The sequence below is a fragment of the Schistocerca cancellata genome, chromosome 7, assembly GCF_023864275.1.
Source record: "Schistocerca cancellata isolate TAMUIC-IGC-003103 chromosome 7, iqSchCanc2.1, whole genome shotgun sequence".
Taxonomy (NCBI): domain Eukaryota; kingdom Metazoa; phylum Arthropoda; class Insecta; order Orthoptera; family Acrididae; genus Schistocerca; species Schistocerca cancellata.
Window position 1 is genome coordinate 605,622,121 of NC_064632.1, and position 144,179 is coordinate 605,766,299.

A 144,179-nucleotide genomic window follows, 5' to 3' on the forward strand; every position below is an offset into this window, starting at 1 on the left:
TGGAGAAATTTTCTATGCTTTTTTTGTCTGTGTGTTGCATTTCTGTCTTCCAACATGTCTCCCCCCCCCCCCCTTCCACCCTGGCCAGCCCCCTACTCAGGCACTGCAGCCACAAGCACATTAGATGCCACGCAGCTAAATAGATGTTGCGGTTCCAGACACAGCTGATTGCTGCACTACTCCACACGATGCAGCAGCTACTGGCCAACACTGTGCACCCAACAGAACAAGCACCATTTACTACAGCTGCTATACCACCTTTTTGACAGTTTCGGGAACAAGCAGAGGAATGGCTCGAGGGGTTACACCAATTCGAGGCACATTTACTAGCTCACAACGTACCAGGTACTGTGAAACTTCCTTATCTATTAACCACAGCAAAAAGTGCAGTGTTCAGAATAATTCAAAAACTCTTTCCTAATATCACTCCTAGTGAAGTTGCGCACGACAGTGTTATCAGCTTGCTAACGTACTATTATGACGAACAAGTGAATGTAGTAGCAGCTAGGTATCTATTCTTTAATCGCAAAAACTGGTCAGAACAAACTTATCATGAGTGGATAACAGATTTGCAAGGTATGAAAAGGAAATGCAAATTCAAATGTGCTTGTGGTGCTTTATATTCAGATGTTATGTTGCATGATGTGATCGTGTACAATGTACCTGATGCCAAACTCAAAGAACAGATTCTGAAACAAACCAATCCATCATTTCAGCAGGTAGCGCAAATACTAGGTCAGTACGATTCCGGTGCCTTGTCAGCTCATACATTTGGGCAGCCAGCTATTTGTCAGGTTGAGTCCCTCGCTTGTGATTGCCCCATTCCGCACCGGCAGTGTGTGCTAGCAACGCCAAGTAAACAACCTTCCACTCCACGGAAGCAGCTCACTATACAGGCAAACAGAATTAAGTCTTACACTAGGTGTTATTTATGGCACAAACACCAAGACTGCCCCTCCCAACAAGCTCAGTGTTACGCTTGCAGTAGGAAAGGACATGTACAATCCGTATGTTTCCAACAGAACAAACATACGAATTCGGCCCACTCACAAAAATCTCGTCACAAGGCCCATGTTATTAATGCAGTATATTCCAAACCTCAACAGACATTAGCAAAACTAGCAAGCATGTAGTTTCTTCACTGATATGCCAATCAAACTAACTTTTTGTTCATTTACTTATTTGTGGGAAAAGTATGAAATTTCGGTTGGACACAGGTGCCTCTGTCACATTGCTCAGTCAACACACATATAAACTATTAGGCTCCCCATGCCTGTCTAAAATCAGCATGCAACTGATGGCTTATAATAGACAAGACATTCCTGTTCTCAGAACATGTACTTTGGCTGCAATGTATCGCTCGCATACGTGAGCAGTGACTTTTACAGTGCTACAATCATGTGAGTGTGAGAACGTATTTGCTCTTGACCCTTTTGAGTTGTTTGGCTCATTCAGGCAATGTGTTGTCAGTGCCTGCATTCAATGCAAAAGACAGTGTAGCTAGCCTGCTAAAAGAATTCCCGGAACTCTTTTCTGAAGATTTAGTCAAAGCCAACAATTTCGTTGCAAACATTCCTCTGAAGGACAATGATCACAAGAAATTTTGCCGGGCCATAACTTTTCCCATTGCATTACAGGACAAAGTCGTTGCCAAACTTAAAGAACTGCAGGATAACGGAGTTATTATGTCCATATCAGCTAGTCAGTGGGCGAGTCCACTGGTTTTGCTCCCCAAACCTTCAGGTCGCATTTGCCTCTGTGTTGACTAAGTCTACAGTCAACTCACAAACTGCCATTGATACTTATCCATCGCCATGCCCAGAGGATCTCATGTGCAGATTAGGTGCTGGATGTTACTTTTCAAAAATTGATTTGCGCAACGTGTATCTTCAAATACTGCTTGATGAAGAATCGCAAGAAGTGTGTGTAGTAAATACTCATTTGGGTTCGTTTAAATATTTGTGTTTGCCTTTTGGCAGTCCTTCCGCACCCACCATTTTCCGACAGTATTCGGAACAGATGACTGTGCAAGTCCCTAACTGTTCAAACTATATGGACGAGATAGTCATAGCAGGCCGTACGCCTGAAGAACATACTGCAAATTTACGTGCTCTGTTTTGTGTGTTATTGGATGCAAGACTAAAGTGTACACTGGACAAGTGTGATTTTTTAAAAACCAGAGTTGCAGTATCTTGGTCATGTAATAAACAGTCGAGGTGTACATCCTCTTCAGTTGCATTTGTTAGACATACGAGACTTGCGAGTTCCTCGCAGTATCACAGAATTGCAGTCAGTTTTAGGGAAAATTAACTATTATATTCGCTTCATACCAAATGCTGCACGCATCACAGCTCCATTGCTTCGCTTGCGTCGCAAGAATGTCCCCTTTGTTTGGGCAGATGAGTGCCAAGTAGCATTTCAAACACTTAAAGATGCTTTGCTCAGTGATCAATGCTTAGTTTACTTTGATCCTGACAAACAAGTTGTTTTGCAAGTGGATGCTTCCTCTTAGAGAATTGGTGCAGTGCTTTCACAGACTTGATGATAAAGACAGACCTATTACTTTTGCTTCAAGAGTGTTGTCCAAAGCTGAGTGTAACTATTCACAAATCGACAATGAGGCTATGGCTATTGTGTACGGTTTCACCAAATTCCACCACTATTTGTATGGCAGAAAATTCAGCTTAGTAATGGATCACAAGCCTTTGCAGCCCACATTTCATCCGATGAAGCCAGTTCCTGTATGAACTGCCCAAAAATTGCAAAGATGGGCTTTGTTCTTGTCTCAATACCAGTACGAGATTGTGTATCGTTAGACAGATAAACACAGTAATGGGGACACACTTTCAAATCTTGGCCCTGATACGCACTTTCATGCTTCTGCTGCATCATGTTGTCACATCGATGCTCGGGATTCTAAATTGCTTCAGTCTCTTCCGCTGAACTGCAAGCAAATTGCACAGGCCACAGAAGCGGATCCCGACTTGAACAAAAGAAGGCCGCAAGTATCGCTTCACGTCACACGATATTGTCTTTTACAGGATTTTTAGCAGCAACAGACAGTGAAGTGCAAGGCGAGATTGTCCGTCAACTTGACGCATGCATGTATCTTATTTCAGGTCTGGATGTCTTGCACTGCCGCCATCAAATAACTTCGCCTCTGTCATGTACACAATGATCTTGCAGTCTGTCTTCCTCCAGATTCACGGATCCAGAGGACAGGGCGGCTGCAGCAGCTGCCAGAGTGTGTCATCACAACACCACGGGACGACCCCACGGAGACAGAGCCTTTGCCTTCTCAGCCTACTCTTATCCTACCGACGGAGCTGGACCCGGCCACACTGCAGTAGTCACTGCCTTCTTCATCTGGTTCGTGGCAGCAGGAGCTGGACGCGTACCCTTCTGGTCGTTTTCCAGGGGACATTTCCGCCAGAGCGCAGGCGGATGGTGGGGTCCAGGCAGAAGTTTGACATCCCCTGCAGCCACAGCTTCTGGCCCAATGTTGCACCCACACTCCTGCATCCCCCACCACGGTCGCACTCAAACGATGACGGTCCATCACTTTGGGGGATAGGAATGAAGAGGAAGAACACTGACAAGGACCCACAGCAGGAGTGACCGCTGCAAGTGAATATAAGCACTGCTCCCGCCAGCCTCAGCCGGACATTAGTGAACAGCATTAGCACATCCTAGGAGAGAGTGCTACAATATCAACTATTAATGATCCATATCTATTGCTGATGATGGTCGAAGTACAGAGGATATAAAATGTAGACTGGCAATGCCAAGGAAAGCGTTTCTGAAGAAGAGAAATTTGTTAACACCGAGTATAGATTTAAGTGTCAGGAAGTCCTTTCTGAAAGTATTTGTATGGAGTGTAGCCATGTATGGAAGTGAAACAGGGACGATACATAGTTTAGACAAGAAGACAGTAGAAGCTTTTGAAATGTGGTGCTACAGAAGAATGCTGAAGATGAGATCACACAACTAATGAGGAGGTATTGAATAGAATTGGAGAAAAAAGAAATTTGTGGCACAACTTGACTAGAAGAAGGAGTCGATTGGTAGGACATGTTCTGAGGCATCAAGGGATCACCAATTTAGTATTGGAGGGAAGCATGGAGGGTAAAAATCGTAAAGAAAGACCAAGAGATAAATGCACTTAGCAGACTCAGAAGGGTGTAGGTTGCAGTAGGTACTTGGAGATGAAGAAGCTTGCACAGGATAGAGTAGCATGGAGAGCTGCATCAAACTAGTCTCTGGACTAAGACCACAACAACAACAACAACAACAACAACATCCATTGCTTGTTTGGACATAGTCTATAGAGATAAACATTACTGTTTGCGTGTCGCCCATCGCTTGCGACATCATTATTATTTCAAAGTTAAATACTGTCAATCTGCTTTACTGGAATAAAACTACTGATGTTATTTATTTGAATTGTTGTATAGCATTCCGAAAATTGCAGCATCCTTGAGGCACCCTAAACGATATGAGTGGGTAAGACCACACAAAAATCACCAGAAGATTAGAAACAATTGCATAATGATTTAGACAAGATATCTGTATGGTGCAAAAAGTGGCAATTGACTCTTAAATAATTAGAACTGTGAAACCACACACACAAGTGCAAAAAGAAACCTGTTAAATTTCATTTAGACAGTGAATCACATAAATTTAAAGGTTATTGATTCAACTAAATACCTAGGGGTTACAATTATGACTAACTTAAATAGGAATGGTTGCACAGAAAATGTTGTGAGGAAGGTGAACCAAAGACTGCATTTTATCGGCAGAACATTTACCATATGCAACAAATAAACTCTAGAGTCTGACTACACTAGGTTTTTCTGCCCTCTTCTGGATTATTGTTGTGTGGAATAGGATTGAAAAAGTTAAAAAAAGGACAGTTTGTTTTGTATTATCGGAAACACGGGACAGAGTGTCATGAACATGATATGTGAATTGCGGTGGCAATCATTGAAACAAATGCATTTTTCACTGCAGCGAGATCTTTTTGCCAAAGTTCGATCACTGACTTTCCCCTCCAAAAGCAAATATATTTTGTCAACTTCCTCCTACACAGGAAGAAACCAGAGCTCCACAGAGTTAGGTGTTCATTTTCCCCACATACTATTCGAGAGTAACAAGTCAGAAAGATAGTGTCAAAGTGATTCAATGAATTTTCTGCTGAGACCTTAACTATGAACTGCAGAGTCATGAAGTAGATTTACATATAGATGATTTAATAATGTTGAAAGGGCCTTGAAATAATATTTATGTCTGCTCTGTGGTTCTCTCATTCATTTCATTCTCTTTGTTGCCACTGGACAAACAATGGGTATCACTGGCACCAGCATTTCTGAACTACCTATATGAGAGTTATTCTGGCAGCACATCTTTTGTTCCCATAATTGTCCTGGGTTCAATCTCTGGTAGCCTCCTGCCCCACACTCGTCACCGATCTGCAACTTGCCCAAGGACCTAACTTCACTCATCCTACACCCCTAAACCTCATCCCCTTCCTCCATTTTGTCACCCCCTCCCAAGAAAGGCACATACAATGCATGAACTCACCAGTACTGGTGCCCATGCATCGCATTCCTGACCTGTGCACCTATTGCCTCCCTCCGAGCTGTCAGCCCCCTTCTCTGATTCCCACCTTTTATCTTCCCTCTCCCAATCTGTCCAATACAACCCTTTAACCCAGTCACCTCCAGAACTACAGTCCCTGCATTGTGTATTCAGCTATCACAATGTAACTTTACAGGACAGAGAGAGAGAGAGAGAGAGAGAGAGAGAGAGAGAGAGAGAGGGAGAGAGAGAGATATGGGGAGGAGGAATGAGCACACCCCATGTAATCAAGTTATCTGGGTAGCATCATCTGACATGCAGGGCACTCTTCACCCACTCAGGGGACTCTTACAGTAGTTGGATACTGTTAAACTTATCACTCGTTTTAACTCAGCTGCTAGCAATACTGTTTATCTTGATTCTGCTTTTTAGCAGCACTTTTGTGAAGTGAGCAATTGACTAAAAATGCTGGTAAGAAACATTACATATCTAAAGAATACGTTAATATTCTAGAAAAACATCATTCAGTAAATTACCTGAGATAAATTAGGTCTCCTAATTCAGCTGGCAGGCTGCGTAATTTGTTGCTCGAAAGATCAAGTGTACGAAGATTCACTAGTTTTGAAATGTCTGGAGGAATTCGAGAAAGGCAATTATCATTCAGGTACAATGCTGTAAGGTGTGTGAATGTCCATAAATTTGGACTCAGGTTGCGAATAGTCCCTGCAAAAACAACAACTCCACATTAGTGTCACTAGCAATGAGAATAAAGTTTAATGTTTATTGGGAATATCTGAACTTAAGTTTTACCACAACAGATGCAATCAATAAAATAAGATTAACATGAATCAAGTCAAATGGCAATATCCTGCTCATTTCAACTTTTACAATACAATAGAACTGAACACAGTACCACAATTATCCCATTAAGTTAAAAACATTGACAATATTATTTTTTATGTTATAAGGAGAATGCCTTAACATATTTCTATCTTGAGCTGGGCACACACTTTCAAATTTCCAGCACAACTACAAATCTTATATAACAATGAATACCACATTAGAGCAACTTATTAGCTAAATGAAAGTCAGAACATGCAAACTGATGACCTACCATCAAACAGTGATTTTGGACACCGGGTGGGATTTCAGACATTGTGATTTATTTGCTCTTTCCCACTGTGTAGCAACAATTTGCTGCTTATTTTCACTTCCACACGCCAGTTACTTTAAGCGAAACGTAATAGTTATCACATTCCGTGACTTTTATTTTGGGTTGATTGTTTACCTAGCTAAATATGTGATGAACAGTCTCATTGTTGAAAGTTCGTGCAGTATCGTCAAGTAGAAACTTTCTATTATTGCGACTGGCAGAAAAGTATTGTAACTGCAATTTTCAATGAGTTCAGCAGCCTACGGCTTTGAGACAATTCTTGTACAAGTTGTCAAGCTTTTCATGTAAAGTTATGAAATAACGATGGTTTTTGCAAAATTGTGTACTGTGTGGGGTGACTTCTACAATGTCAAACACATTTAAAAGCAGAAAAGGTGCTGAAGTATGGTGGAATTATGATTCGAATCTTTTAGTTAAAGCTGTTCATGATATTCAGTATAGCAAATTATTGTACAGAAAACCATACATATTGTATTGTATACCTAGATCAACCCTAAAAAAGAAAGTGTGGGAAATATGTCTAAAAAAATTGGAAGGACAACAAGTACTAAATGAGAAGGAAAATTGTTGAAGCAAGGTATCTTGAGGGCTGCGCACCAAGGATTTTCTTTCACTAAACTGTATCTTAGATACTTAGTGAAAGGCTACCTTGACAATTCTGACCAAAAAGAGAAGAAATTTTCCATCTATCTACTGGGAGAAGAACGGGATGAATGGGATGACAATACTAAATGAGGAAGAAAAAAAAATGTTGATGTAAGGTATCATATTAAAAATTGACCTTCAATACATAAAATTCACTATCTCAATCCTTATCACTTATTCGTAATAGACAACCTAAAAATGTGTAAATAGTCATGAAAATTGAACAGGAAGAATGTAGAATTTAAAAATAAGTCAATTCTTGTCCAAATTCCCCCAAATACTTTGAAACGTTGGACAGAAAATTAAAAACCTCATGTCCAAAATCACACTGATCCACGAGGTGATTTCAGACACTTTATTTGTTTGTCTCAGACAAATATAGGTACACACAGAATTTCCGTTTTTAGGCTATTACACCACCACTTCTGTAATAAACAATGCAATGTAACAAAAGCTATGCAAGTTACGGTGAAAATAACACAAAACCTTCCGAATTCACCACATTTGACGGTACCCTGAGTTCTAAAATGATTTCCAAGATTTACAGTTCTGATATTATATTTGTAAGGACTAGATCAAACTTTGCAAAATAAGATAAAATGAGAGTAATGGCATTTCAGAGCCAATATGTTCCAAAACAGTATTATCTGATAATACTCTCAAACTACTGTCACACCACAAATACTACAATGCAATACACAACAGATATACCTATATGATGACCAAAACCGATGACTTCAGAAAGATACGTGAAACAGTAAAACATTTTTCAAGGGCAAAACAATGAAAAAATGATGATAATGTTCTACAAAACAATGCCCTTCGCAACTTTGCTATAAGGAAGCTTGACGTAGAAAAAGAATCTCTAATAATGCAATCCACTAAAATGTGATTTCTTCATGTTGTTGGAGGCATGATTTTCTGAATGTAACTTATGGAAATAAGACATACAGAAAGACTTTAATATATACAGTGTTGTGGATAAACTGAGTACAGAAAACAGAGTGATTGTCTAACCCGAATGTCTGCAAGCCACGTTCCTTAGAGAACTTCGAGATACAGACCTATTAGTTGGAGAGACTCAGGATGACCAAGAAAACTATGGACACCCAGAATAGGTTATTTAGCTGAATTCTTCAATGAAGGTGAATGCATTAATGTTTTACAATAATATTAAATAGTTTCCTCAGAAAACTTAACTGTGCTTTAAACTTTCATGTGTGTGTGCAACATACCAAATATTTTACTATAGAGCAAATGACAGATTCAGTATAGGAACCACCCAAAGGCTATGACTAGGCTATTTTCAATCATATTCTTTCGCCCCAGGTCACTCATGCAGCAGATACAAAGTACAATTTAGAAAGAAGTAAGGTGCTAATAGCAAAAACCAAGATTTCACATTTGAGTCAGATATGACATACAGTTTTAATCTTTCAAACCACTGTAAGGTGAAGGTGATGTCAAGCCATCTAGAATCAGCTGTTCCTCACAAACTAAGAAAATGTGTTACAACACAGCTTATTAACATGTTTATTGTAGTGGTAGATCCTGTATTAGTTTTATGGAATCCTTAACTATGAGAAATTTAATGATGAGAAAACAGACAGTATGTATTCTTTTTCTTAAATATGAAAATATTCTGCCAAAAAGTGAAGGTTGGTCAGTCGGTTGCTTGGTTGTTTTGGAGTGAAAGAGACGGAACTGTGAGGTCATCAGCCCCTTCATCCGTTAAGTGGCAAACCAGGAGTAGTCATCAAAGGAAGGATGTGAACGGTAAATCCTGGAAAGCCTAAGAGTAACTAACACAATAAAAAGCAGATAAAAGTCCAGAAAAAAGACAGCACAGACAAGTCACTAAAAAAAATCAGTCAAGAGAAGGCTTTAAAACCAAGAAATGATAAAGAATGGAGAGAATAAAAAGGTGGAAAGGGTAAGCCTCACCAACCCCTCAAGTTGTCTATGAGGCCAAAAAGCTCTACCTTAAAGGGACGAAAAGAAACCACCTTCTCAAGCAAAATGTAACACCAGATCAGCTGAGTTGACATCATCTGCTAGCACAAGAGGTAGCGTGCTAAGAAGATTAAGATGCCACCTCAAAGTAGCCAAATTAGGACAGTCTATGAGCAAGTGGGCCACTGTCAGGAGAGCTCCACATCAGCAGTGAAAGGAATCCTCATGTGTGAGAGTGTGCCCACGGCTCAGGCAAGTGTGGCCCGTTCAGAGTCTACAGAGGACGGTGGATCCCCGGCAAGAAGCAAGCAGAGAAGGCCGCCATGCAATCACGGTCTCCTTCATTGTCCTCCATTTGTCTGGAGGTATCAGGGCCGACCATTCTGAGTTCCAGACTTCCTGCAATCTATGGCGTCTAAAAGACCAAAGGTCCAGTTCTGGGATCCCCTTTCCAAAATCAGCATCCTTGGCCAACCTATTAGCTCATTCATTTCTTGAAATCCCAACATGACTGATGAGACGATGAGGTCCCATACTCTGAGGAGCGTAGGAAACGATGCGGGAAACCCGCACCGCCGACTAGGCAAGGTCCTAGCGGAGGTGGTTTGCCATTGCCTTCCTCCGACCATAATGGGGATGAACGATGATGATGATGATGATGATGATTGTGACACAACAACACCCAGTCATCTTGAGGCAGGGAAAATCCCTGACCCCACCGGGAATCGAACCCAGGACCCCGTGTATGCGAAGCGAGAAAGCTACCACAAGAGCACATGAAAATGATTAGTCATCCAGATTGATGGAGGTCAGAGGCAAGATCCAGTGGGTGAGGACAGCATCAGTTGTTTACAGCCTGAAGGCTACCAAAAGAATCACTACAGATTAGGATACTCTTGCCAATGCAAGAACAAATATGGCTAAGAGCTAATTTAATGGTCATCACTTCAGCAGTGAAGACAATGCAGCCACTGGGCAGAGTGTGGAGTGCCTGCACCGTGCACGTGTGTATGCAAAGCCTGTTCGTCCCTAGACTGTTGAGCCATCAGTAAATACGACTTCTGAACTTGGATACTTCTCAAGGACAGCCAAGAACAGGCAGTAAAAAATCATGGGGTCAACAAATCTTTTGGCCCACAGGAGACTTTGAGACAAACACACAGTTGGGGCACAAGCCATGGGGGACAGGTGCAACGTCTCCCGGACCCGATATGACAGTGGTGGAAGTTGCAGTTCTGAACAGAGACACTGTAGGCATGCAGCAATTGTAATCCCAGTTCTGTGTTGCAATGTGGGAGGTGGAGCTCCCTTCCAGGGAAAAGGACACAGTAGTTGAGATGTTCAGGGAAGCTACAAATGTGTGTAGCATAGTTCAGCAGCTGTTGTTGGCATCTGATAGGTAACGGAGGGACTTCATCAGCCTGGACTAGTAGGCTGTTCACAGGGCTAGTTCGGGAGTCTCCTGTCGCGAGTTGGACCCCACGGTAATGAATGAGGTCCAGTGTCCGCAATGCTGAGGGTGATGCAGAACCATATGCGAGACACCCGTGTATCGAGTTGCTGCTAGCAGTTTTGCTTCAGTTGGCAAAGGTGGGAAGCTATGTCAGCTGGGAAACGAAGTCTAGTCCCGAAAGCGGTGCATCTCAACTACAAGTAATTGACTGTCTGGGTAAAGCTCTGGGTGAGGGCAGGCAGAACGGCGGTGACAAAAGTGTGTGACATGAGTCTTGGCAGCTGAAAACCGAAAGCCATGAGTGAGTGCCCATGACTGTGCCTTTTGTATGGTGCCCTTCAGGCGACACTCAGAAACAACCGTACTACAGAAGCAATAATAAGAACAATAAGGAGAGCAATACCGCAGACCCCACAGCCATCGCTAGACCATTGATGACCACCAGAAAAAGGGGTATGCTCAGTCCAGAGCCCTTGGGATCCTGTTTATGAGTTTTGGGGGGGGGAGGGGGAGGGGGGGAGTGCTGAATGAAGCACCCACTTGAACCCGGAACATACAGTGCGACAGGAAGTTCTTGACAAAACTCAGGAGTGGACCACGGAGACCCCACTCATACATCATAAGAAGAATGTGATCATGTCATGTCATACGACTTCTGTAAATTGAAAGAAGACAGCAATGAGGTGCTGATGACATGCAAAGGCGGTCCAGATGGTGGACTCCATATGAACCAAATTATCTGCAGTGGAGTGGCCTTCGCAAAAAGCGCCTTGAGATGCAGCCAAAAGGCCCCGAGACTCGAGGCGTGTCAGTAAGGCTGATTGGGTAATAACTGTCAATCTCTATAGGGTTCTTACCCGGTTTTAGTAACTGAACTATTGCACTTTCTATGGCAACACACCCTCATTCCAGATCCGATTAAATAGGGCAAGGATGTGACACTGACAATCCACTGAAAGATGTTTCAGCATTTGGTTGTGGATGCAGCCCGGCCCTGGGGCTAGGGCACTGGGCTAGGGCACTGGAGAGTTCCCATTCACTGAATCAGGCATTATATGGCTCCAGGTGGTGGGTAGTACAAGATAAATACATGCACTCCACCCACTGTTTTACAAGCCAAAAGGCGAAATGGTAGTCCTTAGATACAGATGCATGAGCGTAATGCTCAGCAAAATGTTTAGCAACAGCATATGTATCAGTATAAAAGGCACCACCTAAGGAAATACTTGGCACACCTGCAGGGGACTGGAAGCTGTAGAATCATTTGATCTTTGCCCATACCTGTGATAGAGAGGTACACGATCCAATGGTAGAAACCTACCATTTCCACGATTCTTGTTTTCATCTTTTATGAGGTAGTGAACACAGGCACAGAGTCATTTAAAGGCAATGAGGTGCTCCAGAGAAGGGTGCTGCTTATGTGTTTGAGAGCCTGGCTACAATCTTTAATGGCTGCAGCAATCTTTGGGGTCCACCAGGATACTGTATACTGTCTTCTGATGGGAGGTCCCCGAGGAAGAAGGGATGGCTTGGTTGGCTGCTAAAAGAATGGCTGCTGTTGTATGCTGTACAGCCGCATTGATACTGGCTTGCGATGGGAAACTAAGGATGACAGTAGAGGTGAACCCAACCCAGCCAGCATTATGGGGAATCCATATGGGTGGGCATCCAGGGGAGCAATGCTGAGGGAGGGACAGGAAGATCAGGAAGTGGTCACAACCACACAGGTCATCAGGGACCCTCCAGTGGATAGATGGTAGAAGACCAGGACTACAAAAAGAGAGATCAATGGTCAAATAAGCTCCATATGCCACACTGAAGTGAGTGGGGGCAGCAGAGTTCAAGAGGCAAAGATTGAGCTCTGCCGGTAAAGCTTCAGTGTCTTTACTATACCCAGTGATCATTGTTCCGCCTCACAAAAGGTTAAGGTCATAGAAGTCGCACAAGACTAGGAAAGGTGGGGGGAGTTGACAGAGTAATGCAGACATTATATACTGGGACACGACAGCATCGGGAGTGAGATAAACATTACAGATGGTAAAATTCTGATATGCCTGTACGTGAACAGCGGCAGCCTCCAATGATGTATCAGGAGGCACAAGGTCACAATATAAAGAGTCCAGCACATATGTGCAAACTCTACCTGATACCCTCTCAAAGTTGGTACAATTCTTAAAATAAGCTCAGTAGCCACTAAGGGCAGGGGTCAGAGTTGGTGGGAACAATGTCTCTGGATGACAATACAGAATGTATGGTATGTGCTCAAAAGCTGCTGTAGCTCAGCCAGGCGGTGGAAAAATCTGTTACAATTCCACTGGAGAGTCAGACTGTCTGAATATTGTGGGGGCATGAAATGACCAGTACGGGCAGGTCATGTACTGCCTTCTGCAGCACATTGTCTGGGGAGATCTGGTGCCCAGGGGCCATCGTAATCTCCACCTTGGGCACAGAAGAAGTACATGCAGAGCCCAGTGGTTGTGGGGCCACCGGAGTTTTCCTCATCTCAGAAGACTACTTCTTGTCCTCCTTCCCCTTAGAAGACAAGGACTGAGAAGGTTTCTCTGAATTGGTTTTAGGGACAGAGGAAGAACAAGAAGTCAGATGACCAGCAGCCAGTGGTTTGTTCAGCCACTGGCTGGCATCTGGCCGTGGACTAGCAGGAACTGTGGAAGGAAAAGTCCCGAGGGACCTAGCTAGAGAAGCTGGAGGAGGATGAGGTGCCTCCAGCTGGCAGATGGGGACGGGTGTCCCCAGCAGGTGGGGAGCCAATGTTCCTGAAATTGGTAAGGTGGAAGCACCAGAAGTGCCTCCAACCACCTGATGGCAACAGGTGCAACAGAGGAAGGCACCATCAACAGAGAAGTCGATGTACGATTGTGTCACTTGTATGGCATTAGGATGCTCCTACTTGCTTCTTGCCTCTTGATATGTGAGCTTCTCCAGGATCTTATACTCCTGGATTTTCTTCTCATGCTTAAGGACAGGACAATTTGGTGAGCTGAAAGAGCGAAGTATGCCGCAGTTTACACAGATGGGGGAGGAGCACAAGGAACACTTGCGTGAAGCGGATGGCCACAACCCCTGCAGAGTGGAGCAGCAGTGCAATGGGAAGACATGTCTGAATTTCATACACCTGAAACATCTCACAGGAAGAGGAACGCAAAGTTTCACGTCACGCAGGTAGGCCATCACCTTGACCTTCTCAAGCAGTTTATCACTCTCTAAAGCAACTCTGTTTCCCCTTCATCCCCTATGGATGTAACAGATGGAGTGCACACCCCAACACTCTAAGTTGTCCCACAGCTCCATCGTCAGATTGCATAATGAGATCACAGTGAAAGATGACACCGTGGACCATATTGAGACACTTGTGATGAGTGACAGTCATGGGGGTGTCACCCAACTTTTCACAAGACAGCAGTAGCTGTGACTGAGTAGGAGATGACATTTTGATGAGAGGGGAACCGCTCTTCATCTTAGAGATGGCTGGAGCTTCCCCATATTTGTCTTCAATGTTTTCAACAAAAAATAAAGGCTTTGTGGCCAAAAAAGTATCTCCATCGGTCCTGGTACAGATCAGGTATTGGTGGGAGGATTTTGCTACTTGTCGTCTAGTCTTGCTTTCCTCCCATGGTGTGGCAAGCGAAGGAAAGAGAATGTGTTGAAACCATACTTTATTGCATTGTGCAAGGCCTTTCCAGTTGAAGAGACTGCAGGGGCCATGTTACCACCAGCAGGAGAAAGTTTAAGTCGCTTTATGTGCCATCTATTCGCCGTGGTGCCACCCACTCTGAATGGGGGCTCTCTCATGAGCACCACCCAGCCACAGCAAGAGCTACCTAGCCAGTAATCCTTTGCCAGAGTCCCCTTGCCCCAGTCATGATGGGCACATACTCCATGGTATACAATGTGCAATGCAGGCGATCCCTGCATGGTCAAAGGGCTACCATTGTGCAGGTACATGATGACACCCCCCCCCCACCACCACCACCACCACCACCACCACCATCACAACAGGATGGCTATCATACTGGATTTTGTGCATACTACAACAACAGGAAAGATGGGTGCCAGGGTAGAAGAGCACAGAGGCTGTACATACTCTGTAATGAGTGAACTTCCCTGTATGACATTCACTTTTGCAGAATTTAGAAAAAATGGCAGGTCAAACCCAATAATGGGGGCCATATAATTGTTAATGGAAGGTGAAGTTAGTGCTGGGAGTGAAACTAGAAATGAAGACCAAACTCGTGAACCAAGTCCAAGCATGATCTGCACCAAAAGAACCAACTGACAAAGTCATAGGAGGTAAGAGGTAGACGAAGTGTAGGTTGGCAGCACAGAAAGAGGAAGCAATGCTGCAAAGGCTGGGGCCCTGTGGCAGTCAAGCACAACTTACCAAAGAATGGTGAGCCCCCTGGCGGGCCAGAAAGTGAGCAAATAATTACTGATCATTGGTTGTCTGGATAGTCTGCAGTGTTTTCACACAGGAAGATTTTGAGTTTGTCAGACAACATTTGGAGTTACGATTACAGCAGTGGGCACTGGTAGTCCTTGTACAGCCCAGAATTGGGCAAACATAGTATTAATTCCATCAGAGTTCCCATTTGGGCGACTGTCCTTTGTTACCTGGCCAGAGATGGGGTTCTCATGTAGTATCCAAAGGTTAACTGTTAGGTGGCAATAGCAAAACGTATCAGATCAGCTTAATGGCTCATTCAATGTTTGGACATCTGTGTTCAGGGGCTACTGTGTAAGAAACAATGTAGCCGTAAAGCTATGTTGTGCTTGTAGGTAAATTTTGATAGTTGGGTGGGCAACCTCCGAGTTGTATTAAATCTCGGTAAATGTCAGTCTTATGGTAAGACACTGGTGTTGAACAAAAGAGGGTTTCAGGGCCTTCTGGCATCTCATTGCAGAACAAATAGCAAGCTGAAGATTGTAAGTAAGGGTTCTCACAAGTCAGGAACAGAGATTCAGTGTGGAATTTTAAAGACAAAGTATTTGTTGGTCATGGCAAGTGTATTATAAGAAATCTATGCATAGAAGTTATTGTTGATTTGAGTACACAATAAAAGGTATAGTGCCTAACTCAGATTTCAATTTGAGCATTGAATGGCTGTGGCATAGTTTATTACATGGCTGTGAACAGATTGAAATGGATGGATAGTTAATATTGTATCACCATCAACTTATATTTAGGTTTCAAGTTCTGATTTCACTGAGACAGTTTCTAGTATGAAATATGAGTGGACCAGGCAACAAATTGTTGAGAGGTAATAACTTTGCACTTGTTAGAGGAGTTCCTGTGGAACACCATGTGAAATAAACACAACAACAATAATAAAGAACAGGATTTGGTTGGGAAATTGTTGTTGTGTTCAACTGTGTCAAGAAAAAAATGTGGTACGTACAAGAGAAATGGAAGGCAGAAGTGAATGAGAGACTGGGCAGAGGTGCAGGCACAGTTTGTGAACCAATATATGTGATAAATTTCAAACAAAAATTCAAAAGAGCATGCATTTCAACAAAACTTATTTCATTCAGTTAACTTTAACTTCACATAACACTTCAGGCCTTCAACAAGAGTTCTACAGACATCAGCTTCTATTTGAAATATTGTTTGCTTCAAATTGAGAAATTAAAATGCAAGCAACAAATGAATTTCTATTGCTAAAAATAAAAGCGTAACAGTAAGCAATGAAAACTTGTTTCTAGTGCCAATTTACATGCAGCTTTACATTTTAAGAGTGATCAATGAGAGCTGCCAAACAGGCTGCAACAACAAAAAGAAGAACCAATCACATCGACACAAAAAGGTAGAATGTTGGCATGTAAGCTAGTTAGTAAATAATATCTTCAGGCGATGAGTTTGTCATACTGCAGCACTTCAATTTGTACATTGTGTACCACTATGGCAGAGGTGTAGTTGTGGAAGTAGTGAACAGAAGAGGGTTGCGATGTAGTGAAGAAATGCCAAGTATGTTGGTCTGTGTCCCTCTGGACACGACACAGAGACATCAACTCCTATGTACTGCAGCAATACAAACAGCAAATATTAGAGTGGGGAGGTCTTCATGCCTGAGACAGTGCTCATCCTTCAGGCAACTCCACATGGCATACTGCAGGAGGACAACGTGAGACCACACCACTTTGAGGAACGCACTATTTTTTTTTTCTTTCAAATCACAAAGGGTACTTTGTGCATTATAGGGGCGGCAGCCAGTCTTCATTTACTTCTGAGCATATTTCAACTGGCCATTTGCCAGTCACTTCCAGGGAAGTCAGCAAAGGCTGTCCTCGGCTTCCAGAGCCTTTCTTATTAGCATCCTGTACGAGTTTTACATATCTCAAAAATGTGATATTGCGACTATCCACACTACTAGTGATGCAGGCATTGTCATCAATGGTGGCAGTGTGAAACCTGGCTGCCCAATGAATTGCTGCTTGCCACAGCCTTATTTCTAACACAATGAGAGAAGGTAGTGGAAATAACACAATTCCATGCACTATCAAAATGACAGCCACAGCAGCTGTCAAGAAGGTTTCCCACATCTATCTCCACAAAAACCACATTGTTAGCGATAGAGTTAAGGTGCTATAAGAATTCCATTAATTTTTCTTTTCTATGGGCAAGATTATGAGAGTATGGTCAATTACCATTAGTTTATGGGCAGCTGATTTAGAGAAACCCCCACAAAATACAGTTCACCATAGAAACAGGAACATATGAATTTTTTTTTAAATTCCTGAATGTTTCCATTAGACATCTGATTATCATTAAGCCTATTCACACCAATTTGTATTTCTCCAAGTTATCATCATCTGTCACTAACCAAGGGCATGGTCAAAACATTCGTGTACAGAGTACACACCGTTTCCAAAGCAGACAGTTAAAAAAAAAAAAAAAAACACCTATATTAAGAGAAAGATTAGTATTCCCTCTAGCACATGAACAGGGCACTATCAGTCAAAACTAAATGGCAGCCAACTGATACAGGGAACAGTAAGCCAGCAAAATCCACAGCTTCTGTCCGCATTTGTGCAGTAGTTTGTAGAAGATAGCTAGAATCCTCCAGAAATTTCAGGTTAAAAGTAATTGTTCACCCAATATCTAAGAACACAAACATTTTGAGATCTTAAATCACAATTTACTGCTGCAAAAGGCTGGTGTTTATTACATACCTTTCCAGAGTGGTACAGCCTATACCAGTGAACAACACAAAATTATAAAGGGTTACTGCAGGAATGGATCTAATAATGAATAATAAAATAGGGATACGGGTAAGTTGGTGAACATACACACAGTGAAAACGTTATCAAAACCAAGACAGACATGAAGCCGACATGCACTTCAGTAGTGCAAGTTTATAGCCCTGCTAACTCTGCAGATGATGAAGATAATGAAAGGAAGGATGGTGAGATAAAAAGAAGAGAGGAAGGAAGAGAAGGAGAAATAGTAGGAGAATATTGACTTTCCAATCCCTTTCTTCACTCCTCTTCCTTCTCCTTCAACTATTCTGGCAGAAGCAAAGCCACTGGCTCCAAAAGCTTGCAAAAATTTAAATCCTTTTGTGTGTGGGTTCCCCTGCTGCTGCTTGGTGAGTAGATTTTTAATCTATCCATTTATATTAAAATATATCCAGGGGCAGCTATGGACTGAGCATAATTTATTGGTTATTAATTGCAGAAAGGTAAGATATTGAGAAGATGGAATAATGACTTTTTCTTTAAAAAAAAAAAAAACAGTAAGTGGATGCAACAGAAGATCCATGGACAGCTTTGAGAAATGACAGTGGTAGCAAAACTGAATAATTTGCAGAAAGGTGTAAATTAAGGAGGTGGAGCTTGGATAAATAGAAAGAACCAAATGATGTTGAAAGTCTCAATACAAGCATTAAGTAATGACTGACAAACATGGGAATACAATACCATAGACAGCAAATGGGTAGCTACACGAGATGAAATAGTGAAAGCAGAAAGGCGATCAAATATTCTAAAAGACAAAGTGCGATAGATATCCCTGATAGCAAACAAGATGTTGAATTCAATTGATTAAAGGAGAAAATCTAAAAATGCAGTTACTGAAGCAGGTGAAAGGGAATACAGAGATCTAAAACACAAGACTGACTAAGTATGAAATGGCAATTCGGGGTGGTTAGAGGAGAAATGAAGTGCTGTTGAAGCACTTATTACTATGGTAAATACAGATGTCATCTAATGGAAGACTGAAGAGGCCTTCGGAGAAAAGAGAAGCTCCTTTATCAGTAGGTAGAGTTCAGATACAAGTCAGTTCTCAGGGAAAAAGGGGAGACTGAAAGGTAGGAGTAATACTGAGAAGGGCTATACAAGAAATTTTTCTTTTTATAACACATGATCTTAAACATCTCAACTGTTCCTTTAAATGACTGTTAGTGTATTTTATTCTCATTGCCCTTACAAGAAATTGACTTTAGGACAGTATTTTAATTAAATGTGCTATTTTTGTTTACAGTCGTGGGCATGCTCTATGGCCTTATGCCAGCATTGTAGAAGCACTTGCCAAGTGCTTGAAGCCATGTTTTCACGGCATGAATTATGCTGTCATCTTCGAAGTGCATCCCGCAAGAGTAACCTGAAGTGACAGATTGAAGTCTGAGGGCACCGGGTCTGGGTTAAAGGCTACACAAGGCAACCCAATTTGGTAATGTGTTTCTTGGTCCTGAGGCTTGCGTGTGTCTGTGCACTGTCGTGTTGGAGGAAGATTTCTTTTGGTTGTCAGACCGAACACATCGGCAATCACTGTCGGGTTTGTTAAGAGTCTCCACATATACCTCTGAATTATTGGTCAATCCTTTTGACAACACATCCACGAGAATGACATCATCACTATCAGACTGTCATAAAAGCTCTGCCAGCAGAGGTAGCTGCCTTGACTTTCTTATTTTTTGGTGATTGTGGGCTATTCCATTTCAGACACTGTCTCTTTGTCTGTGGCTCAAAGTAATGCAACCAGGTTTCATCACCTGTAAGGATCCATGACAGATAAGCCTCTCCATTTGCTTCAAATTGCCCCAGCTGTTCAGATGAAATGGCTTTGCTTTCAATCTTGTGGTCCACTGTGAGCATTTGTGCAACCCTTCTTGAACATACCTCTGCTATTCACAATATACATAAATGACCTGGTGGATGACATCGGAAGTTCACTGAGGCTTTTTGTAGATGATGCTGTGGTGTATCGAGAGGTTGTAACAATGGAAAATTGTACTGAAATGCAGGAGGATCTGCAGCGAATTTATGCATGGTGCAGAGAATGGCAATTGAATCTCAATGTAGACAAGTGTAATGTGCTGCGAATACACAGAAAGATAGATCCTTTATCATTTAGCTACAAAATAGCAGGTCAGCAACTGGAAGCAGTTAATACCATAAATTATCTGGGAGTACGCATTAGGAGTGATTTAAAATGGAATGATCATATAATGTTGATTGTCGGTAAAGCAGATGCCAGACTGAGATTCATTGGAAGAATCCTAAGGAAATGCAATCCGAAAACAAAGGAAGTAGGTTACAGTACGCTTGTTCGCCCACTGCTTGAATACTGCTCAGCAGTGTGGGATCCGTACCAGATAGGGTTGATAGAAGATATAGAGAAGATCCAACGGAGAGCAGCGCGCTTCGTTACAGGATCATTTAGTAATCGCGAAAGCATTACGGAGATGATAAACTCCAGTGGAAGACTCTGCAGGAGAGACGATCAGTAGCTCGGTACGGGCTTTTGTCAAAGTTTGGAGAACATACCTTCACCGAAGAGTCAAGCAGTATATTGCTCCCTCCTACGTATATCTCGCGAAGAGACCATGAGGATAAAATCAGAGAGATTAGAGCCCACACAGAGGCATACCGACAATCCTTCTTTCCACGAACAATACGAGACTGGAATAGAAGGGAGAACCGATAGAGGTACTCAAGGTACCCTCCACCACACACAGTCAGGTGGCTTGCGGAGTATGGATGTAGATGTAGATGTAGATGTAGAATATCCAAGAGTCTCGATCATTGCACATGTGCCCCTGATGCTCACTCACTGCTGTACTTCACTTCACCAGCAGTGGCAGGGACAGGATGTCCCTAATATGGTTGATCACAGAACTCAGTTTTTGCAATTCCTGATGCATTAAAATTCTTTAACGTCTAACAGGACTTTTACTAATGGTTTCATTACCAAACACTGCGCACAAACAGTTGTGTACGTTCCCCACAGTTAGTTTTTCTTTCTTTCTTTCCTTTCTTCTTTTTTGCAATCTAGAATTCAGTTACAGGATGTCCCTTGTAACAAGTGTCTTGTGTAGAGCCCATTTTAACAGTTCACCACAGCTCTGCCATCTGTCGGAATTGTTCAAAAGTTTGCAAAGATGCACAAGGAATATCAGATCTGATACCTATTGGGCATAAAAAAACTGAGGCACTGCTTATTGAATGGCGTTTGCACAAACCTAAATAAATAACAGTAACAATTTCATTTGACAGTCTAGTATGTGACACAATGTAATTACAGGCTTTGGTCTATCCACACGTTTAGGCATATGACATCACTGTCCCTCCATATTTTGCACTATTATTATTTTTAACTGTGTGCACTCTTTGCAGAAATCCCACTGAAAAAGTACACTCAGTTTAGGGTTTTCATCTCTACACCTGATGCTAAGCTAGACTCAGTTCTTAAGAACAATATGAAGTTGATTTTGTGTGGTGATTTCAATCTAAACTTCGTCTGATTCTCCAGAGAAAAGAATGTTAATTTTACTTGAATTGTACTTCCTGGCACAGAGAGTATACTTTGCAACAACAGTTATTGGAAACAAAATCAACATACACTGTTCTCTAGTTGATGAGCACAGAAAAAGAAAAATTTGTAATGTCTCATGAGATCAAGATACATAGTAATACTGAAAGGAAGCAAGGCAGAATGATACCCCAAACTAGTGAACAGATTCTAATATACAAGTCCACTTGCAACATAGATATTTAAAGCAAGTCCTTTACACCAGAGCGAACACAAGCAAACAAATATTCAGTACCATCTGCCTGTACCCATGAAAAAGTGTAAACATTGGAGGAAATGGAAAAGAGAGAATGAGCATAGCGCGGCAATATAGGAGCATTGTGTGTGCTGTTTTTTGGTGCTAATAATCTTCACACAGGTTTCAGTCAATAAAACACTAGTTCTGGCCACTATCAAAAACCGCGATATTCAGACAGAATTAATTTGTATGGTGAAAGCATTCATTTTTACATAGCTAACTAAATTGTGTCAGAAAAAGAAGAATGTACACTGATCAGTCAGAACATTATGATCACCTACCTACGCCAGTATGCCTACTTTGGCACAGATAACAGCAGCAATGCATCACTGCTTGAAGCAATGAGGCCTTGGTAGGTCGTTGGAGGGAGTTGGCACCACTTCTTCACAAACAAGTCACCTAACTCCCATAAATTCAGGGGAGGGGAGGCATGAGCTCTGATGCCATGTTCAATCACATCTCAGATGTGTTCGAGTGGGTTCAGGTCTGCCAAATTAAGATGGGCTGGGAGGGTGGTTGGGGGGGGGGGGGGGGGGGCAGCACAGCAATTGGAAGATGCCACTGTGTTCCTCAAATCACTAGATCACTCTCCTGGGCTTGTGAAATGGTGCGTTATCTTGCTGAAAAATGCAACTGCCATCAAGAAACATGATCATCATGAAGATGTGAACGTGGTTTGCAACCAGTGTACAATACTCCTTGGTCATCTTGGTGCTTTGCACGAGCTTCACTGGATCCGTGGATGCCATGTGAATGTTCCACAGAGCACAAATGGAGCCACCACCAGAGTGTTTCCTTCCTGTAGTACAGGTGTCAAGGAGCTGTTCTCCTGGTAGATGACAGAGTGACACCCTCCCATCAGCACAAAGAAGAAGGTAACAGAATTCATCAGACAATGCAACACACTGCCACTGCGCCAATGTCCAGTGCCAATGGTTATGTGCCCGTTTCAGTTGTAGTTGCTGATATTGTGGTGTTAACACTGGCACATGCAAGGGTTATCGGCTGTGGAGGCCCCTCGTTAGGAGTGCTCAGTACACTGATGGTTCAGAGATGTTTCTTTGCCTCTGTATACGTCTGCTTGTGTCTGTATATGTGTGGATGGATATGTGTGTGTGTGTGTGCGCGCGCGCGCGAATGTATACCCGTCCTTTTTCCCCCGTAAGGTAAGTCTTTCCACTCCCGGGATTGGAATGACTCCTTACTCTCTCTCTTAAAACCCACATCCTTTCGTCTTTCCCTCTCCTTCCCTCTTTCCTGACGAAGCAACCATTGGTTGTGAAAGCTAGAATTTTGTGTGTATGTTTGTGTGTCTATCGACGTGCCAGCACTTTCGTTTGGTAAGTCACATCATTTTTGTTTTTATATGGGAAACATTCCACGTGGGAAAAAATATATCTAAAAACAAAGATGTGACTTACCGAACGAAAGCTCTGGCACGTCGATAGACACACAAACAAACACAAACATACCCATAAAATTCTAGCTTTCACAACCAACGGTTGCCTCGTCAGGAAAGAGGGAAGGAGAGGGAAAGACGAAAGGATTTGGGTTTTAAGGGAGAGGGTAAGGAGTCATTCCAATCCCGGGAGCGGAAAGACTTACCTTAGGGAGAAAAAAGGACGGGTATACACTCGCACACACACATATATCCATCCACACATATACAGACACAAGCAGACAAATTTAAAGGCAAAGAGTTTGGGCAGAGATGTCAGTCGAGGTGGAAGTGAAGAGGCAAAGATGTTGTTGAATGACAGGTGAGGTATGAGTGGCGGCAACTTGAAATTAGCGGAGATTGAGGCCTGGTGGATAACGGGAAGAGAGGATATATTGAAGGGCAAGTTCCCATCTCCGGAGTTCGGATAGATTGGTGTTAGTGGGAAGTATCCAGATAACCCGGACGGTGTAACACTGTGCCAAGATGTGCTGGCCGTGCACCAAGGCATGTTTAGCCACAGGGTGATCCTCATTACCAACAAACACTGTCTGCCTGTGTCCATTCATGCAAATGGACAGTTTGTTGCTGGTCATTCCCACATAGAAAGCGTCACAGTGTAGGCAGGTCAGTTGGTAAATCACGTGGGTGCTTTCACACGTGGCCCTGCCTTTGATCGTGTACACCTTCCAGGTTACAGGACTGGAGTAGGTGGTGGTGGGAGGGTGCATGGGACAGGTTTTACACCGGGGACGGTTACAAGGGTAGGAGCCAGAGGGTAGGGAAGGTGGTTTGGGGATTTCATAGGGATGAACTAAGAGGTTACGAAGGTTAGGTGGACGGCGGAAAGACACTCTAGGTGGAGTGGGGAGGATTTCATGAAGGATGGATCTCATTTCAGGGCAGGATTTGAGGAAGTCTTATCCCTGCTGGAGAGTCACATTCAGAGTCTGATCCAGTCCCGGGAAGTATCCTGTCACAAGTGGGGCACTTTTGGGGTTCTTCTGTGAGAGGTTCTGGGTTTGAGGGGATGAGGAAGTGGCTCTGGTTATTTGCTTCTGTACCAGGTCGGGAGGGTAGTTACGGGATGCGAAAGCTGTTTTCAGGTTGTTGGTGTAATGGTTCAGGGATTCAGGACTGGAGCAGATTCGTTTGCCACGAGGGCCTAGGCTGTAGGGAAGGGACCGTTCGATATGGAATGGGTGGCAGCTGTCATAATGGAGGTACTGTTGCTTGTTGGTGGGTTTGATGTGGACACATGTGTGAAGCTGGCCATTGGACAGATGGAGGTCAATGTCAATGAAAGTGGCATGGGATTTAGAGTAGGACCAGGTGAATCTGATGGAACCAAAGGAGTTGAGGTTGGAGAGGAAATTCTGGAGTTGTTCTTCACTGTGAGTCCAGATCATGAAGATGTCATCAATAAATCTGTACCAAACTTTGGGTTGGCAGGCTTGGGTAACCAACAAGGCTTCCTCTAAGCGACCCATAAATAGGTTGGCATACGAGGGGGCCATCCTGGTACCCATGGCTGTTCCCTTTAATTGTTTGTATGTCTGGCCTTCAAAAGTGAAGAAGCTGTGAGTCAGGATGAAGCTGGCTAAGGTGATGAGGAAAGAGGTTTTAGGTAGGATGGCAGGTGATTGGCGTGAAAGTAAGTGCTCCATTGCAGCGAGGCCCTGGACGCGCGGGATATTTGTGTATAGGGAAGTGGCATCAATGGTTACAAGGATGGTTTCCGGGAGTAACAGACTGGGTAAGGATTCCAGGCGTTTGAGAAAGTGGTTGGTGTCTTTGATGAAGGATGGGAGACTGCATGCAATGGGTTGAAGGTGTTGATCTACGTAGGCAGAGATACGTTCTGTGAGGGGTTGGTAACCAGCTACAATGGGGCGGCCGGGATGTTTGGGTTTGTGAATTTTAGGAAGTAGGTAGAAGGTAGGAGTGCGAGGTGTCGGTGAGGTCAGGAGGTTGATGGAGTCAGGTGAAAGGTTCTGTAGGGGGCCTAAGGTTCTGAGGATTCCTTGAAGCTCCGCCTGGACATCAGGAATGGGATTACCATGGCAAACTTTGTAAGTAGTGTTGTCTGAAAGCTGACGCAGTCCCTCAGCCACATACTCCCAACGATCAAGTACCACAGTCGTGGAACCCTTGTCCGCCGGAAGAATGACGATGGATTGGTCAGCCTTCAGATCACGGATAGCCTGGGCTTCGGCTGTGGTGATGTTGGGAGTAGGATTAAGGTTTTTCAAGAAAGATTGAGAGGCAAGGCTGGAAGTGAGGAATTCCTGGAAGGTTTGGAGAGGGTGATTTTGAGGAAGAGGAGGTGGGTCCCGCTGTGATGGAGGACGGAACTGTTCCAGGCAGGGTTCAATTTGGATAGTGTCTTGGGGAGTTGGATCATTAGGAGTGGGATCAGGATTATTTTTCTTCGTGGCAAAGTGATATTTCCAGCAGAGACTACGAGTGTAGGACAGTAAATCTTTGACAAGGGCAGTTTGGTTGAATCTGGGAGTGGGGCTGGAGGTGAGGCCTTTGGATAGGACAGAGGTTTCGGATTGGGAGAGGGGTTTGGAGGAAAGGTTAACTACTGAATTGGGGTGTTGTGGTTCCAGATTGTGTTGGCTAGAATTTTGAGGTGTTGGGGGGAGTGGAGCTGGAAGTGGGAGATTGAGTAGATGGGAGAGACTGGGTCTGTGTGCAATGAGAGGAAGTTGAGGTTTGTTGGAAAGGTTGTGGAGGGTGAGTGAGTTGCCTTTCCGGAGGTGGGAAACCAGGAGATTGGATAGTTTTTTGAGGTGGAGGGTGGCATGCTGTTCTAATTTGTGGTTGGCCTGTAGGAGGATGCTCTGAACAGCTGGTGTGAATGTGGGAGAGGAAAGACTGAGGACTTTGATTAGGGATAGAAGTTGACGGGTGTGTTCATTGGCTGAGTCGATGTACAGGTGAAGGATTAGGTGGGTGAGGGCAATGGATTGTTCAGTTTGGAACTGGTATAGGGACTGATGGAAAGAAGGGTTGCAGCCAGAGATGGGAACTTTAAGTGTGAGGCCTTTGGGGGTAATGCCAAATGTCAGACAAGCCTGAGAAAATAAAATATGGGAGTGTAATCTGGCTAGGGCGAAGGCATGTTTGCGGAGGGAATGTAAATAAAACTTAATGGGGTCATTGTGGACGTGTTGTGAGGGTGACATGGTACTAGGAGCTGGAAAGTGTAACATGAGGCTGAAATGAAAATGAAAATAAATATAAAAATATATGGGGAGAGATAAAGGTGAACTAGAAAGCAAATGGAGATCTGGTGTGAAAAAAGGCGAAAAAGTGTTGGTTAGAGCTGGGCTATGTTGATCCTGTGGTGAACTTGTGTAGGTAGACAACGATGTGCATAAAGGTTAGGTGGTTGTGTTGCCGCCAAAACACGTTAAAGGGTGAAGAAATTCGGGAAAATTTCGAAAAAACTACGTGAGGATGTATTAAAAGGAGTGGTTTGGTGGTGGCAGATTATGGAAATGAGGCTAACAATTGTCTGATGAATAAATAATGACGTTAAAACCTGTGGGAAGCGGCTAAAAATGATCGGTGATGTGAGAAAAATGGAAATGGAAATAAAGCAAAAGTTATTAAAACTAGCCGAAAAGGTTGTTTAATAGCTGAAAGGAACTGTTTGTGAACTAGAAACGGTGGATTTTATAGCAGCGGTAGTGTTGAAAGTGGAAAAAAAAATTTTTTTGGTTATGGTTTGGAAGTGGGTTACGTATTATTGAGTATATATGGGCGGGGTAAAATTGTATAGTGGATTACGGTAAATATATATATATATATATATATATATATATATATATATAGAGGGAAACATTCCACGTGGGAAACCTTCCACAGAAGAACCCCAAAAGTGCCCCACTTGTGACAGGATACTTTCCGGGACTGGATCAGATTCTGAATGTGGCTCTCCAGCAGGGATACGACTTCCTCAAATCCTGCCCTGAAATGAGATCCATCCTTCATGAAATCCTCCCCACTCCACCAAGAGTGTCTTTCCGCCGTCCACCTAACCTTCGTAACCTCTTTGCCTTTACAAATGTCTGCTTGTGTCTGTGTATGTGTGGATGGATATGTGTGTGTGTGCGCGAGTGTAAACCTGTCCTTTTTTCCCCCTAAGGTAAGTCTTTCCGCTCCCGGGATTGGAATGACTCCTTACCCTCTCCCTTAAAACCCAATCCTTTCGTCTTTCCTTCTCCTTCCCTCTTTCCTGACCAGGCAACCGTTGGTTGCGAAAGCTAGAGTTTTGTGTGTATGTTTGTGTTTATTTGTGTGTCTATCGACCTGCCAGCGCTTTTGTTGGGTAAGTCTCATCATCTTAAATATATATATATATATATATAATAGAAGGAAACATTCCACGTAGGAAAAATATACCTAAAAACAAAGTAGATGTGACTTACCAAATGAAAGTGCTGGCAGGTCGACAGACACACAAACGAACACAACATACACACAAAATTCAAGCTTTCGCAACAAACTGTTGCCTCATCAGGAAAGAGGGAAGGAGAGGGAAAGACGAAAGGATGTGGGTTTTAAGGGAGAGGGTAAGGAGTCATTCCAGTCCCGGGAGCGGAAAGACTTACCTTAGGGGGAAAAAGGGACGGGTATACACTCGCGCACACACACACACACACACACACACACACACACACACACACACACACATCCATCCACACATAAACAAACACAAGCAGACATATTTAAAGACCTAAACCTATATAAACCTATATATATATGAATATAATAGAGGGAAACGTTCCACGTGGGAAAAATATATTTAAAAAGAAACATGATGAGACTTACCAAACAAAAGCGCTGGCAGGTCGATAGACACACAAACATACACACAAAATCTAGCTTTCGCAACCAATGGTTGCCTCGTCAGGAAAGAGGGAAGGAGAGGGAAAGACAAAAGGATTTGGGTTTTAAGGGAGAGGGTAAGGAGTCATTCCAATCCCGGGAGCGGATAGACTTACCTTAGGGGGAAAAAAGGACAGGTATACACTCACACACACACACATATCCATCCTCATATACACCTCTGGTGTAACTACCCTCCCGACCTGGTACAGAAGCAAATAACCAGAGCCACTTCCTCATCTCCTCAAACCCGGAACCTTCCACAGAAGAACCCCAAAAGTGCCCCACTTGTGACAGGATACTTTCCGGGACTGGATCAGATTCTGAATGTGGCTCTCCAGCAGGGATACGACTTCCTCAAATCCTGCCCTGAAATGAGATCCATCCTTCATGAAATCCTCCCCACTCCACCAAGAGTGTCTTTCCGCCGTCCACCTAACCTTCGTAACCTCTTAGTTCATCCCTATGAAATCCCCAAACCACCTTCCCTACCCTCTGGCTCCTACCCCTGTAATCGCCCCCGGTGTAAAACCTGTCCCATGCACCCTCCCACCACCACCTATTCCAGTCCTGTAACCCGGAAGGTGTACACGATCAAAGGCAGAGCCACGTGTGAAAGCACCCACGTGATTTACCAACTGACCTGCCTACACTGTGAAGCGTTCTATGTGGGAATGACCAGCAACAAACTGTCCATTCGCATGAATGGACACAGGCAGACAGTGTTTGTTGGTAATGAGGATCACCCTGTGGCTAAACATGCCTTGGTGCACGGCCAGCACATCTTGGCACAGTGTTACACCGTCCGGGTTATCTGGATACTTCCCACTAACACCAACCTGTCAGAACTCCGGAGATGGGAACTTGCCCTTCAGCATATCCTCTCTTCTCGCTATCCGCCAGGCCTCAATCTCCGCTAATTTCTAATTTCAATCTGCCGCCGCTCATACCTCACCTGTCTTTCAACATCATCTTTGCCTCTGTACTTCCGTCCCGACTGACATCTCTGCCCAAACTCTTTGCCTTTACAAATGTCTGCTTGTGTTTGTGTATGTGTGGATGGATATGTGTGTGTGTGTGTGCGAGTGTATACCTGTCCTTTTTTCCCCCTAAGGTAAGTCTTTCCGCTCCCGGGATTGGAATGACTCCTTACCCTCTCCCTTAAAACCCACATCCTTTCGTCTTTCCCTCTCCTTCCCTCTTTCCTGATGAGGCAACAGTTTGTTGCCTGCTTGTTTGTTGTCTGCTTGTGTCTGTATATGTGTGGATGGATATGTGTGTGTGTGCGAGTGTATACCCGTCCTTTTTTCCCCCTAAGGTAAGTCTTTCCGCTCCCGGGACTGGAATGACTCCTTACCCTCTCCCTTAAAACCCACATCCTTTCGTCTTTCCCTCTCCTTCCCTCTTTCCTGATGAGGCAACAGTTTGTTGCGAAAGCTTGAATTTTGTGTGTATGTTTGTGTTCGTTTGTGTGTCTGTCGACCTGCCAGCACTTTCATTTGGTAAGTCACATCATCTTTGTTTTTAGGTATATTTTTCCTTCATGGAATGTTTCCTTCTATTATATATATATATATATATATATATATATATATATATATATATATATATATATATATATAGCACTTTCATTCGGTAAGTCACATCTTCTTTGTTTTTAGGTACACACACACACACACACACACACACACACACACACACACACACACACTTGTTTGCCCAAGGGAATTTATTGTACTGTTACATTTTAATACAGATAAAGAAGAAAATCTTGCAAGTATTCACTCTGTTTGAAAGCATTTAAACAATTTTTTTCCTGTCCTCACTTGGACCTTTGAATGCTCTGCAAACTTTCTATCAATCACTTTTCTTTTGGTACGACATTTGTGATTTTAATCTCACAAGCACATACAACATCTATATTCTGCTGTATCACAAACATTACATTCTCTTCAGATCATTCCATCACCTGTATAGCTTGTTTCATTCGCAAAAGAGCAGATGAATACTCTCTTCACTGCTAGCACCAATGAATAGAAGTTGCGAACTTCCTTTGGAGGTATGCTGAAATACCGACAACCAGTGGAGCTCCAGCAAACAACTATGAATGTGAACCAGTCACAACTGAATGGTGTTTGTTCACACTCACCTACCATTTACACCAGAGAGGCTTCTCATTCCCTGATACCAGTACAGTTGTGTTCATTCCAGGCTTTATGCTAAACCTGACAAGAAGTTTACAATATGAGTAACACGAACAACTAAAAAACTGCAGGTAGATATGCAGTACTAATAAGCAACTAATATGAATAGCTAATGGCACCATAACATCACATAGGAGGAAACAGATATTGTACTGTAATATGAAGTGCAGTGAGAGCCCAGTAACAGTGAAGAATCCCTCAAGTATGATGAAATTTCAAGTAGGATTATGAACATCAGTGCACCATATATTAGTTCTGTTCACCATCACCTATGCAGTGCATCTTTCACGTGTGATCATTTTCTTGAGAGAGTGAAATACTTGTCTGCGGAAACACTTTATAGAAAAATAAAAGAGATAATGTATATAATTATCGGCTAATTTGTTTGCCACCAGTGTTTTCAAAAGTTTTGAGACTGCAATATATAGGAGAGTAGTGGAACATCACAGTACACATAATTTTTTGTCACAGTTTGTCATCCAGAAAGGAGGAGTATCCACAGAAAATGCGATTTATTCTTTTATGTGCAAAGCACAAGATTCTGAGCAGGGGATATTTTATTTGATTTAACAAAAGCATTTGTCTGTGTGGAGCACACAATACTATTACGAAGTTGGAACTTTATGGAATTAGGGGAAAAGCTCAATAATGGTTCCCTTCATATCTACAAAGCAGGAATCAGGGGGCTATCCTTCAATGTGAACCACCAGGTTAAAGTTTGAATCTGATTGGGACCATGTAGAGTGCCACAGAGTTCTGTTATCAGTCCAACGCTTTTCTTGACATATGACATGATTCCGTGATGATATAACAAACTTTTGAGGTGATGGAGAAGGATAAATGAATCTATTTGAGTTGAGGGACCCTGGTCTGGAAACAACAAAGTTAAAACTTATAAGGGAAAATCGTTCTGGCATTTCTGACAGTGAAATAAATGTAAAGGACTGTTGTTGCAAAGACTGTTAGGTAGTCAACTTTCAGAGGTGGTGATATGGAGAAAAATAAGTCTGATAAACATGGGCTCTTATGAGCCATGAGCACTTTTTCAGCTTCAGTAGTGTGAAACATCTTTTTTATTGCAAGCTCTTTGATTACACATTTTTCGAGGAGGCAGTATGGAGAAAAACAAGGAAAAAAGCCCAGTAAGTATTGGCTCTAAAATGCGTACCTTAAGAGCTAAGGACACCTACTCCGTATAAGAGATAAGTTCCACAGCAGCAAAGATGAACAAGTGCTCGTAGCTCTTAAGGTATGCATTTTACATCACGTATTTACTTTACATTGTTTTGATCCATACTACAACCTCTGAAAGCCGTCTACCCCATAATTTTAGCAACAATAGTATCGGTACATTTACTCCACTCTCAGTAGTATCAGAACCATTTTCACTTCTAATTGTTGATCAATCATTTCTAGACCATGGTTCCTTACCTCAAATAGATACATTTACCCTCTTCTATCATCCCTGAAAGTTTCATCCTTTGTCATGGAGTCACCCCATACATCAATGATTTGCCACTGAACATGACAGACGCCTCAAATATTTTTCTCTCTTTGCAGTTGACACATGCTACTGTGAAATGTCATATATATCATATAGTCAATATGGGAGCCAACAAAAATCAGCACATGGCTGACAGAGGATTTACTGTACTTGTGCAAATCTAATATGCCACAGACTGTAATGTGCACCCCAATCTTAAAAATTAAAATCACAAATAAAGAATTTGTTGACGTATCATTGATATGCTAAATTTATTTCCTCAACAATGGGTGTATACACGACCTAACAGAACAACAATTTTTAAGAGATCCACTGTTATGTGACACAGTCATTATTAAAAAAGAATGTCTCACTTTATTAACTACGAGGTCTGTTCAAAATCTTCCAGAACTTTGTCCACAAAATTTTTCTACACTTACCTTTTACTTATTGTGCATGGTCTCCTTCGAAATACTCTCCTCCACAATTGATACACTGCTGCCAATGCCGTTTCCACTTTTGGAAGCAGTTTTGGTATGTTTCAGCTGAATCGTGCAAAGTGCTATCTGTGAATTTTCTTTCAGCTCATCTATTGCTGCAAATTTTCATCTTTTCAATGGAGTTTTCAACTTTGGAAATAAAAAAATATGTCTGCAGGGGTCAGGTCTGGAGAGTATGGAGAATGAGGCAGCACAGTGATTTGGTTTTTTGAGCAATAGTCATGCTCCAACAGGATGAATGTGCAGGTGCATTAGCGTGATGCAAGAGCCGTGAACTGTCTCACCACATTTCAGGCCATTTCCTTCACATATTTTCTTGCAGGCGTTGCAACACATCCCGATACTAACATCAATTAACAGCTTGTCCCTGTGGCACAAATTCATGACGAAGGTCACAGAAAACCATCAGCATGGCTTTGAAATCTGACCTGACCTGAAGAGCCTTTTTTTATCTTGTAGAACCTTTCCCAACCCATTGTGAAGAATGAACCTTGGTCTCAACACCATCACCATAGACCCACATCTCATCACCAGCTATGATTCTCGTAACGAATATCTCGCTTTCATTTGTGTGATCTGAAAGCTCTTCGCAGATTGTGAGGCACAGTTCTTTCTGGCTTTGACTCATGAGCCCGTGAGAAAAACTTCGCAGCAACATGATGTATTCCAAGATGCTTTGTCAGGATTTCATGACATGATCCAACTGAAATGTTACTGTCTTCTGTGATCTCTTGGACAGTCAGTCTTCGATTGGCACGCACAATTTCATTGGCATTCCTGACATGAGTGTTGTGCGTAGATGTCGAAGGGCATTCTGAACGAGGGTTACCTTCCGCTCCATCTGGCCATTTTTAAACTGTGTGAACCATTCATATTACCAAGTATGGCTTAAGCACTCATCACTGTAGGCTTTCTGTATCATTTGGTGTGTCTCTGTAAAAGTTCTCTTAAGTTTCACACAAAATTTAATGCAGATGTGTTGATCCTCTAACTCTGCCATCTTGAAATTCGCGGACTGTGCAACACACTGTTCTACTCAGGACAGCACTGAACAATAAATGACAGACATATAACAATTAAACTTCTGCCAGTTACACACTAAACATAGGCATGTTCAGGGATGCCAGCCACATGGTGCAAAATTACAAATGTTCTGGAATTTTTTGAACAGACCTTGCACATGACACGCAAACAAATATACCATGAATTACAAGCACTACCCATCATTATTCACTAATTTCATCATTACTGGTATCCTCAGAGGATTCGAGATCAGAAATATATATATTTCCTCTTTACCTACCATCCTCGCACTATCTTCATTGCTGTCTGGAGTATATTAAACAAAGTATGTTTCAAATGATTTTATGATCGTTGGTGCTTTAATGCATTTCCAGGTGGCTGAAACCAAGTGTGCAATAATGTGGGGTGCAGCACGCTTAATTTTACTTTTAGTCAGTTCACGGCTCAGTTCACAAAACCATTTTTCATAATGTGAACGTAATCTTTGAAAGATTTATTTATACTAATGTCCTGGGGTTGTAACACAGAAGTCATTCTTCCTGGAATAATAACATGGTCACTGGCTAGGCTGTGGATCTTCTTTTTTACGTCGTCAGTGAGATGACCACGAAATGTATCAAGACAAAGCATTGATGGTAGTTTGGAAAGTCCACCTGGATAAACTTCTCATGTGTTTTGGAACCAATAGAGCATTGAAGTTTCAGTCATGCATCCCATCCCTTGATTTTTAACAATAGCATCATCACGAAACAGTTTTGCATGTTTAGGGGTCTCAGGGCTTGTTTTCTGCTCAGAGGTTACGAAAGAAGGAAATTTGCGCCCGTCTGCTGTGATTGCTAGCATTATAGTTAAGCAGTGTTTCTCACACCCTGATGTTTTGATAGTAACTTATTTTGTCCCCATCTCATCAATCGTGTGATAAGATGGAATATTAAACCAAATAGACACCTCATATGACCCGTCATAAAATTCTTTTTTGTAGTGTGATGACATACTGCAGCAGTTCTTTAAGTTTTTTCTCAAACTCCTATGGTAGCTTCTGGTGTAATGTTGTACAGTATCGTAGAGATAAGCCCGACCATTTCATAAAGCAGTCAACTCATCGACTGCTATCTTTAAACTCCTGCCTCAGTACATTAAGAGCTGCCGCCACCTCTTTTGGCTTTGTTTCTTATTGTGTCACTAGTCAGTGATACACTTAAAGCAGTAAAGGAGTTTTGCTATTTGGGGAGCAAAATAACTGATGATGGTCGAAGTAGAGAGGATATAAAATTTAGACTGGCAATGGCAAAGGAAAGCGTTTCTGAAGAAGAGAAATTTGTTAAAATTGAGCATAGATTTAAGTGTCAGGAAGTCGTTTCTGAAAGTATTTGTATGGAGTGTAGCCATGTATGGAAGTGAAACGTGGACAATAAATAGTTAGACAAAAAGAGAATGGAAGCTTTCGAAATGTGGTGCTACAGAAGAATGCTGAAGATTAGATGGGTAGATCACATAACTAATGAGGAGATATTGAATAGAATTGGGGAGAAGAGGAGTTTGTGGCACAACTTGACTGGAAGAAGGGATCGGTTGGTAGGACATGTTCTGAGGCATCAAGGGATCACCAATTTAGTATTGGAGGGCAGCGTGGAGGGCAAAAATCGTAGAGGGAGACCAAGAGATGAATACACTAAACAGATTCAGAAGGATGTAGGCTGCAGCAGGTGCTGGGAGATTAAGAGGCTTGCACAGGATAGAGTAGCATGGAGAGCTGCATCAAACCAGTCTCAGGACTGAAGACCACAACAACAACAACAACAACAACAACAGTCAGTGATTGCCCATTTTTCCTCCTTTCACAGATGAATTAAGAAACTTCTACTTGAACGTCAGGGCATCTCTCTTTTTGAGGGCCAGTGTACTTCTTTCTAGTAGCGGTAGTTGCAAATAATGCCAATTTCTGTTTCATCCATAAGAAACATTACCTGCTGCTATATCGAACTCTCTTCTTGCCCCACTGTTACCATATTTTTGAGCATCAAGAATTACTTTATGATCGAAAGCAGCATCATAGAATGTCATTCTCTGCTTACCTTCCATTTTGTAACTACAAACACAATGCGCAGAAATAGGCCAACAATAATGTAAAGAAGTTGAGAATATAACAATGCAATGTGATGTAAGGATCAATACCTCAATTCCACCAACATTCCTGGTGAATGATGCATTCATGTTGTTGTACTCTAATGTAATGCACTACTGAATACCATGCACATCCCAATTTTGAATACTGCATATGGTAAAACAGTGCACATTAGATTCACAAAACTATGATATTAATGCTTAACTGCAACAAAATTCTGACACAGAACTCTTGTTGTAAAAGTGAAACTGTATTCTTCAAAGATGATCAGTCAGTGAAGTCAACCATTTTATATTCTTATGAATGGGGCGGATGGCAGTGATTTTTGGAAGTGCCATGTTCAAGATCTCATGCAGAATTTCAATGTTGGTATCGTCATTATTAGAATTATGTCCACTGTCTCACACTGAAATACAAAGCCTTCCTGGCTTCCCTTTTATTATCTCCTATGGTGTTTCATTTTGGGGCAACTCTGTGAATTCACAGAGAACATTATTAGCTAAAAGAAGGGAGGTCAGACTGATTTGCCATATCAGTTTGGCTATTGTTCATGAGTCTCAGATTTCTAATTCTGCCATCCTTGTAGACATATTCCATTACGATGTGTTTGGTTGACAATACTGACTTATTCATAAGAAACAGCAACATTCATTCAGTGAACTCTAGAGAGAAAGATATGTGCTTGGCTAACATCTGTTAAGCATTGTAAAGAGAGAGATGCACTACTCAGAAAATTTCATTTTCAATCGGTTTCAAACATAGCCGGAAAAAAGTTAGCAATAAATCCCAAGTTTTCAATATGTGCACTCTGCTAAATGCCATATAGGTCACTGAGGGTAAAAATCATTACCTGGATGCAAGCTGACTATATTATTCCAATATTACATGTTTCAGACGTTGCCAAAATTGGACATTGAAACATCATGTTGCACATATACATTACTACTACAACATGTAACTATTTTATCTATGTGCAACATGATGTTCCCCAATGTCTTGTGATGGCAATATCTGAAGAAATTAATACTGGAATAATGGAATCAGTTAGCATCCATTCAATGACTTTTTCCATTCAGCATTTTGCAGCTCACATACTTTACAATGTCACATACCTCCTTCATGACTTCGTATAGTAGCCAGGCCGAGTGTTCAAATCAGAGATGAAAGGTTTCCTTGTGGTACATTCCTATTCTGTACAAGACTTCCTCCCAGTAGTTGAGAGCTTCTCTCAACATGTGTTATTTACTAATACATTGCTTCAATGTTTTTTCATGTTTTATAAATTCTTTAATTCTTTTGTTTATAAATCTTCTAATCAGCATTTTATGAACTATGCACTAATTTGTTCCATGACCAAGTAGTTTTGGTTCACATAGTCATACGGTATGTGGAAAAAAAATAGAGAGTAACTAAAAAATGATTGAAACTCATCAATGACACTATTTCAGAGCATAGTGATCACATAGGCTCAGTCACAGGTAAATCAAATTGGCAGAGTTTAGCATGACTCTAGGAAAATGCAATCAGGCTAGAAACGCAACTGCTTACAAAACTCTTGTGTGATCCATTGCAGATGTGTGATCCATTCTAGAATATTGCTGAAGTGTGTGGGACCAGCACCAAATAAGACTAACAGCATACAGAATGTATAAAGAGAACGGCAGCACATCACTGGTTCATTTGAGCCATGGAAGAGTGTCAAGAAGACGTTGAAAAAATTAAACTGGCAGGTTCTTGGAGATAAACACAAATTACTACTTATAAAAGTTTCAAAAACCAGTATTAAGTGACGAGTCCGGTTATCCACTACAACCCCTATTTATTGCTCTCTTAGGGATCACTAAAACAAAATTAGGCTTGTTACAGTGCACAGAGAGGACTTTAATCTATCATTCACCCCAGTCTCCATACATGGACGGAACAGGAGGAGGCCATAATAAAGAAAGTACCCCGTTTCATGAATTTCACAGTGGTTCGCGCAATACGGGTGCAAACTTAGATCACGGACATTGCAGGGTCACTCATCACCAAGGTTTCTCAAACACATTATGGAATTGTTTACATCTGAGCAATAACACTGTTTTTATTGTATGCCAAGAAATGTGAAAGAGCAAATGGTAAAAACTATACACAAAAATTGTGTTATTAAAGTGAAGACAGCTATGAAAGCAAAGTAAAATGGTTTATAATTGAAATGGGTCTATAAAAGTGAATAGTACTGTGCTCCATATTAGTCATGACAGTCATGGAAGAATATTAAAACAAATTAGGAAGAGATGCAACAAAAGCCATGTTGCTTGCAAACAGCAATATGATATGAGGTGACAATTAAATGGAAGAGCAAAGGCAAGTAGATGTGTGGAAAAAAGAGAAAGGAAAATTTGGGATGATAGAAACAACAGAGAGGACTAAAATAGTAGTGATGGCAAAAGGAAGGAAGAAGGGAAGAGAGATAAAGCTGAATGTAAAAATTTTCGAAGTGATCAAAAGTTTCAGTTACTCAGAAAGTGTGATCACAAACGACGACAAAATTTCTGAGGAAATTGGGAAAATACAACAAACAAATACCTTCTACCAGAGTGTAACAGATATTCTATGGAAAAGAGACGTCCTAGGATATACAGCTGGAATGTGGACTACAACAAAGAAGTGACAGTGCAGAATACTGTTCCAGAGGAATCTGAGTCACGACAAGAAGGATACAATCAAAAATGAAGAGATCGGCAAAATGATCGGAATCTCAAAAATCAGCAACGAAGCTGATGTGGTATGGACACATGATGAGAGTGGAAGAGGAGAGAGTGCCATAAAAAGTATTTTCTGAAATGCTAAGTGGAAAGAGATCACAAAGAATACCCAGGAGATGGGATGGTGTAATGAGCAGTCCATGAGAAGAGCGGTTGAAAACTAGAAGACATGCTTAAAAAAGGAGCTAGGAAAAGATAGGCAACGGTGTAGGTCCTTGATTCACAACCTGACCCAAAAAGTGGAAACAGGCAATAATGGGGGAGGAGGAGGAGAAGGAGGAGGAGGAGGAGGGGGGAGGAAGAGGAGGAGGAGGAGGGGGGAGGAAGAGGAGGAGGAGGAGGGGGAGGAAGAGGAGAAGGAGGAGGGGGAGGAAGAGGAGAAGGAGAAGGAGGAGGGGGAGGAAGAGGAGAAGGAGGAGGGGGAGGAAGAGGAGGAGGAGGAGGGGGAGGAAGAGGAGGAGGGGGGAGGAAGAGGAGGGGGGAGGAGGAAGAGGAGGGGGGAGGAAGAGGAGAAGGAGGGGGGAGGAAGAGGAGAAGGAGGGGGAGGAAGAGGAGAAGGAGGGGGAGGAAGAGGAGAAGGAGGGAGGAGGAAGAGGAGAAGGAGGGAGGAGGAAGAGGAGAAGGAGGGGAGAGGAAGAGGAGAAGGAGGGGAGAGGAAGAGGAGGAGGAGGGGGAAGAGGAGGAGGAGGGGGGGGAGGAAGAGAAGGAGGGGGGAAAAGACCTAGAAATGTATTCTCATAGTAAAACAGGATTGTGTCTACAACCAATAACATGTGATATGTTTATAAGCAGAATAGAGCTATTCCTTAATGGAAAAAAGATTCGGGTGTCACACCAACAGTGAGGTCATTGGACATGGAGAAGCAGCTCTGATTGTGAAAGGGTAGAAAAGAAAATCAGCAGAGGCCTTTTGCCTTCAGAAACTTAGGAAAATGATGGAAAAATTTAATCTGAAGGGCCAGATTTTGATTTGAAGTGTTGTCCTCCTGAATAAGTTAATTGCACCTTAGGCTGATTTAACAGTCTCATAAATGTAATTAGAACCATCAAGAAAACCTATGCAGAAAGCTAGGAAAAAAGGAATGGGGTGGATAGTGATTTGAATGGATGAATTATTAACACCAGAAATTGCTAGATGACGAAAACTGTAGTTACTGTACTGAACAAATCTCATATGCACTACCAGACAGTGAATGTGTATGCCCAACATTTGGCTCTCCTTGCAGCACTGCATCAGCTCCCTGATATGCACAATTAAGTTGTTCTTTAAAATCACAAACACACAGATTATGACTATAGAGGTGTGATCAAAACTGTGTGCCCGCAGACTGTGCTATGTGCACGTAAACAGGCCTTTTTGTCGCAGCTATTATGTGATCCGCACAATTCATCTAGTCTGCATTGCATCTTCTGGATTATGTAAACACAATGCTCACTGATTTGTACCTCATATAAAGAGATTGCCTTTTAGATACACACAGACCTGAGTGTCTCGCACACTGCAGAATTGCCTTGGTTTTTAGTTTCTATTAAAATAACGCTTCCTTACTGTATGTGCAGCATTATACTGCCAAGTTATCAAAAAGAAATGAAGTGGCAGCCCATTTGCATTAGGAGCTACTTAGACTTCCAAAACTATTTGTTACCTGGATTTTGCACAATTTGTTTTTACCAATAAAGTACATTTTAGTGACTATTTTCCATAATTTGCACCATGTAAATGGTACTAGTGTCTGAACAGGATAAAATTTGTAAGGATCACTGAAATAAAAACTAGACAGTTAGAAAAAAAGTTTGCAAAACATTTAGTATTTCAAAAGAACTCACCATAAATGTTAATTCATTTATCCTACTGTGAGACAAGATGGTCAATGCTTTCATGAAAAAATGTTGGCACTGGCCTACAGAAGCAGAACTACCCAGGTATACACCTCCTCCTCTGAAGCAAATCGATGGCCACAAATTGATTTCTTCAGGGCTCCTAAAATAGGAAATCCCATGGGGAGAGATAGGAACTGTATCGAGGATGTGTACGGGCTCCCCAGAAAAACTTCTGGAGCACGTCAGCTACAGGAAGGTTGTGATAACCTTATCCTTTAACTGTAACAGCCCACTGTTCATTGACTTCCTGGAACACAGGGTCGCAATCCATGCACAGTGGTACATGGACAGTTTGCAGAAATTGAGTGTGTCATCAAGACCAAATGCCCAGGAATGTTGACAGAGGGCACCATTCTGTTGCAGGATAATGCCCGCCAACATGTTGCCATAGTTGTTTCAAGTACACTGCAGAAATTCCTTAGTGAAGACCTTGAATATCCTCCATACAGTCCCTTCAGAACACTGATAACCTCGCTGTTGAGTGCCTGTAAGCTACAAATGCACACACATGCTGTCCCGATCTCTCCCAATACAGTGTCCATATTTTCGAGACCTTGAAAGAAGATACTTGTGGCCGTCTATTTGCTTTGGAATAAGACATGCATGGCTGTATACAATCATGTGTAGTGCAACAGGGCAGATTATCAAATACTCTGTTCCACTTTTAGCATTTGTACCAGCTAAAGATGACCGTGGTAGCGGGTAAATGTTAAGTAGTGTAGAAAAAAGAGTAGATAGTATGTGCCCTTGCCCGTGTTTGTATAGTGTGTGCATGAGCAATAATAATGAGGGGAGCAGGGAGTCATCAGAGGATGAGTGCACTCACTTGCTGCACAAGGATATAGAAATGCTTTGACACTTAAGTTGGTAGCATCATGGAAGGCTTGGAGTAAGAGGGCCACTGACAATGTCAACAGGGACCCAAAACAAATGAAACACTTTCTGATGTAAAAAGATGTAACTTTGATGTAAGGCCTATGGATCACATGTTCAATATTATGCTGAAGGTTTAGACTATTGCAAGTTGTAATTGTGAGAGAGGAAGAATTAAAATAATACAGAAGTGCAATTTAAGAGTTCAAAGTTTATTTTGTAGCTTGAATTAGTTGTTGTGATCTCATATTTCAGCACCACACTCCGAAGGATCGAAGTCAAGAAGAAGGGAAAGTTTTTACAAGGTGGTGGGACAGAGTAGCGAGACCACCAGAACAGTTCATATAGGCATGCATAATAAAAAATAACATACATTTGAGTGACAGATCTGACATGGCGAAATGTACCAAGTGCACGCAGCAACTGCAGCACATCATTACTTGGGTTTCTAACACTGGAAAACCACAACCACTGCCTTTTTTTACTGTACATGGTTCCATAGGCAACTGCAAACATTTTTCCGTGAGGCAAGGCACTGACTGCTTGTCTCACAGTTGCATAAATTTATTAACAGTCAGGGCACTTACTTTTGAAATAATAAACAGTTTACTTACTTTTTTCCCATCTACCTATTTTTCATATGACTGTCTCTTATAATTTACAAAGGATAAAAGTTTAGCCAATTAATAGCCCATTAAAGACAATGCACCATCAAGTATCAAATGAATCATTAGAGCTTTCAGAAAAAAGGAGCTGACTTTGCAAGAACAAAATCTTAATGATTTATTTCTAAGAAAGAGTGCCCAGTGGGCAACACAAAGTACTTAGAACACCACACATAGTACACTAGCACATCGAAGATAAATATCGTAGTAACTGGCAGAGATTGAGTCAAACAAATTGATATACAGTCCAGCAGGAAGAATAATTCCAAGTCAGGTGAAGTTAAAAGCATATATTTCTACAGATTTCCTCCAAAATCTTCAAAGAAAACTGAGTTACTAAAGGCTTGTGGACTTCTTTTCTTGGGTGAGAAAAAAAGAAACACCAATTCAGGCAACTTATGACTTATTTGAACAGTTCTCGGGTATCCGTCCGAGTAGCGTTGTAATTTCTCCACAATATTTTGGCAGACGTACACGCTGCCATCTTCAGGTGCCCGAAGATGGCAGCGTGTACGTCTGCCGAAATATTGCGCAGAAATTACGGTGCTACCTGGTCGGATACCCGAGAACTGTTCAAATTGTAAATACACCAGGAAAACTTCATATCGCCTAACTTATGACTTGTCAAAATCATTTTCACAGTCTCTCGTCTCCACAAATACGATGTTATGGGTGGTATGTATGCATTCATATTTAAGGCAGTTAAGTGCCACTAGATGCACAATAAAGGAAATAACCAAAAGAGTAGAAATAATTTGATGTATTTTTGGTAAATGAAACAGTTTTAAAAACTAATGTTTCAACGACTCTAAAAGGGAAAGATTATAAACAGAGTTCTGACTTATGACAAATAATAAAGGCTTCGATTTTGTGAGCATATTTTTAAGACTTTCACAATTAATACACAAGGCCAAGAAATCACACTGTTTCTAAATTAATTACTATGAATCAGCTGCCAATTGTTTTTGCCTAAGATGTTAGGAAGATTAACAACATTAAAATGGTTCTTGTATGACATTGGTCACCAACTTGCTACGTGAGTGAATTACTTAGTCTCAACCTATCTCTGACTGGTTGCTGTTTCTAGAATTACTATGCTGACACTGCTATTTAATATATGATTAGAGCGAGCATTTTTGTCAACATTAGAAACACAGAGGTATCTTGCAAAATAAATTACAATGCAGTCCAATGATGTATACCTGTTATCTCCAACTCCGTCCAATCAGATCTCTTTCCAGAAGCTGCGTCCTCTGGAGACATGATTGTGTGTGCCCTCCGTGAATTGGTGCCTTCATACTTTTCCTTGTGGTTTCGTGACATGTTAAAACCTGTACAGTAAGATGAAAGAATGACTTTCTTAAGCCTGTATGGGGTATACAATAAAATATAGTAACCTAGGAGAAATAACAACCAGTAACATAATATATGTATGTAAACTGCTATGAGCTGCTTTATACGATATGACCATTTCAGTCACAGGATGTCTGTCATAGCAACACTCCCCTTCAGTCCAACATCGTACATATTTGAAATGTCATGCAGTACCTTAAACTTAATTGGTAAATATGCTTTCACTCTCAGTTCTCTTTTCCTAGTACAAAAGTAGGCCTGTTCAATGGTTATAGCCAGGGCTCATTTATGCCCCAACCTGGGGCACCTGAGTGCAATATCTGTACACAGGTTGTATTGTAATTAGAAGCTAAACCTGACATGAGCGAATGTTAAGATGAGAGAAGCAAAAATGTTCTTGTAAATTTGGATCTGCAAACAAGCAGTTTGTGAAATATTATGTTGGTGGATAAGTTCGAAGCATTTTTGTTTTGCATGCTGGTATTTCCTTTGATATGGGTTTATTTACTGAACATATTTTTTTTATTTATAGTTCATTGTTGCTATGTGAGTTTACATAATGTCATTTTGTTATTTGGAGATAGTGAGTGGAGCTGTGGACACTGGAATAATAGAGTGCCAAGTGGAGAAACCGGAACATTTCTGACATATTCTTCTGTTTGAGTTCAAAAGAGGGGTCACAGCAGCGGAGGCACTAAGAAACATTTGTGCTGTGTATGGGGATAATGCTATTGAATAGAGCATGCCAAGAAAATGGATCTCTCACTTTAAGGAGGATCGTTTTGACATTAGTGGCTCTCCATGTTCAGATTTCAATAGAGATTGCTTAAACACATTAATCCACAATGATTCAAGTTAATGTACTCAAGAACTGGCAAATGTGATTAATTTGTGATCATTCGATCATCATGTAACAATTGTGTGCAATGGGAAGGTTCAAAAATCGGCTGTATGAGTACTGCATGCTCCAAGACCAGGAGGAATGGTTGAGCCCAAACAAAGTAGCAACTACCTGTACAATAATCTGTGTGCATTCACAAAACATAATGTTATGTATCTGGTGGAATAGTATGGTGTGGTGTACCACAAATTGCTTCCCTGAGGTGTAACCATCACTGCTGACATTTACTGTCAACAGCTGAGACGTCTTGCAGACGCAATCCAAGATCAATGACCAGGAAGGCTGTATGAAAGGATGCTATTCCACAATAACGCCAGCTAGACTAACAAAAAAATCAATACAGGAACTGGATTCGGAAGTTTTCTACACCCACCTTTTCCATCTATCTTTCAGGCTCAGATTTTCACCTTTTCCGCTATCTGTCAGACACCCTTCCAGGAACTTCCTTACTGGGTAAAAATGCGCTCCCAACATAGCTCAATGAGTTCTTCGTCTAAAAATCATGTTACAGCCACGGAATCGAAAAGTCACTCGAGCACTGACAGACTATTGTAAATAGTGAAGGAGACTATATTATTGCTTTAAAGTCTCTGTTATGTCTATTGTTGTGTTTATTAAACTTGCACAATAATGTTAAAAACTTATACACCAACCTAATAATTGCAAATTTGTGGTTACAAACTGCCACTAACATCTGTATGCAGAACTGTCCTAATGAGCACAAATGATTTTGAAATTTTAGCTAAGGCCTACTTCTGTAAGAAATACAATACTACTTCAGCTGTTCAATGTCCAATGTCAATTTACTGTACATCCTACCAGTAAAAGGAGATGTTCTCAATTTACTGTAGACCCTTACCAGTCAAAGGATACGATCCACATGTTGTTATATTTTGAGACAATACTGCACTAGACTCTGCAGTGGAATGCCAATTCCTTCAAATTCCACCTCCCTGGCCATCTGCTAAATCCTGACAAGACATAGAAGTTTCTGTTCCAATTCTTCAACCATAGCAACAGGAGTGCTGTACACTTCACTTCTGAGGCAAGTCCACACACAACCGTACAGATGATTCATCTCAGCTGACCTCGCAGACCAAGGTAGTGGCTGTGCTCGACCTATCCATCTTAGACCGTATGATTTTTCTGATACTTCACCAGCACAGGGGCCTAGCATTGTCAAAGCTTCACCCTCCATTATTGGCAGTGGACTGGAGTTGAGCTTGTGGCTGAAGATTAAATAATCAAATTGTTGGAAGCTGAAGCTTTGACAATGCCAGCCAAACGTGCTGGCAAAAGGTCAGAAAAAATCATCAAACAAGCATCAGCCGAAGAACCTGAGACAGAAGTCAACAGGCCAATGCCAGTTATGGAAACTTCTTGAGTGAATATTGAGATTAATTTATTTGTGCAATCTATGTTAAAACATCCATTCTTGCGGTCTTTGCACTGGTATCAGTAGCCATGAGGCAGTTACAGGAACAATTATTACTGCAGTACAGGGATAACTAAAATAGCTTGGAAGATTTGTGTATTCTCAAACTCGATAAAGAGCCAGTAGAGTCATATCTCAATGAGTAATTTAAAGCAAACAGTTCTGGACATGAGTACGTAGAAAAACTGAGGCTCCAGTTTAAAGAATAGTTGACCATGCACTTGATAGATATGCAGTGCCTACCTAAAAGAACAATTCATGATGGAAGGGACACTTCCATACTAGCCTATACGTTAACTGTAACAAAACAATTAAAGAAAGAGACACTCCTCTCTAATAAGTGTAAAATAAAGTATAGAGCTATGAATACAGATGATGAAGACACATTTTTGGTTTTCAAGAGAGCAATGGGCAATGCCTACTGTAGCAGAATATTATCAAAGGATCTCTCACAAAAGCCAAAGAAATTCTGGTCATATGCAAAAGCTATTAATGATGGTAAAATCAATTCCTTTCCATGAAGAAAACTCCCGTAGTACTGCCTCAATTCAATTCTCACACTATTGTAAATATCTATTAGTACCTGTGAGGTTGAGAAAGGAGGTCTTTTTTAATAATAATAACAATAATAATAAGAGAGAGAGGTCTTGTAGATATAGTACTTCGTGACTTCCAATAAGCATTTGACATGACTAATCAATTGTTCAACCCTTCTACAATATGAAGGACATTATTATTATTATACATTGAAGCAAAAATATGTGACAAGCAATGCAACTCCTAAAAAAAGTGTTATTCTTAAGTCTCAGTTATCTACATCTGCAGCACAAATCACAGTTTGCAATCACCTGAATTCTCATTGTCTTTCCATTTAATTAGACTATGTAAGAGTATTGCCTTTTTATTAGTCAATTCCATCACCCCATCCCCTCTCCAAATTCCCCATCTCTGCACACTCTTCATTATGTGGGTTTTGACTGAACTGGAAATGAGTGGCTTAATCAATATGGTTCACAACAATTTCAGAAACATATTCCATTTAAATCAATATTTCTATCTGTACATCTACATCTATACTCTGCAGACCACTGTGAGGTGCACAGCAGAGCATACGTCCCATTGTACCAGTTATTGGGTTTTCTTCCTGTTCCATTCATGTACGGAGTGCGGGTAGAATGATTGGTTGAATGACTCTGTGTATGCAGTAATTATTATGATCTTACCCTCATGATCCCTATGTGAGCAACATGTAGGTAACTGTAACATATTCCTAGTGTTATCATTTAAAGCCCTCACTGGACCTGATGCATATGTTTCTATAAGTCGTAGTAAGTAGATCTTATCTGCCTTAACCTGTATTAACTCAATGTAAGGATGTGCAAGAAGTAATGAAGAACTTATGCAGATAATTTAGGAATCTGTGACCAACAGAAGTGAAAGCAGGATACTATTTGCAATTTAATTTAATTTTGAACATTATTACTGCTTTTTGAAGTGCTAAATAACGACTATTTACGTTGTTGTAAGTGTAGCTTAAGGTTTGCTTATGTTTATAGGTAGAGGGTCATTAAGCACAACAGATAAATCCTCTTCAATTAATAGTAAACCAACGAGGCAAGAGTGGATGCGATTTTTTATGTATGAATGGTCATGATGAATTAGACCAGAACAGTGGTTTACACTGAGGGCGCACGCCCACCCTAATCAACACTTGAGAAAGACTGAAACATACCCAAGTGTTATTACTCAGAATCCAGGTATTATTAAGGCATCCAATATTAGCTACAGTACCCATGTGCGAATGGTAGTTCGCTAAAATACGCCATCACACAGGTTACAGGAAACAAATTACAACGTGCGGTAAACAAGACTGTGTATCAAAAACGAGGTAGAGAGAGGGAGAGAGAGGGGGAGAGAGAGAGAGAGAGAGAGAGAGAGAGAGAGAGAGATAGATGTTACGCTTTTCCTAAAAGGAAGAAGGGCATGGGGGTGTACCCTCACAAAAATTTATAAATTCTCTCAAGGCAACCCAGTCGGAGGAATGTGTTTGGTGCAGTTTACCAGCTTACTCTCGGGTAATCCGATTAGAGATTTTAGCGCAACTTTTTTTTTTATAACACCCGAGTAAAAACAACATTTTACCTTCTTTTTTTGGCAGTTTTGTGATGAGCCATCCACAGAAGTAAAATGATTTATTTTGATTGTAATCTTCACGATATTTAGCATCCAATTTTAAAATTATCAGCGGAATGGCAATAAGATGACAATTTATGTGCCTGGCTTTCTCGTGTCAGCTGATCGTTGTGCACAACTCAAACACATGCAGCATTCCGTCTGCTGTTAGGTTATTCAACATTCCACAAATATTTGTAAACTTCATTTCGTTATATTTTGTTTCATACGATGCACTATATGTAACTGGCCTTCGAAATGGCTGTATAAACGCTTGTAAACACTCCTAAAGCCTTATTACACCAATCCAAACACATGTGAACTGCAATAAACTAAACAGACTACCATATCCGAAAAGATGCTACTTGATGTTTCTCATCAGGTTCATGCAAACTACTTGGATTTTGTGTACTACGAGCATATTTTCACGTTAGGCACAGCATGCGGTAACGTAACCACTTCACGAAACTACAACGCACCTTCATCTACCTCCGAACAGACACCAAAATCCTCTATTGCTGGAGTGCACCGATATTACTTTCTTGTAAACAAAACTATCTTGACAAACACTGCTTCGCCATTTATCAAAAGTGTTCGCTACGAGAAATATTCCTCGTTGGATTGGTTGTTGACCTGCGAAATGCTCCGTACTTAGACGAGTGCTGCCGACGGGAGACGATGCTGAGGAATATGGCAGCGACGTTGGGAGGTTAGTAAGCACGGAGAGCCGTCGCTTATTGTATTTTGGCATTGTTCGAAGGTATTCTTCCGACAGTTGGCGCTTTATACACTAGTCATGCGAATCTGACAAGTGAAATAATAAAACGCAGTCGATACATGGTTTAAGAAATTATTATAATTTTTGTAGGTTATGTGTAAACTCTGGCCTAAGCAGGTAAACTTCGTGCACAGGTATTCGTGCCGTGACTTCAAGATTTCTGGTTCCAATTTGTTATGGGCAGGCCAGAAATTTTGCTGCGCGAAAGGGAACTCGCGAAAAAGCAAGAAAAAAGAAAGTTAAAGTGGAGATCAAAAAAGTTGAATGGGTTCCGCCAAAGCTGAGAGAAAAGAAGTAAACACATTGCGTTTACATTTTCTTTCTATTTCTAAATATTGCATGTTACTCAGGTTGATGAATTGCCACATTTGCCTTGTTACAGAGATAAATTGCCACTTATTTCTAAACGTCTGAACGACAGCCACAAGCCAGTTTCCTGTGACGATGTGTGGATTGGCCGGTATTATCAGTGGAGGGTATACGACTTTGTTGAAGCTGTACAGTGTCATCGAGAAACCCATCACCCAACAATGTATAATGTTCCAGATGCACCACTCTTCGCCTTCATTGAACTGGACATGTCCACAGACAAGAAAGTAAGACCAAATTATGTTAAAAATATTTGTTTTAATTTGAAGTAAGTGGATCATGTAATATATTGATTTTGTTGCTTGCTGACCATGCAAGCACCACAATCTATTGTGTCCCTTGCTGCAAATGCAAGCACCATAATCAAGCAAAACAAGAGGAAAAACTAAAGTAGGCCCCTAATCATAAATATTATTGATCAGGTCTGGGTAGATAGTGTATGATTTAACTTCAAAATATTGTTCATTCAGTTCTGTGTAAGGCAAGAGATAACATCATCAGTAACAATATGACACAGAGAAAAGAGGATGTGTAAAATTGATTGTTCTAATTTCCTGGACGTGTCAATTGACCGGGACATAAATTAGAAATCACGTATTGTAGATCTTCTCAAATTATGGAGTTCAGCTAAATTTGCTCTATGTGTAATTGCTGATATTGGGTGTGAAAGTAATAGAACTCTTTCTTGTCTTGGATGTCATATAGAATAATTTTCTGGGGGAAATTCCATGTATAAACAGAAGTAACTCGTTTCACAAAAATGTGCTATAAGGATATCTAGGGGCCATCCTCATGCTTCGTGTGGACAATTTCTTGAAAGAGTGAAGAATATTAACAACATAATTTTATGTTACAGCGGAACAACAGCGATCATAGTTAACAGTACAACTGGAAAAGGCCTGGATTGCTTTTTTTCAGTTTGTAGCAACATTCTCACAATATGTATACTCTCAGATTTAGGCCTTACTTAAAAATATGGCCAAATAGTAGTATTCATAAGTGTAACACCATGAACAAAAATAGCCTATGCTATCCATAACTTAACCTTGCTCATACACGGACAGGAACAAAGTATGCAGCCATGAAAATAAATTACCAAGTCCCTCATGAATTAAAGGCGATGTTAGATGGTAAGTTAAATTAAAATAATTTCTACTTGACAGCTTGTGTTCCTTAGGTCAAATTAGAAGCAGGTAGTATGTATGTGGTTAGGATACCTTTATCAAATTTTGTTACAGATTAAAACAAAAAACCCAGTGGTCAGCATGTTGCCTTGTTTTTCACAGAGATAACATCTAATTTATCCCCTCTGACATTCCACATAATAGTTAGTTATCATGAATATGATCAACATCACATGGGGAGAAAATCACATAAAATTAACTGAAATTAAACCATATTATTTATTATGTGTTCTTACTCAAAGGATATAATGAAAGATTTCTACTGTAACACTCTTTATTTTACAGATGTTAGCAATACCTCTCTCTACAATTTATCCCACAAAACTTCTTTACATACTAATTTTTCCAAGTATCTTTCAACACCTAAATACGTTTAGTGTGCCATAGCTCCATAGTTCGTCAGCTACAAAAGAATAATTCCTTTGTAGAGTTGTCATCAGAACTGACAGATGTTTACAGTTTTGAATCCTATTGAAGACGTGTATCAAATAAAAATGATGGATCAGTTTTAACATATCCCCCAGGCAGCTCATAACTCTTGTATGAGTACATTTGTGGCAAGCATGGGCCTTTTTTTCTCAGGCTCATTCAGGCCTCCTGCTGACAATCCAGCTTGCTCATAGAATGTTGATACTGACTTTTCCTACTTTGTTTCATTTACTTTAGATAACATGTTTCAGTTAACTTGTGTTTGATCCCCTAATCTGGATTTGACCACCTTTCAAAGTTTTTTACCGATCATGCGTGCCTTGTAGGAAGGTCGCCCAAAATTGAGTAGCCAGTCAACATGACGATTTGTCAGTTATGTGTATAGTGGAAGCCGCTAGCCATGCAGGGACTGTACCGTTGATGTCAAAGCTGCCGCCCTCCAGTGGGTGCTGAAGAGGAGGTGCCTGTTCATTTGGGGCTTTGAAACTCAGGCACTGGTTATCATGCCAAATGGGCTTTGCTCTGATTGGGTGGTACCCACTGGAAGAGCATTCATTTGAAGTATGAGGCATCACGAAATGGCCTAAGTTATCTGCCGTGACCTTGAGGCTCCAGCAGTCTCCTCACCCAGACTGCAATTCAGGCTGGTAGTTACAACACTAGGAACTTTACCTACTTGAGCTTGCCACAGGAACAAAACAAACCAAGGGACTTGCAGACAGTTATTCCTCTCTGTTCCTGGTTTTTTATCTGAACAAATGGTGGATCTTTCCTCTGTATGGAACTATTATTGTTTCTGGAGAATATGAAAACTGACTAGGCAAACTCTCTTCCTGTAGCAAATTACAGAGTTATTTTATCGTAATTAAGGCATCAAATCCTACCCAGTCCCAGGCATTACTCTCCTGTAAACAACTTGGTGATGTACATCATAAAAACCTCAGCATGATACAGCGATTAATTTTTCACTGCAATCTGACCTACACATGGCCAAAGAACACTTAGAGAGGATTCCTCACTCCCGGGTTCGATTCCCGGAAGGGTCAGGGATTTTCTCTGCCTCGTGATGGCTGGGTGTTGTGTGCTGTCCTTAGGTTAGTTAGGTCTAAGTAGTTCTAAGTTCTAGGGGACTGATGACCATAGATGTTAAGTCCCATAGTGCTCAGAGCCATTTGAACCATTTTTGAGGATTCCTTCACAAGGCCTGCTAGACAATGAGGTAGACACTGGTGCATTCATTCTCACTTTTGAGAGGGATTTTGGTGTGCATCACCACCTGCAGGAGATTCCACTTTGTGCGGTAGAGGCCTTCTGATTGACCAGCTTCGTTTCAATCTTAATCTGTGTCTCCTCAATGACAGCACTCATTCACATTTTAATGCCAGCCATGGCACCTTTCCGGCTATCGACCTACAATCTCTTTCGCCGATCTCGTGGCTTCAGTACAGTGGTCGATGCACAACTATCTTTGTTACAGTGCCCTCCACCCAAAATATCATTTACCACATTGAGCCCTTGAAAAGCTGACTAGCTACCATGTATCTGTGCCACTCCATTCACACCCCACTGATATTGTGGGAAACGTCGCCAACGGAATCTCCTATATTGCTGGATCAGCTATCCCCCTTTTGTACTGACCACACAGCTATTGGCCAGTGCCATGGTGGACAAAAGACATTGCAACAGCTATTGAGGATCATCCACAAGCCCTACAATGCCTAACATGACACCCTTCACAGACTATCCTCATTACTTTTAAGCAGCTAAGGATTGTTGTCTAATGAAATGCAGTGAGAAGTAATGCTGTGAGCACTACTTGTCCTCCTCGGATCTTCATACCAGGTGTGGGCCGACCTCGGTAGTTTGCTCGGCCACCAAAGCTCAACAACTGTCTCAGCTCTCCTCCTCCATGGTGGAACATCTACATCTACATACATACTCCTCAAGCCCCTGTACCCTCCCAGGGGGCTCGCTGCTCTTTGGTGGGTTCGTGCTTGGCTACCACGTGGCCCCAGCCTTTGCAGCATCTTTTCCTTTCCATGCTGCATGTCTATCCTCTTGCTATTCTTTTTGCCCTCCCTTGGGGAACATGTCTGGGGTGTTTTTGGGAATGTTCTGCATCGTCCATAGCTGACGTAAGAATGGTCTCACCACTTGTGTTTCATTCCTTTTTACCTTCTTCATTCACCTTCTCCTGTCCTCCATCTGCTTCGGCGTTTGAAGGTCCTCTTTTTTGTCTTCTTCACTGTGCACTCCTGAAGGCTGTCCCGTGTGTCTGATGCAAAAACAGGTGACTGGGTAACATGTAATTTCCAGCCCCACGTCAACAGGTAGGATTTGCACATATCCCCTGGTATAAGCCAAGCCCAGGGAGGAGTGGTAGCCTGAGCTGCTACCTTCCCAAATTTCTGATTGGTCCCTCTGTCAGGTGTCGGAGGTGTGACCTGAGGTGTGAACAATCGACGAAGGTGGGTTCGCTCCCTGATGAAGGGTCCCCCAGGTTGAAGGAGTGCGCCATCAGAGATTCTGGCAATCGTGGGGGATTTTCTCACAGTGACCAGTCTTCATGTTGCAATCCATGTCTACCAAATGTAAATGGAATGAAGCTCCCGATTCAAAGACCCTCCCAGCTGCACCACAGTTCCTAATGATTTCCTGTACTGAAGACGGTCAGTCCTTTCCAATGGTAAATCCATTTGTAATACAGAGAGGTGTTGATGCAGTTGCCGGCCCTGTGAATTCCTACTCTCATTTATACTACGGCACTTTGATTTTTGGAGATTACTTATGATTCTCAAGCTCAACAACTGCTTGCCACTTCGCTTCTCCGTGGCTATTGTATTTGTGTCGAGGCTTGTAGAGCTCTGAATTCATCCTGTGGTGTTATTTACACTAGGCTGCTCAATAGTCGACTGAGGCAGAGATTCAGATGTACCTCTCTGATTAGAGTGTCATTGCCATCCATCAGGTGATGAAAAAGGTAGATGCCTCCCCAGTGCCCACACGCACTCTTTTTCTCACTGATAGTTGTGCTTCCACCAAAGATCAAAACAGGCTATGAAGTTACCATAGTCCAACCATACATTCCAAGCACAATGCACTGCTACCAATGTCACCATTTCAACCACACTCAAGTGCCTTGTCAACACTCGGACAAATGTGTTACCTGTGGTGGGGATCCGCATGAGGGCGATTGTCCGCCTCATTCTCCGTGCTGCATCAACTGCAGTGGCGATCATACTGCTGCCTCTCGAGATTGTCCTGTGTATCTCGATGAACGTTCTGTGCACGTGATCTGGATAAAGGAAAAAGTACCTTACCCGGTCACTTGCAAGTTATTGGCTAGTTGCAAACCCTGCATTTTACCGTCTGGCACTTACAGTACTGCTCTTGCTATATCTCCCTCCATGAAGGAGATGGCCACACAGACATGCAGCCTCAAATTCAGTTCTGAGGCTGTAAAATCGCCCATGTCATGGTAGCATCACTGTCTCCTCATCCAGTTGTGCAACAAGCCATCAGACTCTTGCCTCACACGGTGAAGTCACCAGCTACACAACTGGAAGGCTGGAAAGGATGGAAGGAATACATTGAGCCGCCATTTTGGGAAGATTTCGAGCTCCTCCCACTATTACCCTGCCTTCCTCCATTGGTAATGAGCGGAGGAGGCTCGAGATATACCCTTTTCTTCTCAGAATCCTGAGTGCTACATGCCGCCTTTACTTTGAGGGAGCTAGATCGTGCTCTCAGTTCATCTCGATCCTCCCCTTTAGGGTGAGACGCTTTCACATTCAGATGTTGCAGCTCCTTTCTCTTGTGGGCAAGCACTTTCTGCTTAATACATACAACCGGACATACAACCACATCTGGGCAGAGGGCACGTTTCTTGAACAGTGACGTGAAGCCACTGTCGTACCCATACCTAAGCCCAGTAAGGGCAAACACCTTCCTTCTGGCTACTGCCCCCTTTCTCTCACCACCTGTATTTGCAATGTGATGGAACGTGTGATTCATGCATGGTTGGTATGGTGGCTCGAGTCCCGCAATTCCCTAACCACTGCACAGTGTGGATTTCGAGCACAACATTCTGCAGTTGACCATCACGTCACTTTGCCCACCCATGTCATGAATGGTATTCTGTGGAAATCCCAGCCTGTGGCCATGTTTTTCGATTTGGAAAAAGCCCATGACACTATTTGGAGGACTTGTATCCTCTGTAATCTCTACACGTGGCGCTTCCGTGGCCGCCTGCCCTGTTTCCTTCAAGGTATGTGTGGGTTCTGCCTTGTTGGACACCTTTATCCAGGAAAGTGGTGTGCCTCAGGGTTACGTGCTGAGTGTCGTCCTCTTTGCTATCGCCATTAACCCTAGAATGGCCTGTTTCGGCCCGACATCTCCAGCTCCCTTTTCTTGACGATTTTCCTGTTAAATGCAGTCCTTCGTGGACTTGTCTCCTTGACTGGCATCTTCGACGGTTTCTCAATCATCTTTACTCGTGGAGCATTGACAGTGGCTTTTGTTTTAACACTGTCAAAACAGTTTGTATGAATTTCTGGCAGCGCAGTTGGTTTCTTCCACTGCCTTTACATCTTGGGACTGTAGCTCTTCCATTCATTGAAACTATTAAATTCATGCTTGATAGGAAATTTTCATGGTCCTTCCATGTGTCTTGTCCTGACGACCTACTGTATGTGGTCACTCAGTGTCCTATATGTCCTCAAAGATACTTCTTGGGGTGCAGATTGAACAACCCTCCTCCATTTGTACCAGTCGGTCCGAAACTAGATTACAGGTGTTTCATTTATGCATCTGCACGTCCGGCCCTCTTACACCGACTTAATACTACCCACCATCATGGCATTTGTTTGGCCACTGTCACATTTTACACAACCTCGATTGAGAGTCTGTTGCAGAAGCTGCCACACTACTAGATATACATGCCATTTGTGTGCCATGCATGGCCTCCCATTCTATGCCGCCTCCTTCAAATTGTCCTTTGATCAACTGTATGGCGTGTGTCGGTCTTCTCTGTCACCTCCTGGAGTTCGCTTTCAGTTCTTGCTCTGGCAGATTAACTTCACGCTACCTGCAACTGTCCCGGTGGATGTAAACCCTTCACCACCTTGGCTTTGTGCAGCAGCCTGTGTTCGCCTTTGACAACATTTTTTGGTATCAGCTTTCAAAACACTGCTCAGTATTTACAGCAGAGCACTTCGCCCTGTATCAGGCCACATAGTACATACACTCCTGGAAATGGAAAAAAGAACACATTGACACCGGTGTGTCAGACCCACCATACTTGCTCCGGACACTGCGAGAGGGCCGTACAAGCAATGATCACATGCACGGCACAGCGGACACACCAGGAACCACGGTGTTGGCCGTCGAATGGCGCTAGCTGCACAGCATTTGTGCACCGCCGCCGTCAGTGTCAGCCAGTTTGCCGTGGCATACGGAGCTCCATCGCAGTCTTTAACACTGGTAGCATGCCGCGACAGTGTGGACGTAAACCGTATGTGCAGTCGACGGACTTTGAGCGAGGGCGTATAGTGGGCATGCTGGAGGCCGGGTGGACGTACCGCCGAATTGCTCAACACGTGGGGCGTGAGGTCTCCACAGTACATCAATGTTGTCGCCAGTGGTCGGCGGAAGGTGCACGTGCCCGTCGACCTGGGACCGGACCGCAGTGACGCACGGATGCACGCCAAGACCGTAGGATCCTACGCAGTGCCGTAGGGGACCGCACCGCCACTTCCCAGCAAATTGGGGACACTGTTGCTCCTGGGGTATCGGCTAGGACCATTCGCAACCGTCTCCATGAAGCTGGGCTATGGTCCCGCACACCGTTAGGCCGTCTTCCGCTCACGCCCCAACATCGTGCAGCCCGCCTCCAGTGGTGTCGCGACAGGCGTGAATGGAGGGACGAATGGAGACGTGTCGTCTTCAGCGATGAGAGTCGCTTCTGCCTTGGTGCCAATGATGGTCGTATGCGTGTTTGGCGCCGTGCAGGTGAGCGCCACAATCAGGACTGCATACGACCGAGGCACACAGGGCCAACACCCGACATTATGGTGTGGGGAGCGATCTCCTACACTGGCCGTACACCACTGGTGATCGTCGAGGGGACACTGAATAGTGCACGGTACATCCAAACTGTCATCGAACCCATCATTCTACCATTCCTAGACCGGCAAGGGAACTTGCTGTTCCAACAGGACAATGCACATCCGCATGTATCCTGTGCCACCCAACGTGCTCTAGAAGGTGTAAGTCAACTACCCTGGCCAGCAAGATCTCCGGATCTGTCCCCCATTGAGCATGTTTGGGACTGGATGAAGCGTCGTCTCATGCGGTCTGCACGTCCAGCACGAACGCTGGTCGAACTGAGGTGCCAGGTGGAAATGGCATGGCAAGCCGTTCCACAGGACTACATCCAGCATCTCTACGATCGTCTCCATGGGAGAATAGCAGCCTGCATTGCTGCGAAAGGTGGATATACACTGTACTAGTGCCGACATTGTGCATGCTCTGTTGCCTGTGTCTATGTGCCTGTGGTTCTGTCAGTGTGATCATGTGATGTATCTGACCCCAGGAATGTGTCAATAAAGTTTCCCCTTCCTGGGACAATGAATTCACGGTGTTCTTATTTCAATTTCCAGGATTGTACAACGGTGACACAGGCTTTTCTATTTTGTCATCTGCTCAGACTCTTGGCACCCTTCAGAGCCTCCGTGTGCTGCACAGTGTCAATCCCCTAGTGCAACAGGTCCAGAAAAGCTGCCACTTGCTCACTGTTATGGAGCCACAGTGCTGTTTGTGGGTTCCTGGTCGCATCGGTCTGACAGGAAATGAGGCTGCTTCCAAGGCTGCAGACTTCGTACCTCAGCTCGCTAGTTCTTACATTCCCTCTGATGATCCCTGAGTTGCCGTCCGTCAGCTGTGGGGTTACTTTGGCATCACCATTGGTCCTCCCTCATGAGAACAAGCTCCAGGATATTAAGGCTCTCCCAGTGGCTTGGACGACCTCCTCTCCCTCCGAGGAGTTCATTTTAACTAGGTTGCATATTGGGCACTGTCCTTTTAGCCATCACCATTTGTTAAGTGATGCTTCCCAACACTTTGTGTATGTTGCGCCCAACTTTTAACTGTCCACCATTTCCTGATGGAATGCCCTTATTTAATCGTTTATGTTCCTCTTCCCTTTCCAAGCTGCAGTTTGTATTCTGATATTCTTTTTCCCTCCCCTCGGGATCATGTCTACAATATTTTTGGGAATGTGTTCTGAGGTTTTAACAGCCTCACATCAGAACAACCCGTCGTCTGTTTTTTCTTTCTTTCTTTCTTTGTAATCCTTCTTCTAACCTTCCTCTGCTTCGGAGTTTCAGGTTCCTCTGGTTCTTCTTTCTCAGTGTGCACTCCTGAAGGCTGCCCCTACATTTGACACGTAACAGGTGATTTGGTAACACATAATTCCCAGCCTTGGATTGACAGGTAGGGTTCACCCATACCCCCTGGTACAGGCCAGGCCCTTGGAAGGGTGATTGCCGAAGCTGTTACCTTTCCAAATTGCCAGTTGATCTCTCTGTCAGGAGTTCTAGACCCCCTGCAGGTCCGGGAGTTAGAATAGGCCTGAGGTATTCCTGCCTGTCGTAAGAGGTGACTAAAAGGAGTCTCACATATTTCAGCCCTTATGTGATGGTCCTCTGTCGGGTTTGACCTCCATCTTTCTAAATTTTCACAAAGAGCGAGCCAATTGGGGAAGGGCGCCTTACATGGTGCATCGTGTCCATTGTGCATCGAGATCTTTAGCCTGCTTTCTCGTTGTCACATTGCAGTCATGCTCATTCTCCATCTCTTGGGAAAGGACACCTCTTTGGGTGCATTTTTCACCATGCACCTTGCAGTGTTGCTTTCTGCGTCAATGATGACCATGGACTTCTTCACACCTCATATCCAGCATGGTAGCCTGTCCATTGTGGTGGGATCGCCATGTACCCTGTTGGTTGTAGCCCCCTAACAACACAGGGATCCTGCCAAGTGGCCCTGCTGATGCTGGGTGGCACCCATGCGGAAGGTCTCTTGTCTGAGTGGGTGGCATCAGGACGGATGACACGCCATGAAATGTAGTACGTCATCTCTTGCTGGTGGTCCACCACCAGCAATCTCTAAGCGGGCAGTCTAACTTCAATGTTAAGCAATATGACCCCAAATTGTTCCCCTCCCTGGCCACACCATGGGAGGAATGCCAGGCTAAGGATGATAGTGAAGCTTACTCGCCCCTAGTACCTCGTATGTCCATGAAGCCTCAGTTTTTTGTGGAGCATTTGGAGGACAAGTTTGGGGAGGTGGAGGGCTTGTCCAAAATACGCTCTGGGTCAGTCTTGATAAAAACAGCATCCTCTGCCCAGTCATGAGCATTACTAGCTTGTGACAAGTTGGGGAATGTTTCTGTTTCCGGCACACCCTGTAAGAGCTTTAATATGGTCTAGGGTATTATATTCCACAGGGACCTTCTTTTGCAGTCTGACGACGAGCTGCACACCAATTGGGGTCCGAAGGATAATCAGGTTGCCACCTGTGCCTTCATATTGGCCTTCGAGGATGACACATTGCCTGAGAAGGTCAAGATGATGGTCTACCGCTATGACATCAAGCCATATATCCCTCCCCCAATGCTGTGCTTTAAGTGCTGCAAGTTCAACCATATGTCTTTCTGCTGTACTTCCAGTGTCACATGTCGAGATTGTGGACATCCATCACATCCCAATACTCCATGTGCCCTGCCTCCAATCTATGTCAACTGCGAAGAGCATCATTCAACTAGCTCGCCAGACTGCAGGATTTTACAGAAATAGAGGAAAATCATGGAATATAAGACCGTGGACCAACTAACCTGCACTGAGGCTAAGACGAAATTGAGCACGTACATCCTGTGGCTATGACCTCCTCTTACGCCGCCGCTACAAGAACAGTTGTCGCCCCATCAATTCCTCGCATTCCTGCCGCCTCTCAGAACCAGAAGATTACACCTGCCCCTTTGACAGTGGGGAGCACTTCCCTCCCTGTTGCTCCTGCACCACCTACTTCGGGAGCAACAGCCCCCCAACCATTGGGGACGGCAGTCCTCATTTCCCAGGCAGAGAAGCGTAAGTCTTCTTTAGCTCCTCTCGCTAGGAAGGGGTCTCTTGGGTCACTCCCTTCCCAGGTTTCTGCTAGTGGGAAAGATGACACCTGCCAGTGGCTGAAGAGCCCAAAAGCAGCTGGTCGTAGGTTTTAATGCTCATCCTCAGTCTCGAATACTGAATCAGTGAAGTCCTACCAGCCAGCGAAATCAAAGGAGCAGCAAGGGAAATCCAAAAAGAAGGTCCCCAAGACCAAGGGAATTGCGGTAGCACCCACACCACCACTAACTACAAGCTCTGTGTCTGCAGGTGAGGTGGAGATTCTGGCATCCGCTGAGGACCTATATCTCGCCGGACCATCAGACACAATGGATATAGATTGCTCAGGCAAAAATTCAGTGGCAGCAGGTGACCGAGGCATAAACTGCCTCACTGAATGTTCCGTGCCTTCCCAGTCTCACGATGACGTCACCCTCCAGTGGGATTGTGGTGGTTTTTTCCACCACCTGGTTGAGCTACAGCAACTGTTAAGCTTTACACTTGCTTTCTGCATTGCTCTCCAGGAAACCTGGTTCCCGGCAATGCAGACCCCTGCCCTCCACTGCTATAAGGGATACTACAGGAACTGTAGTGACTATAATAGAGTGCCATGTGGAGTTTGGGTTTATGTCCTAAACTCGGTCTGTCGTAACACTGTGCCCCTTCAAACCCCCTGTTGAAGCTGTGGCTGTCAGAATAAGGACGACACAGGAAATAACTTTCTGCAATGTATATCTTCCTCCAGATGGTGCAGTATCTCTGAATGTATTAACTGCAGTGATTGATCAACACCCTAAACCTTTCCTATTTTGGGAGATTTTAATGCACATAACCCCTTGTGGGGTGGCACTGTGCTTACTGGCTGAGGCAGAGATGTTTAAACTTTACTGTCCCAGGTTGACCTCTGCCCTTTAAATACTGTGGCCACCACACATTTCAGTTTGGGTCATGGTAGTTACTCGGCCATTGATTTGTCAATTTGCAGCCCAGGACTTCTCCCATCTATCCACTGGAGAGCACATGATGACCTGTGTGGTAGTGACCACTTCCCCATCTTCCTGTCACTGCCCCAGCATTAGGCCCACGGACACCTGGCCAGGTGGGCTTTAAACAAGGTGGGCTGGGAAACTCTGCTGTCACCATTGAATCTCCCCCACACAGGAACATTGATGTGGTGGTTCATCAGGTGACTACTACAATCGTTTCTGTGGCAGAAAACACGATCCCTCGCTCTTTAGGGTGCCCCCAGTGAAAGGCAGTCCCTCAGTGGTCAGCGGAAGTTGCTGAAGCAGCATGTCTCGACCACTGGGTGCCATCCATTACCTTCCCAAGTCTGGGCAAAGATCAAACATGTTTTCAGGTACCAGACCCCAATAGGTGTTCCTGGTATTAACATAGATGACGTGTTATAAACCGATGCAAACGCGATTGCCGAGCAGTTTGCTGAGCACTATGCTCGAGCCTCTGCATCGAATAATTACCTCCCAGCCTTTCCCACTCTCAAACGGCGGCTGTAAGAGGAAGTACTCTCGTTTACTACATGCCACAGTGAATCCAATAACACTCCATTTACAGAGTGGGAGCTCCTCAGTGCCCTTGCTCATTGCCTCGACACGGCTTCTGGGCCAGATAGGATCCACAGTCAGATGATTAAACATCTCTCATCTGACTACAAGTGACATCTCCTCGTCATCTTCAATCAGATCTCGTGTGATGGCATCTTCCCATCGCAATGGTGGGAGAGCACCATCATTCTGGTGCTCAAATCTGGTAAAACCCTGCTTGATGTTGATAGCTATTGGCCCAACAGCCTCACCAACGTCCTTTGCAAGCTGCTGGAACGTATGGTGTGTCAGCAATTGGGTTGGGTCCTGGAGTCACGTGGCCTGCTGGCTCCATGTCAGGGCAGCTTCCGCTAGGGTTGCTCTACCACTGATAATCTTGTGTCCCTCGAGTCTGCCATCCGAACAGACATCATATCCTTGCTATATTATACGAGTGGGGTCTCAAAGGCCAAAATTTCCTGTTGCTTCGTACTTTCCAAGTTGGTGCCTCCCATAGTCGCCCCCCATATCCAGGAGAATGGGGTCCTGCTGGACTCTGTTTTGAGTGTGTCTCTGTTTTAAGTGGCCATTAATGGTCCGGGAGCAGCTGTAGGGCCATCCATCCCACCTTCTCTGTATGCAGACGACTTCTGTATTTCGTACTGCTCCACTAGTACTGGTGTTGCTGAGTGGCATCTGCAGGGAGCCATCCACAAGGTGCTGTTGTGGGCTCTATCCCATGGTTTCCAGTTTTCGACTGCAAAGTCATGTGTTATGCACTTCTGTTGGAATTGTACCGTTCATTCACAACTTTACCTTATGATGGTCCACTCGTTGTAGTGGAGACATATTGATTCTTAGGACTGGTTTTCGATGCCTGATTGACGTGGCTTTCTCATCTTCGTCAGCTGAAGCGGAAGTGCTGGCAGCATCTCAGTGCCCTCCACTGCCTGAGCAACACCAACTGGGGTGCAAATCGCTCTACACTGCTGCAGCTCTACAGAGCCCTTGTTCTATCCCACCTTTACTATGGAAGTCCGGTTTATGGTTCGGCGCACCCTCAGCGTTGCGTTCACTCGACCCAGTGCACCACTGTATCGTTCGCCTAGTGACAGGAGCTTTTAGGACGAGTCTGGTGACCAGCGTCCTTGTGGAGGCCGGAGTCCATTGCAGGTTACACATGCACAACTGCTGGCCAGTTACATTGCACATGTCCGTAGTTCTCCTGCACATCCGAATCACCGTCTCCTTTTCCCACCCACGGCGGTTCATCTCCTACATTTGCTGCCCAGGTCATGGCTTCCAATTGCAGTTCGTGTCCGATCCCTTCTTTCTGAACTGGAGTCCTTGCCTTTACCACCTGTACTTGAGGTCCATTCACGTACACCTCCATGGTGTACACCTAGGCCACAGCTTTGATTGGACCTTTCACGTGGCACTAAGGACTCAGTTAACCCCGCGACTCTCTGCTGCCACTTCCTCTCGATTCTTGACATGTACTGAGGCCACGAAGTGGTTTACACCGACGGCTTGATCGCTGATGCTCATGTCGGCTTCGCATATGTCCATGAAGGACATATTGAACAGCATTCCTTGCTCAGTGGCTGCAGTGTTTCCACTGCTGAGCTGGTGGCTATATCTTGTGCTCTTGAGCACATCCATTCATGCCCTGGGGAGTCGTTTCTTCTGTGTACTGACTCCTTGCCTACAAGCTATCAACAAGTTCTACCCTTGTCATACTTTGGTAGTGACTATTCAGGCCCTGGAACAGTCCAGTTGTTCAGTGGTGTTTGTCTGGACCCCAGGTCACGTCAGAATCCCAGGCAACGAACTTACCGACGGGCTGGCCAAACATACTACGCAGAAAATGCGTATGGAGATCGGCTTCTCTGCAAGTGGCTAGTGTTCAGTACTATGCCGCAACGTTTTGCGGGTTTGGGAGACGAAATCGCATAACCTCAGCATGCACAACAAACTGCATGCCATTAAGGAGACTAAGAATGTGTGGCAGTCCTCCATGCGGGCCTCTCGCAGGGACTCTGTGGTTCTCTGTCGGCTCCGCATTGGCCACGCTTGGGTGACACACGGCTACCTCCTATAATGACCCACCACAGTGTCGGTGCGGTGCCCGGCTGACAGTGGCCCATATCTTGGATCTTGGTGAGCTGTCCTGCTTTGGCTGCTCTGGAATGGACTCTTCAGTTACTGGACTCGTTGCCATTAATTTTAGCTGGCAACACCTCATCGGCTATTTAGTTTTACTTTTTATATGTGACAGTGGGTTTTATCATTCTTTATAAGTTTTTGTACCTGTCCTTTGTCCCCTTGTGTTCTCCACTCTAATGCTTTTAGGGTGGACGTTTTAATGTGTCACAGAGTGGCTGGCTTTTGCTTTTTATTCTCGTGGTCGGCCAGCCACGGTCACTGCTCTCTTGTTTTTACCCCTTCTAACTGTTTCTTGCTTCTCTCTGTAGTTTCCTTTTCCTGTTTTGTCCATAGTAGCGTTTGTTGTCTTTCTGTCGTTCTTCTGGTTTCTCCTTTCTCCTGTTATTGTGCTGTATGTCTCCTTTCTTTTCTTTCCCTTGTGTAATTATTTTACCTGGAACAAGGGACCGATGATCGCGCAGGCTGCTGCCTGCCCCATTTACTTCAGCAATTTTTAGAAGACCAAGTTTTCAAAGTATGTATGGGTTTGGCCTTGTCAGACATCTTTATCCAGGAGAACGGAGTGACGGAGTGTCTGAAGGTTCCGTCCTGAGCGTTGTCCTGTTTGCTGTAGCCTTTAAACGTTGTTACGGTCTATCTCCAGCTCCATTTTCATCAATGACTTTGCGAACTATTGCAGTTCTCCACGGATTTGTCTCCTTAAGCGGCATCTTCAGCACTGCCTCGATCGTCTTTACTTGTGGAGCGTTGACAGTGGCTTGCACTTTTCCACTGACAAAACCATTGGTGTGGTGGCAGTGCAGTGGGTTTCTTACACTATCTTTACTTCTCGGTCCTGTTGTTCTTCCGTTCATTGAAACTACGAAATTCCTGGGGATTAAGCGTGGTAGAAAACATTCTTGGTCGACACACGTGTCTTACCTGGCCACACGCTGTACTCAGTCCCTCAGTGACCTACGTGTTCTAAGTGGTACTTCCTAGGTAGTGGATTGGACCACCCTCATCTGTTTGCACCGATCCTTTGTCTGTTCAGAACACGACTTAACGTGTTCTTTATTGATCTGCAAGTCTGTCCATCTTATGCCATCTTAATACAATTTACCATTGTAGAATACGTTTGGCCACTAGCGCCTTTTACACTAGCCCAATTGAGAGTCCCTATGCAGAAGCTGCCGAACTACTGCTGCTGTCAGACCAGCGTGCTGCTTTCCTTAGCAGATAAGCGTGCCGTTTGTCTGCCTTGCGCGGCCACCCATCCTGTGCAGCAGCAGTTTGAAGAGGTCAAAAGTGGCCTCCTGTGTGTCTTGGCCGGTGTTGATAAAGAGTGAAATAGTTGTAGAAGGAAATTGAAAACATTTTTGCTTGACAACTCCGACTCCACAGGCCCAATTACTAAATTTAAATGTAAGTATAGATTACTGTGAAACCAACTATGTAAATAGCCATAATTTCGCTGAGAAAATATTTCATATTTCAGCTCAGTGTGATACATTGCAAATGTGTGTAACATGCAACTAATATTTGTAAGGGTCAGTATTGTTGCTATTGCTGCTTCTCGGAGCAACACTTTGTATGTCATCCGTATTACTAGATAGCTATGGTCACACAGTCCCAGTTGCAAGTTGCCAATCTAATGGCTTCCAGGAGCAACAAAAATTTGATTTTCATTATTTCATAAAGTTATTGACCAAATTTCAAATTTAAAATGCTGTCATCAACTCATTAAGAGGTATAATGTTACACTACAGATTTAACAGTAGTTGAGTATTATTCTGGGTAATTTAGGTGCCTGTCTTAAGACCTATAATCAGTTTTGACTTTTTTAGTATTCTTTGATCTGAAACTAATAAAACCAACATAATTACGGTTTTATGTCTTCATCCGTAAAGGTTTACATCAGGGCCAGCCACGGCATGCCAAAGTTCACGTATGCAGGGTCTGTGAGTCGCAAGTGGGCTAAGGTACAGTCTGTCTCGGCTTTGCTCGTTTGTTCCCTTAAGTACCTGGTACAGCACAACATTTCGTTTAGTATTGCGGTGTTGCATTTTTCGGCCAGCACAAATGTCTTCAGTTCAGCAGCCTCGTGGTGTAAGTGCTGTTTACCTCTCGCTTTTTGTTAGTGATATGAAGGACATTCACAAGTCCAGTGGCTGTTTGCACAAAAATAAGTAGACTAGCATCTTTCGCCACAAAAATGACAGAAGAGAGGTATGACATTTCTCGACGTATATTCTGCACTCATGTAAGTGATGGGTAATTCAAATTTGCTATGAAATGACAGTGCAGCACCATGCAGAAAGAATTTAAAGATTTAGTTGCCAGTAAAGGAAAAAAAATTCCAAAGATCGACAAATGAGATTCGTTGTTCTCTACATCAAAAGCACTTTGTGCTTAATTTTCAGGCATGGAGCATGTGAAAAAAATTAGTGGTATGCAAAGTAAAATTTCTGAAGTCACATGCAGGGTATCAGCTGCAAAATGTGGAACAGTTGTAAATCAAAAAGTCATTGCAGGCATGCCCCTTGACTTAACCAACTTGTTTTGCTGTAATATGCAAGGTCTCCATGAGATTTTATATGTTACTGCAAAATGAGTTGATTAAGTCAAGGGGTATGCGTGGAATGATTTTGTGATTTAAAACTAGGAATTCTTCAATTTATCAAGGAAAAAGGAGTGCAGGAACAAAAATTAGAACATCTGGAATAGAATGCAGAACTTGCATTTTAAGTGAGCTTCAATGCACACTGGTCATAATGACATTGCAAGATGTTCTATACTGCTCTCCTCAGGCACTTTCAATGTCTGCATAATGAGGTTGCAAAAGTGCTACAATATTTTGACCAATACATGTGTGAAAGATGTTCTTTCAATTATGAAACTAAATAAATCACTATTATGTGGCAGCCTGAATGTGAAAATATGTGAAACTGTCTGTGTGAGTCCGTATGCTGACAGTTTGTACCAGATAAAAATTATAGGTCATCAGTGCGCCAAATATAATTCAGTAATACTGAAAATTGGTTTTGTTTTTGATCCGATTGTTGAGAAATGTGAAAAATAAAACCAAGTCATATGCAGTGCTGTGTCATTGCCATTTATATCTGGCACGTTCACAATTTCCCCCCACCTCATGCTGTGACAGCATGGCATGGCAGTTAGGAAAATGTGCCAGCCAAGCTGAACACTATGGCACTCGTGCCACAGCATGGGCCACATGCTGAACTCTTGACCAAACACAATTTACATGTTTAACTGCAACTATTTAACACATTAACTCATTTGTAAAGTAATCAGGCAAAACGGTCTTACACTTGAGAGTTTGATTCTTTAAAGAATTGAAACTTCCTGGCAGATTAAAACTGTGTGCCCGACCGAGAGTCGAACTCAGGACCTTTGCCTTTGGCGGGCAAGTGCTCTACCATCTGAGCTACCGAAGCACGACTCACGCCCGGTACTCACAGCTTTACTTCTGCCAGTATCTCATCTCCTACCTTCCAAACTTTACAGAAGCTCTCCTGCAAACCTTGCAGGACAAGCACTCCTGAAAGAAAGGATATTGCGGAGACATGGCTTAGCCACAGCCTGTGGGATGTTTCCAGAATGAGATTTTCACTCTGCAGCGGAGTGTGCGCTGATATGAAACTTCCTGGCAGATTAAAACTGTGTGCCTGACCGAGACTTGCCCGCGAAAGGCAAAGGTCCTGAGTTCGAGTCTCGGTCGGGCACACAGTTTTAATCTGCCAGGAAGTTTCATATCAGCGCACACTCCGCTGCAGAGTGAAAATCTCATTCTGGAAACATCCCCCAGGCTGTGGCTAAGCCATGTCTCCGCAGTATCCTTTCTTTCAGGAGTGCTAGTTCTGGAAGGTTCGCAGGAGAGCTTCTGTAAAGTTTGGAATGTAGGAGACGAGATGCTGGCAGAAGTAAAGCTGTGAGTACCGGGCGCGGGTCGTGCTTCGGTAGCTCAGATGGTAGAGCACTTGCCTGCGAAATGCAAAGGTCCAGAGTTCGAGTCTCGGTCGGGCACACAGTTTTAATCTGCCAGGAAGTTTCATATCAGTGCACACTCCGCTGCAGAGTGAAAATCTCATTCTTTAAAGAATTGACGGGGAGGGGCAGGTTACTGGTGGTATTCTAAAGAAATACTTACTTGTTTGGCACAATCATTATTCCTAAATGTAAAGTCATTGCAGTAATTGCCTGTTCAATTGTTTCATGGTAGCATATTTTATATGTTATGAGTGAAGAACACACAAACACTTTTCATATAGATTTGTTGCTAATTATTATGTTATTATTTGCAACTTTAAAATGTTCACTCTTAATTTCTGCTCTTGGTTTTGTGACTATTTACTTTAGATTCCAGCACTATTTTATTCATGCTGTAATTTATAAATTGTATTTTTCAGACAAAATTTGTTGATAACTTTACCAGAGTTGCTGGTATTCCACATCCATTTGAACATGGCGAAGACAGATCTGTCATAGTTTTTGCAAAGACACAAGAAGAACAAAAGATTGCTCTTGAAGCCGGAGCAACAGTGGCTGGTGGAATGGAGCTCATCACAGATATACAGGTTATTTGCCACCTATTTTCTGTTTAAATTATTTTTCCGAAAATCAAAACAACAATGAAGGTGTGTTTTTCATGTGTGTTTACACAGCTATGTGCAAATGAAGAAAATTCATAGATTTATTTAAGCTCTTGTAGGGTAGAAAGTTATCTGGAACTATTTCCAACTGGTATTTAAGGTTTTGATGCTATTAAATTACCACATTCCAACATAGGATTCATTCATATATTCCTTTAGAAGTTCATTTGTTTAGCATTTGTGTGCTAAGGTGATATACTTCTCTAGAATACATTGCCTTCTCAAAAATTTTGGTAAGTAATGTTAGCAGTGAAACAGCAAAATGAAAATTTTTGGTATCTGTAAGTACTTTCTTCCAATTAAATTTCACATAGTCATATTCTAAATCTCATGCCACTTTCCTTGATGTTGACTTCATCTTCATTGAGGGTCAGCTCCACACTTGTCCTCACATTAAACCTACAGTACTTAACATTTTGTCAGATGCCACCCTGCTTTCCTCCTCCTACAGCCTTTGCATTTGATGCATACATATTTGTTCAGTCTCTGCAGTATCCTGATAAGACTCTACATTCTTTCTTCACCCGTTGCCTACTTTCGGGCTTCTACCACTGTGACCATCCCCACTGAAAAACTTGCATGATGTACTCTCCTACCACCAGCTGTAATTAGCAGAACAGAGAGTGCCACCCGTGAAACGACACATCTTGTGTACCAGACGTTATGCAAATAATGTCAGACGTTCTATATTGGTATGACTACCCATCTGAATTCTCCCTCCAGGCACCAGTTTCTCAGAACATAACAGGTAGGAACTAGCTTTACAATATGTGCTTGGGTCTTGTCACCTGCTGGCCTCTAGCAATGTTAATTTCACTTGTCTCAGCGTTTATTTTCAATAACTGTCCCTTTTCTTTGTGCCATTTTACTGTTTTGTTTTCCAACCTGTCTTTTTTTCCAGCTATCCCTGTCTCACTTATTATCCTATTTTCCATCTTTAACTTCTCAGGTTTTCAAATCTCATCTGATGCAGGTACCAACAGTCGTCATTTCCTTCTCATCGTGTCCAGTAAGTCTTCCTTGACTTAGGTTTCAGGGTGACTTTTCTAGTTTTCTGTAACTCTTCCCATTTCCTAAACCACGCCAGTCCTTTTCTGTCATATCTCTTCCTTTCCCTGGTAGAAGGAGACACTTGCTCTGAAACATTATACATTTCCACAATCACAATCCCCCCATCCAGCCACCATTTGTTGGTGAGTAAATTTTCTATTCATCCTATTATTTTATATTTTCAAACATGTACCAAATACATACCCTGGTAGAAGGAGACACTTGCTCTGAAACATTATACATTTCCACAATCACAATTCCCCCATCCAACCACCATTTGGTGGTGAGTAGATTTTCTATCCATCCTATTATTTTATATTTTCAAACATGTACCAAATACATAACATTTTGGTGGCTGTTTGCTATGTACCCCAAATGATGGGCATCACTGAAGTATAAAAAGTGGTTCAGTTCCAACAATACTTTGGCCTGTCTGATTGGAGGTCAAGTAGTGAGGCAAGCAATGCTTGCAGCACCTAGACAACTGGTTTAGTCTTTGAAATATAGTGCCCTGCGGAGTGTTTTCATTCCTGATTAAGTACTCAGCTTCACACACACACACACACACACACACACACACACACACAAACGCAACTCACGCACACAACTGCAGTCTCAGGCAACTGAAACCTCACTGTAAATAGAAATACCTATATTCAAAAATAGAAATACCTATATTCAAAGTACGTTGTACCCTGGATTGATTTGTCAGTTAAGTAACCTTAATAAAATACTGTCCTAATCACAATTAATTGGTCAGATTGTATATCTGAGATGCTAGCCCTGTAAGAGCCAATGTGGAAGAAACAGAGTAGTATTTCTTTTACAGACGTTCAAATAACATTTACTGAGTGTCATGTAATTTGTATAATGTATGTTGTTCAGTTTCAAAGACCATTCAGAGCTTATATTCTTATTGTGATTTGCAGAATGGTAATTTGTCCATGCAAGATTTCAAGTACGCAGTTGCTCATCCGAGTATCCTACCTGAGTTAGCATCTGTCAGAGGACTCTTTAGGCGGAAGTTTCCAAACATTAAGAATGGTAAGGAAACATTTTTCTTCAGTTTATAGACCATGTTTTTGTTACACTATATGCAAAACAGTAGAAAAATGCTTTGCAATTCATGGATACTCTGTCAATTTACACTTAGACTACAAATCCAATTGGAAACTCAATCCACAGCCAGTCCTAAGACTTTTTATGTTCCTAATTGCTTTATCCACTTTCGGCAATTGTTTGTATATGCGGAAAATACCAATTTGCACTATGCTGTGAGGTCATTATTAAACTGTGGGTTCACAGTAACTGGCTGGGTAAATCATTTCAAAAGATTCGTGGAAGGAAGATCATACCACCCCCAGCAGTGTCACATCTGCTAAAGCACTCTGCCCACGCCACATTACTGGAGCTGCTGTAAACTACGGAAGAGGGTGCGTCTTATTACACCGTACATTGTGGCTTCATTCCCTTCCATTCCCAGATGTGAGCTGTGAGGAGCATTACCGTGTGGCTCTTCATGAGCTACTGATAGTATGGCTGTATCTTGATGGTTGCTTTGGAAATGATATGAACTAGTTTTTTGAATCTTCTGTGTGGATTTCAATTTGACTTTAGTGTGTTCAGATTTTGCAGTGTTTATATTATTCTGCCTCAAGCCAAACAACTGGTGAACATTTACACTGCCCATCTTTGTATAACCTCACTGCCCGCAAATGTTCCAACATGTTAAGGATTCATCATATAAGTATTATGGTATAGTTCATGCAAGTATTTTATAAGGCAATTCATCACTGCTGCTGCTTTCAAGACATTTACACAAGTGTCGTACTTGTGTAAGAGTCCCAGGTGCAAGCTTGTCCCGTAGAATCTCCCAGCACATCTTATTAAGAGTCGTAATACTTTAGGATTAAGGAAGACCACTCACCGAATAGCTAGCAATACAGTGGCTATTCCACAGATGACTAGCCCTGATAGCTATGAAAGTCTGTAAATGTTATGAAATGGTCAACACACAAAATGGGCTCTGTGCATCAATATTTGAACTCGAGTAGACCCACCACTGGAGCTCCAGAGAAGGGGTGCTCGCATATCATTAGCACTGGCACTGTGTTTTCAACGCTGTGGTGGTGGCTGTAGGAAATGTGATGTAATTGACGACACACGTGCTTTAAAAGTGTGGGCAACTGGATAGCAGCGATATCGCAGGAGGGAGGCCGGTTTGCCAGCTGAAATGTGGGAGGCACAGGTGGCAGGTGTATGGACTGTCATGATTGTAGCACACACTGAAAGCAACGTGAATTGGGAGGAGGTGACAGGACAAAGGAAGGGGAAACAGTTGCATGGAGGGTGTGGGGGCAGTGGGTTACCTGCGATTGAGGCCAGGGTGATTCGGGAGTGGCCTCAATCTCAGGTAACCCACTGTCTCGGCCTCCTCCATCCTTCAGAGCTCACATCCCCACATCGCCTTTAGCATGTGCCACTTCATACTGGTCGCTACAATTGTGTCAGCCCACATACCCGACACCGCTCCCTTCCACATTCCTATCTGGGAAACCGGCCTTTTTCCAGGCCATTAACCACCCATCCCCAGTCTCTCTCCCTGCCTCTTGCCTCCCTCTCCCTCTACCCCCTCTCCCAACACTACCTCCACCTACGTTAGCACTGTCACTCGATCTGGCACACCATAGGGGCATAGGCAGGCGTGAGAGTGTGGTGTGTTTGTGTATTTTACTCTAGCTCGTTGAAGTATAACTCTGACAACTAGCAAGTTTTCCTCCTTTTCTGTGTGCCTGTCGGCAGCTTGACACTTCTGCTTTTCTGTACGTGGTCTCCGTTAATTCTAAAGTATTTACATTCTATGATAACTTTCCACAATATTTATTAAGAGGCTTGTCATAGGCAGATCATATCCCAGCAGATGGAGGACCAACTGTTAAAATGGCCATATCACTTAACCCAACTGGAATTTCTGCAGAAACTCACCTGTAGGTGAGCATAGCTACTAACAAGCTGTCTACCCAGATGAAAGGTCAGTGTCAAACTGTTGCGTAGGCTAGCTTGGCAGGTAAGCGGCAGAGCGTGCCACTGAGAGTCGTATGGGTGACTTCAGTGGCTGTGTGTCAGCCGGCAGCTGGATGCTCATGCCAGCAGTGGCTCCTCTCTCTTCCCTTTGCCACTATTTTCCCCTCTCTGGGTTCTTGTTCAGCTCACCCACTTCACCCAACTCTACCCGTCATCTCAGCTAGGCTGCATTGCTGGGGCAACATAGCTGTGGGTGTGGGTGTGGGTGTGTGTGGGGGGGGGGGGGGGGGATGCGAGGAGGAGGTACATGCGCACACATGCTGACCTTTTTTTTTTTTTTTTTTTAAGTCATAAGTTCATAAACTTAGATACCAAATTCTAAATCTTGACATGTTGCCAAGTGGCGATTAATCTGTGACAACTGAATAATTATTGTAATATTTTATTGCAGTCTGTCATTGCATTTGTCTTTGTAATGATTATCAGTTTCGTTCAAATATTGAACATCTTCAGATCTGTTAAGACGAATGACATTATTTTAAGTTTGATCGTACATTACTAATCTGTAACAATAAAATATAATAGTGTATACAATACTCATTGCAATTGTGGAGTAGCCCATCTGTTTTATGTGCTGTGTCTCCAATGTCCTAATCCACCCCTGTGCCACTCCCACCCCCAGACCCCTGCCACAGGGATTATAACCTTGTGGAAGACTCAGGTGCAAGACCTGCCCAGTCCACCCACCCAGCACAACCTACTCATGTTCTGCCACAGGCTTATCCTACCCCATCAGAGGCTGGCAACCGACCAGGTGTCAGCTAGAATGAATGGCCACAGCCAAACCGTTGCCAAAACAAGATGGACCACCCAGTGGCACAACGTGTAGCAGAGCAGAACATGCAAGATTTCAGTGGCTGTTTCACAACCCATGCCATCTGGATCCTCCCCATCACTGCCAGCTTCTCTGAGCTTCACAGATGGGAGCTATCCTTACAGCACATCCTTCACTCCCGTAACCTTCCTGGCCTAATTCCGTACATTATTTTCAAAAATTGATTATTTTCATTGACACATTGGGAATCAATTTTTTTTAAAGACCTGGTGGTACACTTAAAAGCATTTTGCAGTGCTGGACTCAGTATTTCTCTAAGATTTCTTTACTTCTACATCAGAATTCACAATCATGTATTCAATAGCAGAAAGTGGTAAATCACTACTTATAAATGGTGCTGAGCTTGATTTAAGTAGTAATGGGTGAGGTCCAGTATCCTAGAATTTTAATGTAGTAGCAGGAAGGATTTAGTCTCTGTGATATCCAGCATTGTGTATTGTGACAGTGCTTTTCTTTTTTAGAAATAATTTTGACCTTGGGATACTAACATAGTGAGTGAAGAACTGAAAATAAAGAAGGTATGGAAAGTTCAATTTAATATTGTCACTGTGAGGACTATTTCTATCAATCTTCCTGGAAATTAGAAATCCCGTTCCATTGATGAACAGATGATTCCTTTTTCACGAAAGAGTAATTTGAAACAGTTTGTCAAACATAAATCTAGGCCTGTGGGTTTGGTGGTGGGAACTGTGATTACATCAACTTGTAATGGATTTAAAAGAAAATGCTAAGGTGCTTCAACAAATCTGGAAGGTACAGAGCTGGGACTTGGTTCGTTCATGGTTCTTTGGCTTTGACAGGCCATTCCTCATGGAAGCTGCTTGCATTTAGACAGGTGTTTCATTGTAATTCCCATGTTGGAGAAAGTCATTGACATGGAACATCATGGAAAGGGAAGATTTATAACAATAGTTTAGGAGTAGTAAACTTCTGTGGTACTTCAAAATAAGAAGAGGAGAACTGATATAAACTGCTCGAAGTTATGCAGTTATTTTTAGTACGATGGAAAGATAGTAATATATTTTTAATGGCATCTGTGTGTTTTGTAATTCACCCAGAAATCAAGATACAGCACTGGTTCAATAATGGGAAGAAATACCACGTTCTCTCTTTTGTAATTGTATGTAACCAGTCAGTGTGTGGAGAGAACATCTGTTGTCAACAAATAGGTTGCTACTGCATCTAGTGTAGGACAAAGAATTTGACTTTTAACATCATTCTCCACTTCTTCAACTTTGCTACACTGAAAATCTGGATGAAATACAGAATAACCACAAGAAAACAGAATTTTGCAGAAATTTTATTAATTAAGATTATTAAGGAGTGGATGAAATTTTGATTGGAAATTGCTGAAGCTTTACTAGCAAACGCCTGAATTAGACAGGCCTTTATCTGGGCTACACAAAAAAATCTGAAACTGCAATTGTCCAAGCCTGGTTCCTTGTAATGATAAGAGATTAAATGGTTAAAATCATTTCCCAGTGATTGATGGTGTAATTTCTCAACAAATATGTAGACTGACAAAATGTATTAGCAGAACCAAAACCCACTGCAAAAAAATATGGTGTGCATTTGTCTTTTGAAGCACAAAAATGTTTCAAGCAGTTTAAGATTTAGAAGTAATGTGCTCTTAATCTGTTAGATTATTGTTAGGCATTTTTCATTGATTGTTTGCTCCGTGCCACCGTTGGATAAGCAGCTGCCAGCAGCAAGTCGTATACTCTTAGCTCACTTATTTGTTACATAGTTTAATTCTTAATTTCTTTGCGTGTTTTTGGGTACTTGCATTGTTTAATACATAAATTTCGGGCGTATTATAGTATTTGAGAGTTGTAGCATCGCATTTTAGTACCTGAATAGTGTAAAATCGCATAGTCTCCTTTTGCCGCCAAGCAGTGTGTCAGCAGTTCGCAAGTAGCGGCATTACTGCATTTACTAGGCAATCTTGTATTTTAATAACCGTTTAAATTTTGTGTCGAATTGTTTGTGCTCTCTGTAGATTAGTTCAGACGTTCTTTGCACAACAGTATTTAGCATGGATAGGTACTGCGACTGCTGTGTTCGGATGCAGGATCAGTTGGCATCCCTTCGCTCCCAGCTTCAGGCAGTGTTGGCTTCGGTCACACAGCTTGAGGCTGTTGCCAATGGGCATCACTGTGGGGGTCCGGACGGGAGTTTGTCGGGGACGGCCAGCTCGTCCCATGCATCTCCCAATCGGCCTACGGCTGTGGCTGCCCGGGATACTGCCCACATTGAGGCTGACCCCTTTCCTGTGGTAGAGTGGGAGGTTGTCTCAAGGTGTGGCAGGGGGCGAAAGACATTCTGGAGGGCTGAACGGAAGGCCTCTCCAGTTTGTCTGACAAACCAGTTTCAGGCTCTTGTCTCCAGCTGATACTGATCTTCGGCCGGATATGGCTGCTTGTCCTGTTCCAGAGGTTGCCCCTCAGTCTGCAAGATCCGGGCGGTCGCAGAGGGTGGGCTTACTGGTAGTTGGGAGCTCCAACGTTAGGTGCATAATGGGGCCTCTTAGGGATATAGCTGCAAGGCAGGGGAAGAAAACCAATGTGCACTCTGTGTGCATACTGGGGGGAGTCATTCCAGATGTGGAAAGGGTCCTTCCAGATGCCATGAAGGGTACAGGTGGCACCCATCTGCAGGTGGTCGCTCATGTCGGCACCAATGATGTGTGTCACTATGGATCGGAGGAAATCTTCTCTGGCTTCCAGCGGCTATCTGATTTGGTGAAGACTGCCAGTCTCCAGTCTCGCTAGTGGGATGAAAGCAGAGCTCACCATCTGCAGCGTCATCGACAGGACTGATTGCGGACCTTTGGTACAGAGCCGAGTGGAAGGTCTGAATCAGAGGCTGAGACAGTTCTGCGACCATGTGGGCTGCAGATTCCTCGACTTGCGCCACAGGGTGGTGGGGTTTCGGGTTCCGCTGGATAGGTCAGGAGTCCACTACACCTAGCAGTCGGCTACGCGGGTAGCAGGGGCTGTGTGGCGTGGACTGGGCGGTTTTATAGGTTAGATGGCCTCGGGCAAGTACAGAAAGGGCAACAGCCTCAAAGGGTGCAGGGCAAAGTCAGGACATGCGGGGACCAAGCAGAAATCACTATTGTAATTGTAAACTGTCGAAGCTGCATTGGTAAAGTACTGGAACTTCAAGCGCTGATAGAAAGCACCGAAGCTGAAATCGTTATAGGTACGGAAAGCTGGCTGAAGCCAGAGATAAATTCTGCTGAAATGTTTAGAAAGGATAGATTGCATGCAACCGGTGGTGGCGTGTTTGTCGCTGTTATTAATAGTTTATCCTGTTGTGAAATAGAAGTGGATAGTTCCTGTGACTTATTATGGGTGGAGGTTATACTCAACAACCGAGCTAGGTTAATAATTGGCTCCTTTTACCGACCTCCCGGCTCAGCAGCATTAGTGGCAGAACAACTGAGAGAAAATCTGGAATACATTTCACATAAATTTCCTCAGCATGTTATAGTCTTAGGTGGAGATTTCAATTTACCAGATATAGACTGGGACACTCAGATGTTTAGGACGGGTGGTAGGGAAAGAGCATCGAGTTACATTATACTGAGTGCACTATCCGAAAATTACCTCGAGCAATTAAACAGAGAACCGACTCGTGGAGATAACATCTTGGACCTACTGATAACAAACAGACCCGAACTTTTCGACTCTGTAAGTGCAGAACAGGGAATCAATGATCATAGGCTGTTGCAGCATCCCTGAATATGGAGTGCAGAACAGGGAATCAATGATCATAGGCTGTTGCAGCATCCCTGAATATGGAAGTAAATAGGAATATAAAAAAAGAGAGGAAGGTTTATCTGTTTAGCAATAGTAATAGGAGGCAGATTTCAGACTACCTAACAGATCAAAACGAAAATTTCTGTTCCGACACTGACAATGTTGAGTGTTCATGGAAAAAGTTCAAGGCAATCATAAAATGCGTTTTAGACAGGTACGTGCCAAGTAAAACTGTGAGGGACGGAAAAAACCCACCGTGGTTCAACAACAAAGTTAGGAAACTACTGCGAAAGCAAAGAGAGCTTCACTGAAAGTTTAAACGCAGCCAAAACCTCTCAGACAAACAGAAGCTAAATGATGTCAAAGTTTGCGTAATGAGGGCTGTGCGTGAAGCGTTCAGTGAATTTGAAAGTAAATTCTATGTACTGACTTAACAGAAAATCCTAGGAAGTTCTGGTCTTACGTTAAATCAGTAAGTGGCTCGAAACAGCATATCCAGACACTCTGGGATGATGATGGCATTGAAACATAGGATGACACGCGTAAAGCTGAAATACTAAACACCTTTTTCCAAAGCTGTTTCACAGAGGAAGACCGCACTGCAGTTCCTTCTCTAAATCCTCGCACAAACGAAGAAATGGCTGACATCGAAATAAGTGTCCAAGGAATAGAAAAGCAACTAAAATCACTCAACAGAGGAAAGTCCACTGGACCTGACGGGATACCAATTCGATTCTACACAGAGTACGCGAAAGAACTTGCCCCCCTTCTAACAGCCGTGTACCACAAGTCTCTAGAGGAACGGAAGGTTCCAAATGATTGGAAAAGAGCACGGGTAGTTCCAGTTTTTCAAGAAGGGTCGTCGAGCAGATGCGCAAAACTATGGGCCTATATCTCTGACATCGATCTGTTGTAGAATTTTAGAACATGTTTTTTGCTCACGTATCATGTCATTCCTACTCCCATGAACCATGGACCTTGCCATTGGTGTGGAGGCTTGCGTGCCTCAGCGATACAGATAGCCGTACCGTAGGTGCAACCACAACGGAGGGGTATCTGTTGAGAGGCCAGACAAACATGTGGTTCCTGAAGAGGGGCAGCAACCGTTTCAGTAGTTTCAGGGGCAACAGTCTGGATGGTTGACTGACCTGGCCCTGCAACACTAATCAAAACAGCCTTGCTGTGTGCTGGTACTGCGAACGGCTGAAAGCCGTAATTTTTCCCGAGGGCATGCAGCTTTACTGAATGGTTAAATGATGATGGCGTCCTCTTGGATAAAATATTCCGGAGGTAAAATAGTCCCCCATTCGGATCTCTGGGCGGGGACTACTCAGGAGGACGTTGTTATCAGGAGAAAGAAAACTGGAGTTCTACGGATCGGAGCATGGAATGTCAGATCCCTTAATCGGGCAGGTGGGTTAGAAAATTTAAAAAGGGAAATGGATAGGTTAAAGTTAGATATAGTGGGAATTAGTGAAGTTCGGTGGCAGGAGGAACAAGACTTTTGGTCAGGTGAATACAGGGTTATAAATACAAAATCAAATAGGGGTAATGCAGGAGTAGGTTAAATAATGATTAAAAAATAGGAGTGCGGGTAAGCTACTACAAACAGCATAGTGAACACATTATTGTGGCCAAGATAGACACGAAGCTCATGCCTACTGCAGTAGTACAAGTTTATATGCCAACTAGCTCTGCAGATGATGAAGAAATTGATGAAATATATGATGAGATAAAAGAAATTATTCAGGTAGTCAAGGGAGACGAAAATTTAATAGTCATGGGTGACTGGAATTCGAGAGTAGGAAAAGGGAGAGAAGGAAACATAGTGGGTGAATATGGATTGGGGGTAAAAAATGAAAGAGGAAGCTGTCTGATAGAATTTTGCACAGAGCATAACTTAACTATAATTAACACTTGGTTCAAGAATCATAAAAGAAGGTTGTATACGGGAAGAATCCTGGAGATACTAGAAGGTATCACATAGATTATATAATGGTAAGACAGAGATTTAGGAACCAGGTTTTAAATTGTAAGACATTTCCAGGGGCAGATGTGGACTCTGACCACAATCTATTGGTTATGAACTGTAGATTAAAACTGAAGAAACTGCAAAAAGGTGGGAATTTAAGGAGATGGGACCTTGATAAACTGACTAAACCAGAGGTTGTACAGAGTTTCAGGGAGAGCATAAGGGAACAATTGACAGGAATGGGGGAAAGAAATACAGTAGAAGAAGAATGGGTAGCTCTGAGGGATGAAGTAGTGAAGGCAGCAGAGGATCAAGTAGGTAAAAAGACGAGGGCTAATAGAAATCCTTGGGTAACAGAAGAAATATTGAATTTAATTGATGAAAGGAGAAAATATAAAAACGCAGTAAATGAAGCAGGAAAAAGGGAATACAAACGTCTCAAAAATGAGATCGACAGGAAGTGCAAAATGGCTAAGCAGGGATGGCTGAGGACAAATGTAAGGATGTAGAGGCTTATCTCACTGGGGGTAAGGTAGATACTGCCTACAGGAAAATTAAAGAGACCTTTGGAGAAAAGTGAGCCACTTGTATGAATATCAAGAGCTCAGATGGAAACCCAGTTCTAAGCAAAGAAGGGAAATCAGAAAGATGGAAGGAGTATATAGAGGGTCTATACAAGGGCGATGTACTTGAGGACAATATTATGGAAATGGAAGAGGATGTAGATGAAGATGAAATGGGAGATACGATACTGCGTGAAGAGTTTGACAGAGCAGTGAAAGACCTGAGTCGAAACAAGGCCCCGGGAGTAGACAACATCCCATTGGAATTACTGACGGCCTTGGGAGAGCCAGTCCTGACAGAACTCTACCATCTGGTGAGCAAGATTTATGAGACAGGCGAAATACCCTCAGACTTCAAGAAGAATATAATAATTCCAATCCCAAAGAAAGCAGGTGTTGACAGATGTGAAAATTACCGAACAATCAGTTTAATAAGTCACGGCTGTAAAATACTAACGCGTATTCTTTACAGACAAATGGAAAAACTGGTAGAAGCCGACCTCGGCGAAGATCAGTTTGGATTCCGCAGAAATGTTGGAACACATGAGGCAATACCGATCCTACGACTTATCTTAGAAGAAAGATTAAGGAAAGGCAAACCTACGTTTCTCGCATTTGTAGACTTAGAGAAAGCTTTTGACAATGTTGACTGGAATACTCTCTTTCAAATTCTGAAGGTGGCAGGGGTAAAATACAGGGAGCGAAAGGCTATTTACAATTTGTACAGAAACCAGATGACAGTTATAAGAGTCGAGGGGCATGAAAGGGAAGCAGAGGTTGGGAAGGGAGTGAGACAGGGTTGTAACCTGTCCCCAATGTTATTCAGTCTGTATATTGAGCAAGCAGTGAAGGAAACAAAAGAAAAATTTGGAGTAGGTATTAAAGTCCATGGAGAAGAAATAAAAACATTGAGGTTCGCAGATGACATTGTAATTCTGTCAGACACAGCAAAGGACTTGGAGGAGCAGTTGAACGGAATGGACAGTGTCTTGAAAGCAGGATATAAGATGAACATCAACCAAAGCAAAACGAGGATAACACAGCTCTACAAAATAAAATTTTTTTTTCGTTGCCAGGGAAGTTTGAATGAAAATGGGATATTGTTATGATACTCATTCCAAGTATATTTGTACTTTTTCCAAATTGGCTCTGGTTTTTGAGATATAGGTTATTTGTGGAAATGAGAGTTTCATGTGGATAATATCGACTGCAGGGTCCATATATGGTGTAATGTATTTGCTACCTGTTTTTTAATTAGTGATATTGTACTATCTTTATTAAACAATTGTGCTCAGGGAGTGCATCTGTGTGGTTGAGGATTACATCATGCAAACATCACACTGTCAGCATGTGTTCAGTCCTGTTGTGCGGTGCGTGTGTTGAAGATATTGAGGGTTGTGCAGATTTGAATTCGGCGGTACTCGACATTCATTTGTTGGCCGAGGTAATCCCCGCAACAGCCGATAGGTAGCGTTCAGTGTAAACAAGAAAAATGGCGATGGTCAGAAGTCACACACATGTGCAGTGCAGCTTCAAGGAGATAGAACTTTCATCGTGACGTAGCAAATAAGAGGTGAGTATTCATTTCACACAAAACAATTAATGATGTTTGTTGGATGTGATTGACATGCAAATACAAGAAAGTTCTGCATAATATGTAGTATTTGTGCAATTTTGTTTTAGGAAAACATGAGTTCTTCACGCCGTCTTTGCGTGAACCATCCAGATGAGTTCTGCTACATTTGTGGTGAATACGTTCTTCAAAAGAACAGGAAGAATATCACTCCTTTTGTGAAGGAAGCATATTTGGCATATTTCGGAATTAAACTTGGAGATCAAGACAAGGCGTGGGCACCCCATAAAGTTTGTAAATGCTGTGTGGAGTGCTTACGGCAGTGGACAAAACGAAAAAGGAAAAGCTTAAACTTCGGAGTGCCTATGGTATGGCGAGAGCAGAAGAACCATACAGATGATTGCTATTTTTGGATTGTTAATGTGAAAGGTTTTAATTGGTTCAAAAAACGAAAGTGGGAATATCCCGATTTGGAGTCAGCAAGAAGACCGGTGGTGCACAGCAACGATGTTCCTGTACCAACCTTCACAACATTACCCACGCTAACATCATCAGATGACGAGGTGCACGGCGAGGAATGTACAAGTAGTGGTTCGGAATACGAAGGACGTGAGACACAACCCCAGCAGTTCGACCAGAAGGAGCTCAGTGACTTGATACGAGAACTCAATCTTTCAAAGCAAGCATCAGAACTCTTAGCATCCAGGCTTAATGAAAAGAACTGTCTTCATCCAAGTGTTAAAATAACAGCTTACCGGACGAGAGAAGAAAACCTTCTTCCATACTTCAACCAAGAATAGGTTATAGTGTATTGCAGCAATATACCTGGACTTTTACTTGAATTGGGGCTGCCGGAATATAGACCAGAGGACTGGCGTCTCTTCATAGACAGTTCCACTAGAAGTTTAAAATGTGTTCTCCTACACAATGGCAATCGTTACGCATCTATTCCAATTGCCCACTCAACAAAACTTTGTGAAGCATATGCTAACATCAAGATGGTTCTGCAGAAAATTCAGTATATGCAGCACCAGTGGTTGATTTGTGTTGATTTGAAAATGGTGAACTTCTTGCTTGGACAACGAAGTGGATACACAAAGCACCCATGTTTTTTCTGCATGTGGGATAGTAGGGCAAAGCACGAACATTGGAAGCAGAAAACATGGCCTCCAAGGGAACATATGGCTGTTGGTGAAGCAAACATCATTAATGAACCTCTGGTTAGTAGGGACAAGATTGTTCTTCCACCATTACATATTAAGTTAGGACTAATGAAGCAATTCACCAAAGCTTTAGACAGAAATGGTAATTGCTTCACATACATCTGCAATACGTTCCCTGGACTCAGTAGTGAAAAACTTAAGGCAGGAATATTTGATGGTCCTCAAATTCGCAGGCTCATCAACGATACCAATTTTACAAGTGTCATGACTGTCACTGAAGCATCGGCCTGGAACAGTTTTGTCGCTGTTGTAAAATGTTTTTTGGGCAATCATAAAGCTCCCAATTACGAGGAACTGGTCAAAAACATGCTCACTAACTTTCAAAACTTAGGAGCTAACATGAGCATAAAATTGCACTTCCTTCACAGCCACTTGGATCAATTTCCTCGTAATCTAGGTGATTTCAGTGAGGAACAAGGAGAGCGGTTCCATCAAGATATGAAAGGAATAGAGGAAAGATATAAAGGAAGATGGGACAGGCATATGATGGCAGATTATTGCTGGAATCTGCAACGTGACTGTTCTGAAGAGACCTATAAAAGGAAAGCGTGCAGGAAGCGGTTCGTCATGGACGGAAAATGATATACTTATAGAGAAACTTTTCAATTATGTTTTATACATGGACAAATGCCTATCAGGTTTTCATAGAAGCTATTTATAAAGATTATTTTCTTTTTTCATTGTAGTTTGTAGCGCTCGAGTTCAGTATTAGCAATTTTTTCTAATTTTTTGAATAAATCATGCATTATCTCAAAAACTAGAGCCAAACTGCATAAATGGTTGCTATATTCGCCCTCAGCACCACTAACCCATCCTAAAGCCACTCAAATATCCTTGGCAAGAAAATGAGTGTTGACCAGTGTAATGGAATGTAGTCGAATTAAGTCGGGTGATGCTGAGGGAATTAGATTAGGAAATGAGACACTTAAAGTAGTAAAGGAATTTTGCTATTTGTGGAGCAAAATAACTGATGATGGTCGAAGTAGAGAGGATATAAAATGTAGACTGGCAATGGCAAGGAAAGCGTTTCTGAAGAAGAGAAATTTGTTAACATCGAGTAAAGATTTAAATGTCAGGAAGTCGTTTCTGAAAGTATTTGTATGGAGTGTAGCCATGTATGGAAGTGAAACATGGACGATAAATAGTTCAAGAAGAGAATAGAAGCTTTCGAAATGTGGTGCTACAGAAGAATGCTGAAGATTAGATGGGTAGATCACATAACTAATGAGGAGGTATTGAATAGAATTGGAGAGAAGAGGAGTTTGTGGCACAACATGACAAGAAGAAGGGACCGGTTGGTAGGACATGTTCTGAGGCATCAAGGGATCACAAATTTATCATTGGAGGGCAGCGTGGAGGGTAAAAATCGTAGAGGGAGACCAAGAGATAAATACACTAAGCAGATTCGGAAGGATGTAGGTTGCAGTAAGTACTGGCAGATGAAGCAGCTTGCACAGGATAGAGTAGCATGGAGAGCTGCATCAAACCAGTCCCAGGACTGAAGACAACAACAACATCATGTCATTTCTGGAAACCCAGAATATACGCTGTAGGAATCAACATGGATTCTAGAAACAGCGATCATATGAGACCCAACTCGCTTTATTTGTTCATGAGACCCAGAAAATAGTAGATACAGGCTCCCAGGTAGATGCCATTTTCCTTGACTTCCGGAAGCTTCAATATAGTTCTGCACTGGTGCCTGATAAACAAAGTAAGAGCCTACGGAATATCAGACCAGCTGCGTGGCTGGATTGAAGAGTTTTTAGCAAACAGAACACAGCATGTTGTTCTCAATGGAGAGGCGTCTACAGACATCAAAGTAACCTCTGGCGTACCACAGGGGAGTGTTATGGGACCATTGCTTTTCACAATATATATAAATGACCTAGTAGATAGTGTCAGAAGTTCCATGCGGCTTTTCGTGGGTGATGCTGTAGTATACAGAGAAGTTGCAGCATTAGAAAATTGCAGCGAAATGCAGGAAGATCTGCAGCGGATAGGCACTTGGTGCAGGGAGTGGCAACTGACCCTTAACATAGACAAATGTAATGTATTGGGAATACATAGAAAGAAGGATCCTTTATTGTATGATCATATGATAGCGGAACAAACACTGGTAGCAGTTACTTCTGTAAAATATCTGGGTGTATGCGTACGGAACGATTTGAAGTGGAATGATCATATAAAATTAATTGTTGGTAAGGCTGGTGCCAGGTTGAGATTCATGGGGAGAGTCCTTAGAAAATGTAGTCCATCAACAAAGGAGGTGGCTTACAAAACACTCGTTCGGCCTATACTTGAGTATTGCTCATCAGTGTAGGATCCGTACCAGGTCGGGTTGACAGAGGAGATGGAGAAGATCCAAAGAAGAGCGGCGAGTTTTGTCACAGGGTTATTTGGTAAGCGTGATAGTGTTACAGTGATGTTTAGCAAACTCAAGTGTTAGCCTCTTCAAGAGAGGCGCTCTGCATCGCAGTGTAGCTTGCTGTCCAGGTTTCGAGAGGGTGCATTTCTGGATGAGGTATTGAATATATTGCTTCCCCCTACTTATATCTCCTGAGGAGATCACAAATGTAAAATTAGAGAGATTCGAGTGCGCACGGAGGCTTTCCAGCAGTCGTTCTTCCTGTGAACCATACCCGACTGGAACAGGAAAGGGAGGTAATGACAGTGGCACCTAAAGTGCCCTCCGCCACGCACCGTTGGGTGGCTTGCGGAGTATAAATGTAGCTGTAGATGTAGATGTTTCCCAGTGACTTCAAATAGTTATTTAAATTTATGCTTTAGTTTACATGTGAGAGAATAAAAATGTTTTAGGCAGTTTCACTCACAGAAGTAATATCCTCTGAGACTGTTACATTATCACTAATGATTTTTCAAAAATTGTTAATCTGTGGTTTTAAGTTTGTCTTCTATTATACACACAAGCTTATGATATTGACATTTTGGCATGGAAGCAGTGATTTCATTAATGGTTCATTTTGGATAATCTACAGTGGAGGGACACTACGTGGTCAACGTGAAGTGGGACTGACTCTTGGAAGAAGCTGGGCAAAGAAGGTTGAGAGCATATATCACATAAATGACAGATTATTAGTGGCAAAGACAACAGCAACAGTTTGGGACATGACTGTTATACACATGTACTTTCCAAAATCGAACAGTGAAGAAGATGGGGTTGAAAAATATTGGTGTATATTGATTATCTATAGAAATTAATAGATGACAAGGCTAACATTGTCTGTTACGGGAGGCTTCAAGGCTGTAGTTTGCTCAAAATCAGACAGAAAAGGACTAGGAAAGTTTGTCCTGGGAAAGGGAGACAGTTGAGGTGAATAGCTACTAGATTTTTGTGAACAGTATGATATGGTAATAACTAAAACCATGTTTGAAATGAAATGCCTGTTGAGAAGAAGATGTACTTGGGAAAATTCCAGTGACACACAACGATACCAAATTGACTACCTATTGCTTGAAACTGTGTACAGAAACCAAATCAAATTAAATCACAGCTATCCTGGCACTGAAGTAGATAATGACAACAAATTTGTGATGGTAAAGTGCAGTTTCAAATTTAAAAAAGATGATAAGAAGAAATAATGTAAGATGAGATTCAAACAAATGGCAAAATGAACAAACAAAACAGAATTATGCAGAGGATACCAATACATTTGTGGAAACTAATAATAGTGAGGTGGACTGGGGTATGCTTGAACAAGGAATCCTTGAGGCAGCAAAAAGACTTGGGGCAATAGGCAAATAGAACCAAAACAACCTTAGACTACAGAAGAAATGCTAGACATCCTACACCCAAGAAATCAATATAAGAGCGTAAATACAAAAGACATCCAGATGCAGTACAGAATATATAGAATGCCATTGTGACAAAATGTAGAGAGACCAAAGAAGAATGGATGAAGGAAGGTAAGCGAAGTATAATAGTGTGTGATGTAACAGTAGGAGGAAGAACATGTAAAGCATATACAGCATGATAAAATCACTGCAATACAAATGTAAAACAAAAAATTACTGTGATAATCGGCAAAGATATCACAGAGCACTGAGAGAAATATCTTGAGGACTTGTGCTACAATGAGTAAGTGCTGGAAATTACAGACTATCTTGAATCTAAGGAGATGTTGGAAAAAGATAATAAAGGGTTGATAATCACATAAGAATAATTTGATCTAATGCTTCAGAAATTGGAGGACAAGAAAGCAACAGGACCTGATGACATACCAGTAGAACATCTGAAGGAAGTAAGAGAAAAAATGTAACACAAGAACTGTACAGCATTATTGTAAGACGGTATTACAATGGTGAAATCCTGGAAGACTTTACTAAAAGTCTGGCAGTTATCTTACCGAAGGAAAGAAATACCACTGAATGCTCTAACTGTAGAATACTAACACTACTGCCATGTGCATTGAAAACACTGCTCAGTGTAATTAAGAACAGGATTAAAAATAGAAGCAGCTATTTAAAACCTTGAAGAACATAGGATTGGACAAAAGACTCATTGTACTCGGGTACAAAAACCAAAGCACAAAGATAGGCATGAATGCGAATGTAATGAATACATGTATTAAAAGGGGAGTGACAAAAGGTTGCACACCATTCCTGTACTTCATCAACATGTCCATTGAGGAGTCCATATCCAAATTTAAACAAAAAAAACGAAGGTATCAAAATAAACTGATAAAAAATACATAGATCTGCAATTTTTATCAACAATACTAAAGGAAGAAAAATTGAAATGGAACACTTGAACATCCAAAGAAGAGGGAAAAATAAGTCCTGCATCTTAGGAAGCATTGGTATTCAAGACAGTAGTGCACTGTGGAAATCGGAAGGAGAGTTGCCCTCACCAAACAGGCTTTCAGTAACAAGCAGCAGCTTTAAACAAGCAGGCTGATTAGTATTAAAATTAGGAAAGAACTCATAAGAACATTTTCCTGGAGTGGTTTGTTATATGGCTGTGAAACAATGATCCTAATGCAACAGGATGTACAATGGCTGGAAGCAATGGAAATTTGGATGTGATGGGAGGAGGCTGAAAATAAGGTGGAGATAGAAAAAGTCACAGGAGTGGGTCCTTGAGGAACCAAGGAAATTGATCATTACCACAAAAAGAGGAAAACAAAAGTCATTGGCCACACAGAACGAAACAATGACATCTTGACTACCATATTGGAAGTTGCAGAAGAATCATCTGTATTCTATGATCGACGAACGTTAAGTTCGAGGAGTAAACTGAATCGAGACATTTGTAGAGGAGAGACAAATATCATTGCAGTGACAAGGTGTAGTCTATGAGCACAGTGGTGGTAATGATTTGCACGTAAATGAGTAATAAAGTGTGTAATTATATTCGAATGAAATAAATTCAAGTGTCAGTCACAGTCCTACACACGACGTATATTTTATAAACCAGAATGGAAAATTCTCATATTATTGCAAAAGAAAAGGCGACTATGTCCTAGGTAGATGTAAGGATGTACAAGACGGGAATTAGCTTTTCGACTTATCTGGCAGCTTTAAAGATATTTAAATCAATACATTTTGACATATTTGCACTTTTTTACTTGGTAGTATTAGTAGCCATGTAATGTAATACAATGCATCAAGTAACATGATATGTGACATCATATCTCAGATTGTAGATGCAACCCTCTCTCTAAAAGCACATAAATTTGGATTTATTTGTACTTCATGTAACAGGGGTGGGTTTGGAGGAGAAATAGTCAATTTGAGGGAAAAATCAGTGTCCCATCCCCACCAAGAAATGAAAAAATTGTTTTAGCACCCCCCTCCCCCCTCCCCTCATGAACAAATCCATCCTCAGAAATCCCCCCCCCCCCCCCCTGTCCTCACCCCCCGGAAAAACATTTTCACTTGTTGCATGTGTGCTCTTCAGCCATATGACATAATATATTATTTACTATGGCTGGCAAATCTTCTGGATTTTGGACACAGGATCAGGTACTTTAGCCTATAAACTGTAAGTTGTAGGTGTACCAACACATCCAGGTAAGAGAGTTCATAACACTAGTGAAGTAGGGTTAACCCAAATTACAAAACAAAAAATTGCAAATATGTCAAGATGTTTAGATTTAAATGTCTTTGAGGCTTCCAGGTAAGTCAAAAAGTTAGTTGTTGTTTTACCCATGTTGCTTGAATTTGGCATTGTTAGTCCAGTTCCTCTATGGTTACCAGCATGGTATGGTTGAACCTGTCAAGAATAGCCTACTGTGTCATCACTATGTCAGGGCCACATGCCTGCAGAAGATTTTTGTTTTGTATTTTCTTTTGTTTTTATATTTTTTGATTTTTATTATTTTTTTATATTTATAATTTTGTTTAATTCTTTATTCTTATTTTTTAAATTCTTTACTTTTGTAGTTACACACATTTTATTCATATACGCTTGATTCTACATATGCAGACATGTGAAAAATAATGATAAATACTTAATACAGAGCACAAAATAACATGAAACATAAATACAGTACCGAGTGAAATATGAAATACTGTGTGATGTTTATGATGATAATGTATGTACATAGTTAATATTACATCCACAATATTATGAAAATAACAAATTGTTACTCACCTTGTAGTGGAGATGTTGAGTCACAGTGGGCACAACAAAAAGACTGTTAAACAAGTGAGCTTTCGCCAAAAGACTTTCTTCTAAAGCAGATAGCACACACACATTCATGCAAACGCAATTGATACACATGACCCACTGCCTCTGGCCACCGAGGCCTGACTACGAGCAAACTGTACATGGTGGGAGAGGCAGTATGGGTGGAGAGCAGATTGGGGGGGGGGGGGGGGCAGGGATAGGAAGATGTGATGGGTACAGAGTAGGTGCAGTCCAGAGGCCAGGTAGGGGTGCAGCAGAAACGAAGGAGCAGAGAAGGAGAGCAGTAAAGAGAATGTGTTTGCGTCAGTGGAACAGAAGACTGTGTAGCACTGGAATGGGAGCAGGGAAGGGGATAGATGGGTGACAGTGACTACCGAAGATTGAGGCCAGGGGGTTACTGGAATGAAGGATGTATTCCAGGAAATCTGCACAATTCGGAAAAGCTGGTGCTGGTAGAAAGGCTCCAGCTGACAAAGGCTGTGAAGTTGGTAAGCATGCTACAAACAGTGTGCAGAATGGCTTGTAGGTGGCAGCATAGTGCAGATGCACACATACCGTCGCAGTATCAGTATAAAGGTGACTGCCCCACTTGCGACTTGCACCAGGGTAGAACAGCATTCTGTTATTCAGTTTTTGTGTAGTGAAGGTGTGAAACCTATTGAAATTCATCGGCGAATGAAGGTTCAGTACGGTGATGCACGTTTGTCACAGCAGCAAGTCTACGAATGGAGTAGGAAGTTCGCAAGTGGTGTGACTTCAGTGGAAGATGCTCCTCGTCCAGGTCAGGCACAACGAGGTGTGACTCCACAGAACATTGCAGCAGTTGAAGCCATAGGGAAGGAAAACCGCTGAGTGACACTGAATGACACTGCAGCGTGTTTACTGATTAGGCATGGGTCAGCACACCACATTGTGCATGATGTGCTCCAGTTTCACAAAGTGTCTGTAATGTGGGTGCCACAGCAGCTGACTCCTGAAATGAGAGAACGATGTGTTGATGCTTGTGAAGAACTTCTTTGGCGCTTTCAGTGAGAAGGTGATGGCTTACTTGCAAGAATCGTTACTGGGGACAAAACCTGGGTTCACTTCCACCAACCGGAAACGAAGAGAGCGAGCAAGGAATGATGCCATTCTTCATCACAAAAACCAAAGAAGTTTCAAACGGAACCATCAGCAGGGAAGGTTATGCTGACTCTGTTTTGGGACGAAAAAGGCGTCATTTTGGAGCATTACATGCCTAGAGGGACTACTGTCACCAGTGCATCATACACAGATCTCGTAAAAAATCATCTGCGGCCTGCAATCGAATCAAATCGACGTGGATTGCTGTCAGCAGGTGTCCTTTTGCAACATGACAATGGAAGGTCCCACACTGCCTGAAACAACAGTTGCAACAATCACAGACCTGCATTTTGAGTGTCTTCCTCATCCACCATACTCACCAGACCTTGCCCCCCAAGTGATTTCCATATGTTTGGACCACTCAAAGTGGGAGGAAAGAAGTTCCGTTCTGATGAAGAGGTACGCCATGCAGTGCGTGAGTGGTTGCGCCGACTACCAAAAGAATTTTTTTCTAAAGGAATTTATGCACTTTGTAAGCACTGGAGGACTTGCATTAAGCATGGGGGAGATTATGTTGAAAAGTGATACACCTTTGTACCACTTCTGCACAATAAATAATATTTAAAAAAATATTTAAGGTTTTAATTTGACTCACACTCGTAGCTTAACTTGTAGGTCAAATGGCTGCTTTCACAGGTAGTCCCCCACCCTTGATCAGACAGGTGACACTTGTGACCAGACTGGAGTAGGTGGTGGTGGGAGGTTGTGTGGGACAGGTCTTGGATCTATGTCTATTACAGGGATATGAGCCATGATGCAAGATGTTTGGAGCAGGCTTGGGAGTGGGGGTGAATGTGGATGTTGTGTAGAGTGGCTGGGTGGCGGAATGCCACTGTGGGAGGGGTGGGAAGGACAGTGGGGAGGAGATTCCCTATTTCAGGGCACAACGAAAGGTAGTCGAAACCCTGGTGGAGAATGTGATTCAGTTTAACTCTAGTTGTGGGTGGTGCTGAGTCATGAGAGGAATGTTCCACTGTGGTCGGATGGTGGGACTTTGAAGGGTGGTGGTGGTGGTGGTGGGTGCTTAGATCGTATGGAAAGCTTCTTGGTATGGAATGGATGGCAGCTGTCAAAGTGGAGGTATTATTGGTAGGTTTGATATGGACAAAGGTACTGATGTCGCTGAAACGGAAATTCCATTAAATCCTATAGGTCACTTGAGCTGGTGGATCAGGAAACAGGGCTTCTTTGGTGAATGCTGCTGAACCTTCTCTTGAGATATTAGATTTATTATTCAACCTTTATTACAGCAGAGTTTTCATTCCATGGTACTTAAGATACACATTAGTAAAACTTCAGCTCATTAAAAACATTAATTTAAAAGAAACACAATAGACCATACAACAGTAATACTGACAATAATGTAAAAGGCAATAAAATAATCAGAGAAAACTCTTAGCCTACAGCTAGCTTTTCCTCTTATATCAATACAAAAGGACAATTTCATTTAACTGCTTGTGTAGATCAATGCACATAAGGTATCTTCAAATTAAACAACTTTCATGAGACCTCTCTCCATAATATGAAATTGCTGCCAGGAATTCAAGCCATTGACCAAAAATTTTTATCATCAACATACATCCACAGACCACCTTGTGAGATAAGCATCACTCATCTTTTAAGTAATACCTTAGTTTGGTAAACACATAAATAGCAGTCTAAGAATTATATACTGGCGTTAATCAAAACTTCTAATCATCTATAGATAATCCAATAACATTCAAGAAATATGAAGCAAAAAATGATCTTTCTAGAAATTTTAGTTCCCAAAAATTTGGGTTCACCATTACAGAACTGCAGCCAGAAAATGTACCATTCCATTACCTGAACATGATTGCTCAATCCCACCACAGTCCGCTTGCAATTGCAAACGATGCCATGCAACCACAGGAGCCAATGCACGCAGTATAACCACACTTCTAAGACAAACAAAGAAATGAAATTAGGTGCCTGAAATGACACACACTTCCATAGTTTTTTACAAATTTGAACTTGGCGGCTAAATGTGTCCATGTTGCCAAAACAACTTCTTTCTGAATTTCAAAACTTAAGAAATAAATGCGCAATGAACCATTTAGAGCAGCCATAAGGTGAGGTTAACAACGTCAACTAGAACTCTGGAATGTCCAGAAGGACACACATTCAAAGTTCAGCAGCTACAGTGAAGACACTCTATAGCGTTTTTAATGAGCTGCAGCCCCAGCACAGTCCCCCACAGTTCAGTGTTGCAGCTTACCATACTAAGTGTCATTTTTAAGCTGCTACAGAATGCCTGCACCTTACAAGTGTGCCTGCACATCTCATCACACCAGAATAAGGCATCTGGTGTGCAATGCTTCCCTAGTGGCTGTATGCCATACTTACTCTGCACCACCACGGAGCCACTGCGGGCACCAGTCTCTCACGCCATGTCGCCCCTTGTTTGGCAACCCCTCTGCTGTTTCTGTGGGGTGCTGCTTAAGGAAAACCTCCGCCACAGGCATGTGTTCACAAGTTGCTTACCAGCGATGTTGATGGAGTTGAACGTGGTCAAGCAAAATTGCCTGGGACACAGTGTACCCAGCTGGTGGAGGAAGAGGCGGGGGGGGGGGGGGGGGAGTCAGGGTTTGCCAACCTAGTACCTTTTCTTACTGTCTCTTCAACACCTCACCCTTCCAATTTTGAGCTGGTGCAGTTGGGTCCAAATTATCCTCTGTGTTTGCAGGTCGCTAAACCAGGAAGTGTGAGGACTTTAACCACCTCACATGGAGCAACATATTTTGGCAACATTTTACTAGTTACCCTATTTTTGTTGCTGCTCTGCCCCCACAAACTTTGCACATTGACTTGGTTGCCTAATACGATTGGCAGCCAGTGTCGTCTCTTTTCATTAGCTCAGGCTTCCCATTGATGATTTTTTGCACATGAAACCCAAAAGATGAAAGATTCATACAAACACTTCTTATAATTACCATAAGAATATGTTTTTACAAGAGTTTGAACTTTAATAGTGGCAACTATTTATTTACAGCTCGTACAAAATAGTGACCTGTTTCAAAGTTTTACTGACCTTCAAAGTAGTCAACAGCATTGTGTATAACCCGCTGCCAGCGAATTGGAAGTTGTAGGATACTCTTAGCAGTGCCAGCTGTGTTGACAGTTCGAGCGGCGCCATCTATAGCCTAACAAATTTGAAGCAGTTCTGAAACGAATGCCATGAAGTGTTTTCTTTAGTTTAGAAATTGAGTTGAACTTACGAGGGCTTAGGGGAGTGCAGGAAGTGGTACAGCACTTAGCAGCCCATCAGTCTAACAAATCAGTAACAGCTTGCACTGTTCATGCTTCATCATTGTCCTGCAAAATGATGGTCAGGTCTTGCAGAAGTGTCATCACTTCTGTCTCTAAGCTGGTCATAGGTTGTGTTCCAAAAATGAAAAGCGTAGAGACAGAAGTGATGACACTGTCTGCAGAACCTGACCATTATTTTGCAGGACAGTGCTCAAGCACCTACAGTGTTATTGATTTGTTTGATTGATGGGGCTTATAAGTTCTACGCCACCTACTGCACTCCCCTGACTTAAGCCCTCATAAGTTCAACTCGATTTCGATACTGAAGGAAACATTTCACTGCATTCACTTCAGAACTGCTACAAATTCGTCGGGCAGTAGACCGCACTGCTCGAACTTCAACACAACTGGCACTGCTAAGAGTATCCTACAACTTCCACATCGCTGGCAGCGGGTTATTTTCAATGCGGGTGACTACTTTGAAGGTCAGTAAAACTTTGAAACACACATCTATTTTTTACAAGTTGCAAATAAATAGTTGCCACTATTAAAGTTCCAACCCTCGTATTATCAACTGTATCAATGATAATTAATTGAACTGGCCGGGGTGGCCGAGTGGTTCTAGTCACTACAGTCTGGAACTGCGCGACTGCTACGGTCGCAGGTTCGAATCCTGCCTCGGGCATGGATGTGTGTGATGTCCTTAGGTTAGTGAGGTTTAAGTAGTTCTAAGTTCTAGGCGACTGATGACCTTAGAAGTTAAGTCCCATAGTGCTCAGAGTCGTTTGAACTATAATTAATTGAAACCCTCAGCTGCCGACAGGTGTTGTTGATGTACCTCGATGGGGACAGCTGAAACTGTGTGCCCCGACTGAGACTCGAACCCGGGATCTCGTGCTTACATGACAGATGCTCTATCCATCTGAGCCACCAAGGACACAGATGAATAGCACGACTGCAGGGACTTACCCCTTATGGGAATAGGCACCTTAGTGTGCGCGAGTAATGAGTAGATGCACAAATATCTATTAGGTACATTACGTATGTAGATTGTGGGCAGTTGGGAATGTGGGTCTCATTGGAAGCATGCAAGGGATAAATCCCTGCAGTCGCGCTATTCATTCCAGTCCAGAGTTATTTTAGGGTGACTGTTTCCGCATGTAAAATCTGAATGAGGCTGACTGTTTTCATATGTAAAATGCGAACGCTGCACATACAAATTGTGCTATGAGCTGAGCATTAAATTAAGCCCAATTAAAATCTTGTGCAGAAGGAATTAATTGATTCACACAATTTGCGTGGGCACCAGCTCCGATTTGCCTTGCAAACCGCACTTAGTGTATGGGTAACACAGCTACATCAAGACCGAAAATATTTTACCCCTTGTTCCTAGTTCAAATAGCAACCAAGCACAAATACCCCCCCTTCCCCTAAACCAAAATTCTTCATTGTAATGTTAAACCCTAACCTGAGTGTTCTTACTGGGTGATCAAAAAGTCAGTGTAAACTTAATAAACCACAGAATAATGTAGATAGAGAGGTAAAAATTGACACACATGCTTGGAATGACATGGGGTTTTATCAGAACCAAAAAAAAAGTTCACAAAATGTCCGACAGATGGCGCTGGACAGCAAAACATCAGTGACTGCGCATGACAATCATGTATAAAAGGAGCTGTAATGAGAGAGAGTATCAGATGCGCCAGCAGTCGCAGCATGTTGACGTTACCTGAAAAGGCGCTTTTAGTGAAGCTGTATTATCAGAATGGGGAATGTGTTAGTTCAGCATTACGATCCTATCGCCATAGGAAGGGGATTCGAATGGGTAAAGGTCTGTTGACAAATGCAGCTGTGGCGAGAATGATTTCGAAGTTCGAAGCCACGGGTTGTTTAGACGATAGACCCCGTAGTGGGCGATCAAGCACAAGGCGTAATGCTGCTAAGACAGTTCAGGAAGAAATGGAGACTGTAGCGGGTTTGTCTATGCGTGGGGAAGTCAACGCTCTTGCAGTCGCACGTTGCAACGCATTCCATACACTACTGTTTGGTTGGCACTTAGGCGTACGCTCCGATGCTATCCGTACAAAATCCATCGGCATCATGAACTGTTACCTGCCGATTTAGTGCAGTGGAGGGCATTTGCGGTGTGGGCGTTTCAGAAGATGGTCAGAAGATGGTGGAAGATGACGATTGGTTGAGTAACGTGTTGTGGACCAACGAAGCTCATTACACACTCGGAGGGTCTGTCAACGCCCACAACTGCAGAATTTGGGCTACCGAAAATCCTAGAACTGTCATGAAAACTCCATTGCACGACGAGAAAGTCACGGTATGGGTTGGATTTACCACATCTACCGTTATTGGGCCTTCTCTTCTCTTTTTTTAATGAAATGTGTGATTCTGGTTTTGTAACTGCTGCTGTGATATGTGAGAGGTACGCCGATATGTTACCTGTGATGGGTGAGAGGTACTCCAATATGTTACAGAATCGCATCGTTTATGCAGGATGGCGCTCCACCCCATATTGCTAGACGCATGAAAGATCTCTTGCATGCGTCATTTGGTGATGATCATGTGCTCAGCTGCCACTTTCGTCATGCTTGGCCTCCCAGGTCCCCAGACCTCAGTCTGTGCGATTATTGGCTTTGGGGTTACCTGAAGTCGCAAGTGTATTGTGATCGACCGACAGCTCTAGGGATGCTGAAAGACAACATCCGAAGCCAATGCCTCACTGTAACTCTGAACATGCTTTACAGTGCTGTTCACAACATTATTCCTTGAGTACAGCTATTGTTGAGGAATGATGGTGGACATAGTGAGCATTTCCTGTAAAGAACATCATCTTTGCTTTGTCTTACTTTGTTATGCTAATTATTGCTATTATGATCAGATGAAGCGCTATCTGTCGGACATTTTTTGAACTTTTGTATTTTTTTGGTTCTAATAAAACCCCATGTCATTCCATGCATGTGTGTCAAGTTGTACCTCTCTACATTATTCCGTGATTTATTCAGTTTTCAAATTTATACTGACTTTTTGATCACCCGGTATATCTACTTTTTTTTGTAAACTTAATGAAATAAGGTTTTTTAATATTTTTGCTAATATAATTGTAGACTTTGAATCAAATTAAAACTAGAAGTTAATGCAATTAAAATGAAAATCAAATTAAAAAAGGGAAAGGGAAAGGCAGCAGGTGAGCTGGGGAGGATGCGATATCTTGGGCTTTCAGCTATGGTACAATGTATTTTTGTATATATACAAATCACTGCTAGAGGTGGCAGAAGCTATAAATGACAGAACAAATTGCAGGGTAGACTTTAATTTGTAGTGTGGCAGTGTAGACAATAAATCACTAAATAGACCATAATCACATTTAAAGTTTGCACTTTCAATTATGTTCTAAGCAGAGTAACAGAAGCCTCTATATCTTTAAAAAGTATGTAGTATTGTATATAAAGAATAAGCCTAAATTTATCCACATTCATTTGTGTTTGTGACTATAAGAGCTATCTGGATTGAAGGTGAGGACACCTTATTCACATTCCTCCAGAACCTCAACAACTTCTCCCCCATTTGCTTCACCTGGTCCTACTCAACACAACAAGCCACCTTCCTAGATGTTGACCTCCGCCTCAGAGATGGCTCCATCAGTACCTCCATCCATATCAAACCTACTAACCACCAGCAATACCTCCACTTCGACAGCTGCCACCTGTTTCATACCAAGAAGTCCCTTCTGTACAGCCTAGCCACTCGTGGTCGTCGCATCTGCAGTGATGAGCAGTCCCTGTCCAAATATACCGAGGGTCTCACTGGAGCCTTCACTGACCATAATTATCCTCCCATCCTTGTACAAAAACAAATCTCCCGTGCCTTATCTTTCCAGTCTCCTGCCACATCCCAAAGTCCCACAGTCTGGCCACAGAGAAGCATTCCCCTCGTAACTCAGTACCATCCGGGACTGGAGCAACTGAATTACATTCTCCGCTAGGGTTTCAACTACCTCTCGTCGTGCCCTGAAATGAGAAATGTCCTACCCACTATCCTTCCCACCCCTCCTACCGTGGTATTCCGCTGTCCACCGAACCTACACAATATCCTTACACAACCCCTGCTCCCAATCCCTTACCTCATGGCTCATACCACTGGAATAGACCTAGATGCAAGACCTATCCCATACATCCTCCTGCCACCACCTACTCCAGTCTGGTCACTAACATCACCTATAACATCAAAGGCAGGGCTACCTGTGAAACCAGTCGTGATCTACAAGCTAAGCTGCAACCACTGTACTGCATTCTATGTAGGCACGGCAACCAACAAGCTGTCTATCTGCATTAATGGCTACTGACAAACTGTGGCCAAAAAACAAGTGGACAATCCTGTAGCTGAACATGCTGCCAAACATCGTACCCCTCATCTCAATGACTGCTTCACAGCCTGTGCCATATGGATCCTTCCCACCAACACCAGCTTTTCTGAACTGCTCAGGTGGGGACTTTCTCTGCAATATATCCTACGTTCCCGTAACCCTCCTGGCCTCAACCTTCGTTAGTCACTGTCCTCACCCATTCAGCACCCTCCCTGTCCCCATTCCAGCACTACACAGCCGTCATTTCACCGCCACACCCAGTCTTTTAATTTTTTTGTTTTTATTTCTCTCCTTTCCGCTACTTACCCCCTCCCCCCTCCGCACCGTCTCTCATACCCTCCGTCTAAACTGCAACACTTCACTGTCCGCCACTCCCACCATACTATCCCTCCCCCTCCCCACCCCAGGCTCCTCCTTAGCCCCACCCAGTTGCCACTCCCATCATGCACTGGTGCTGCTGATCACAGTGTAGTTTCAGCTCTCTGAGACTGCAGATGTGTGTGCAAGTTCAGCTTGCGTGAGCGTGTGTGTGTGTGTGTGTGTGTGTGTGTGTGTGTGTGTGTGTGTGTGTGTGTGTAAAGGCTGACAAAGGCTTTAATGGCCGAAAGCTATGATTGTGTGAATCTTTTTGTTGTGCGTATCGCGACTCAGCATCTCTGCTATATGGTGAGTAGCAACTTCCCTTCTCTCGTATTGTTACATTCCATCCTGGATTTTCCATTGTTGACTATAAGAAATCTTAAAAAGAATCATCTGAGTATGGAGGCGCATTACAAAATAACAATTTCTTGAAACAGCTTTATGTGTACTACAGTTTGAAATCAGCAAATCTGAATTTTTTTAGCAATTCTGTTTCATCTTTTTACCACTCTGATTATGTCACAAAACAGTTCAAAGGCAACGGTTGTCAGTACAAAGGGAAAATAAAAAGTCTATCATCTTGTTTCACACAAAGATCAGAATATCGTACAATGAAGCTTTGTTGTTTGTCCCTAAAAGTCCACTCAGTACGTGAGTAGAGAATTCGGGATTCCAGTTTGTTTGCAGCAACATCTGATGTTTAAGAAGAATTTTAGGAGGCCATCTACATTGGTTCTAAAATACACTGAAGAGCCAAAGAAACTGGTACACCTGCTTAATATCACATAGGGCCCCCACGAACACTCAGAAATGCTTCAACATGGTGTAGCACAGACTCGACTAATGTCTGAAGTAGTACTGGAGGGTACTGACACCATGAGTCCTGCAGGGCTGTCCATAAATCCATAAGAGTATGAGGAGGTGGAAATCTCTTCTGAACAGTACATTGCAAGGCAACCCAGATATGCTCAATGATGTTCATGCCTGGGGAATTTGGTGGCCAGTGGAAGTGTTCAAACTCAGAAGAGTGTTCCTTGAGCCACTCTATAGCAATTCCGGACGTGTGAGGTGTTGCATTGTCCTGCTGGAATAGCCCAAGTCCATCAGAATGCATAACGGATGTGAGTGGATGCAGGTGATCCGACAGGATGCTCACATACATGTCACCAGTCATATCTAGCTGAATCGGCAGACAAATATCATTCCAACTGCATGCACCCCATGCCATTACAGAGCCTCCACCAGCTTGAACAGTCCCCTGCTGACATGCAGGGTCCACGGAGTCATGAGGTTGTCTCAGTACCCCTACATGTCCATCCACTGGGTACAATTTAAATGAGACTCGTCCATCCAAGCAACATGTTTCCAGTCATCAACAGACGAATGTCAGTGTTGACGGGCCCAGGCAAGGCTTAAAGCTTAATGTCGTGCAGTCATCGAGGGTACACAAGTGGGCCTTCGGCTCTGAAAACCCGTATCAATGATGTTTCATTGAATAGTTCACACACTGACGCTTGTTGATGGCACAGCATTGAAATCTGCAGCAATATGAGGAAGGGTTGCACTTCTGTCTCATTGAATGATTCTCCTCTTTTGTCATTGCTACTGCTCTTGTAGGATCTTCTTCTGGCCACAGCGATGTAGACATTTGACGTTTTACCGGATTTGTGATATTCACAGTACTCTCGTGAAACGGTCATACGGGAAAATCCCCCCTTCATCGCCACCTCGGAGATTGTGTCCCATCGTTCATGCGCTGACTTTCAAATTCACTTAAATCTTGAGAACCTGCCATTGTAGTAGCAGTAACTGATCTAACAGCTGCGCCAGACACTTGTTGTCTTATGCAGGCGTTGCCGCCCGCAGTGCTGTATTCCGCCTGTTTACATATTGTATTTGAATACACATGCCTATACCAGTTTCTTTGGCACTTCAGTGTATATTGTGGGAAATTTTATACTCGCCAGGGGAGAAGGGCAAGAAATTTTTTGTTACAGTTGGTTTTCAGTGACAGGCAACAGTTCATTTTAATGTGGAAGTAGGAGACAACTGCAGTACGAGAACCTCCCTCTCATCGACCCCTTTCTGGAACCACATAAGAAACAGTATTTATGTGCCTCAACTTTGGACTACTGTAGACGATCTACAAAATCAGATAATGGCTGCAGTGGCAGTGGTGAAGCCAAACATGTGAGCACATTTATAGGTTAATTTGTTCTCTTGTACCTATTATATGTGTCAAGCATCCATAGGTGCAACATTGAGCAGTTATGAACATTTTAAAAGTAACTTCAAGTATCTGGTGAGATGATTAAAAACCATATAACTAATTTTAGCATGGAGAGCTGCATCAAGCAGTCTCTGGACTGAAGACCTTAACAACAAAAACAACAACAACAACAACAACAACAACAACCACCATTTTAAAAACTGAAGATTCCTATTGAAACTCTGTTGTCTAACAGTAATTAACTTACAGATTCTGAAATTTTATATCTTTATTTTAATTTTACAAGTTATGAAGCATTTTTCTCTTGCCATACCAAGCATTCAGCAGTTTCTGTAAAGCAAGTACACACACATCTTGATATACCAATCGTGCTCTGATTCAACATGAAATAATTCATAAAGAAGGAAGGGTAGAGTTTAATAGAACACTGTTGTTCAGGAGGTCATTAAACATACAGCTTAATGATTAAGTGTAGGGGAGGTAATTGGTGGTATGATTTTTAGTGAACCATCTTGCATTTGTCGTTAGCAATTAGGGAAACTGCAAATTTGATGTACCTTCACAAATGTTATTTGATGCACAGTGTACATTTCATCTCTAGAATAGCTGAATTATGTTTCATCTCCAATGCGTACAAAGTTATGGTCTGCTGTGTTATTGTAAATGAGTTTAATTTTGGTAATGTCTATAACTTTCAATTTTAGGTACTCTTGGGCCAGATATAGCAGAGATTGTTAAAAGATTTGCACATGGGATTTGCTATACAGCTTCAAGAGATGAACGTGAACTGGATTATGGTACAATAGAAGCACAGATTGGAATTGTGAGTATTGCAGAATCTAATTTTACCTTAGAATACAGCGGAAGCCATTTTTGTTAGAAGCCCATTTTTGTTCTAGGTGACCATTATTTCTAGTGAAGTAAAAGTACTGGTACATAGCCAAAAATGAAGCAGATACAGTATAGCAGTATGCTCACTAGGTACTTGTGACCATATTGCTCTCACTCCTCCCCACTCCTCATCCCCCAACCCCGCCCCCACCCTCAGAAATCGTACTTTATTGCTTTGGAAATGTCAGTGGGCACACTATTTAGAAGTTAATTTTAATATACGAGGATTGATCCAGAAATAAAGTTCCCAAAGAGCTCCAGCTGCATGGGAAAGTGCTAGGTAAAATCTGTCAACACCGCTGTGTGTGTGACTATTCCCCACTCTCGATTCTGCCCGGCTACAAAGTATCGGCTGCCGCAAAGTATTGGCCGAGCAGCTGCCCGCGATGAAGGTGGCCATTGTTGTTCCTGCCAAGTGTGAGATTCGTTCTGTAATTTGGTTTTTGCATGCGAATGGGACTCCACCTGTGTATATTCATCATCACTTGACACAAGTGTATGTCCATTCGACATGTCCGAAAATGGTGCGGAGAATTTAGTGCCGGTCAGAAGAAGGTCCACAATGAAGAACGGAGTGGATGAGCTTTAGTTTCAGAGATGGCTGTTCCAATGGTCCAAAACAAAACGCTTCGACAGGAGGTTCACCATCCGTTCACTTTTACTCGGATTCCTGGGAATTCGTGCAGTGCAGTTGAGAGCTTCAATGGCAAAATTGAAATATCACAAGAGTTGTGCTTGATGGGTACCACTTATGCTTATAGCAGAGCACAAGGAGTAATGCCTTCACTGTGCTCACCAGTTTCTTCAAAAGTGTCAAGAAGATATGGAAGGATTGTTGGTCTCCATTGTTAGAGGGGATGATAAGTGGGTGCTTAATTTCACTCTGGAAACAAAAGAAAAATCCAGACAATGGCATCGCTCCGGGACTGCAGTCGCAGAGAAGTTCAAACAAACCTCTTCTTCTGGCACATCTGTAAACACGAAGGAAGCCTTACTTCTGAATCGACCCTCATAGATTGTAAATGTAAAGACAATAAAATGAAAAGGATAGTTAGCTTCTCATCATATAGGGGAGATATTGAGCTGCAGACAGGCACAACAAAAAGCTGTCAAACAGCTAAGCTTTCAGCCAAAAAGGCTTTCATCCGAATTAGAAAACAGCACGAGTTTGTATGTTATCTAACTTGGATGAAGGCCTTTTTGGCTGAAAGCTTACTTGTTTTTGTTGTGCCTATCTGTGGGTCACCATCTTCATTGTATGGTGAGCAGCTATCTTCCTTTTAATTATATTGTCATTGTTCCACCCTTTATTTTGCATTGTCAGAAATGTAGTGCAATTTTTTAATTTTATTTTATTCATTTCCCAAACTATTCGTACCCATTGCATCATTCTGTAGTATGGTAGGCAGATTATAGTATAACCTTAAAAGATTACAATTCCAGCATACCACATGATGGCAAAAACACTTGGACAGAAAATCACAGCCAAAGTTGATGTCCAGTAAAGCACTGATAGAAATGAAATATACCATGCCACTTCTTCATATTGTGTTGAGAAAGCACAGAAGACCTTGAAATATTAAGCAGAAATGGTCTCATATGAATTCTAGACCTATTCCAAGAAGGCACAAAAGCTTTACTGTGAATACAATATGCTGTTATCAGCTGTAGATGTTTAACAAAGATCTTTAACAGAGAAATGGTTGCAGGCCGCCACTGCAGCTGAATGATGAACAGGTAGGCTTTCAATGTATGGGAGAGAAGTTCGATTCTGTGTTAAGTTGCAACAGTTGTTTTCTTATTCTTCCTTGTCCTAAGAGAAATGTTTTGCACAGAAAACATCCCTCTCTTTGGTTCTGAACCAATGGTCCACAAAAGCTAAAATATGGTCCAGAAAAGATTTAAAATTACAAACTTTTACTGGTTGTAAATTATTAAGCCCTTGTTACACAGGCAGCACAACACCATGTGCCAGGTGAGTAGTGGAGACTGGATGGTTGGGGCTGGGCTAGTGATAGATGTCACAGCATTGCATATGCCAGTCAGTCGACTGTAATTTGTGACCATGATACTGTGACACTTTCACTGGTGCTACCAGAATCAGAGAAAATCAGCCTTAGTTGAAAGGTATTCATTTGTCTCTGAGTGCTGCCAAAGTTAGGCTGCCCCTAGACGTGATGTATTACTGTACACATTGTTAAGGGTAATGATGCCAATACAGTGGGAACCAGCCAAGGCTGACTTCTCCTCACTGTTCCTCTGCCCTCAGCAGTCCTCATACAGGGGAATGGCACACTTGCTGCCACTCCCAACAACCATTGCACAAATTGTAAACTTACCATGGACAAACAGTAAGTTTTCTTTTGTCTTGCTCGGCTATGTCAGTGATTCTATTTGACTGTTTAGTAATTTGATGACAAGAGTAATTTAACTGACCATTAGTTCTCAACATACATACAAATTTATGACTTAGGAAAAAGTATACATTTTTCCATGTTAAATTCTTTTAATCAAAATTAATCAAAACCAGGTATAACAAAAGGAAATATGAGTATATCTATATGTGTGTGTATTATGAGAAAAGTACATTCTGGTGACTGCCTAGTAGTAGTTTGCAATTAAAAATATGGTAAAAGTGTGTACGTGTGGATGTGTGCGCGTGTGTGCACAACCTCAATTCCTCTTCTTCTGTTGTTGTTTTCTATTTTTCCAGTTCTCCATCTCCTCCCCCTGTTGTTCCCACTTCATTATTTCATCTGTAGTGAAACCCTTTAAATTTAATATTCTATTCTCAAAAAAGATATGTGTCGGGTATTTCTGAGTCTTTGATGTTGTTTCTTTGTAGATCTTTCCTTATTTCTGTAGTCCATGGTGTTGTTGATTTCTTCTTTCAGAAGTACAGGAATTTTTGTCTTGTGAGTCTGAGAATTCATTCATTAGAGGCGTCCAAAAAAGATAATCCTTTTTTAGTCATTAGTTCTGGTATTTTCTCTATACTTTTGTAGATCTCCTCATAATTTCTTATTTTCCAGCCATCTGTAGTTTGTATTGCACCCCCTTCTCTAACTATCACTCTTTCAGGTATCTCTGTCCTGTCCAGCTTATAACTCGTTGTTAGGCATTCACATCCATATAAACAGTCTGGTCATACAACAGTGGTATAGTGTTTTAGTTTAGTTTTTCTAGATATGCATTTCTTGTTGCAAGTGTTCTTTGTCAAACCATATGCTCTCTCCATTTTGTTAACTCTTACATCTACTGCAAATTTTTGTAATCCTTTCTTTTGTGTAGTTTGTCCAAGATATTTGAATTTATGTACTCCTTCTATTTTACCTGTTTGTGTTTCTATGAATTTTGGTGCATTTTTTATGTTTGTCATGAATTTTGTTTTTTCAGCTGAAATTTTGAAACCAATTCTATTTACTGTTGCTTCCAGAAGATTTGTTTGAATCACTGTGTCTGTCAGATTTTCTGAAAGTGTTGCAAAATTGTCTGCAAAAACTGGGCAGTTCGCCTTAATTCCATTTCTTTTACTTCCTAGAATTATTGATTCCGTTTTGTGATTCTTCAGCTCCAAATTCCAGATTCTTACAATTTTCTCTAGAATGTTGTTAAACACTAAAGGTGACAAAATGTGCAATTATCTAATACCAGTTTTTGTTTCAAATAGCTGAGATACTTCTCCCATAAATTTAACTTTAGATATCCTATTTGTAAGTTTCAGAAATTATGTTAATTAATTTTGCTTTAACTTCAAATTCTCTGATGATTTTATCTATTGTTATTCTTTCTACCAAATCAAATTCTTTTTTGAGGTCAATAAATGATACTATTATCTCTTTGCTCGTTAACATTCTGTGGTGAATTATTGATTTTAAGTAAAAAATCTGTTCTGTGCAGGATCTTCCCTTTCGAAAACCTAACTGATATTCTTCAGATTGATTGTCTAAAGTTTCTACAACTCTGTCCAGGCGAGTATTTGCAACATTTTGCTTCCCACTGGCAGAAGTGACATTTTGTTTGTCTCCCTTTTGATGTAGTGGGTGGATTAACTCTTATTTTCCACTCTTCTGGAATCTTTTCAGTTTTCCAGTTCTCAAAAATCAGTTGTAGATCATTTATAATCTTTGGCTCTAACAATTTCAGTAATTATATTGTAATGAGATCCTTCACCACTTCCTTTGTTATTTTCGAGTGATTTGATGGCTTCATGGATTTCTTGCTCTATTGGTGGGAAATCATCCTCCAGATTTTGTGGTATTACTGGAAATTCCAGTAACTGTTGGAACAGGACAGTTGAAGGGCCTCTCAAAAACTTTTGCGTTTATTCTGCAGTTTTCTTTGTTGTTTAATCCTACTTTGCCATTTTCATCTTTGCAATAAATACGTGGTACTTGACACCCTTTAAAAACCTGTTTCGAAGTTTGTTAAACATTTCTAGTATTATTTTTGGTAAAATTTTCTTGAAATTCCATAAGCTGAGTTTTTAAAGGCAGTTCTGATTTTTTTGGATTATTTTTTATGTTTCTTTTCTTTGATATCTGATTTCTTCTAATTTTTTAAAAAAGTCTCCATTTTCTTCATTTTTGAGCTCTGGTTTTATTCCTTCTTCACACTCTTCATTCCTCCAATTCTTCTTTTTGTACTTGGCCAGTACTAAAGTTTTCCCCTCATCCACATTAACTTACATTTTTCTACATTTAGAGTTAGCTGCCATTCATCACACCAACTAGAAATTTTGTCTAATTCATCTTGTATCCTTGTACAGTCACTCAACTTATACACCTTACCATAAATTACATCATCATCAGCAAATAACCACAGATTGTTGCCCACCCTGTCCACCAGATCATTTATGTGCATAGAGAATGATAGCCATCCTACTACAATTTTCCTGGACACTCCTGAAGATATCCTTGTCTGTGATGAATGCTTGCTGTGGAGGACAACATATTGGGTTCTATTAAGAAGTCTTCGAGCCACTATTGTGTGTGGGAACCTATTCCATATGCTCGGACCTTTGTTAAGTCTCCAATGGGGAAGCGTCTCAAATGCTTTGCACTTAATACTTTGGTAATTTGTTTGTGTTGGAACAGTTTCTTCTCTAAATTTTTGTGTATTTTCTGTTGTAATATTAGCTATAGTGGAGCTGTTTTAGACTACTTTCTTCATTGTATTGTGTGTTTTAGGTGGGAGAAAAATATTTCAATCTTACAGAGATAATGGTCTGAATCAAATTCTGAGTTTCTGATTACTTTGAAATCCATAATTTTATTGCTAGTCCTTTTAGATATGGCCTCATGATTCAGTTGAAATTATCCTATGTTTGGTGTTGGAGATATCTAAGTTTTGGCTTTTCTTGGTAGTTCGCAAGAAGGTGTGGACATAAGTTTTAACTAGAACATTTTACACACATTGATCAGTTTTCACCATTTTTGTTTGTTCTTAAGTCTGCTGGATTATTCACTTACAATATTCTTAAATTGCATTTCTTTCCCAAAATGCACATTGAAATCAGTGAGACATATTTTAAAGTTGTTCTTAGATACATTGGAGATTTCAGACTCTAAAAGATCCCAAAACTGATATAATTTCTGCAGAGTTCTTTTGTTGTCATCATTTATAGGTGCATGGCAGTTTATAAGAGTGTAGCTTTTATTCTTGTACTTTATTGTTGACATGCACATTCTTTCTGATTCCAACTTAAATTCTATTATATTGTCAATTTTTGTTTGTGTATCAACTACAGTCACATCTAAGAACCTCGTTTCCTGCACTGTTAAAATTTTTATATGGATCTTCTGTAGAGATAATTCCAATTCCATCCGTCTCCCTTTTTATTATTATATTATTTACGTATTTTATTATGAAAATAAATTGTTTTGTATATGTTTGCTTGTTATGCTTATATTAGATTGCATTCCTGTTTTTATTTTCAACTAACGGCACCTGAGAGAAATTATTACAGTAGTTAATTAAAATTGGTTTTACTTTGATAGAAAGTAGTGGGAAATAAATCCACAACTGTTGTCACAAATGACTCCTCGAAACTAGTGAAGTGTTCATGAGAGACGAGGATCTCTTCAGGAGTCCCCAGGAAAGTGTGGTAGGACTGCTATTGTTCTGTATATATATAAATGATCCAGTAGACAGGGTGGACAGCAATCTGTGACTGTTTGCTGATGGCGCTATAGTGTACAGTAAGGTATCTTAAGATGACTAACTGTTGGAGGATTCAAGATGAATTATACAAAATTCTCTGACCAACCACTGGAATTCTTCAAAGGAAAATTACAGAATCTGGGGGAAAAAATGGAACTCAGGCAATGTGGTACAAGATTTGCATCTTCGGAGAAGACACTGGTAGTGCCGTATAAGATATTGAAATAGATAGTGCATTCAAAAAAGCCTCACAGAGCAGGAGAAGCACTTGGGAAACCTTGGTTCATCAAATATATTGAAGTTATGTTATAGGGTAGGAAGCAAAAGAAAGTAAAAGAAATATTCCTATTGAGTAACATGTTAAAAGCTCAGACTGAACTAATGTTATTTGATCATTAAACAGACTCCCATACGGATGACATAGTTATAAGCATCCCTGGAATAGAGAAACAAGCATTGAAAACAAATAAAGCATTGAAAAGAAATAAGTTGCCAGCTTCAGATGGAATTCCAGTTCAGTTTTACAAATAGTACTCTACGGCATCGGTCCCATACCTAGCTTGCATCTATCGTGAATCTCTCGCTCAGTGCAAAGTAGCAAGTGACAGGAAAAAAGAACAGGCAACTCCTATATATAAGAAGGGCAAACACGTGGGCCTGCAAAATCTGTTTGCTGCTGAATCCTTTACCATATTCCCAGTTTGAATGTAATAAATTTTCTTGAGACCCAGATGCTTTTTTCCACGAATCAGAATGGTTTTAGAAAGGATTGCTCATGCAAAATTCAGCTTGCTCTTTTCTCACACGATATACCGTGAACTCGGGGTGAAGGGCAACTGGCAGATTCCATATATCTAGATTTCAGGAAAGCATTTTATGCGTTGCCCCATCGGAGACTGTTAACGAAGGTACGAGAATATGGAATAGGTTCTCAGATATAAAGAGTGGTTTGAAGATTTCTTAAGCAGTAGAACCCAGTGTGTTTTACTCCACAGCAAGTGTTCGTGAGAAACAAGGATATCTTCAGGAGTCCCCAGGAAAGTGTGGTAGGACTGCTGTCATTCTCTACGCATATAAATGATCTGGCGAACAGGGTGGCCAGCTATCTGTGGCTGTTTTGCTGACGATGCTAGTGTATAGTAAGGTGTCTTAAGTTGACTGACTGTCGGAGGATTCAGAATGAATTATACAAAATTTCTAGTCGGTTTGATGAATGGCAGCTAGCTCTAAATGTAGAAAAAAGTAAGTTCGTGCGGATAAGTAGGGGAAAAAAAACTGTAATTAGTAGCGTCCTGCTTGACACAGTCACGTCATTTAAATATCTTATGTTGCAAAGCAGTGGAACGAGCGTGTGAGGATTGTGGTAGGAAAGACGAATGGTCAACTTCAGTATATTGGGAGAATTTTGGGAAAGTGTGGTTCATCTGTAAAGGAATCTGTATGTAGGATGGTAGTGGGACCTATCCTTAAGTACTGATAGAGTGTTTGAGATCAGTACCAAGTCAGATTAAAGGAAGACACCAGAGCAATTCAGAGGCGGGCCGATAGGTTTGTTACCGGTAGGTTCGATCGACGTGCAAGTGTTACGGTGATGCTCCGGGAACTCAAAAAGGAGTCCCCGGAGGGAAAACGAAGTTGTTTTCAAAGAACATTGTTGAGAAAATTTCGAGAGTATTTGAAGCTGTCTGCAGAACACTTCTACTGCTGCCAACATACGTGTCACTTGAGGACCACAAAAATAAGATACAAGAAATTAGGGCTCATATGGAGTCACTCTGTTTGCAAGTGGAACAGGAAAGGAAATGGCTAGTAGTGGTACGGGGCACCTTCCACTTGCGGAGTATGGATGTAGATGTAACTCCACTGAAATCATCTAAATACCAAAGTAAATATCTCGAAATCAGCAATATTATTATTGGATATGGAAATTCATATCAGAAACAAATTAAATACAGCCTCAAACTAGGATCTGTGATAAAATTAATTGTAATTTATAAAATTTAACCAACAAGAATGAACATATTGTATTTCGGTTATTGTGATTTTATGTAATGTACCTAGTTGAAACCAAATCACTCAGTATTAGTTCAGTCTTTGGCTTATGCACTGAAACTGACTCCCACCATGCGACCTGTCTCCTTCACACAGAAGCTCGTTAGCCACTGAAAGGCAATATGCAGGGAAGATTATACCAACTGAGAGTAGAGGTTGAGTTGTTTCTAGTTGGATTGGGGGGGGGGGGGGGGGAGGACAAGGCTTACTAGTGCAGATTTCTGATGTGTCATCTCAGATGCATTTGGCTTACTTTGTGCATATTTTCAAACATTTGAGTAAATTGAACCTACAATAGCATGGTTCAGCAAACAGATATTAAGAAGCCATTGCAAATATATTTATTTTTGAAGACAAACTTCAAGCCTTTATTTGCAAGCTTCGAGTATGGATGGGTATGACTGGCTAAAACAATTATTCTGCTTTCACAAAATTAAAAGCTCTCATTTATAATAAAAGTGTGACAAGATTAGGGCAAATATACAAGAAAATATCAAGAGTCATTTGCAAATGTTGGCTTGTGAATTCAGTCATTACTTTCCAGAATTTTGGAAAACATAAGTTAAAGTTAATCAAAAATTATTTACAAACCGTCTGGCAGTAATGCTAGAGAAGTTGTAGAAGAAATCTAGGAAGAGCTCATTGAATTCCAAGATGATAGAATCTCTAAGGATGCATTTGAACCTGATTGTCTAGAGCAGTTTTGGAGTACAAGGCAGTTTTATACACTAAAATTCGAGAAATTGCCTAGCTCTGTCTTATATTTTCTCCACAAATTATTTATGGGAACAAGGGTTTTCCACTTTGCTGCTAATTAGAAACAGAACCAAGAATCAACTGAAAGTAAGTGACGGTATGAGTGCAGCTTTGAACAGTAATATTAGCCTCAGGATTACTGAACTTGGTACAGTAGACACAAGTCCAAAAATCACATTGATGTAAACCAAATTTAATTTTCTACTAAAAAATTTGTTTGTCTATTGATATCATACTCTTAATGCATGTTACTTTTGCATTTAACAAATATGTAAAAGTTTTGATTAAAGTTTATTTTTAGATTGTGCAATTTATTTTTTATTTTCCTTGGACACTTTTGTTCTCTGTTAACAACAAAGATATCAAAGTGGTCCCTGATCAAAAAATAAATAAATAAATAAAAAATATGAACCACAGCACTATTGTGATGATTTGTAGTCAGCGTTCCTCAGTTGATATGACAGGTTTTGTGCTGTAATGCAATGATAACTTGTGGCTGCAAGTATGATGAAACTATTGAAATATTTGCTGTTAGCCAACCTATATGGGATGGCTCTGGCTTTTGAAAAATGTAATAATATAATGATAATTAATTCCATCTTGTTCTAGCATAGAGGTGAAGATTATCAAAAGCTGATTATTTAAAATGATTAGGTTACTGAATTATGGCAAGGTGAAGCAATTCCCAACGGCTCAACCAATTTCGATATTCATTAACACATTGATGGTGTCTGTGGCAGTTTGGACTCCAGGTGTTCTTGTGGACTTAAAAAGCTCCTTCACAGGGCAGATTATCTACTTGATGCTTGCAAGTATACTCAGATTATGAATAATGTTAGTAGACCATCAGTGTGACAACTGTATCTTGAGGAATTTGACTGTTTCCAGCATGATGGGTGCTTGGGTTGTTTACAGATATCAGCACCATTGAAAGTGTGTGGGTAGAGGCAAAGTGAACCATGTGAGAAAATTGGATTGACCCTGAGCTGAGAACCCATGATGATCTTTGAAACATTGCCGTATATCTGCTTGGGAGGAGGCGGCACAAAATGAGACATTTATTGCTCACTTCATAGAACTCTTCCCTCACAAGATGCATTTGCTTACTGAAGTGGGACATTAAATGGTAAATAAATTACTGAGAAAAATGGAAGATCGAATATGCTTATTAAGAACTATGAGTTTTGTTAATTTTTTGTTTTCTAGAGACGAAACAAATTAATGTAGAAAAACAAAAAATATTGCCAAAAGTTGAATTTGATCGAAATCTTGTTGGTATGCAGTTGCTTATCAGTTTGTTGACTGTGCCAACGAACAAAGAAGGAATGTGGTATTCAGGCATTTCTTACTCTTGTTCCACCTTTTACACCACTTCACAACATTGAATGCATTTTCCACACTGGAATCCCAGGAGCAAATTTTCTCATATTTCTTTACAGGGAGTGTTCTTTGGCCTGAGTGTCAATAAGTTGCAACTTGCTCATTTACACTAGCAGTTTACAAGTGCTCTTTACTTTTATGAACAGTGCCTTATCCTCTGTAATATGATTGGCTCCTGTGTAACCTACTGGGCAGTTCAAATTTCAGCCACTACCACTTTTTGTGATGTCAGATGTTGATAATTTATTAAATGTGTTCAGAATTCCAACACTTTTAAAAATTTAAATAATTAGTCATTTTTTCAGTGTACAAAGTGGAAACTATAACTTAAGTTTTATACCCCATCTCTCATTTGTTGAATTCAAGTTTCACACACACACACACACACACACACACACACACACAGAGAGACAGACAGACAGATGCGCACGCACGCACACACTTTTGCCCCTACTAAATGGTGCCAGCCTGATGAAAGTGCCAGTGCTGCATTTCGTTAGGTGGTCTAGTGGGTTGTGTTGGGGATACTGTCGGGTAGGGTGGATAGAGGGAGAGAGAGGAGGGAGGTGGGGAGAAGGATTGGGGTTGGTTGGCAGTGGCTTGGTGGGAAGCAGCTGGTATGCCATCTAGGAGTCTGGGAGAGAAGAGTGGCAGGTACAAGGGCTAGGCATATGTCTCACGGTTGACGGAGCAATTGGGGAGCAGGGCACACTGAAGGTGATGTGGGAACATGAATTGGGAGGGGGTGACTGGATGGAGGGTGGAGAAACTGTTGGGTAGTGTGTAGGGACAGTGGATTACCAGAGATCAAAGCCAAAATGATAATGGGAACAGTGGATGCATTGTGAGAATAACTCCCATTTGCCTTGCAGAGAGGCTAGTGGTAGAGGAAAGGATGCAGATGACCTGGGTTGTGAAGCAGTCATTGAAATTGAGCATGTTGTGCTCAGCTGCATGCTGTGCCACCAGGTAGTCAACTTTGTTGTTAGCAACAGTTTGGCAGTGGTCAGTGGTCATTCATCCTAGTGGACAGCTTGTTGGTAGTCATACTGATAAAACAGATGTGAAGCAGAGTTGGTGTGAAGGGCTTCACAGACAGGCACTACCCCCCAAACCCCCAAACTTAGTCCACTGACACATTTTCTGTGACATATCCTCACACACTTCCAGTACTCCCACCACCCGTAAGGCTCAGCAACAAAGGAGTGTTCCCCTTTTTGCCCAATATCACCCTGGACTGGAACAGCTGAATTGTTTTTTTCACCATGGCTATGATTATCTGTCATTGTGCCCTGAAATAAGGAATATTCTACACAAGATCCATTGCCCACCGAGCCTACACAACATCCTAATCCATCTCTGTTACTCCCACTCCTAACCCATTGCCATGGGAATCTTATTCTTATGATAGACTGAGGTACAAGACCTACCCAATCCACCCACCTAGCACCTTGTACTCCAGTCCTGACAGATGTATTGTACCCCCTCAGAGGCTGAGCCATGTGTGAAAGCAATCATGTCGTACACCAACTCTGCTGCAATCACTGCACAGCTTTTTATGTCAGCTGCCCACTAGGATGAATGGCCACTGCTGAGAACAAAGTTTTGATCACTTGGTAGCACTACATGCAACTCGACACAACATGCTCAATATCAATGGCTGCTTCACAGCCCAGGCCATGTGGATCATTCCCTTGAGCACCGGCTTCTCCTTACTACACAAATGGAAGTTATCCTTACAAGAAATGCTCTGGTCCAGTAATTGTCCTGGCCTCAATCTCTGGTAACCTACTGTCTGACACCCTCTATCCAACAGTTTCCCTTCTTCCATCTTATCACCCCTCCCAATCACATCCCCAAGTCACCTCCAGCATGTGCTGCTCCCAACTGTCTCTGACAACCATGCATCTTTTGCATAGCCCATGTATCTGCCACTCCTCTTTCCTGCATTCCTAACCAGCAAACCGACTGCCTTCCTCTGAGCCACTGCCACTGTCCTCTAGCTCAAAAAAGAATCGTCCTGAAAGCTACCAAATGTTCTTTCTTTTGTGAGGCCACTCAGACCCAGGGTAAGAGGGTCCAGGGTCCTACCTGTAGTGATAACGGGGGGAAGGCGGAGGGGTGTCAGAGCGGGTAAGAGGCCACAGCACTGTGCCACCATCAGTCCAGATATGTTAAAGACCATTTGAGAAGTAAAGAGAGACGAAGAGGGAAAGAAATCAATACTGCAATTCTGAATTATAGGTGAGAAAATGAGAAATTATGGAGGTAAACAATATTGAAAAAGTAAACTCAATAAAGATAACAAAAGGAGACATATTACAATGACAAGAGTGAGATTTGTATTTTTTAAGGCTTTGAGATTAATTTTTTAAACTACTACAGATTAATGCTGAGATAGTTTCCTGAAAGAGATGATGGCCAGTTTCCTGTAGCACAATAGTGAAATTAAGACACTGGACTTGCATTCAGCTTTTCCAAGGTTTTCGCAAATAATTTAAGGTGAATGCTAGGCTGGATTCTGTGAATAGGCCTTTGGCCACACACTGCTTATTTGTTCTTAGACTGGGCTAACACTCCATCTTATCACTTCACACACTCCATCTTATCACTTCACTCTTGACAAGATATTAAACTATAACTTCTGTTCCTGTTAATCCCCATGATTCCTCAGCTGATGAAATTAGCTGTTTATAATGAATATTATTTAATGTAATATTAGAACCTTCCTGTGACCCTCTGCTGTTTTCTCTATTTCTGATTACTGCATAATGCATCAAAAATTTATATTGAAGCTTCCAGTAACTATAATTGTCATAATACATTCAATTTCTTGAGGTTTCTGAGGAATGGGTGCATGTCTGTGTTCTTGCTTGAGCATCTACGCTGATATATAGCATAAGCTCATATCAGTAGGCTTCTCAATTCACATAACTTGCCAGATTTATGGGAAACAGATGAATTAAACTGTTCGAGGGACCCATCTCTATAAACAGAATGAAAGCCATAAGTATTTTCGTTGAACACATGTACATTATTACTGTCTTAACTATCTAAATATTGCTCTCTTTCAGCTGACAATGGATCCAAAGCATTTGGAAGAAAATTTTGCTGCACTTCTGCAAGATGTTCACGCTGCACGAACTCGCAAAAAAGCAAATTTTATTACAAGGACTCTTCTTACCAGTCCCCCATCTCGAGAACGGTTTAAGATTGATCATGGACTATATGTTGAAGTCTTCAGGGACGTCAGAGAAGAAGAATCAGAAGCTAAAATAGAAGATGAGTTTGAAGAAGCTGATGTGAAACAAAGCACTGCTACAGGATGATGTGTATACTGTTGTTTGTCAGTAAGATAAACAATTTTTTTGTCTTATGGAAAACAGTGTACAGAGTTTCTCGAAGATAATTCGCCCTTTAATTCTGATATCATTTCAGAATTTCTGAACTGGCCAAATTTTTCAATTATGATTTTTGTAATTTATTTTTCCCATTTTTTTCAACATGTTAACTAAATTACATTAGTCATAGAAAATAACCTGTTTTTGAAAACATAATGTAATTGGATAGATAAAAAATATGCTCACCAAGAGGTAGGAGAAAAATCATATAACAATATAACAATAACAATCCTCATATCATTATTTCTACTACTTCCCAGAAAACAGTGACCCTGTTATTTTGAACATGGAGAATGGTGCCAGGATGTTTGTCAAATGGAAAAGCATTATCAACGCAAATGAAGTACCCCAATATTGTCTGACTACCGGTGGTCCTATTAAATATTCCTGGGGAAGTGACACACTTTACAACAACACTTTCAAATGCAAACAGAAGAAAGAAAAATCTGTCAGTAAACAAAGGAATCAAGTAAATGAGTAACTTAATACTAAAGAAAAGTAAAGAATGATACCTAAAAATATATTCTTCCAAATTTCCAGCAATACTGTGCCTGAGGAACACCACTTTGTAAGGACTGGCAATAATCAAACAAAATTGAATATTCAATTTTATCCAGGAAGAAGTCCAAATAATCATTCAAAAAAAGTAATAGAAATGACTTTTTTACATTCTGTAAGGTGGTAAGATATCAGTATTTCTTGTACAATATCATGATAGTTCTTTGCCCTATTGTTACCTAAACAGACATGCTCTTCTTTCAACATCACTCAATAAATCAAGGAAATGCTCATCAAACATCAATTTGCTAATTTGTGAACCTACAAATATCTCTTCTCTGCATCACTGATCATAGGAAGTACATGAATCCTCATGAAGTTTTGTCCTTAAAGTTTTTGATGAGAATCAGCATCAACAAGAGCATTGTTCACGACATTGTTTTGCTTGGGCAGTAGTACATTCCAAGCAATCCGTATTCCCCATAATAGTGGCTTTTTTCTGTCTTTGCTGTCCCATTCACATCGAAAGTAACAAGTGTTTTGTGTAGCTGAGCTGCATGCTGCTGCCTTCATCACATTGACTGCCGTGCTATCGGAACAGAAGGAAACTGTGCAGAAGTACTGCTTTCAGACTTATTTTACTGGAATCTATCAACAAGTGCAACTCATGGCCACATGTCACCATAACATATCATTACAAAAAATTGTCACATTTCTTGGGGAAACATTCAGAAAAAATACCACAGTTTGCATGATAAAAACTCACTTTTGCATTTGAAGATGATGATTCTGTCCTTTCAGTTGCGAAACTAAAACTCAACCTGTTGCTTCTACAAATTAAAATCGAGAACAAGATTGTTGAGACAGAAAGTGTCATTCATGCGATTCACAGTGGCCCTGAAATGATTGGTTGGCAGGCTTATCTCCTTTGCTGTCTTCTGCATGTTTGTCGCTGTTATTGTTGTAGTTAGGATAATGCACAGTTTTCTGTGTTCTCGAGTTGATCAGATCTGTTTTTGTCAGACAAAAAATAGCAGTTCATCGTGTAGTTGATTTGCTCCCTCCAAATCGTGGGAACAGCAAAGAACATGTGACCTAATCCTTTTAACCTGCCTGCCAGGAGTGTAATACATAATGAACAGCGTATAAAGAATACCAGGAAAGTTTTGCAATATGATGCGATGGCTACTGTGTTCTGAGAATATTTCATACTTGTGTAGTAGCTGCTGTGCCAAGTCTGTGGGCACAGTAATTCACTAGCAGGGTTTGTGACCATGATCCCATAGCAAGTACTTCAAAGTGAGATTCGGGCAGTTTTGTGGTACCGCATGGTGCATGCTTTAAACATAGACCAGTGCTTTGAAGAAATGACTCTTGCACTCGGCTATGTGTATCGACATTGTGTAACTGTATTCAGGTGGTACAGAGAATTCCAAAGAGGAAATTTCACTCTGGACGATGCTGAGAGGACGCACTGATACTGTGAAGAAAGACTGCCGAGTAACCTATAAGCATATAGAAGATATCTGAGGGCTAAATGCTCCAGCAGTTTGTTTGAATCTGCAAATAAAGAAATTCATTGTCTCTCGGTGCCGCATAGGCTGATGGAAGAACAGATGACACGATGTGTGACTTTGTGCTGGGAGATGATGAAGTTTTCTAAGGGATGAAGTCATTATGTGGATAATATTGTGACAGGTGATGAGACTTGGCTGAACCATTACGACATGCCGAGAGACTGGAAACAAAGTTTTATTCTTTGAAGGTAATGACACACATTTAGCTGTCTAAAAATCCCAATCAGTAAAGAAGAAAATGATAGCTTTTTTCCCCAAATTGAGTGGAATTGTGGACATTGTTATTTTGGACACGCACAGGACGGTCACAGCTAAGTGGACTGAGTGGGGTGGCGCAGTGGTTAGACACTGGGCTCGCCTTCGGGAGGACGACGGTTCAATCCCATGTCCGGCCATCCTGATTTAGGTTTTCCGTGATTTCCCTAAATGACTCCAGGCAAATGCCGGGATGGTTCCTCTGAAAGGGCACGGCCGACTTCCTTCCCAATCCTTCCCTAATCCGATGAGACCGATGACCACGCTGTCTGGTCTCCTTCCCCAAACCAACCAACCAACAGCTAAGTGGTACACTGAACAGTGCCTGCCCAAAATCATCCAGTCTTTGAGGAACCTCTGACCGAAGTCGAGAAGGCCACTCGGTTCCTTCATCACGACAACACTCCATCTCACACGTCAAAGCGTGCACCAAATATTTGCGAGGTACGGGACTGAAACTTCTCGAACACCCTCCTTATAGTCCAGATCTTGCTCCTTGTGGCTTTGCACTGTTTCTGCATGTGAAAATGAAGCTGAAAGTAGTGCAGTTTCCAAGTGATGATGACCTGAGAGCTTGGCACGAGTGTGCCTTACTCCCTACAGAAACTTGGGGGAAGGGGTTTAGGGATGGTGAGGTGTACTCAGTGTGGTGGAAATTACTTCAAAAAAGTTAAATAAACAAAACTGTACTGCAAAATTTTCCTAATACCCTTTGTGTGTAGGTATGCCAATTCTTGAGCCGGCCACCAACCTTACACTTGAAATAAAGTTCGTAGCACTTATATACAAGAAGACAAATTTTCGTATTTGTGATTTCAAAGTTAACTCTCCAGAGATGTAACAAAAATGATTTGTGCTATTTACACAGGTATGAGAGATTTCTTCTTCTGAAGTAATACTGAACACAAATCTTCATGAACTCTGAAAACAGGCAGTCACTTCCAACAACAACAAAACTCACAATGCGGAGTTGCAAGATAAGCTACAGAAGAAGAAGCGATGTGCAGTGTTTTCAAGGATTTCAATAGATAGGGCTAGCGTGTTGCAAGAAAACTGAGACCGATAGCCAACATCTGATTTCATTCTTCAATTCAGCACCCACATCAAAAAATAATACCTTTCACACTAATTATAACATAATTCTTGTTGGTAAATGTAATTTTTAAGTAAAACCTGCATCTCTAGGAGGGATGTTGCATGGTCATGCAGCCCAAATGTTCTATATTTCGAATACATACATAACATGAAGAAACTGATATTCTATAATCTTTTTATTATTTAATCTTAAATCCAGTCTCTGTGAGACTTGACATTCCTGTTATTCATGGAAGATACAATAATAACAATATCTGTACAAATAATCAGTTGTATGGAAAAGATAAACTTTTGCACATAAATGATGTCGTTAAAAATGAAACAGATGTATTTATTAAAATAAGAGGTTCCGTTTATTATGAAACATTATATAGTTCAATCAAAGTCTGTCATAATCACTAAATACTTTCAGATTAAAGGAGACCACTCACCAAAAAGCAGAAGCATTGAATTGTCGATAGGCACAAACAAAAGTCTTTTGTGTGTGCCTATCAATAACTCAACACTTCTGCTTTCAAGTTAGTGGTCTCTTTAATCCAAAAGTATTTACTTTCTACAAGAACTTTCCACCACACATAATCACTAAATATTATTGTGATGTTTCACTTCTTCAAATTCATACCTTCCACATAGCAGAGTTTTGCACTAATAAGAAGGTAATGTTTTAAATAGAGATTAGTTGTGTAAATATTCTGAGAAATCTCCATGTCAATGAAAATCATTGTCACTGTTTTGAAATCCGTGGAGGAAACATTAATATTCCAGTAGGTGACTGAAACGTTGCATCAAATTCATTTTTAGTGCTTCCTGCCATAGACACTTCCATATGGTCATTGTAATTAAGGAATGATTGTATTTTGTCAGTTATTTATATGTGATAGCTGTTGTTCCACTCATGAACAACAGACCTTATCAAAGTGAGCTGGCTTGTGTGCATCTATGATACATGTCACCGTACTACACAACCACCATAACAGATAGTATCTATGGGGAGACTAAACGAACATGTGGTTCCTTAGGAGGCGCAGCACCCTTTTCAGTAGATGCAGGGGGAATAAATAGTCTGGATGATTGATCTGGCCATGTAACATTTGCTATACTGTCTTGCTATGTCAGTACTGCAAGTATCTAAGAGTAAGTGGAAACAACCCCTTTATGTTTCCTCGGGACATGCAGCGCTACAGCGTGGGTCAATTATGTGGCACCCATTCAGATATCACAATGGATATTACTCAGGATGATGTCGTCTTTAGACGAGACGGACCTGGAATTCTGTGAGTCAGTGTGAACAAATAGATCCCTTAATTAGGCAGTTAGATTTTAAAAAATTGGAAAAAATATGGATAATTTGAAATTACACATGGTAGATGGTGGTAGGAGAAGTAGGACTTGTGATCAGGTGAGCGCGAGGCTATTATTACAAAGTCAAATAGAGACAATGCAGGAGTAGGCATAGTAATAAACCATACCGTGTGTGTGTGTGTGTGTGTGTGTGTGTGTGTGTGTGTGTGTGTGTGTCTGTGTCTGTGTCTGTGTCTGTGTCTGTCTCTGTCTCTGTCTTACACATCTCCTCCGAAACCACTGGATCAATTTCAACCAAACTTTGTATGCTTACCTTTTATTGTCTGAAAGAAGTAATGTAGGTGTAAGAACCACCTGCCATCCATAGGAGGGGCAGGGGGCAAAGATGGCTGCTTTGGAGGCCTGACATGTTGTATAGGTATTAGCGGAATGTGTTCCAGACGATATACGAGAGACAGGCATGGCTGAGTAGAGAGGGCAGAGGAGGAGACGGACAAAGAGAGGGGGAGGGGGAGGATGTGATCTAGATGTAAATCTATGTCTAATGCGTACTTCACAAGCCACCCTGTGGTATATAGTGGATAGAATTATCTACAAGGGTCACTCCAAAAGAAATGCACACTATTTTTCTAAAAATACAATTTTCATTCTGCATGTGTGAAAGTTTTACAGTGTGTAGATACATCCTTACCGCTTGTTTTCAAACTTAGTTCAACCTCTTCCTGTGAGTGGCGCCATCACAGAATGTCTCGAAGATGGCTGCTACACTTGACATTCATCAGAAGCAACGTGCTGTCATAGAATTCCTATGCTCTGAAAACGAGACAGTGGGAAACATCCACAAGAGGTTGAAAAAGGTGTATGGAGATGCTGCTGTCGATCACATCACAGTACAGTTAATCGGTGGGCAAGCAGGTTACATGATGAAAGCGGGCATGGAGATATTAAGGATTGTCCTCGCAGCGACAGGCCTCGTACTGCACACACTCCAGACAATGTGCAGAGAGTTAACGAATTGGTGACTGCTGACAGACGCATCACAGTGAACGAATTGTGACGCTACGTTGGAATAGGGGAAGGAAGTGTTTGCAGAATACCGAAAGTGTTGGCGTTAAAACAGGTTTGTGCCAGGTGGGTTCCCAGGATGTTGACAGTGGCTCACAAAGAAACAAGAAAAACTGTATGCAGCGAACTTTTGGAATAGTACGAGAATGGCGGAGATGAATTTCTTAGAAGAATTGTGACAGGTGATGAAATATGGCTCTATCGTTTTTCACCAGAAATGAAGAGGCAATCAGTGGAGTGGCATCATGCGAATTCACCCAAGAAAGAAAAATTCAAAACCACATCATCTGCTGGAAAAGTTATGGCTATGGTGTTTTTAGATTCTGAAGGATTCATGCTTGTGGACATCATACCACATGGAACCACATAAATTCTGATGCATACGTGATGACAATGAAGAAACTTCAAGCTCGACTGAGTCGTGTTCAACCACATCGGCAAAAGCAGGATGTTTCGTTGTTGCATGACAATGCACGGCCACATGTCGGTCAAAAAACCATGGAAGCGATCACAAAACTTGGATGGACGACACTGAAACACACGCCTTACACTCCTGACCTGGCTCCATGTGACTATCATCTCTTTGGGAAACTGAAAGACTCTCTTCATGGAACAAGGTTTGAAGATGATGACTCCCTTGTGCAGGCTGCCAAATAGTGGCTCCAACAGGTTGCTCCAGAATTTTACCATGCGGGTATATAGGTCCTGGTTCCAAGATGGCGTAAGGTAGTCAAGAGTGATGGAAGTTATGTGGAGAAAAGGAAATATTGTTCCTAAAGGATGTATCTACACACTGTAAAACTTTCAAACATGTAGAGTAAAAGATGGATTTAAAAAAAAAAAAGTGTACATTTCTTTTGGAGTGACCCTCATATCACTGCTAGTCATTACCTTCCCTATTCCACTCGCAAATGAAGCAAGGGGAAAACAACTGCCTGTACACCTTCATATCCACCTTAATTTCTCATATCTTGTCTTTGTGGTCCTTACACAAAATGTACATTAGCAGGAGTAGAATCCTTACGCAATCAGCTTCAAATGCTGGTTCTCTAAATTTTCTCAATAGTGTTTCATAAAAGAATTTCATCTTCCCTCCAGGGATTCCAATTTGACTTCATGAAGCATCAATCTGATTTGCCAGTAACAAATCTAGCAGCACACTTCTGAATTGCTTCGGTGTCTTCCTCTCATCTGACCTAGTGGGGATCAGAATCACTCTAGCAGTACTCTAGAATGATTTGTACCAATGTTCTGTATGTGGGCTCCTTTGTAGATGAACTACACTCCTAAAACTGTCTCAATACAAAAATTTTCCATCCCTATTAACATCTTTCCTTCCTGATATCACTTTGCTACATTATGCCTAGATATTTAATCAACAATACTTTGCTAAGTAGCACACTATCAGTACAGAATTTGAACAGGATAGGATTGTTTCTCCTTTCATCTGCATTAACTAACATTTTTCTACGTTTAGAGCAAGCTGCCATTCATCACACCAAACACTAATTCTGTCTAAGTCAATCTGTACCCTCCTAAAGTCAAACAGCGACAAGACTTTCTCGTATACCACAGCTTCATTAGCAAACAGTTGCAGACCGCTGCTCACCCTGTCTTATCAGATCATTTACATGTATAGAAAATGAGCAGTTCTGTAACACTTCCCTGGACACTGCTGACAATACCCTTGTCTCTGATGAACAGTCCCCTCCCCTCGACTGGTTCAGGGATTAGAATAGGCCCGAGGTATTCCTGCCTCTCATAAGAGGCAACTAAAAGGAGTCTCCTACTTTTCAGCCTTCAGTATTATGGTCTCCTATTGGGGTTTGACCTCCACATTTTCCAAATTTTGAAGAAGTGTGGGCCATTTTGGAAGGACACCTTAAGTGGTGCATCATATATCCATCGGTACACACATTAATTGTGTGCTGTTTTGGCTCTGAAACTCTACCTGTAATCCAGCTGTTTGGATGATGAGACATTAAGGTGTGTGTAATGCACATCCCTTGTCCATTGTCATCTTCTGCACCCATGGTAATAATGTGTCTTTTCGCAGCCAATATCCAGCGCAGTAGGCAGTCCATCATGGAGGGATCATCATGTACGCTCTTGGTTGTAGGCCCCTGACAACACAAGGATCACACTGCTGATGTCCAAGCTGCAAACTCCCCATGTATGCCAAGTAACAGATGCCTGTCTTCTTGGTGCATCAGGACACCTGGCAACAGCCATTGTACCCGGTGCCATTTGCTGTGGCTGGGTGGCACCCATGGGCAGAGTTCCTGGTCAAGAGCAGGTGGCATCAGGGGGGATGACACACAATAAAGCAGACCAAGTCGTCTTTTGCTGGTGGTCGAGTAGCCCAAGCAGTGTCTTTAGGAAGCCAGGCTAGATTTCAGTACTGAGAAATACGATCCCAAATTGTTCCCCTCCATAGCTATGCCATTGGAGTAGCATAGGTTTACATTCGCCTCAATATTTAGTTTGCAGCAGAACCGATGGGGATCCTTTTCTGGCCACAAAGCCTCTATTTTTAATTGAAAACCTCAAGGATAAGTTTGGGGAAGTGGTGGTGCTGTCCAAAATGAGAAATGGATCAGTCCTCATTAAGGCAGCATCCTCAGTCCAATCACAGGTGCTGTTTGCCTGTGACAAGCTGGGTGATATTCCCATTTCAATCACTCCCCACTAAAGCCAGGGGATCATTTTTCATCAAGACCTTCTATTGCAATCCGGTGATAAACTACGCACCAATTTAGAACACTAGTGTTCACTTCGTCCGGCGCATTTATAGGGCACCAAAAGATAATAGGATTGTGACCGGTGCCTTCATCTCTACCTTTGAGGATGATTCGTTAGCTGAAAACATCAAGGTGGTGACCTGTCGATGTGACGTACAACCATACGTCCCTCCCCCTATGCAATGCTTTAAGTGCTGGAAATTCAGGCACGTCTCCCAGGTGCATTTCCAGTGCCACATGTAGAGATTGTGTGTGTCCATTGCATTTGAATACTCCATGTGTCCCTCCTCCCACCTGTGTCAACTGTCAACAGCACCACTGCCCCTGCTCGCTGGACTGTGCGGTTTTTCAAATGGAGAGTAAAATTGTGGAGTACAAGACCCTGGACAGGCTGACTTACAAGAGGCTGCATGGAAATATGACCGGTTGAACTCTAATTGACATCCTCCTATGCTGCAGCTGCGATGACATTGCCCTCGCTGGCAAAGATAGTCCCCTTGTCTCTGCCTCCAGTAGGGGGCCATCAGGGCCGCCCAACTGCATCCCCGCCTCCCCCTTGGTTGTTGGGGCAGTTCTTCTCCTGTTGCTCCCAAAGCACCTACTTTGGTAGCAATGGCTCCCCAAATGCCAGGGACTCTGGTCCCTTCCTCCCACCTGGAGAAGCAACAGTTTCCTTTAGGCTCCTCTCGCACAGAAGGGGTCCCTGTGGACTATATCTGAAGCTACTTTAGAGAAGTCCTCCCAGTAAGCATATATATGTGATGCACTTCAGGAAACATGGTTTCCAACAATGTGGAGCCCCGCCCTTCATGGCTATCGGTGGTATTATAAAAATCGTAATGACTGTAACAGGGTGTCAGGTGCACTATGTACATATGTCCTTTCCTCTGCCTATAGCAAACCTGTGCTCCTTCAAACAACTGTAGAAGCTGTGGCCATTAGAGTGAGGACAATGCAGGAAATTACCATCTGCAACATGTACCTTCCTCCAGATGGTGAAGTACCACAAAATCTATTGACTGCACTAATTTCTCGACTTCCCCCACCTTTGCTACTTTTGAGTGATTTCAGCACCCGTAACCCGCTGTGGACGTAACCAAGATCACTAGCAGTTGTGAAGATGTCAAGAATCTACTAACTCAACTTGACCTTTGACTCCTAAATAAAGATACCCCCACTCATTTCAGTGTGGCACATGGCACATACATGGCCATTGATCTCTCCACCATTGATCTGGCCTTCTGCCATCTACGCACTGGAGAGTTCTCGATAACTTGTTTGGTAGTGACCATTTTCCGTTCTTCCTTCCTCCACTGACGTCTCTCACATGGACGCTTGCCCAATTGGGCTCTTACTAAGGCTGACTGGGATGCTTTCATACTTGCTACCACCATTGGACCTCTATCGCGCAACAAAATCGATGTAGTGGTCCAGAATGTTACTACAATCATTGTTGCTGTAGCTGAATCAGGAGTCCCTTTCTCCTCAGGTATCCCTGGCAATGGTGGTCACCAGAAATTGTTGCAGCCATTAGAGAATGTAGGTGGACACTACATCATAAGCTGCATTGGTCAATGGAGCACCTCATTGCCTTCAAACAGCTCCGTGCTCAGGTCTGTCAACTAATCAGTTATCATCATGAGTGTTGGCAATGGCACATCTCCACCATTGGAACACAAACCTCTCCTTCCCAAGTTTGGACTAAGATCAAGCACCTTTATGGATATCGGACCTCCAGAAGGTGTACCTGGAATTTCCACGAATATTCCAACTCAGATGCCATTGCAGTGCAATTTGGTGAGCACTATGCTCGAACCTCTGCATCTGAGAATTACCACCCTGGCTTTTGTACACTAAAACAGCAGGTGGAAAAAAAAGTACTTATCTTTTACTACATGCCATCTTGAGCCATACAATGCTCCGTTGAGTGAGTGACAATTTCTCAGTACCCTTGCACGTTGTCCTAACACAACCCCTGGGTTCGACCGCACCCATCCCCAAATGATTAAACATCCGTAATCGAATTACCAGCACCACATCCTTACTGGAGGGATGACGAATTCGTGTCATGATGACGAGAAAGTATTATCATTACAGTGCTAAAACCTGGTAAGACCCCGTTAGATATGGATAGCTATCATTCTATTAGCCTCACCAACACTCTGTGCAAGTTGTTTGTGGTGAGCCAGCAGTTGTGTCGGCTTTTTGAGTCTCTGAGGTCGTTCTGGCTCCATCTCAGTGCAGTTTTCGCCAAGGTCACTCCAGCACTGACAGTTTAGTATGCCTTGAGTCTGCCATCGAAACTGCCTTTTTCTGTCATCATCGCCTTATTGCCATCTTTTGTGACCTGAGGAAAGTCTATGATACCACTTGGTGACACTACATCCTCGCTCTGGGCCTCCTGATTTTCATACAGATATTTTTCTCTCACTGCACCTTCAGAGTTGGAGTCGGTACTTCACACAGTTCCCACTGTATCCACGCAGTGAGGTCCCACTTGGCTCTGTACTGAGCATTTCTCTCCTTTTAGTGGCCATTAATGGTCTTGCAGCAGCTGTGGGGGTTCTCAGTATCACCCTTCTTATATGCTAGCGCCTTTTGTGTTATATTTTGCTCATCTACTATTAGTGTGACTGTACTTTGACTCCAGGGAGCCATACGAAAGATGCAGTCATGGTCCCTCACCCACAGCTTTCAGTCTTCAGCCACCAATAATTGGCGTCAAGCACTACTGTCGCTTTTGTATGATTCACCCACAACTGTATCTTGATAACCATCTCCTCAATGTAGTGGACTGTTATCACTTTTTAGGACTGGTTTTTGACATCCACGTAACTTGGCTTCCCCAACTTCGTCAGCTTAAGCAAAAGTGCTGGCAGCATCTTAACATTCTTCGTTGCCCGAGTCTCTCTGACTGGGATGCAAATCACTGTACATTGTTGCAGCTGTACAAAGACCTTGTATAGTCCCATCTTGACTATGGGAGCCTGGCTAATGCTTCAGCATCGCCCTCAGCTGTACCCTATTCACCACTGCAGAGTTCAACTTGTGGCAGGAGCTTTCCAAATGAGCCCTGTGTACAGCCTACTCGTGGAAGCTGACGTTCCTCCATCGCAGTTCGGGTGACACCAGCTGCTTGCCAATTATACTGCACACATTCACAGCTCGCCTGAACGTCCAAATCACCATCTCCTTTTCCCTAATACAGCAATTTATTCACGTAACACCTGCCCTGATCAGGGATTACAATTGCAGTCCATGTCTGGTCCCTACTCACCGAACTCAAGTCTTTCTCTCTACCACCTCTCTTTCAGGTCCACTCACATACACCTCCACTGCATATAAATCAACCACAGCTTCATCTGGACCTATCACAAATCCCAAAAGACTCAGTTCATGATGTGGTCCTCAACGGCCTATTCCTCTCTGTTCTTGATGCATCCCAGGATTCAGAATAGTTACATGCATGGTTCAATCATTGATGGTCATGCTGGGTGTGCTTGTTCTCATGCAGGACATACTGACTTGCATCCCTTGTCAGATGACTGCAGTGTTTCCACTGCATAGCTGGTAGCCATCTCCTGCACATTCGATCATATCTGTTCCTGTGCTGGGAAGTCCTTCCTCATTTGTAGAGGCTCGTTGAGCACCTTACAAGCTATCAATCAGTGAGTGCTATCCTCACCGTCCTTTTGTAATGGCCATCCAAGTCCATTTACATCCTCAAACAAAGTTGATGGTCAGTGGTATTCGTATGGACACCAGGACACATCGGAATTTCGGGAAGCGAACTTTCAGACAGGCTAGGCAAAGACGTTACTTGCAAACCAAGTCTGGAGATTAGCATACCGGCGTTTGATCTTCAATTGGAATTACACTGCCAGGTTTTGGTCCCTGGAATACAGAATGGTGCTGCCTAACTTTGCCGAATAAGTTACATATGATAATAGAGATGATTAATGTGTCGAGGTCCTCCATCGAGCCTCTTGCAAGAACTCCATTGTCCTTTGCCGTCTCCATATTGGCCATACTTGGCTGAGTCATGGTTACCTCCTACATTGTGAGGACCCTCCTTAGTGTTGTTGTGGTTCATGTTTGACAGTGGTCCACGTCATGCTGGATTGACCAAATTTAGCCACCCTGCAGTGGACAGTTAATCTCTCTGAAATCACTCCCTTCGATTTTAGGTGACAATGCCCGACAGCTAACAGTTTTAAGTATTATCCATGAAAAGGATTTTTATCATTCTGTTTAAAGGTGGCCATTTTACCATCTTTCAGGCGCTCACTCTACCGTTATTTTAACTCTTCCTCACTCCCTTTGGGGTCTGCAGCTCGTGGTAAAGTGGCTAGTGTTGCTGCCTCTGTAGCACGGAGTCCCAGGTTGGGGATTTTCTCTGTCCGGGGACTCGGTGTTTGTGTTGTCCTCATCATTTCATCATCATTCATAAAAGTGGCGATATTGGACTGTGTAAGTTCCAACCTTTACACACAGCAGCCATCTGACAAGGAGTGCAAATCAGTATGTCCTGCATGAGCACAGGCAAACCCAGCATGACCATCAATGATTGAACCATGCATGTAACTATTCTGAATCCTGGGATGCATCAAGAACAGACAGGAATAGGCCGTTGAGGACCACATCATGAACTGAGTCTTTTGGGATTTGTGATAGGTCCAGATGGAGCTGTGGTTGATTTATGTACGATGCAGGTGTATGTGAGTGGACCTGAAAGAGAGGTGGTAGAGAGAAAGACTTGAGTTCAGTGAGAAGGGACCAGACATGGACTGCAATTGTAATCCCTGATCAGGGCAGGTGTTATGTGAATGAATTGCTGTATTAGGGAAGAGGAGATGGTGATTTGGACGTTCAGGCGAGCTGTGAATGTGTGCGGTATAATTGGCAAGCTGTTGGTGTCACCCGAACTGCGATGGAAGAACGTCAGCTTCCACGAGTAGGCTGTTCACAGGGCTCATTTGGAAAGCTCCTGCCACAAGTTGAACTCTGCAGTGGTGAATAGGGCTGAGGGCGATGCTGAAGCATAAGCGAGGCTCCCATAGTCAAGATGGGACTATACAAGGTCTTTGTACAGCTGCAACACTGCACGGTGATTTGCATCCCAGTCAGAGTGACTCAGGCAACGAAGAATGTTAAGATGCTGCCAGCACTTTTGCTTAAGCTGACGAAGCTGGGGAAGCCAAGTTACGTGGATGTCGAAAACCAGTCCTAAAAAGCGATAACAGTCCACTACGTAAAGGGCATGGTTATCAAGATAAAGTTGTGGGTGTGGGTGAATCATACAACAGCGACAGAAGTGCATGACACCAAGTATTGGTGGCTGAAAACTGAAAGATGTGGGTGAGGGTCCTTGATTGCATCTTTCGTATGGCTCCCTGAAGTCAAAGTTCAGCCACACTAGTAGATCAGCAAAATGAAACACAAAAGTCGCCAGCATATAAGAAGGGTGATACTGAGGACTCTCATTGCTGCTGCAAGACCATTAATGGCCACTAACACGAGAGAGACGCACGGTACAGAGCCCATTGCGTGGTTACGGTGGGAACTGTGTGAAGCGCCGACTCAACTCTGAAGGCGTGGCATGAGAAAAAAAAGTGTATAAAAATCGGGAGGCCCGGAGCGAGGATGTGGTGTCACCAAGTGGTATCATAGACTTTCCTCAGGTCAAAAAATGATGGAAATAAGATGTAAATGGCAGAAAAAGGCCGTTTGGATGGCAGACTCCAGGCATACCCAATTGTTAGTGGTGGAGTGGCCTTGGCGAAAACTGCACTGAGATGGAGCCAGAACGCGCTCTGAGACTCAAAAAGCCGACACAACTGCTGGTTCACCACAAATCTGAGCAACTTCCACAGGATGTTGGTGAGGCTAATAGAATGATAGCTATCCATATCTAGCGGGGTCTTACCAGATTTTAGCACTAGAATGGTGATACTTTCTCGCCATCATGACAGGAATTCGCCATCGCTCGAATAATGATGTGGCGCTGGTAATTCGATTATGGATGTTTAATCATTTGCGGATGGGTGTAGTAAAAGATAAGTACTTTTATTCCGCCTGCTGTTTTAGTGTACAAAAGCCAGGGTGGTAATTCTCAGATGCAGAGGTTCGAGCATAGTGCTCAGCAAAATGCTCTGCAATTGCATCTGAGTTGGCATAGAGAGCTCCATTCTTGGAAATCCCAGGTATACCTCCTCAGACGCAGAGGTTCAAGCATAGTACTCAGCAAAATGCTCTGCAATTGCATCTGAGTTGGTATACAGAGCTCCATTCTTGGAAATCCGAGGTATACCTTCTGGGGTCCGATATCCATAAAGGTGCTTGATCTTAGTCCAAACTTGGGAAGGAGGGGTTCGTGTATCAATGTTGGAGATGTGCCATTCCCGACACTCATGGTGATGTCATCCAATTAGTTGACAGACCTGGGCACGGAGCTGTTAAGGCAATGAGGTTCTCCATTGATAAGTGCAGCTTATGACGTTGTAGTGCCCACCTACATTTTCTAATGGCCGCAACAATTTCTGGTGACCACCATTGCCGGGCATACCTGAGGAGAAAGGGACTCCTGATTCAGCTGCAACAACAATGATTCTAGTTACATTCTGGACCACCACATCGATTTTGCCGTGCGATAAAGATCCAATGGTGGTACCAAGTATAAAAGCGTCCCAGTCAGCCTTAGTAAGAGCTCAATTGGGCATGCGTCCATGTGAGAGACGCCAATGGAGGAAGAAAGAGTGGAAAATGGTCACTAACACACAAGTCATCAAGATCTCTCCAGTGTGTAGATGGCAGAAGGCCAGATCAATGGCGGAGAGATCAAGCATGTGCCCTGTGCCACACTGAAATGAGTGGGGGTATCTTTATTTAGGAGGCAAAGGTCAAGTTGAGTTAGTAGATTCTTGACATCTTTACAACGGCTAGTGATCTTGGTGATGCCCACAGCGGGTTAAAAGAAACTCTCAATAAAATGCTTACATTTTGAAGAACGAAATAAACACCAACAAAATAAACAAATGAAGAAGTAAAAATATAGAATATAAACAATACTTTTAATTGTTTAAAGAAATACACATTTTGTAAACAGGAAGTTATTCGAGCCCCCACTTTTAAAACATTAGGGGTGGGAAAATTTCCCATCCTCTGGCCCACAAACACATGTTTTAATACACTAATCCCACAAACGATTAAAATAACTATTACATTTCTATCACATGTACTAAATATTAGCTTGATTGAACTAAGAAACAAAATATCAGTAACACTTTTTGTTATTTTACGAATCTTCCATATTGGTTTAATAACAGGAATAATAATATAAAGTTACTTATTACCATGTATTTTGTTTTTAGCATTTCTTGGTAGTATATTACTTATGTTTATTTTACTTTATATTTATTATACTTTGGCAATATTAACCTTCATTATATTTACATTAATTATTACGGAGGTAATAATATTTATAGATTTGTTTAAAAACGCTAAGACTATAAATATGAATAACACAAAGAATTATCGAAGAATAACAATATCTTTAGAAAAACTATATAATAATCCAACATTTATTATTAGAATAATAGTAATTTATGTATTTTTAGCACTATTATCAGAAGTTAAAATCACTAATATTAATCAGTGACCTATTAGTAAAGTAAGGTAATTATACTAATGAATAAACCCATACAATTAAAACATCCTTCAAATAAATGTATTAAGAACTCTTTTATTGTTCTACCTGCACCATGAAATATTTCATTTTGATGGAATTTTGGGTTTCTATTATGGTTATGTTTAGTAATTCAAATTGTAAGTGGAATATTTGGAGCTATACACTATACCACAAATATCGAAATAGCATTTAGTAATGTAGTTCATATCTGTCAAGATGTCAACAATCCTTGAATTCTTCGAAAATGCATGCATATGGAGCATCTATATTTTTAGTTGCATTTACTTACATGTAGGACAAGGAATTTATTAAGTATCTTATATGTACATACATACCATAATAATTGGGACAGTAACTTTATTTTTAGTTATAGCAATAGCATTTATACAATATATTCACCTTGAAGTCAAATATCATTCTGAGGTACAACAGTAATTACTAATCTATTAAAAGCAATTCCATATTTTGGAACAGATTTAGTTCAGTGAGTATGAGGAGGATATGCTGTAAATAATGTAACTTGAAATATATTCTTCACATTCCATTTTGTACTACCATTAACATTTTGCTATAGCCATGATTCATTTACTTTTTCTTCACCATACAGGGGCTAATAATCCTTTAGGATTAAATGGGGATATTGAAAAAATTCCATTCCTACATATTTTACATTCAGGGATTCCATTACATTTGTAATAATAACATCACTATTAATTATATTATTCCCAATTAATCCTTACCTTCTAGGATATCCAGAGAATTTTGTGCATGCTAATCGTTTAGTAACAGCAGTTTTCATTCAACCAGGATGATACTTCTTATTTGTTTATGCAGTGTTTCAATCAATTCCTAAAAAATCAGGAGATGTTATTGCATTATTTCTATGAATTAGAATCATAAATATTTTACCATTTTACAATAAAACAGCAGTTTGTGTTATTGAGTTCTACCCTATTTACAAAATCTATTTGAATCTTAGTAGTTATTGTATGTTTTGCGACAATAATAAGGAAGCAGCCAGTTGAAGACACTTATATTATAACAGGACCAAACTTAACATACATATACTTTACCTACTTTGTAATTAATGCCCATGTACCACATGTATGATATAAGCTAATTAAGGAATAAAATTTAAAAAAATCAATGTGGGAGAAGCATATGTTTGCAAAACATAAAACTAGAAGCTTAACTCTATTGACTTTTCTTAAAATATTTCACTAAATAAATAAGATGAATAAAACTTTCAAACCATTAAAGAAAATAAAAATATTAAAGATAAAGGTAAAAAACTCTTTCAAGCTAAATATATCAACTTTTCATAATGAAACTCTGGTAAAGTTCCCCAGGCACTAATAAATCTAAAAGTAATAATAGCACCCTTAATAAAAAATATAAAAGAGTAAAAATCACCTTCTAATAAAATTCAAGCCAAGAATTTACTTGTAAAAATAATTCTGATATCTTCTGCTAAAAAAAAATCAAAATAAACCACCTGCTCCATATCCAATATTAAACCCTGAAACTAATTTAGACTCCCCTTCAACAAAATCAAAAGGGATTCGGTTAATTTCAGCCAAGCAAGGAGCAAGGCAAGCCAGGGCTAAAGGAAAAGAAATAATAAAACAACAATACACTTGATGATTCATAAAATCAAAAATATTAAAACTACCAATTAAAGTAATAAGATAATAAACTCAGAGCTAATCTAACCAGATATGAAATGGTTTGGCAGCAGAACATAAAGCACCTAACAAAGAATAATATGAATTTGGTGATCAACCAGCAATTATTATAGTATAAAAACCTAATGTGGTATAATACAAAAAATAAAAACTTGCAAGAAAAGGAACATATACAAGTTAAATAAGGGAAAATCAGTCAAAGTGCAAAAGAAACTATTAAATTAAAAACGGAAAAGAAATAATTAAGCAAATGATTTGACACAATAGGAACAGGCTACACCTTAGAAATCAATTTGATTGCATCACTAAAAGGTTGAGGAATACCAACAATTCCTACCTTATCTGGACCCTTTTGAATTTGAAAATAACGTAAAACCTTACATTCCAACAAAGCCTAAAAAGCTAGACTAATTGTACACTTAACTAAAATAAGAAAAATTTAAAACAAACATAAATAAATCATACAGTACAATACTATTTGTAGAAAAAATCTGCTTAACTGAATTCTAAATTCAACACATCAATCTGCAAAAATAGTAATCAATTAATATCAGTCAACAATATAAAAAGTATTTTATCCACATGGTCCTTTCATACTAACGTGGATAAATAGTATTAGAATAGAAATCAACCTGGTTATTGCCTATCCAAACTCACATCTTGTAAGAATTGAAAGGTCTAACAGACCTAATTACTGGTCTCCTGCACCCATAATTTTTCTTAATCAACCACAGAGATCACAATTTGCTTTGTCAATATGAGGACCCAAAAACAATTTCACTGTTGTCCCTAAGGTCTTATGATCATAACTTATGGTTCATGATAACAAACGTAAATCTATGATTTAGTAATGAGTTTATTTATTTTTCATGTCACACCAAGAAATCATTCAGTATAGAAAGACCAACAAAAAGCTATATTAAAGTAAAATGTTAAGCTCTACGGGGTCTTTTCACCCTAACAATAAATTTAAGTCTTTTGACTCAAAACCTAATTTCAGAAATTTACTAAGCGACAAGCGTCAAGCCATTCATTTCAACCACTAATTAATGAACTTATGATTACGCTACCTCTATATGGTCAGAACACAGTGGTCCTTTAAAAATTTGCTCAGTGAGCACGGCAGACCTCAAAATATTATCAAGAGAACACGTTTTTGATAAACAGGCAGAAATCAATTTTGCCTATTTCCTTATAACAAGTTAAGAATAACAAATACTAAATACAATAAATACACTAATTTCAACATTATAACAAAGATTGTTAACTTAAATAGGTTAACATTTGTGTTTTAGGAAATTAAGTACAAACATATTAACTTTCCTTTAAATATACCACATTAACTATAAGTTGTTTGTAAATGATCCTAAATCGAGATAAGGAAAACAAATGCAAAAATTTTGATAAACCCTTAAATAAAAGATACAACAAATTAAATCTACTTTCACAAATTTAATTTAATATATCATAAATCACTTACATTACCAGTAAACTATAATATAAAAATATCAATTCTATAAAATGTACTAAGAACACATAACACAATAAAATTATTTCTATTAAATATATGAACAAACAAAAAATCAATGTAAAACAGCCAATACTCAAGATATTCTGATTTGCACAGGAAACCTTTCAGGGTAAATGAGGTACTTTACTAATAAGTTATGTCTTGAACCTTTTTCAAGATTTTCCAGTATATTGACTGGGTTATGACTAATCAAAATTAAAGCTATTTAAAAAAAAAAACTAATAGAATGATCAATAGAGAGAGTGATAGGTGATGTGTACATACCTCACAGCCAATATCAGTTAACTAAATTGAATTACTATCAAATCCACATTCATTAACAGTAATGCACCATCAACTCCATCATAAACAAAGATCTCTTGTAATTCCACCTCCTCTTAAGTATAAGCTGCACATTGAACTGAAATATTTTATAATTATAAATCAAGAGAACTCAAATAAATTACATAGTCAATTGTGTAGTATTAATCACACAGTAGGTTCTTCTGAATGGAATGAGATACTGCCAAATTCTTTGAGTTTAAAGTCTTTAACTGATAGTAGCCTGGTCAGTATAATTAACATTTTAAATAATAGGGTATGTAGTTTATTATTGAAGTTTCACAGGTTCATAAAAAGCCACAAAGAAATGTTTAACATTTCACCTTAAAAATTTATATTTTAACCCCAATAATAAAAATAACTGTTTTAGCCTATAACATTCACTTGTATCAATAATATAACTGCGGTTGCTGGCATGAATTATGCTGATACTAAATTCGTTGATCCAAGACCACTTGATAATTATATCACATTACTGCAAAAACAACATTTAATCTTAACAAAACTTGCATATAATATGAAGAAAAAGTGAATATGTAAGCAACAAGAAAACTTTTGGGAAACATTAATAAAGTGCACTCAAGCAAACCTATTAAACCCTTAACAAAAGGAAAAACCATTTCAAAAAAATAAAATAAAACCAGTCAAATAGAAATAAAAAAAGGAGTCTGGTCCATTGCGAGCACAACAACTTCTCTATTATATATAAATAACAATAAATATAGAACTTGCATTCCCATGAATGTATATTATATTATTGTCTTTTCATTTAATCTATTTATTCTATAATAATAATGTAAGATCAAGTAATCTAATAGATTTAACAGAATATATTGTATACTTTTTGTAGTAAAATTTAAACATTAACTAATCTATATTAGGTAACTTATTAAATTATATTATTATAATTGTTGTTGTTGTGGTCTTCAGTCCTGAGACTGGTTTGATGAAGCTCTCCATTATTATAATTACAAATATTAATTATATTAGTATACTGTTTTATATTATATTAAATATTTATATATATTGTATCCTATCATTATTTTGTAATAGAGTTCTCGAAATATAATTAAATACTTTATTAAATAATAATTTCTTATAAACTAAAATCATAATAAGTTCTAATTCTAGATAAATATATAACTTAAAATAATCAGTTAATACTAATAAAGTAAAATGTATAGGTATATATACTTAATTATCTGTAATATATTAAAATAAATTATTTAAATTAAATAGATATTAGAAACAAAATATCATGCATAAGTCAATTAAAATTAATTAAAACAAAAAAAATTAAAGATACAAATTCAAAAAAACTTTAAGTTTACATATTACTAAAGGTATACTTAATATAAATTATATAATGCTTTCCAGTTTACCTTGTAAATGTATGTGAGTGAGTGGATGCAAGACAGAGTATTTTAAAGTTCCCTCCACTATGTCAAGAGTCATAGGACTAGGAAGCACTGATGTTCAAATCATTATAGGCACATTGTGAAGTCTCTTTCCAGGTATATTCTTACACTTTTATACCTCATATGGATGGTCTCCCACATCAAGAACTGATATACTGAATATGTTCGTATCCTGCACACGGACAACTATTCGTTTAAATTTGATCAGTTTATCCAGATCCTATACCAAATATGACTTGACTGCTTCTTTTCTAGAGTGCCATTACTGAGCATGTACATCATTCTAGCTGTCATTTGTACTTAAGCAACCATAACAGAATATTTCATCCAACATGTTTACAGTTTGGTCAGTGAAACACACTTTAGATAGGAGCAATCATTTACTCATTGTAATTTGGATTAATAGATATTCATGTACGTCTATATCATACTCCACAAGCCACATAATGGTGTACGGTGGAGGGTTGTTTTGGTACTAGTATTTTATCCCCTAGTTTGCGTGCCTCAGTGATACAGATTGCCATACCTCAGGTGCAACCCCAACAGAGGGGTATCTATTGTGAGGCCAGACAAACGTGTGGTTCCTGAGGAGAAGCGGCAGCTTTTTTAGTAGTTACAGTGGCAACAGTCTGGATGATTGAATCTGGCCTCATAACATCAAACAAAACGGCCTTCCTGTGCTGGTATTGCGATCAGCTGAAAGCAAGGGGAAACTCCAGCCGTAATTTTTCCCAAGGGCATGCAGCTTTACTGTATGGCTAAATGATGATGGCGTCCTCTTGGGTAAAATATTCCGCAGGTAAAATAGTCCAACATTCAGATCTCCAAGCAGGGGCTACTCAGGAGGACGTCGTTGTCAGAAGAAAAAAAAAATTGCATTCTAAGGATCAGAGCATGGAATGTCAGATCCCTTAATAGGACAGATAGGTTAGAAAATTTAAAAAGGAAAATAGATACGTAGATTAAAGTTAGATATAGTGGGAATTAGTGAAGATCGGTGAGAGGAGGAACAAGACTTTTGGTCAGGTGAATACAGGGTTATAAATACAAAATCAAATAGGGGTAATGCAGGAGTAGGATTAACAATGAATAAAAATATAGGAGCATGGGTAAGCTACTACAAACAGCATAGTGGATGCATTATTGTAGCCAATATAGACACAAAGCCCACGCCTACCACAATAGTACAAGTTTATATGCCAACTAGCTCCGCAGAGGATTTAGAGACTGAAGAAATGTGTGGTGCGATAAGAGACATTATTCCGATAGTTAGGGTAGACGAAAATTTAATGGTAATGGGAAATTGGAATTCGATTGTAGGAAAAGGAAGAGAAGGAAAAGTAGTAGGTGAATATGGACTGGGGGAAAGGAATGAAGGAGGAAGCTGCCTGGTAGAATTTTGCACAGAGCATAGTTTAATCATAGCTAACACTCGATTTAAGAACCATGAAAGAAGTTTCAATACGTGGAAGACATAGATTCAGGAAGTAGGTTTTAAATTGTAAGACATTTACAAGGGCAGATGTGGTCTCTGACCTCAGTTTATTGGTTATGAACTGTAGATTAAAACTGAAGAAACTGCAAAAAGGTAGGAATTTAAGGAGATGGAACCTGGATAAACTGAAAGAACTAGAGGTTGAAGAGGGTTTTAGAGAGAGCGTTAGGGAACGATTGACAAGAACATGGGAAAGAAATACAGTAGAATAAGAATGGGTAGCTTTGACAAATGAAATAGTGAAAGCAGCAGAGGATCAAGTAGGTAAAAAGACGAAGGCTAGCAGAATTCCTTGAGTAACAAAAGAGATATTGAATTTAATTGATGAAGGAGGAAACGTAAAACTGCAGTAAATGTAGCAGGCGAAAAGGAATAGAAACGCCTAAAAATGAGATCGAAGAGAAGTGCAAACTGGCTGAGCAAGGACAGCTAGAGGACAAATGTAAGGATGTAAAAGCATATATCACTAGGAGTAAGATAGATGCCACCTACAGGAAAATTAAGAAGACCTCTGGAGAAAAGAGAACCACTTCTATGAATATCAATAGCTGAGATGGAAAACCAGTTCTAAGCAAAGGAGGGAAAGCAGAAAGATGGAAGGAGTATATAGAGGGTCGATACAAGGGCGATGTACTTGAGGACAATATTATGGAAATGGAAAAGTACGTAGATGAAGATGAAATGGGAGATATGATACTCCATGAAGAATTTGACAGAGCACTCAGAGAACTAAGTCAAAATAAGGCCCCGAGAGAAGACAACATTCCACTAGAACTACTGATACCCTTGGTATGCCAGCCATGATAAAACTGTTCCATCTGGTGAGAAAGATGTATGAGAGAGGCGAAATACTTTCAGACTTCAAGTTGTTGTTGTTGTGGTCTTCAGTCCTGAGACTGGTTTGATGCAGCTCTCCATGCTACTCTATCCTGTGCAAGCTTCTTCACCTCCCAGTACCTAATGCAACCTTCTGAATCTGCATTCAAGAGGAATGTAATAATTCCAATCCCAAACAAAGCAGTTTAATAAGTCATGGTTCCAAAATACTAACACAAATTCTTTACAAACGAATGGAAAAATTGGTGGAAGCTGACCTCAGGAAAGATCAGTTTGAATTCCGTAGAAATGTTGGAACAATTGAGGCAATACTGACTCTATGACTTATCTTAGAAAATAGATTAAAGAAAGGTAAACCTACGTTTCTATCATTTGTAGACTTAGAAAAAGCTTTTGACAATGTTGACTGGAATACTGTCTTTCAAATTCTGAAAGTGGCTGCTGTAAAATACAGGGAGCAAAGGGCTATTTACAGTTTGTACAGAAACGAGATGGCAGTTGTAGTCGAGTGGCATGAAAGTGATGCAGTGATTGAGAAGGGAGTTAGACGGGGTTGTAGCCTATCCCCAGTGTTATTGAATCTGTATACTGAGCAAGAAGTAATGGAAACAAAAGAAAAAATTTGAATAGGGATTAAAATCCATGGAGAAGAAATAAAAACTTTGAGGTTTGCCGACAACATTGTAATTCTGTCAGAGACAGCAAAGCACCTGGAAGAGCAGTTGAGCGGAATGGACAGTGTCTGTAAAGGAGGATATAAGTCGAACTTCAACAAAAACAAAACGAGGATAATGGAATGTAGTCGAATTAAATCAGATGATGCTGAGGGAATTAGATTAGTAAATGAGATACTTAAAGTAGTAAATGAGTTTTGCTGTTTGAGGAGCAAAATAACTGATGATGGTCGAAGTATAGAGGTTACAAAATGTAGACTGGCTATAGCAAACAAAGCATTTCTGAAGAAGAGAAATTTGTTAACATTGATTATAGATTTAAGTGTCAGGAAGACTTTTCTGAAGTATTTGTATGGAGTCTAGCAATGTATGGAAGTGAAACAAGGACGACAAACAGTGAAGGGTGATAAATAGTTTAGACAAGAAGAGAAAAGAAGCTTCCAAAATGTGGTGCTATGGAAGAATGCTGAAGATTAGATGGGTAGATCACATGACTAATGAGGAGGTACTGAATAGATTTTGGGAGAATAGGACTTGGTGGCACAACCTGACTAAAAGAAGGTATCTGTTGGTAGGACAAATTCTGAGGCATCATGGGATCACCAGTTTAGTACTGGAGGGAAGTGCAGAGGGTAAAACTCGTAGAGAGAGACCAAGAGATGAATACACTAAGCAGATTCAGAAGGATGTAGGTTGAAGTAGTTTTTCGTAGATGAAGAGGCTTGCGTAGGGTAGAGTAGCATGGAGAGCTGCATCAAAACCAGTCTCTGGACTGAAGACCATAAAAATAACACTGTTTCCTGCAGTTTGCCATCAATAGTGTAGTTGTAAGTTAGCCTTTGTGATCATTCCATTTCATATCCATACAAATGTTACACTTAGGTATTTGTATCACAAGACCGATTGCAACAGTGACTCATTGATATTGTCGTCATAGGAAACCACGTTTTTCCATTTTGTGAGGTGCACAGTTGTATACATTTGAACATTTAAAGCAAGCTGTCAGTCTTTGCACCCCTTTCACATCTTATCAAGATCTGTCTGCATATTTATGCAGCTACTTTCACACAATACTTCATTATAGATAACTGCATCATCTGCAAAATGTCTGAAGTTACTGTTATAAGATATCCGGATTTTACAGATCTTACACGAGCTTGATCCGTAACGACAGTACGGTACAGTATGAGATCCTCAGAAAATAATTATTATATTATATCAACAAGAGGCAATTGCAGTTAATCTTACATAGCAAAAACTAAAAAAATACCTATCAATATATGGAGAGGGGCATGAATAAATAAATTAAAGTGAAACACATTTTGGAGACAAACCGAGCAGGTGGTTAATGGCATCAGAAAACCCCATTTAACAAGAGTACAGCGAGCTTCAGTGCAGAAAGGTATAAGGCCAGAACAATACATTATACCTTCTAACGTAAATACAGCCGGGACTGAGGGTAAGTGGCTGCACAGCATTAACAGGACTAGGCTATGACCCAGCAAGAAAAATAAAATTCACCTCTAGTGAGACGGTGATTAGTTGAAGCCATACTGGGCGACACAGACACGGCTCGGTGGGGAGATCTCCGTTACATAAAAGCATTTTGAGAACTAAAATGGCTAGATCTCTCTTTCTTGTCTCACAGTGGACCGCACAGGTGTGTGGAAATAAGCGAGGGTGTTGAGAGCTTTGCTTTCTGCAAAGTGAGGATGATACGCTTCACACATCGTGGCGACAGATAGCAAAGAGGTAGATAATTATACCTACGGGAATTTTCGCAGGCGAAGAAATTGTGCACGTCACTCCAACCCTGAGCGAGGGTGCAACAGTCATTATTTCGCCTAGGGAAAGATTAACATCCCACGGAATGCAGGCAGGTTGAGACTGAGTGAATTCAGTCAAGGCCAGAGTAGGGAATTAGCATTTCAGATCCAGCACAGAAACAATGCCGTTGCAGGTGCCACTTGATAAAGTACCCTCGTACATTAGGCCACAGTAAATGTTGAGTCTAGATTTTGCTCACTCCAACCTGCGTACGCTTTGACCATTGAATTTCAAAAGCTTGGATACTAACCTACCCTCACATTGAGTACATGAGAGTTTTTTCGTTGGTACAAAAAGTAAATTTATCCTCCACCAACTCAGTGCATTGACCAGCTACGACAATGCAGATTTAAATGAGCTGATGAAGATTTTAATTATTCTTTCCTGTGATAAAAAATTTTTATGTGTAGAGCTAATGATTTTAATAATCATCAATTCATTATGTCCAAGAGTTAAATATTTTGTTATTGAGTGTCAAAATTAATTGAACATGATTGTTGTGTATCACTTGACCCCTGAAAGTACAGTTAATAAATTATATGAAGAATAAAAAAGGGAATAGCTGTGTTGTCTTTCTAGAATAGAACCGAAACTTTCACCTTTATTAATTCATGCATTCTAGTTACGTGACAGCAGCATTTATAATGATTATTATTGCGATCCACACCTGATATTATCTGCTTTACAGGGCCAAGTTCAGATTTATTTAGAATGTCTGTTTAACAGCCTGGGCTTGAGAAGACAGTCCAGATGTGTTGTACATTTGTGCACTAAGTGGTAAGCTAAGTTTGCACACATTAGTACACTCACTGTGCAGATACAGAAGTGCACATGATGACACTATTAATATTGTCTTCAAGATCATTACATATAACATGAACGGCAAGGATCCCAACACATTTCCCTGGGGCACATTTCCCGTATCCTCCCTAACAACAACATCATCAATCCATTCACAGATTTCACTTACTATACGATATGACCATGCTTTTGACAACAATCATAGGCATGGTACTTAGTGAAATGATTTTTGGGAATCAGGAAATACTGCATCTAAATCACTACCTTTACACGTTTTTCATTATGTCACGTGATAAAAGTGCGAGTTGTGTTTCACATGATCTATGTTTATGGAATCCATGCTGATTGGTATGGAGGAAGTCATTATGTTCAAGACACATCATTATGTTTGATCTCAGAATATGTTTGAAGATCCAACAACAAATCGATGTCAAGTACGAGATGCGATAATAAAGTAATGAGACTGATGTGAAAAAAATGTTGCTTACTGTTTTAGTCTAGTTTAGTGGTTCAAATGGCTCTGAGCACTATGGGACTCAACATCTTAGGTCATAAGTCCCCTAGAACTTAGAACTACTTAAACCTAACTAACCTAAGGACATCACACACACCTATGCCCGAGGCAGGATTCGAGCCTGCGACCGTAACTCTAGTTTAGTGTTGTCTCCTTCAAAGTAGTTCCCATCTTATTGCAAACAGTTTTTCCAGCGCTTCTGCCATTGATGGTAACATTTCTGGATGTTTATGTAATATCCTCCAAGACCCTCGTCACAGCTTTTTGGACATCTTGTGTTGTTTGAAAATGGTGTCCCTTGACCGCCGTTTTGACTCTTGGAAATAGAAAAAAGTTGCACAGAGCGATCTGGTGAATAAGGTGGCTGTGGTAGTACTGAAATTTGTTTTGAGGTTAAAACTGCTGTACTGACCGAGCAGTATGGGATGACATATTATCGTGATGCAGAATCCAACTATCAGCAATGTTGGCGCGGACACAAAGAACTCTTTTACGAAGTCTTTCTAAAATTTCTTTGTAGTAATATTGGTTAACTGTTTGTCCAGGAGGCACCCACTCTTTATGAACAATTCCCTTGGAATCAAAGCAGCACACAAGCATGCATTTCACTTTTGACTTTGACATGCGAGCTTTTTTGGCCTGGTTGATCTCTCTGAGCACCATTGCAAACTTTGGAGCTTTGTCTCTGGATCGTACTGAAAAAAAAAAAACAACTTTCATCACCTGTGATAACACAGCTCAACAATTCTAGATTGATTTCCGTTTGCTCTAACAGATTGGCTGGCACATTTTTCCACATTTCTCGCTGTTGTTGTGTGAGATTATTGGGGACCATTTTTGCATACATCTTTCTCATACCAAGATTTTCAGTTATTATTAGACAAACCGTTTCTCGGTTGCTGTTCAGTTCTTCTGCAATCATTTTCACAGATACTCTTTGATCAGATTATACGAGTTCACACATCCTGGCGAAGTTGACATCCACCCGTGAGGTTGATGGTCGTCTATTGCGGTCTTCATCTTCAACATACATTCTGCTTTCACTAAATATTTTACGAAAAACCTGATCTCTTGACATACCTCCTCTCAAAAATCCTTCTGAAGCTTGCCGTAAGTTGTCATGCATTTTCACCGAATTTAATGCAAAAAGAAATGGCATACCGTTGCGCAATATTACGCGGTTCCATTTCTGTGACGAGAGACTCAAACACATGTTAACTGATTACAGCACAACTCACGACTGAGCAGTTGCATCGATGTGCCACTTGGACTAGAAGCAGCTTATAGACCGAGGTCAAACATATTGTGCCTACACAAGCCTGCAGGGTTGCCACATCTTGCAAAGAAAATCAGTCTCATTAATTTATTGTCACACCTTATATACTGGACTGTAGTTCTGTGGATCACTTCTACTAGCAATCTTGTTGATGGGTCTGATCTGTGCTTTTTTCCGTAAACTGCGAACCTTTTTTTATTTGAATGATCTACGATAGATTATAGTTAGAAGAGGGACTAACTCAGCTGCAAATTCATTACTGAATCTGACAGGGTTTCCATTGGGCCTTGTTACTTTGTTCAGTTTTATCGATTTCAGTTGTTTCTCAACACCACTTCATTCAACTTTCAGAGATACGAGGATTACATTGGTCCATTTCTCGTGGGTTTTCTTTTACAAAGCTGCATTTCAAAACTGAGTTAAACATTTCAGCTTTTCATTTGCTACCTTCAGTTTCACTTCCTGTCTCATTCTCCAGGAACTGAACACTGCCACTAATAGTCTTTACATATGAACAGAATTTCTTTGGGTTTTATCAAAGACAATTTGATGATATTTTGCTAAGGTAGTCACTGAAGGCTTCATGCATTGCGCTTGTGACAGCCAAATGCGTTTCATTCAGCATCCCTCTATCTATAGTCCTATGCTTTGTTTTATACTTGCCATGCAGAGTGGCTGTGCAGTTTGAGGCGCCATGTCACAGATTGCACGGCCCCTCCCGCCGGAGATTTGAGCCTCCTTCGGGCATGTGTGTGTGTGTGTGTGTGTGTGTGTGTGTGTGTGTTGTTCTTAGCATAAGTTCGTTTAAGTAGTGTGTAAGTCTAGGGACCGATGACCTGAGCAGTTTGGTCCCTTAGGGATTCACACACATTTTGTTTTACACCTATTACACAGTACTCGCTGTTTCTATTTAAGTTTCTTTTCAATGACTGTAACTATGGAGGGTCCCTTTCATTATTAACTGTTCTACTGGGGACATATCTATCCAGTGCATGGTCAACTATTATTTTAAACTTGT

At 41.4% G+C, this 144,179-nt stretch overlaps 1 protein-coding gene across 1 annotated transcript; it reads left to right on the top strand.

Annotated features, from left to right (window-relative positions):
• The first annotated feature begins 48,067 nt into the window (after window positions 1-48,067).
• LOC126092550 (39S ribosomal protein L1, mitochondrial) lies at window positions 48,068-114,632 on the top strand. Its single transcript, XM_049908208.1, has 7 exons — window positions 48,068-48,276; window positions 48,480-48,639; window positions 48,728-48,941; window positions 67,608-67,775; window positions 69,830-69,944; window positions 100,625-100,743; window positions 114,236-114,632. Exons 1-7 carry the CDS (start codon window positions 48,246-48,248, stop codon window positions 114,488-114,490), a joined length of 1,062 nt encoding a protein of 353 aa, XP_049764165.1. The 5' UTR covers window positions 48,068-48,245; the 3' UTR covers window positions 114,491-114,632.
• Window positions 114,633-144,179: the final 29,547 nt, after the last annotated feature.

Coding starts and splice junctions, on each gene's coding strand:
- LOC126092550 (XM_049908208.1), top strand. CDS start 48,246: ATGCTGAGGAATATGGCAGCGACGTTGGGAG. Junction 48,942..67,607: donor ACATGTCCACAGACAAGAAA/GTAAGACCAAAT, acceptor TGTATTTTTCAG/ACAAAATTTGTTGATAACTT. Junction 69,945..100,624: donor GTTTCCAAACATTAAGAATG/GTAAGGAAACAT, acceptor TTTCAATTTTAG/GTACTCTTGGGCCAGATATA.